We start from the raw sequence: 143,029 nt of genomic DNA, 5'->3' as shown, positions 1-143,029 counted from the left end.
TTCTACCCTGACCACCAGCACTACATTAGGCCCTTCAAAAGCACATCAGAACCTGCTGCAGAAACAAGAAACTCTGAAGAAAACACACAGCCTGTCTGTCCACAATATATTGTGCAGGGACAGAGAGGTGGCCTTTGCACTTGCATAGTTGCACCACTCCATGAGAAGCTCATAGGAGGCTGGTGGTGGTGGCAGTGCAAAATTTAAAAGAAATTGAAAGTGGCATAGGATTATGAGCAGGCCAGCTTGGTCGTCTGCGAGGGAGGCATTGGCAGCCTCAGCGGTGGCCATCCTCCTTGGAGGCCTTGTTCTGATGTCTTTGGTGGTGGAGAGGGGCGCGAAGACGCCATCGCCAGATGCAGTGGGTGGCAGAAGGATGGTGATCGGAGCCAATGGAAGGTTGGCTGATCAGAGGAGGACAGTGGAGGACCTGAGAGATGGTGATGATCCTTTGAGCAGCAGCAAGAGGCGGGTGCCCAATGGACCGGATCCAATCCACAACAGGTACTTCTCTTTCTTGTGTGCAAACATGGAATGTGCTCCTCGTTCTCTCCCGCTCTCTCTCGCTCTTCTTCTTCTTCTTCTTGCGGGTGGGGGGGGGGGGGGGGGGGGGGGGGGGCATTCTGTTCTTTTTTTTTGTTTGACCAAATTCAAGCTTTCAAGCTGAATACATCTAAAAAATAAGGCTCAATAGTAGCTTGAGATATCCTCACGTTACAAATCAAGTTCCTACTTTGGTCATGTTCCTCCAAGGACCCCTAAACTCCTAAGGATTGTTTGAATACATGTGTTGGAGTGGACTGAGATGGAAATTGAACCAGGTTCCACCCTAATCCACTTCAATACACAAATGGATTGAAGTGGCTACAAGTATATCTGAACAAATCCTAATTGTGGATACGAATGCATCCAACGAAAAGGTCTAATTGTCTTTCTCATGTCATCAGTGTAGAACTGTAGACTAAATCAAAGGTGGTAAACTAGATTACTAAAAATTTTATAGACTGAAGTAAAAAGAGCTGCTTAAATTCTTTTTTTTCGGGACCATGTCTAAACACTAAGCATGTTTTTTCATTAATAGGGTAGCAAAGCAAGTAGATGAGGCAAGCTTAGGCTTACCTAAGACCGCAGGAACTAGAGGAAGGAAGGGAGAGTAGGAGAAAAAGAGCTGCTTAAATTCTGGTTTCAGGCCGTATTGTTTCAATTTTTTTCTATAGATTCGACAGTGCTTATAATCACTGTTCTTTTTTGCTACTATTCTTTCACTGTTCTTTTTTTTTTTTTGCTATAGATAAGACAGTGCCTATTATACAATTGATTTATTACACCGGGAACCCATTTTGTGGCATCCGTGTTACAATTACTTCGTTGAGTAAATCATGCTATACTTTTAATTTCAGAATTAGATGTCCCCGAGTTCATGTGTTTATCTTATGTCATTTTGAAATCGAACCCCTGTAAGACTTGGCTTCCTCTCCTAATATGATATAACAGTGTTCCTGCTGTTCTTAAAAAAAACAGATGTCATCAGTTCATGATAAAATAAAATTTACCAAGATGCTGTCATTGAAAAAGATTATACACCCTTTGTCCTCATTGCACCAACATCTCCCCTATTCCCATGATGACAATGGTAGGCTAACGTACACTTTGCAAAGGCAAATCTAGCCTGGCTTCCCTAATGAGTACCCTGCATGCACTTATCATACCCTAAATGATCAGTCAACAATATCAGGAGCGCTCAAACAAAGCGCACCTACATGCCATTGCTAATTAGCCACTAGTTAATCAAAAGCTCAAAATGATGCAGTAGTGCAATTCACCTTAAACAACACTTGCAGGGTGTTGCATTGCAACTCTTTCCCTTCCCCTACTTTCCAAAGGCTCACAGTTGTGCATTCTTCCAGGGGAGCTGGAGAATCAGGAAGCCCACCAGGCCGAGCGTAGGCAGCAAGTGCACGCAGCCCAATGGATGGAAGTTTCCGAAGTATTGTCTTGCAGAGCTGTATATTTTGTGGTGGGTCTGGTGCCGGAATGTCATGTTCTAAGCACTGCTATTTATGATGATTTCGGCATAAAAACTTTTGCTTTTTCCGAAAACAAAAGCCACTCCACTGATGATGGTTTGGAAAGACTCAAAAGACAGCACTGTCAAGCTTCCCTTGTTAGAAAATTAGACATTTTCATGGTCAATTTAATCTAGAAATATAACATCAGCAGGTTTGTGACGGCATACATGTGCATGTGTATATCTCTAACGAACGCTACAGCATGCAGACATAACATACAGATGAATGTAGTAAGAACACAAAGTACGGTAATCATAGGGATAAGGTTGTACCCAGCGGAGGGTCCCATGCCAAAGGCATCGGAGGCTTCATTCGCACTAGTCGACATAGTGCGCCGCTCGAAGTCGTGGACCACAGTCGATGCAGGACGATGTTCGTAGTGCAGTCCCACGAACGAATCACCAGGAAGAAGACGGGTTCCACGAGGAAGAAGATGTCGAACGAGCAAGTCGTGGAATCACTCCCCAAAAACCTAATCGCCGCACACCCCGTGCAAGATTCGCATTCCGGAGGCACCTGCCCTTCCGCTTCTCCGTGCGTGCAGAGATACGGGACGGGAAAGAGAGAGGGCTGCTGAGATGTGGTCTCTCTTGGAAGTCAAGTGGAAGATCTGGACTGACGGAGGACTACGGATTTATGGCTGCGACAGGAAGGGAGAGAGGCAGAGGAGAATCCCAGGAGACGGAGAGCGGAAGAGACGGTAACTGGTGCAATCAGTTTGCATCCACCATCAAAGAGAGAAACTCCCATGATTATGTGGATTAACTGGCAAAACCTGGCCATGCCTACCCGCTCGCTCATCGCCTGCCTCGGCCTCGGCCTCAGCCCGCGCCCGCGGCCACGGCCCGGCCGGCGGTGGCGCGCGTGTGGCACCCCTATGTCCTTTTCTCAGCTTCTCAATTAAGATGGATAATTTCCAACCATATAAGCTGAGTAAACGTTCAGTCAAAATCTCAAACGGTGTTAAACCATACAACACTTCATGTTATGTACCATAGATGTTTCTTTGATTTATTAAATATTATACGGGCCAAGCCCATAATATATCCAACAATCTCCACCAAACTCTAGGGTTTGTATCAGAACCATATTTCTTTTATATACCAGTGTTTCGATGGAGACTATTAAGTTGAACATCCATCTAGAGCAATAGTTTCACTTAGTCATAACTGAACAATGGAACTAAGCCTTGAATTGACTAGTTTTGTGTGAGGTGAATGTCACTAAAGTCCTTAGCTGATACTAGGCTGCAAAAGGCATCCCCTCTATTTGAAGCATACAAGTCATACTCCAATGCCTTTTATGAGTATTTAGAGATCACTCAAATCTCATAGACTATGACCAGCAGTCTGACTCATATAGGTGTGTTCCTCAAAAGATGTTCTATAGGACAACATCTTTGCTTTAGCAAGCCACTTGGAACACATTAAGGTAAAACCCAACTTGTCGTACAGAAAGGAAAGATATGCATCAGAAATGAGTCTTACTAAGGATCTTTCCTCATAATTTACTACTAGCTTGTTTCACCATCCTACTTCATGGGATCTTCGATCACATAGAACAGGTTACCACTATAGTAAATTTTATGTGGGTCTCAAGCCCATCTCTCTCGAGGCACTTTCTATCACATTGCATGACAGACCCTTAGTAAATTGATCTGCCAGATTGTTAGACGTGTGAACATAGTCTAACGATATTACTCCAGAGTTTCTCAATTTTCTGATAGATTTTAGTCGTCTCTTAACTTGCCTTGTAGACTTCATGTTATCCTTAGAACTATTAACCTTCATAATCACAGTCTGGTTATCGTAGTTCATAGAAATAGCCGGTATGGGTTTCTCAACAACCAGTAAATCCATAAGGAGATCACAAAGCCACTCGGCCTCAGAGCCAGCGGTGTCTAATGTTGTGAGTTCTGTTTCTATTGTAGACTTCGTTAAAATAGTCTGCTTGCAAGACTTCTAGGAAATAGCACCATCTCCAAGCGAAAAACACATATCCACTTGTGGCATAAAGCTCATCAACATCTAAGATCTAGTTGGCATCACAATAGCCTTCCAACACCTTCGGGTGTCCGGTATAACGAATACCATAGCTCATAGTGCCCTTTAGATAGCGCATCACTCTCTCAAGAGCACGCCAGTGATCATCTCCTGGGTTTGACATAAACCGGCTCAGCTTGCACATAGTAAATGAGAGTCAGGCCTTGTTGCACTAGCAAGATACATGAGCGAACCAATGATCTGGAAATATCTCAACTGATCCCTTGCTATTCTCTAATTTTTTCTCAATAGCACACTCGGGTCATAAGATGTAGGAGCAGGTGCACAGTCACTAAAACCAAAGCGACTCAACACATTTTCCACATAGTGAGATTGTAACAGAGTTACCCCACCATCACCTTCTCTCAGAAGCTTGATATTAAAAATAACATCAGCCTCTCCTAAATCTTTCATCTCAAAATTATTAGATAAAAATTCCTTCACCTCCTCAATCACTTTGAGGTTGGATCCAAAGATCATTATGTCATCAACATATAAGCACAAAATAACTCCTTCACCCCCACCATACCGATAGTACACACATTTGTCAGCTTCATTCACTAACAAAGCCAGCAGATGTTAAAGTTCTGTCGAACTTCTCATGCCACTGCTTAGGAGCTTGTTTTAGGCCATATAGTGACTTTAATAATTTACACACCTTGCCTTCTTAACCATTTGCTACAAACATATCTGGCTGATCCATATAGATCTCCTCCTCTAACTCTCCGTTTAGGAAAGCTATCTTAACGTCCATTTGAAAAACGATAATACCATAGGAGGCTGCCAGGGAAAGCAAAACTCGAATTGTAGTCAATCGGGCAACCGGTGAATAAGTATCAAAGAAATCATCACCTTCATTTTGAGTATAACCCTTAGCCACAAGCCTTGCCTTATACCTTTCGATAGTACCATCAGGCCTAAGCTTTTTCATGAACACCCATTTGCACCCTATAGGCTTGCACCCATAGGGACGATCAACAATTTCCCAAGTTCCATTAGACATAACAGAATCCATCTCACTCCGTACTACTTCCTTTCATAAGTCAGCATCAGGAGAGGAATATGCCTCTTCAATGGTCATTGGTGTGTCATCCATAAGGTACACAATATAGTCATCACCAAAATACTCTATAGTCCTCTGTCTCTTACTTTTTCTAGTGACTATAGTGTCATCCTCCTCAGGATTTTGCATATAGGGTGTAAGTAAAAATGGACCCTAGGCCCATTTACTTTGGATTTTGATGTTTGATGACCAACACAACCAAATTGGACTAATGAATTTGCAAGTGATTGTTTTGTAGTTCAATAGGATACAAGATGTGACTTGGACAAAGGTGATGTGATGATCCTGATGATCAACACCTCAAGCAAGACCTTAGGGGGACAAGAGAAGACCCAAGATATCAAGCAAAGTCCAAGCATGAAGATAGGAACCAAGCCATATGCAAGATCATGAAGAAACGAGCTCACAGATGTGATCGGACGCTAGAAGAAAGTGACCGGACGCTCTGATCAGTGGCTCAGCAACAGCAGGCGTCAACAGCAGCGACCGGACGCTGAACAAGTGAATCGACCAGATGCACTAATGGCACTATTCATCGGTCCGGCAACACACTCAGCAAGTGACCGGACGCTGGCGGTAAACTGACTAGACGCAGGACAGCAACGTCCGATCGAGTACAGAGAGGTTCCAGAGCGGTGAACTTGCGACCGGAAGCGTTCGGTGGCAAGTGACCGGACACTGGCAATGTCCGATCAGTTGTTCGCGGCTCCAATGGTCGAGACGACCGGACGCGTCCGATCAGGACGGCTCTAGCATTCAGTCAGTAGCAGAAAAGCGAGATTTCGTCCCCAATGGCTACTTTCTCAGTGGGGCTTATAAATACAACCCCCAACCGACCAAATGAGAGTGTGGAGCTAAGGAATCACATCAAGGGTGTTGGTACACCATTTTAGTGATCTCCACTTGCATAGTGCTTAGTGTTTTATTAGGTGATTAGCGTAGGTGCATTTGCGAAGTGCTTAGATTGATTAGACCACTGCTTATGCGCTTGCTCTAGGTTTAGGCTTAGTGTTTAGTGAGGTTTGCATACCTCTTACCACTCGGTGCTTCTGTGCACCATTGTTGTACATCAGAGGGGCTTGTAGTCCTGTGAGATCACACCAACCGTGTTTGTGGTGTGGCCGCCACCGTGTACCGAAGGGAACAAGGCCCACGGCGTTTTGGCCAGAAGCTTGATAGTGAAGACGATGGGGAGCATCCAGGAGAGGCTTACCGGAAGGAACGTTGGAGACCCACTTGCGCATGGGGAAGGCTCGAGGCTATCCATGGAGTTACCCGACCGGGAGCTTGGCCCTTGTGAGGGGCTCCAATAAGGACTAGGGGGAAGCTTGCGCGCTTCTCGATACCTCAGTAAAAATATCGGAGTCGTCGATGGGAGTTTGTATATCTCTACTTTGCTCTTTAGCTTCCGCATTTACATTGATTGTATTACTCCTTTTTGTGGTAGAGATAGCAATACCTAGCAAAACCATAGTTGCATATTTAGATAGTTTATCTATTGCATAGGTTTTACTAGAGTTAGAAAAAGAGGCCATAGTTTAGAAGTTGAATTTTAAGTTGCCTAATTCACCCCCCCCCCCTCTTTGGTGTCACGGTCCCCTTCAATTGGTATCAGAGCCGGTTGGCTCAATTTGGACCTTTGGCTTAACAATCGTTGAGCCAACACTATCGAGAGTGGTTAGGATGGATACCTCTAGGCCTCCGCACTTTGACGGCACTAACTTCCCCTATTATAGAGCTAGAATGGCTTGCTACCTTGAGGCGGTTGATTTGGAAGTTTGGAGAGTCACTCGTGATAGGATGAAACCATTAAGAATCATGATAAACCCACAAAGAGTGATGAAATGGAAATTCATTTCAATGCTAGAGCTAAGAATTGCTTGTTTGAATCTTTTAGCATGGATGTATTTAACCAAGTCTTCACTTTAAATATGGCACATGAAATATGGTTAAAACTCCAAGAGCTCCATGATGGCACATCTAATGTCCATGAGCAAAAGCATTGTCTAGCTAAACAAAATTATGATTCCCTTACAATGAATGATGATGAGCTTGTTCGTCATATGTATTCTCGTTTGAATCTAATTATCAATGAGCTCCATTCAATAGGACTAACAAAGCTAGATGATGCGGACATCATGAGGAAGATCATCTTCATGCTACCACAAAAGAAATATGCAAGAATCATCACCATCCTTCGTAACATGGAGGACTTGAGCACCATGACCCTGGCCATAGTCATTGGTAAGATAGTGGCATTTGAAATGTCATGCAAGATAGGTCAAGAAGAAGCCTCTTCATCAAGCAAAGGCAAAGCTCTCGCATGTAGCGAGAAAAAAAAGATGAAGAGTAAGCAAGTTGAGACAAGCTCAAGTTCCTCAAGTGAAGATGAACAAGAAGATGAGGATGATGATGATGATGATGATGATGATGATGATTCAAGTGAAGATGATGAATCTTCCTCCTCCACCTCTGACCTTGATGAAGAATCAATCAAACTAATCAACAAGGTGGAGAAGATGATCCAAAGGCTCAATGTCAAGGGTGTGCCCATCCAATTCCAAGATCTCATTTTCACCAATCAAAGAAATGAGCAAAGAAAGAGAGGATGCTATGGATGCAGTGAGTTGGGGCACTTTGTGGAAGTTTGTCCAAATAAGCCCACACCCAAGACAAAGAAGAAGGCGTGCAAGAACCAAGCCCTCACATCAATAAGGTCATGGGATGATTCTTCAAGTGAAGAAGAACATCATCACAAGAGGCGAGGCCATAAGCACTCATCATCAAGCTCTTCTCGTGTGTGCCTTATGGCATGAGGTAATGAAAGCTCATCCTCTAGTGAGAGTGATAGTGATGATGAAATGCCTTCTTATGAAGAAATTGTGCAATAAAACCTTAATTATGCTAAGTTTGCACTAGTCAACAAAAGAAGCTCGAGAAAATAAAAGAAAAGCTAGATAGTTCACAAGAAGCATACAAAACTTTGCTTGAACAATATGAGAATTTTGCTAAGCTTAATGTTCAACTATCTACTAAAATTGAGCAACTTGAGGCTAGTGCAACAACAAATGCATGCACAATCAATGATGAGCAACTTGTAAAGAAAAATGAAAAATTAAAAGAAAAGTTAGCTAGCTCACAAGATGCTTGTAAAAGTTTGCTTGCTAAAATGGAAACTATGTGCAAACATTGTGATGAGCTAACTAATAAAGTTGCTAATCTTGAAGCCATTAGTACAACTTCCACTAAGTCATCTAAAAGGAAAAGTTCTAACATGTCTAAAAAGGATGCCTCTACTTCTTGTAATGATTTATGTTTAAACTCACCTTTGTGCAACCAAGTTTATGTTGAGAAAGTTATTGTAGATACATGCACACAAGAGGTTGTAAAGGAGAATGAGCAACTCAAGCAAGAAGTAGCTCGCCTCACCAAGGATTTGACTCAAGTGAAAAGCAAGGAGACACAAGCCCAACTTCATCAAGATAACACCGTCAAAGGAGTGAAGAAGCTTGATGAAGGACAAACTGTGGTTTGCTACGTGTGCCACAAAGAAGGTCACAAATCCTATGAGTGCAAGGTGAAGAATGGGGGAGGAGCAAAGAAGAAAGAGAAGAAGCAAACAAGCAAGCTCTCCAACACCTACACCAACAAGGTGGACAAGAAGGCCTCCACACCATACTTGCTAAAGAAGAAAAATGACAAGGTGGTGCCCATCAAGGTAAACAAGCAAGCCAACAATGGGGTCAAACACTTTTAGGAGCCAAATGAAATCATCTCCAATATGAAGAGCACCAAAAAAGTTTTGATCCTGAAAGGGAAGTGAGAAGTCCTATGGACTTCGGGGAATTTGGAGACTTGGTGAAACGACTTGATTTCCACGAAGGAAAATCCACAGAGTCAAAGTGTAATGAGACCATTGTAGATCATATTACCCAAATTCCAGTCGAATATCACATCCATACAACATAATATCAGAGTACAAATAGTGTAGAATTACATAAATTATTACATCGCCGCATTGGTGGAATCAAAAGTAGCATTCATTCAGAACAGCTTGAAGATAAGATTGCCAAACTCGAGCGTAGGAATGAACCCCTCAACCGTCAAACTCCTCTGAGCTATACTCCTTAGCAGAACCTATGTGCCAAAATTTTATCAGTACGATTTGTACTGGCCACTCCCACCCTATGAGCTATGCTTTGTGGAAATTGGATGCAAGTTAGATATAATCAAAAGGAACCTATAAGGCTAGGGTTTCCTATGTATTAGTATATCAAGTTTATAATAGTGTAGTCAAGTTTTAACACCATCCCCACACACATTCCACCCCATTCCCGTCTAGAGCTAGGTTTCGATCCTAGGATCAATATACCACCATCTCCATATCATCACCTCAGTCGACAGGCCAACTCCCTCTCGGTACTGTCTCAAGGCCCGTAGCCCCTGGCTACGACCGACACTCTCTCATAGGGGGAAGAAGAGAAGGACTCATCTCACTATCTAGTTTAAGCAAAACCTAGGAAAGGTCCATAGCCGACAAGTCAGCATATGTATCGATCGATCAACCATACACTCTGCAGAGGTTTTACATAACCACAAGATCTGCCTTCTTCGCTGACCATCGTCAACTGGGCTGATTTCGACCGCTTGCTAGCCTAGGATAATGCCACTCTACCATTCAGCCTAGGTACACCCCAAGTCTAGTCTAGGGTAGCTGAAACTGTGAGTCATGAGCCGGGTCCACAAGGTCTCCATGAAGTCTCGGAAGCATGTGGGGGAAATCCTCCACGCCCTGTATCTCCTTACACTGTCCGCTATCAACCTAGCAGTAGTGGTAATATCCTACCAAGTAGTCTGGCCGTCCCACACCATATAGGGCGAGTGGTACGTAAGGCTTCCTGGTGAGTCTGAGTACTAGTAAGTCCTTAGAGATGACCAAGCTAGAATGTCCTCATCAGGGTTTCCATTTACCGTGCCACCATAGCACCTCCACCCTAGGCTCCTCCCATCATAGGTTCACACCTAGGGCCACCTCATATACCATTTACCCACCATAGGTATCCAGTTTCTAGGGGTGCCCAGGTAGTACCCCATGGCAAGACTTGCCTTAGGCTCATCGTATATTCCAACTTGGTCGACACAACCCTTACCCTCCATGCACCCAAGTCACACACGTAGCACTCTCCCCATAGTCTAGATAACACCAGTTTCCACCACGCATCAATGTAGTACAAGCATAGTAGAAGCAATGAAATATAGCAGCAAGCGTGTGTCTAGCCTAATAACAGGGTAAGTAGGGGTAAGACTGCGTCAAGGTAAAGGCCATCAAGTAAGCATACTACCATGCAAGTCCTATCATAGTGTGAATATAACAATAAAGTAAAGCAATAGCGGTTCTATTTTAGCCATGCGTAATAGGTGCTACGAGGTTGGGTGGGATGTGGCACCTTCAGTGAAGTCGTCTCCGTACTCCTCACGGTACTCTCAATCCTCGTCCGTCTGGTTCTCCTCCGAGTCTGCAAACGATCACATTATAGTCATGTTAGCGACGTCTATAGAATAGCACAAAAAGTAATGAAAATTCAAAAGAGCCAAATGCACTCAAAAATGGGTTCATTGCGTAGAGCTCGATTTTAGATGAATTTTGGTCCTAGTCTTGTATTTTTCTGAGTTCGTATGAATTAGTTATGAATTTCCGAAGTTTCAATCATTTCTGAAAATGGGAAAAGGCTGAATTAATATCGTGTTGACACATGTCATGTTCCTGTTGGTCCACGTGGCATGCTAACGTTATCATGATGTCAGCATGACATCATCTCGGCTGTTTCATCCTCTGACAAGTGGGTCCCGCATGGTGGTGTCACTGACATGTGGCCCCGGTCAACGGTCAACGTTGATCGGTCAATGGCTAATACAGGCCGAGCCTCGACTGGGCTGGTTGGGCCTGGATTTGGGCCAAGCTTGGCCCGCCATGTGGCGTGCGCTGGTGCGGCCACATCGTCTTACTGGGCCACTAACGGGCCGTGATCCACAGGCGCAGGTGAGGCGCGGTTCATGGCGAACCCGCCTGCGTTGGTCCATAGACCGTAGAGCCGGTCTACGAAGGATTGGGTCCACTTACTCCTTCCCAGGGTTTGGTTCACATGCATGGTGTGGTCGTGGTCGGAGCTCAGCGGAGCTGCTCGGGACGTGGTCAATGTGGTCGTGGTCGGAGCTCGGCGGAGCTGCTCGGGACGTGGTCGACGTGGTCGTGGTCAGAGCTCGGCGGAGCTGCTCGGGACATGGTCGACGTGGTCGTGGTTGGAGCTTGGCAGAGCTACTCGGGACGTGGTCGATGTGGTCGTGGTCGGAGCTCAGTAGAGCTGCACGGAACATGTTCGACATGGTCGTGGTTGGAGCTCGGCGGAGCTGCTCAAGACGTATGGCCGGCAAGGGGAAAATCCCCTTCTCTTCCCCGACGGGGCTCCTACTAGCGGTGAGGTCACCGATGAGCCCCCGTGGTGGTGCTAACGTTCGATTAGGGTAGGCAATAGCTTCCCCATGCCATGGCTACTACAATGGTGGGGTCAGGGCGACGGCTAGGGCTTCCTAGGGCTCTGGCCGTGGTGGACAGCGGCGTGGGTTCATCGGCGTGCATGGACAGGCTGCAGTGGTAGCGAGAGCCTAGTTGGAGGAGTGTGTGAGCTCTATGGTGCTTCTACGGCCATGGTGGGCGTGTTGAAGGAGCTCCCGATGCTCCCAGTGGCTCCAGCCATGGTGGTGGGGGCAAAGCGGAGGCGGTGGCGCTCCGACGAGGTGCGGTGCGGCAACATAGGGTTCTAGTGGGCTTCTTCCTTGGCTAAGGTGAGCGCGGTGTGTCTCTCATCATGGCGAAGCCAGTCGGGGTGTCAACGTCACCTTTACCGTGACGTAGAAGAAGCGGTGGTCTCGCCATGGTTGTGCTCTCGGCCATGGTGAGCGTGCCTGTGCATGTGCGCTCCTGCTCCGATGTACAACATCATGGCTAGGGTCCTCCTTTTGGCTGATGGTAGCGCGCATGGCATGTCCTGGGTCTCAGCAAGTGTGGCCATGGCAGTCTCCCTAGCTAACTAGTTGGGCTAGGCCAGAGCTTGAAGCTTCAGCAAGGTTTCGATCATGGCGGTGCACGTTCCATTTGGCTAGGGAGGTGGTCTCAGCAAGATGGCTCACCGCGGGGAGCTCGAAGGCGATGGTGATGGTGTGGTGTCGACAGTGTAGCAGAGCCAACCCGGGACAGAGGTACTCACCGTCTTCCACACCGGCGGCTCCTCCCTTCTTGCTACAGCAGCGGCGTCCTTCTCTGCGCCTCTCCTTCTCCTCTTGTCCCTTGGCTTAATGTGTTTGTGTGAACCGCATGGCGGCGGCGAGGTGTGGTGAGGTGCTAGGGTTCCGGGCTCCTTGTTTTATAGGCGAAGCTCTAGGCTTCTCCAATGGCGGTTGATCGGGCAGTGGTGATGCATGCGATGCATCCGACGGCCCGCGTGCGGTAGCGTAAGCGCGGCGCAAGGGGAAATAGGGTCATGCTTCTTGCATGACCCCCTAGCCCACGCCTACCACGCTGGTCAACCCCCGGTCATGCGGGGAGAATGCGTGGGCGAGGGGAAGAAGACGCTACTATGCTGACAAGCAGGGTTGGGTCATTAGGCGCCTGACGCGATGTGGCTGCGTGCGGCGTGTGATGGCTGACGGGCGGGTCTGGCTTATCAGCGGCTATGCGCGTGTGGGTGGCGATGCTAGGCCAGCTTCATGGGCTACGCGCGTGAAAGGGCAGGCGAGGCTGGGCTAGGCTAGCTGGGCCAGTCGAGGCAGGCTGGGCTGGGCTGCTACCTCCCTCTTTTCTTTTCCATTCTTCTTTTTCTTTTGTTTTTCTTTTCTTTATTTGCTTCAAATTGATTTGGAGTTGAATATTAATTATTTGAAAGTTTATTAATTATTAAAGGAGTTAGTCAAGTATCTCATAAAGCAATGAAAATCCAAATCACATGTTACAATAATAATTATGCATGCAAGGTTTTACGTGTTGGGGATTTAAACACTCATATATGACATGTGTCATGATATGGTTATGAAAATGACTACTTAGGTTATACTTACATGCAATACTTAGGGTTGGCTCCTACACATGGCACTCAACATTGCATGGGGTTTAAACAAAAATTTTGTAGTTGGGATTTTTGGTGTGTGGATTTTTGGGTTGTTACAGTCCTACCCCCTTAATAGAATCTCGTCCCCAAGATTAAAGCATAACGTACCCTCTGAAGAGATAAGGATATTGTAGTCGAAGGTTAGACTCTTTCTCCCATGTTGCTTCTCTCTCAGTGTGATTGCTCCATTGGATCTTGCGCATAGGAATAGTTTTGCTTCAGGTTTCTTTGGTATCTCTACCTAGAATTCGGATAGGATGCTCTTTATACTCGAGAGTATTCTGAATGTCAAGTGTATCAATTGAGATTACTTCATCGGGCACTCTCAAACACTTGCGTAGCTAGGATACATGAAACACGGGATGTACACCCGCCAATTACTCAGGTAGCTCAAGTTTGTAAGCGAGTTTTCCAATCCTCTTGCGTATCTTGTATGGGCCAACAAATCTAAGGGCAAGCTTTCCTTTCACATAGAATCTGATAGTTCCATGTAGCGGGGATACCTTGAGATAGACGAAGTCTCCCACATTAAACTCAAGTTCTCTTCTTCTTTTGTCAACATAGCTCTTGTATCGACTTTGAGCAATTCTCAAATTCTCCTTTACTTGAGCAACTCCTTCTTCGGCATCTTGAATCTTAGCAGAGTCAAAGAACGATCTTTCCCTCGGTTGAGACCACACCAAAGGTGTCTTGCAAGGTCTGCCATACAGTGCTTCAAACAGCGACATCTTGATACTGGCTTGGTAGCTGTTGTTGTAAGAGAACTCTGCATAGGGTAGGCATTTCTCCCAATTAGAGCCATAATTCAGTACACTAGCGTGAAGTATGTCTTCTAAGATCTGATTTACTCATTCAGTCTGTCCATCTATCTATGGGTGATAAGCGGTACTAAAATCAAGTTTGGTTCCAATGGACTTGTGTAGGGCTTCCCAAAATCAGGACATAAACTAAGGACCACGATCAGATACAATGCTAGAGGGAGCTCCATGCAGTCTGAGAATGTGCTCAACATATAGATCTGCAAACTTTTCGGCATCGGTCTTGGTCTTAACTGGTACAAAGTGAGCAACCTTGGTCAAACGATCAACAATCACCCAAATAGAATCATTGCCTTTCTGTGAACGGGGCAATCCAACTATGAAATCCATGGATATGCTCTCCCATTTCCACTCGGGAACGTCAAGAGGCTTTAACAATCCTGCAGGCCTTTGATGTTCGGCCTTGACTCTATTACAGGTATCACATCATGCCACATGTCCCGCAATGTCTGTCTTCATGCCTTTCCACCAAAAGTGTTTCTTCAAGTCTTGATGCATCTTTGAACCTCTAGGGTGAATACAATACTTAGAATCATAGGCTTCTAACAAAATTTCCTTTCATAGTGCTGGATCGGAAGGTACACAGATTCTATCCTTGAACCAGATGGTTCCTCGTTCATCTTCATGGTGGTTGGTCTTGTAGCCTAGTTTCATCAGACCATGGAGATATTCCATCTCTTCACAACTTTTCTGAGCTTGACGGATGCGATATGTGAGATCATACTATATGTGGAGCTCATTCAACAAGCCATGCGGTAGCATCTTAAGCTGGAAATCATCAATCTCTTCCTTGAGTTCAGGTGGTATAGATTCTGTGATCAAAGTGTGGCAGTAACTCTTGTGACTGAGAGCATCTACGACTACATTAGCTTTTCCCAGATGATAGTGAATTTCTAGGTCATAGTCTTTAATCAACTCTAGCCAATGGTGTTGCTTCATATTCAAATCTTCTTGAGTGAAAAAGTACTTCAAACTCTTGTGATCGGTGTAGATATCACACTTGTTGCCTATCAAGTAGTGCCTCCAGATCTTCAAAGCATGCACAACTGCTGCTAACTCAAGATCATCAGTAGGGTAATGGTTCTTGTGTTCTTTCAACTGTCGAGAAGCATAAGCTATCACTCTTCCACCTTGGATCAATACACAGCCAAGTCCTTGATGGGATGCATCACAATAGACCATGAAATCTTTACTGATATCAGGCAATGCTAGCACAGGAGTTGTGGTAAGCTTCTGTTTCAATTCCTAGAAGCCTTGCTCGCACTCGGGCGTCCATTCGAACTCCTTGGTCTTCTTCAGAAGGTTGGTCATTGGACGGGCTATCTTGGAGAAGTTTTCAATGAATTGGCGATAATATCCAGCCAATTCCAAGAAACTTCTGACTTTTGTCGCATTACGGGGTTGATCCCACTCTTTCATAGCTTCAATCTTGGCTGGGTCAACTGCAACACCTTTAGTTGATAGTACATGGCCTAGGAAGGCAACTTTCTGTAGTCAAAACTCGCATTTGTTGAACTTTGCGTAGAGCTGATGTTGGGCTAATTTCTCAAGCACAGTTCTCAGATGATGTTCGTGTTCTTCGATGGTGGATGAATAGACAAGGATGTCATCAATGAATACTACCATGAAATTATCCAGTTCATCCATGAAAACCTTATTCATCATGTTCATAAAGTAGGTGGGGGCATTCATGAGTCCAAAGGACACCACAGTGAACTCAAACTACCCATACCTAGTCATGAAAGCTGTCTTCGGGATGTCACTCTCTTGAATCTTCATCTGATGATAGCTAGATCTGAGATCAATCTTGGAGAAATACTTGGCACCTCGAAGTTGATCAAGCAAATCATCGATCCTTGGTAGGGGGTACTTGTTCTTGATGGTGACTGCGTTCAAGTTCTGGTAATCAATGCACATTCTCATTGAGCCATCCTTCTTCTTAACAAACAGAACAGGGGATCCCCAGGGTGAAGCACTGGGTCTGATATATCCCTTTGAGATGAGCTCATCAATCTATTTCTTGAGCTCGGCTAGTTCGTCAACTGACATGCGATAGGGTCTCTTGGCAATGGGTCCTGTTCTCGACAAAAGATCAATGATGAACTCTACATCATGGTCTGGTGGCATATCCGGTAATTCTTCAGGGAATACATTGGGATAGTCTCTAACCACAGGCACATCATGAACTATCTTCTCCTCTTCCTGTGATTTTGAACTCGCTTTAAGGGCACATAGGATAGAGGTGGACTTTCCAGACTAAGGTTCACATCTAATAACTTGGCCTGATGGGTGGGTCACTTGGACGTACCTAGGTGAACATGATATGATACCTCGGTGAATGGTTAGCCAATCCATACCTAAGATGACATCTAGGCTCGTGGAAGGTAACAGAGTTAGGTCGGCTTCAAAGATAAGACCCTCAATGGTAAGACTCACTCCTTTACAGATGTGGGTGCACTTTAGGTCTCCTAAAGGTGAGCTGGTGATGGTAGGCTTTCCACAAGGGGTTACAGGTAGGTCATGCTCTCATGCAAACTTGGATGATATGTAAGAACAAGTTGCTCTAGAGTCAAATAGAACTGATGCAGTATTGCCATTAACCAAAAACATACCGTACACAACGTCAGGGGTAGCCTGTGCTTCCTCGGCATCCAAATGGTTGAGACATCCATGAGTAGTAGATCCCTTGAACTGAGACTTCTGAGCGGCTGAGTTCTGAGGGCACTCAGCGGCTTTGTGACCCGGTTGGCCACAAGTGAAGCAGGTGAAAGGCGCACCGCCTATAGGGGTTGGCATGGGTGCCTTCTAGTTTCTGGTGCTTGGTGCAGAGCGGTTCTATACTAGGCGTTCATTCACTGAGCGGGGACAGTTGGAACTGTCCTAAGTGTTGCGGTCCTAAGCATAACAGTCCCGGTTGTAACGATCCTGAGCAGGGCGGGAGTATTTGGTGGTGTAGCCTCCACCACCCCTACTCGATCTAGGGTTGTCATCCCTATTGTGGCGAGAGCGTTCCCTAGATGGTGCATCTCTGTGGAACCTCTTGCGATCATGGCCATGGAAGGGCTCCTCAGGCTTATGCTTCCTTTCCCTATACTCCTCTCTAGCTTCAGCTTGGTCCTTCTCAATCTGGATGCAGCGATCCACCAGAGCATGCAGCGTGCTACTCTCAATACCACCAAACTTCAACTTGATGTGTGGGTTAAGTCCCTTACGGTAATAATACAGCTTCTCCTTCTCAGAGTTCACAACATAGGAAGGTGCATAGCGAAGAAGGTTGGTGAAACGAGTAGTGTACTCAGTCACCCTGTCCTTTTCCATCTTAATGTTGCGGAACTCCTTGGCTTTGGCCTCCATGATACCCTTGGGAATGTGATACTCAGTGAATGCTTCGGCGAACTCATCCCATGAGATGTTGGCAGGGTCCTCATGGGAATCACTAAAACTGTCCCACCAGGCACGTGCTGCACCGGTGAGCTGGTGTGTGGCAGCTCCAACACACTCATCATTGGTGAAAGTAGTGAGGTCAAGCTTCTTCTCCATCTTCTTGAGCTAGTCATCGGCTACAAGCAGGTCAGGGTCGATGCCATCATAGGTAGGTGGCCTTAGCTTCAGAAATCCCTCCAGCTTCCTTTGGAAGTCATTCTGCTGACCTCCCTGGCGACAGTTTGCTCCATCTACAAGAGCTATAAGAAGCTGGGTCTCTTGCGCCATCACCTTTGCCAGGGTCGGTGGTGGTGGTGGCGGAATGTTCTCCTCAACAAGTGGCGAGGTTTTCTCCAGGTTGAAGGGTATCCCTCTATGTCCATGGCCATGGCCATGGTTGTTGCCATCATGCCCCCCATTTGGTTCAACTGGTTCGGGGGTGGGTGCACGTCCACGGTTCATTAGGTGAGCAGATCGGCGGTTCGGCATCTGCAACATGGATCATAAGAATTTTTGTGTTCGTGCCATAAGTGCTTATAATTTAGTATGATTACATGATTTTAACGATTTAAAGAAAAACATTTATACTATCCAACACTCATTACAAAGAAGCAATAAGATCCATAAGATGCAATAAGATCCAAAACATTCATTACATGGGTTTTATTACATAGCATCATCTCGAGTAGCTACACTTGGAGACTCATGAGAATCGTACTATGCATAGTGTCTCATATTACATCTCATAAGGGGTACATCATGGGGTACAACTTATGGAAGCCACTGACATGACTCATGACCACGCAGGGTCATCTACTCTAACTCGTACACCGCAGCCGAGATACGACTGTTCTCGATCTCGATCTCCTCATCAGACTTGTGAAGTCGGGACACGTACTTCAAGGCCTCGGTGAGCTCCTCAGTAGGCTTGGCTCCAGGTAGGGTAGGGTAGGTGTCTAGGTTGAGGCGAGTCAGGGCTAACTCAAACTCCTTTATCCTAGGCTTTGTCTTGCTACGAATCTCCTTAGACAGCTGATCCCACATACCCTTCATCTCCCTAAGGCGCTTCTTGTCAGACTTCTACCAAGCCTACCAAGTCCTCTCACACTTATCCTATAGGTACTCATTCTACCTGAGTGCCTCGATCAGGTGACCCAAGTTGTGAATAGCCTTCTTCCTGAACTCCTCTAGCTCCTAAGTCATGGTCTTGTTCTTAGATTGGATTTTTAGCATATCGATCCCCTTGGACCTCTCTCTGTCTCCTCTATGGTTGAACTTGGTCTTTTTGTCATCCAACTCTATCTGCAACTCCAAGACCTTGCTATCAAGGTAGCAGTTCCTGTTGCCTAGGTTGGTGGCTTTGTCCTGTAAGTCAGTGACCTCGGCTCTATGGATTTCTTCACGATGGTTGAGCTCATCCTGTAGCTTGGCAGCTGTCTCAAGCAGACTAGCTCGCTCCTATGCTCCCTGCGAGTCTTGCTCCTGGTACTCCCATAGAAGGGCCTAGTCCTAACGTCTCCTCTGCTCAAGCTGGGTCACATACCTGTCCTGTTCTAGTAGGTGGATAGCCGAGACACGAAGGCATCTGTCCTCCTTAGCAAAGATAACTCTGTCGGCTGTGAAACTCTGCTCACTAGGGGTAAGGCTGAGGTCGAGGGCATGGGGAAGTAGATGGAACTCTGTTGTCTTCAGGTGTTCGTAGTGGTCCCTCATCACTCTGCGAAGTGCCTTATGTGAGACAGCTCATAGTCCCTCCTCAACTGTGTCCTCTATAGTCAACTCGGCGAAAACTGGGACAGAAGGTAAGGTAGTGCTAGCTGGGAACTCGACTGAGGTGACAACCGGTCCTTCAATTCCTCCTTCCTAAGCTGACTTCCCGATGCAGGTGATCTTGATGCGCTCGTTAGGGACTCCTAACATGGTGAGAATTTGGCAGAGGGTCTGTGCAAAACCCCCTGAGCTCACGTAGGTCAAAGGTAAGCTTGGCATGGTCCAGAGGTAGCGGTCCTAGTGGCGGCCTTTCAACATTCATTGCCATCTGCATGTTTTAACGAAACAGGTGTTAGCAGGTCAATAATAGATGAGCCTTGCATAAAAGTAAATGCAGGGTCGGTATATAACCGAAAGAAGGGCTGTTCACGTCCATTTCTGAGGGTTTTGTCCTAGGGTCAAGTATGGCTCCGATACCAACTGAAACGACCTGATTTCCATGAAGGAAAATCCACAAAGTCAAAGTATAATAAGACTGTTGTAGATCATATTACCCAAATTCCAGTTGAATATCACATCCATACAACGTAATATCAAAGTACAAATAGTGCGGAATTACATAAATTATTATATCGCCGCATTGGTGTAATCAAAAGTAACATTCATTCAGAACAGCTTAAAGATAAGATCGCCAAACTTGAGCATAGGAACGAACCCCTCAATTGTCAAACTCCTCTGAGCTATACTCCTCAGCAGAACCTGTGTGCCAAAATTTTATCAGTACGATTTGTACTGGCCACTCCCACCCTATGAGCTATGCTTTGTGGAAATTGGATGTAAGTTGGATATAATCAAAAGGAACCTATAAGGCTGGGGTTTCCTATGTATTAGTATATCAAGTTTATAATAGTGTAGTCAAGTTTTAACACCATCCCCACACACATTCCATCCCATTCCCGTCTAGAGCCAGGTTTCGATCCTGGGATTGATATACCACCATCTCCATATCATCACCATACCATCGCTCAGTTGACAGGCCAACTCCCTCTCGGCACTATCTCAAGGCCCGTAGCCCCTGGCTACGACCAACACTCTCTCATAAGGGGAAGAAGAGAATGACTCATCTCACTATCTAGTTTAAGCGAAACCCAGGAAAGGTCCATAGCCGACAAGTCGGCATATATATCGATCGATCAACCATACACTCTGCAGAGGTTTTACATAACCACAAGATCAACCTTCTTCACTAACCGTCGTCAACTGGACTGATTCCAGCCGCTTGCTAGCCTAGGATAATGCCACTCTACTATTCAGCCCTAGTACACCCCATGTCTAGTCTGGGGCAGCTGAAACTATGAGTCATGAGCCGGGTCCACAAGGTCTCCATGAAGTCTTGGAAGGGTGTGGGGGAAATCCTCCGCGCCTCGTACCTCCTTACACTGTCTGTTATCAACCTAGCAGTAGTGGTAATATCCTACCAAGTAGTCCGGCCGTCCCGCACCATATAGGGCGAGTGGTACGTAAGGCTTCCCAGTGAGTCTGAGTACTAGTAAGTCCTTAGAGATGACCAAGCCAGAATGTCCTCATCAGGGTTTCCATTTACCGTGCCACCACAGTACCTCCACCCTGGGCTCCTCCCATCACAGGTTCACACCCAGGGCCACCTCATATACCATTTACCCACCATAGGTATCCAGTTTCCAGGGGTGCCCAGGTAGCACCCCATGGCCAGACTTGCCTTAGGCTCATTGTATATTCCAACTTGGTCGACACAACCCTTACCCTCCACGCACCCAAGTCACACACACAGCACTCTCCCCATAGTCCAGATAACACCAGTTTCCACCACGCATCAATGTAGTACAAGCGTAGTAGAAGCAATGAAATATAGCAGCAAGCGTGTGTCTAGCCTAATAGCAGGGTAAGTAGGGGTAATGTTGCGTCAAGGTAAAGGCCATCAAGTAAGCATACTACCATGCAAGTCCTATCATAGTGTGAATATAACAATAAAGTAAAGCAATAGCGGTTCTATTTTAGCCATGCATAATAGGTGCTACGAGGTTGGGTGGGATGTGGCACCTTCAGTGAAGTCGTCTCCGTACTCCTCATGGTACTCTCAGTCCTCGTCCGTCTGGTTCTTCTCCGAGTTTGCAAACGATCGCATTATAGTCGCGTTAACGATGTCTATAGAATAGCACAAAAAGCAATAAAAATTCAAAAGAGCCAAATGCACTCAAACATGGGTTCATTGCATAGAGCTTGATTTTAGATGAATTTTGGTCCTGGTCTTGTATTTTTTTGAGTTTGTATAAATTAGTTATGAATTTTCGAAGTTTCAATCATTTCTGAAAGTGGGAAAAGGCTGAATTAATATCGTGCTGACACGTGTCATGTTCCTGTTGGTCCACGTGGCATGCTGACGTCAGCATGATGTCATCTTGGCTGTTTCATCCTCTGACAAGTGGGTCCCGCATGGCAGTGTCACTAACATGTGGCCCCGGTCAACGGTCAACGTTGACCGATCAATGGCTAATACAGGCCAGGCCTCGACTAGGCTGGTTGGGCCTGGATTTGGGCCAGGCTTGGCCCGCCATGTGGCATGTGCTGGTGTGGCCATGTCGTCTTACTGGGCCACTAATGGGCCGTGATCCACGGGCGTAGGTGAGGCGTGGTTCATGGTGAATCCGCCTACGTTGGTCCATAGACCGCAGAGCCAGTCTATGAAGGACTTGGTCCACTTACTCCTTCCTAGGGTTTGGTTCATGTGCACGGTGTGGTCGTGGTCGGAGCTCAGCGGAGCTGCTCAGGACGTGGTCGATGTGGTCGTGGTCGGAGCTCAGCGGAGCTGCTTGGGACGTGGTCGTGGTCAGAGCTCGACGGAGCTGCTCGGGACATGGTCGGAGCTCGGCGAAGCTACTCAGGACATGGTCGACGTGGTCGTGGTCGGAGCTCGGCGGAGCTGCTCGGAACATGGTCGATGTGGTCATGGTCGGAGCTTGGCGGAGCTGCTCGGGACATGTGGTCGGCGAGGGGAAAATCCCCTTCTCTTCCCCGACGGGGCTCCCACCGACGGTGAGGTCATCGGCGAGCCCCTGCGGCAGTGCTAGCGTCTGATTAGGGTAGGCAATAGCTTTCCCATGCCATGGCGACTGCGACAGTTGGGTCGAGCGATGGCTAGGGCTTCCTAGGGCTCTGGCCATGGTGGACGACAGCGTGGGTTCGTCGGCGTGCATGGACAGGCTGCAGTGGTAGTGAGAGCCTAGTTGGAGGAGCGTGTGAGCTCCACGGTGCTTCTATGGCCATGGTGGGCGTGTTGAAGGAGCTCCTAGTGCTCCTAGTGGCTTCAGCCATGGTGGTGGGGGCAAAGCGGAGGCGGTGGCGCTCCGATGAGGTGCGGTGCGGCAACGCAGGGTTTCAGTGGGCTTCTTCCTCGGCTAAGGTGAGCGTGGTGTGTCTCTCGTCATGGCGGAGCCAGTCGGGGTGTCAACGTCGCCTTTACTGTGATGTAGAAGACGCGGTGGTCTCACCATGGTTGTGCTCTCGGCCATGGTGAGCGTGCCCGTGCATGTGCGCTCCTGCTTCGATGTACAACGTCATGGCTGGGGTCCTCCTTTTGGCTAATGGCAACGCGCACGGTGCATCCTGGGTCTCAGCAAGCGTGGCCATGGTGGTCTCCCTAGCTAACCAGTTGGGCTAGGCCAGAGCTCGAAGCTTCAGCAAGGTTTCGATCATGGCGGTGCACGTTCCATTTGGCTAGGGAGGTGGTCTCAGCAAGATGGCTCACCGCGGGGAGCTTGAAGGCGATGGTGGTGGTGCGGTGTCAACGGTGTAGCAGAGCCAAGCCGGGACAGAGGTACTCACCGTCTTCTGCGTCGGCGGCTCCTCCCTTCTTGCTTCCGCAGTGGCGTCCTTCTCCGTGCCTCTCCTTCTCCTCTTGTCCCTCGGCTTAATGTGTTGGTGCGAACCGCATAGGGGCGGCGAGGTGTGGTAAGGTGCTAGGGTTCTGGGCTCCTCCTTTTATAGGCGAAGCTCTAGGCTTCTCCAATGGCAGTTGATCAGACAGCGGTGATGCATGAGGCATACCCGACGGCCCGCGTGTGGTAGCGTAAGCGCGGCGCAAGGGGGAAACAGGGTCATGCTTCTTGCATGACCCCCTGGCCCACGCCTGCCACACTGGTCGGCACCCGGTCGCGTGGGGAGAATGCGTGGGTGAGGGGAAGAAGACGCTACTGTGCTGACAAGCGGGGTCGGGTCGTCAAGCGCCTGGCGTGATGTGGCTGCGTGCGGCGCGTGATGGCTGACGGGCGGGTCTGGCTTGTCAGCGGCTGTGCGCGTGCGGGCAGCGATGCTAGGCCAGCTTCATGGGCTACGCACGTGAAAGGGCAGGCGAGGCTCGGCTGGGCTTGCTGGGCCGGTCGAGGCAGGCTGGGCTAGGCTGCTGCCTCCCTCTTTTCTTTTCCATTCTTCTTTTTCTTTTGTTTTTCTTTTCTTTATTTGCTTCAAATTGATTTGGTGTTGAATATTAATTGTTTGAAAGTTTGTTAATTATTAAAGGAGTTAGTCAAGTATCTCATAAAGCAATGAAAATCCAAATCACATGTTACAATAATAATTATGCATGCAAGGTTTTATGTGTTGGGGATTTAAACACTCATATATGACATGTGTCATGATATGGTTATGAAAATGACTACTTAGGTTATACTTACATGCAATACTTAGGGTTGGCTCCTACACATGGCACTCAACATTGCATGGGGTTTAAACAAAAAATTTCCAGTTGAGATTTTTGGTGTGTGGATTTTTGGGTTGTTACACTTGGCAAAGTGTGGATGCATTTCATGGGGTGCATCATGATGGACAAAGACATTGTCAAGTGGGTTAGTGAATACTATGGACCCAAATTTCCATTCCCATGTTAGGTCACTAGATTATATTTGCTTCAATTGTTATTATATTTAACTTTCTTACAAATTGGTATCTTTAAGCATCTAGTTACTCTTCATGCCTAGGTTTGCATTTGCATGCTTACATCTTTTGCCATGCATACACTAGGTATATCTTATGGTAGGCTTGCTCGGTTTCATTCTTAACCCTAGGAGCAAACCTACATGGTTTAAAATTGTTTAGGAGCACGGCACATAGTTTGTCTTTCGATTGTTCATCTAATATGTGCCAAAGTCCAAATTGTACATAATCTCTCCCGAATATCGCCTTCGAAAATGACTCTCGTGTTTATGTGATGTCATCCTTCATGTGGTGTTTTTTATTCTAAAATTAATGTGTATGTTTTCTACAAGTATTTTATACTTGTGTGCATAAATTTAGGGAGAGGTTACTCTACAAGTTGGATGCTTTGAGACTAACACCTCATGTAGCTTATCATGTGTAGTAGTCTCATTGTAAGGAAAATGAGTCCCCGGAGTTAAGCATCATACTTTAAATATCCACCACCTATTGCAAGTGGTAGAAATCAAATTGGTTTCCACATGTGGTATTTCTTAACCGATATCATCATGTTGATTTCATTTTGATATTTATATGCTTTCTCCATGCATTATATAGATTAAATTCCCTTGAGCAAAAACTTACCAATTATGCATATACTTTGTCTTTTATCATACGTATGAATATATTTAGGGGGAGTTTAGTCTATATAATGTGAGAGTCAAATTTGTGATCTACTTCACTCTATACACAAAGGATCACAAAGTTTGACCCTCCCTTGTGCTACTAATGTCTTCCTTTTCGGTGTTTGATTCCAAAGGGGAAGAATTTAGAGGACCAAAAGCAAGCTTTAATAAGTAGGACCAAAAGCTAGATCATTTACAAGTGGTAATGGTCTACAAATGGTGTCTACAAGTGGTAATGGTCTGAGAAAGGGAGGATAGTGGATTATGGATTAGCCTATGTAATGGGGAGAATCTATAGGAAGCAAGGCTTAAATTCATAATACCACATGGGGACATTTGCAAGGGCAAGATAAGTTTTTTATAGTCTCACTAGTAGTATTTTTTTAGCATCATATAACCTTGCCCCTTGCATTGCATCCTAGCAAGTAGATAGTTTTTCAAAAAAAATCCAAATTTCTATTATTTGCTTGCTTTGGTCGTGTTGTCATCAATCACTAAAAAGGGGAAGATTGTAAGGAAAATAGACCCTAGGTCCATTTACTTTAGATTTTGGTGTTTGATGACCAACACAACCAAATTGGACTAATAAATTTGCAAGTGATTGTTTTGTAGTTCAATAGGATGCAAGACGTGACTTGGATAAAGGCGATGTGATGATCCGATGATCAACACCTAGAGCAAGACCTTAGGAGCACAAGAGAAGACCCAAGATATCAAGCAAAGTCTAAGCATGAAGATAGGAACCAAGCCGTATGCAAGATCGCGAAGAAACGAGCTCACTGATGTGACCGGACGCTGGAAGAAAGTGATCAGATGCTCCGATCAGTGGCTCAGCAATAGCAGGCGTCAGCAGTAGCAACCAGACGCTGAACAAGTGAATCGACCAGATGCACTGATGGCATTGTTCATCAGTCCGGCAACACACTCAGCAAGTGATCGGACACTGGTAGTAAATCGACTAGACGTAGGACAGCAGCGTCCAATCGAGTATAGAGAGGTTCTAGAGCAGTGAACTTATGACCGGACATGTCCGGTGGCAAGTGACCGAACACTGGCAGCGTCCGATCAGTTGTTCGCGGCTCCAACGGTCGGGACAACCGAACATGTCCGATCAGGACGACTCCAGCGTCCGGTCAGTAGCAGAAAAGCGGGATTTCGTCCCCAATGGCTACTTTCTCAGTGGGGCTTATAAATACAACCCCCAACTGACCAAATGAGAGTGTGGACCTGAGAAATCATATCAAGGGTGTTGGTACACCATTTTAGTGATCTCTACTTGTATAGTGCTTAGTGTTTTATTAGGTGATTAGTGTAGGTGCTTTTGCGAAGTGCTTAGGTTGATTAGACCACCGCTTATGCGCTTACTCTAGGTTTAGGCCTAGTGTTTAGTGAGGTTTGCATATCTCTTACCACTCGGTGCTTTCACGCACTATTATTGTACATCGGAGGGGCTTGTAGTCTTGTGAGATCACACCAACCGTGTTTGTGGTGTGGCCACCACCGTGTACAGGATGGAACAAGGCCCGTGGCGTTTCGACCGGAAGCTTGATAGTGAAGATGGCGGGGAGCATCCGGGAGAGGCTTGCCGGAAGGCACGTCGGAGACCCACTTGCGCGTGGGGAAGGCCCGAGGCAATCCACGGAGTTACCCGACCGGGAGCTTGGCCCTTGCGAGGGGCTCCAACGAGGACTAGGGGAAGCTTGTGCACTTCTCGATACCTCAGTAAAAATACCAGAGTCATCGACGGAAGTTTGCATATCTCTACTTTGCTCTTTAGCTTCCGCATTTACATTAATTGTATTACTCCTTTTTGCGGTAGAGATAGCAATACATTAGCAAAACCATAGTTGCATATTTAGATAGTTTATCTATTGCATAGGTTTTGCTAGAGTTAGAAAAAGAGGCCATAGTTTAGAAGTTGAATTTTAAGTTGCCTAATTCACCCCCCCCTCTTAGGCGTCACGGTCCCCTTCATAGGGTTCCTCAATTTGTTCTGTCGGAGTAAAATTTTCATGCTTATGGGGAATTATAAATTCATGACCAGTCATGCTAGGTGCATTTTTCATGGGAAACTCATTCTCAAAAAATATAGCGTCAATAGATTCCATGATTGTATCACAACCATCTTAGGAACACTAGAATTTATAATTAAAAATCTATAACCCACGCTATGAATAGCATAACCAAGAAAAACACAATCAACAGTCTTTGGTCCAAGCTTTTGCTTTTTGTTTATTGGCGCATTCACATTTGCCAAATAACCCCAAGTTCATAGGTAAGAGAGATTTAATCTCTTCTTCTCTCATTCCTCGAATGGTGTAATTTCTTTGTTCTTTATGGGCACTCTATTTAGGACATGACACGCTGTCAATATAGCCTTACCCCACCATTCCTTAGATGGTCCCGCACAGTCTCTAACATGGCATTAACCAAATCAGTTAGAGTGCGGTTCTTTCTCTCTGTAATCCCATTGGACTGTGGTGAGTATGGTGGCGTCCTCTCATGAATAATTCCATGCACCGCGCAAAACTCAGAAAATTCATTTGAGAAATATTCTCCCCGCGATCGGACCGCAAACGCTTGATTTTCTTCTCAAGTTGATTTTCTTCCTTAGCTTTATAGACTTTAAAATAATGCAATGCTTCATCTTTAGTTTTCAATAAATACACCTAGCAAAATCTAGTACAATCACCTATAAATGTCATGAAGTATCGTCTACCGCCTTTAGTCAATTCGCCATTCATTTCGTATAAATCAGAACGAACGAGTTCTAATGGTGCCAAGTTCCTCGCCTCAGCAGTCTTGTGAGGCTTGCGCGGTTGCTTCGATTGCACATACACCTGGCACTTAGAATCTTTGACTAAGTTAAATTTTAGGATTAAATTTAGATTTACAAGCCACGTGAGATAGCCAAAATTAATGTGACAAAGCCGTGAATGCCATATATTGGACTCATCTGAAATATTAACATTGTTCACTACTTTATTACACACATCATCAAGCAAACATAAGCGAAACAAGCCTCCGCAATCATAATATTTTCCAACAAATATTCCATGTCTCGACACAACACACTTATTGGACTCAAGCACAATTTTAAAGCCATCGCGACACATTTGAGAACCGCTAACAAGATTCTTCTTGATAGAGGGGACATGCTGCACGTTCTTTAATAGCACCGTCTTTCCCGAAGTAAACTTCAGAACAACCATACCAGCACCAAGAACACACGCATGCGAACCGTTTTCCATCAGCAAGGCTCTAGTCCTACTGACCTGATAGAAAGTAAACAAAGAAACATCAGCACACACATGAATATTAGCACCGCTGTCCATCCATCACTCAGATGAAAGACAAACTGAAAGAACAAAAGGTAAAGAATTACCATACCCAGATGTTCCTCCTCCGGTCTTGCTAATCATCACGTTTGCTTATTTCTTTTCTTGCTTATATTTACGGTCTAGGCATGCACTTGCCCAATGCTCATCACTCCCGCAAACAAATCAACCTCCACATTTCTTGTTATTTTTCTTCTTAAACTGAGCAGTCTGCTTAGGCTTTGCATTGTTGTTCTCTTGCATGTTCTTCTTCTATTTATTACAAGATGCAAATGAGTTTTTCTTCTGCACCATATTGACAGCGGAAGACTCAACTCCTTTTCCACGATTGTCTTTTGCTCTCGCCCTCTCCTCAACATCAAGAGATCCAATAAGTTCAGCCATGCTAAACTCTTATTTCTTGTGTTTTAGAGAAGTAGCAAAATCCCTCCAAGAAGGTGACAGCTTAGCGATTATACCACCGGCCACAAACTTATCGGGCAACAAACATGGGAAATGTTCTAGTTTCTTTGCTAGCGCATGTATCTCATGAGCTTGTTCTATTATAGAACGGTTTTCAATCATTTTGTAGTCATACAGCTGCTATATAAGGTACAGCTCACTGCCAGCATAAAAAACTCCAAACTTTGCCTCAAGAGCATCTCATAACTCTTTGCCTGATGTGTAAGATATGTAGTTTTTCTCATACTTAGGATGAAGTGCACTAATCATGGCTCCTCGAAACAAGTTATCGGCAGCCAAAAACTTTTGCTCCTCCTCAGGAGTAAACTGTTCAGGCTTTCCCTGTGCGCCGTAATAGCAGTTCATCACAGTCAACCACAATACCATCTTGGCACGCCATATCATGAAATTCTTGCCATTAAAATTATTTAGCTTCAAAGCAGCAGCAAAACCACTAGCAGAAAATTGCCTAAGATTAGGTTTTTGGATTGTTAGAAAATTAGACATTTTCATGGTTAATTTAATCCAGAAATATAACATCAGCAGGTTTGTGACGACATATATGTGCATGTGTATATCTCTAACGAATGCTACAGTATGCAGACATGACATACAGATGAATGTAGTAAGAACACAAAGTACGGTAATCATAGAGATAAGGTTGTACCCAACGGAGGGTCCCATGCTGAGGGCATCGGAGGCTCCATTCGCACTAGTCGACATAGTGCGTTGCTCAAAGTCGTGGACCATAGTCGATGTAGGACGGTGTTCGCAGTGCAGTCCCACGAACGAATCACCAGGAAGAAGATGGGTTCCGCGAGGAAGAAGATGTCGAACGAGCAGTCATGGAATCGCTCCCCAAAAACCTAATCACCGCACACCCCGTGCAAGGTTCGCATGCGGACGAGGGTTCCAGAGGCACCTGCTCTCCCGCTTCTCCGTGCGCGCAGAGATACAGGATGGGGAAGCCAGAGGGCTGATGAGATGTGGTCTCTCTTGGAAGTCAAGCAGAAGATCTGGACTGACGGGGGACTGTGGATTTATGGCTGCGATAGGAAGGAAGAAAGGCAGCGGAGAATCCTAGGAGACGGAGAGCGAAAGAGACGGTAACTGGCGCAATCAGTTCGCCTCCACCATCGAAGAGAGAAACTCCCATGATTATGTGGATTAAATAGCAAAACCTAGCTACGCCCGCCCGCTCGTTCGCCGCCCGTGTGCCTGCCTCACCACGGCCGGCCACGGCTCGGCCCGACGCGGTCGGCAGCGGCGGCGGCGGCGGCGCGCGCGTGGCACCCCTTTGTCCTTTTATCAGCTTCTCAATTAAGATGGATAATTTCCAACCATATAAGTTGAGTAACCGTTCAGTCAAAATCCCATACGTTGTTAAACCATACAACACTTAATGTTACGTACCATAGAGTTTTATTTGATTTATTAAATATTATATGGGTCAAGCCCATAATATATCCAACATCCCTCTCACGAAAGACATGCATCAGACTCCCTGTTCGCTTATCTTATAATCCGTACTTTTCAGCTTGTTTTTCAGCTAGAACAGTATTTTCTCTCCCAACAAATCAGCCGGAACAGTATTTATTCTCCTTTTTCTGTTTGTTTGTTGCCTTGTTGTATTGATTGGAAGAGCACATTGCAAAGTTTGCTATAGAGGAACAGGTAAAGAGATAAGACTGGCCAATAATTTCAAAGGCTTTGTTTGTGATCTGTCTTGTGATGAGATGTGAAACCCATTTGCGACCTATATATGGCCCTAGCACCCAGCCAAAGTCACTTGCTAAAGGTGCTTTTGATTTGCCTATCTATGCGTCCTGTATAACTGTATTAGCATGTTCCTGAAAATAACCACATCGTTTCAACATGTGTTTAAGGCAAACGTGAAACCTTATATATAGAGTTTGACATAGTCAGCCTTTGAACTCTTACCTTCCAGATAAAATGGTGTCACATTTCTGTAATCCTCAGTGTAATTTTCTTCAAACTTAGTTTCATTTTCTTTCTATTTAGTTTCATTTTCTTTATATTTCTCCCTCCATTCTATGCTAGTCCCCCATCCTAGAAAAATGGAATAAATTTACTGCACCAAATTAATAACTAGCAGGAAGCATGTATGCTGTACGGGGACAAGATAAAGGGTGGATGGATAGTTAAAGAGAGATAAAGGAAAAGAAAAGGAGCTCCAACCCTTCCAAAGCACATAGGGTACGGTTCTATCCCTATCTTTTTTTCTATCTGATACAACATGTAGCGGCGGATTCAATGGTGCCCTACCGATACCGGAGGCCGTGGAGCCCCCTAAATTTTTAGGCAAAGTTCTATCGTGTAGGTGGGGTTGAGACTTAAAATCGAGCAGCAGTCGGAGGTATGTTGCTTTCGCACTTTTGTTCAGTCCCCCTTAAAATTTTTTCTGGATCCACCATTGCACACAACTCACATACTACATACTCACATCATACGCACACATACGCGTGCGCGTCTGTACACAAACAAAGAAGAGATTGGGAGACTCTCTAGCCTTCCGGAAAACGCACAGTACCACCGAACGCGTACATGTGCGTGTACCATGCAAATTCTAGAAAAAATTCAAAAAATAGGTGTGACACCCGTGTTTAAACCATGGTGGTTAGCGTCCCCCTAGACTGCCTTACCAGTACCACTGGACCACAGACCCATCCGCTCTCCCTCCTTTTCTTGCAAGGCTACGAAAAGGCCCAAAGCAAATTAAAGCGGTCTGAATACATGTTTAGGTGAACTTATCCTCCTACTTAAAATAAATCAATTTTTAAAGTTAGTCTAGTTCAAATTAATTTAGAGTTTAACTAAATTTATGGTAAAGAGTACTAATATTTCATAAACTCAAAGGAAACTATGTGCGTCCATGTTTAGGTGAACTTATCCTCCTCCTTAAAATAAATCAATTTTTAAAGTTATTCTAATTCAAATTAATTTAAAGTTTAACTAAATTTATGGTAAAGAGTACTAATATTTTTTACATGAAATTAGTATGTGTACAAACTTAGGGTGGATATAGAGCAAACCATATTTTTTAGCTTTTTTTAATTGACATTAATCACATTTATTATAGTTTTTTGAATTGTTTAAGACCGAACTTGAATCTAGGTTCAACGAGTCGAGCCAGAGTCAAAAGTCAATCAAAATCAACTCATTTTATTTTAGAAGAAAACTTTAAAACGAGCCACCAAGCCAGCTCAACGATTTTGTTGTCCAGCCCTAGTAGATATACCGAAATACATTTTCAGAATCTACTTATTTGGTGTCATAAATGTTGTTATTCTTTACCAAATAAAAAGTTGATCAAACTCAAAATAGTTTAACTTAAGGTGATTCTAAGAGTTTATTTATTTTGGAATGGAGAGAGTACATATACTATTGCGTTGTCTGTTTGATTGGGCTCCTTCGGGCTCCGGCTTCACGCTATATTACCGAAGGAGTCACAAATCGTGACTTCTCCTGTTCCCAAATCATTTTAGCATGAGAGAGAAAATGGCTCATTTGAACAGTGCTTCTACAGTATGAGTTGTAGGAGGAGCTGGAGCAAAAAGTGAAAAAAAAAGCCCTGCCAAACATGCCTTGAAGTCCTTTTTGGTAGAGATTCACATGGCTTCAGCTTCATCTATTGTTGCATTGTTCATATTACTATAGTGTTGCTGTTCACAAAGTTCTTTTCCCATCTCCTCTCAACATTAGGAGTCGGTGAAGCTACTTTTTTTTGTTTCACGACTACTATAACAAGAAGGCAAAGCTGGTGAAGCTCTAAACAGGACCTAAAGCTTGGTACTGTTAAAAGTACATCCAGCATGTGTGTAGATTTAGTGTTTTGTACTCCTTTATCACAACGATAGTATTGGCGCATCTCCTATGCATTGTGTGGGAATAATTGGAACGGGTAAGTGCTTAGGTTGGAACCTTTGTTCATCATGTATAGTTAGCATTGTTGATCCATGTTCTAAGTAGTGCTTCGGTACACTACCGAGTAAGACTCTAAGAACCTATTTGTTTCGGCTTTTATTTGCCTTCTTTCATGACCGTGTCGAAGTATGTTTTTCATTAAGCAGAAGTAGAGTTTAACAATTTAAAGTAGAAGTAAAGTTTTTCATTAGCTTATGCTAATGTTTATGTTGATTTATTGTGAGAGAAAAATAATATTCATTCACTGGCCTGTTTGGAGCTATTAGCACTAAAGTTAGCAGCCAGACCTACTACTGAGAGGCTGCTAAATACTAGTTCTATTAGCATGTCTGGTGTTGCTAATAGGTACTAAGAGTTTGTATGTATCTTTAATCCACTATCAACCACCTATTAGGAGATGGATCCAAACGGTGTTTACTAAAAAAATAGTTAGCTAAGAATAACAGCTATTAGCTAGATAATTCTTAGTGCTAATAGATCAAACATGTCCTTAGGTTATTGAAAAAAGACTGTGAAATACTCTCTGTTCCTTAAAAAAATTGCAATTCTAAAACAGTGCTACGTTTCAGTATATCAAATTGACCCCAATTGCCTATGCAATATATGATGCAATATTCCCTCCTCTAGCAATAACTAGCCCCCTCGTGGATCTATCTACCCCTTCAATTCGTCCCCGATTTATTACGCCATGGCAGCTGCTGAACTGCACCCAGCTGCTTACGCGCCATTTATTGTTGCCACGGTGCCACTGCTCTTCACCTGTCCCTGTCCTCTCCTCCCCTTTAAAAAACCATCGATCGTTCTCCATCAAGTTCCGTCGAACACCCACCAGGCCAGACACGCACTGACCACTGTGCTCACCTCAGCCACCTCGAAGAGAAGATCTAGCTAGCGAGCGGCCAATGGCAGCAAAGTGGTGCTTCATCGCCTCCTTGCTGCTCTGTCTCGCCGTCGCATCGGCGGCGGCAAGAGCAATGCCCCGCGACTGCGACACCAGCACCGCTACCTTCGCAGCGGTCGCCGGCGCCGTGGACGAGGCCAAGACCGCCGACGTTTTTGGCGGCCGGACCAGCGGCGGCGGGCTCTTCGGCGGCGTCCACGGCCCGCTGGGCGGGGGCGTCGCTGGGTTCGGCCCGTTCGGCGGGGCCGTCGCCGGCGCAGGGCCGTTCGGCGGGTTCGGAGGCGGCGCCGGCCTCGGTGGCAGTGGCGGTGGCGGAGGAGGAGGCGGCGTCCCGTAAGGCGTGCGTGGAGTGGATGGGATGCGTGCGTGTGCGCGTGTAATAAGTTGTCTATACGTACGTGTACCTACGCCGCGTACGTGTATACATGTGTGGGTCGTCAGAGTGTACTCGGTGTATTATGTTTTGTACAATGTAGAACATGCATGTCAATGTTTTGGTCGTGTCGATCGTCGGTCGAGAGTCGTCGTGCCCTGATGTACGTAGATGTATGTTGGACCTGTACTGTACCCTTCGCTCTGTGACTTGTATGTTCACCAAATCATCAGCATCACATTGAACTAACGTCGCCACTGTCATTTTGTATGTTTAGCCGGTTGCTCGTTCTTTCGAGACTTAGGGTTAATTAAATTGTGTTCTCCTTCTCTCTCCGTAAACTTTCTTTTGAATCACAAAATAAAGAACTAGTGAAGACAAAAATAATGACTTCATCGTCCTAGTTCATTTTGTGAAGACAAAAAAAAAAACAGCTCTTCGCCACGGTGCACGGAGACGCCGAAGACGTTCGGACCTCTACCAAGTGAGGTCTTACTTTGTTTATTCTCTTCCTCTCCGAATAAATCAATTCTCAGAGTTGTATTAAATCATTTTTTTATATTTAACAGAATGTATATAAAAGAGCATAAGCGTATATGATACAAAATGAGTGCGTTATGAAAATATATTTTAGGATTGGTTGGCTCTTCGTTATGTGCTTGGACTTTATTCTCTCTCGTTCCAAATTAGAACGTCGATACGGTAGGATAGGGGTTTAGAGGTCTTCTCAATCTGCTTGAGAAGATCTTCTTAAACCGGAATACCTGGGGCTGTCTAGCCACCGCAGATCGAGTTTTTTTTTAGTATATATATACTATTTAAAATGGAAACAAATACATGTTGTGAAAGCACTTTCACGGCAAATGTGTCGAACAATAATTCAACATTATTGTTGACATTCAAATTGGGCCCAAGCTGATTTTAGAATCGGTCCATGCTAGTGTTGGCCCAATCCAAAGAAAACCCTATGAAAAAACATAAAAATAGTACCACATTTGTTTTACAACGGGACAAGACCACCCTTTCTCCATATAAAATATGGAGTACACGGACGATTGATATATCCAACTAAACGATCCATCTATTATCAATTTATCCATATCCATTTTTTACCTCTCGTCTCTTCCAACCCCCTTGTTGTCCTACATGTAGAACACCCTCATCGTACGTCTCCCCAACGGTTGTTCTTGGAAGGCGTTCATGGATATATCGGGCGAAGAACTAGTGTCTAATCGGTCTTGCCGACCCGCTGGTCGGCTTCGCCGTTGAGACCTCCCTTCGCTTTGTGCTAGGCTGTTTGTGGCCTCTAGACCATCTAGCCCATAATAATGTGTGACCCGAATCGGTGTCTTATCAACCTGCATGCAGTGATTCCTTTTTTGTATTTTGGTCTCGTTCGCTTCACTGAAAAAACAAGCCAAAACACGTTTTCGGCTGATTTGTTGTAGGAGAAAAACACTGTTCTGACTTAAAAAAAACAAGCTAAAAAGACGGATTATAAAAGAAGGACTTTGTGTCATATTGGAAACCGAAAATAATGTCTCGCGTGGTATACAGCGGTGGTGCTGCATGCATGCGCGCTTCAGATTGCAATTGCACCTTTTTTTTAGATCGACTGCAGTTGCACCTGAAAGGGTCACCAAAGAAAGACGAGCCCGTGACGCGTACCGGCATGTCCCCTCACCTCCACAACGCTTTTGCAGCGGAGCTCACGCCGCGCGCGTGTTCTCGTCTCGCGGCCCGCGGGGAAGAAGAAAAAGGGTCTCACACACATCTCGCTCGGCCCACGCATGGCTCCCACAGGCTGCCGTGTGGGGCCCTGCCCTTCGTCAAAGGCAGCGTGGCCACCGAGGTGCAGTCTGTGGCCAGCTCACTGGTTCAGGTCCTCGCCGAAGTTGCATAGCCAGTTGGACCTTGCCAGATCGGAGTAGTATAGCGAACGCAGCCACACCTGCCAAATCCTTCTCCGGCTCTCCGATCTGGCGATCTAGGTATGGCCGTATGGCTCTCATCTCTCACTAATACAAGGTAGTTCTTGGCATGGGTAACGTTCAGCCACAACCATATGGCTGTTCGAAACCACAGATGACCAAAGGCCAAAAATTTCCTGATGTCCCTGCTGAGGTCGTTACATCGAAAGCCCACCGACCTAGCATGTTCGCTTGCTCGTAAGCGATCGTAAATTTTCAGCCGAGAATAGTGTTTTTCTCTCACACCAAACCAGCCAGCAGTAAATAATCCACGATCGTTTACGGACTCCCGAACGTGCTGATGTCCCTGCTGATCCTGATTCCAGTGGCAGGTGGCCGCCTAGCTGACCCACCCGAAACCATCCGTCACACAACAGCCACTCCAACCCTGAGGGCATGACCAACGCAGGCGAATAGTACCGTCAGCCTCAACCAGAAGTTGTATTCCATGTAGACGAGGAAGAGACAAGGCAAACAGTCTCACAGCGCAAGCAAGAAGATACTGAGTATTTTATTTTGGGTCCCACCAAGCATGCAGCAGTTTCTGCAAGCTATCATGACAGACGGCGAGCCCACAATTGGTTGACTAATGCTGATTTTATGTGAAAGAAAAATACGGTTGGCTGGTTGCAGAGGCTATCGTTCGCAACGCTCGCGCTTCTGCAAGCTATCATGACAGACGGCGAGGCTACCATCCGGTATGATGTGGAGGATAAATGCAGACGTGTTACTTGAGGCTGCATGACACTGTGTAGGCTGTGTAGCGTTGGGGCCGGCCTCACGTCCGCAGCCAGCAAGCAACTGTGCTGCCGCCGCCGTCACAAAATAGCATTCAGACTGACACCACTGGGAACTGTCCATGTGCTCAAAACGGTCTCGGTTCGTTTTTACATATCGCAGGTGGAAAATGGGCATTGTCAAACATTGCCTGCAATCTGGGGAGCAAACGTAGTAACATCTACTGATATAGGAGTAGCAGCAGCATGGATCAGGGTAGCACACAAGCTATACATGCACAATAGTAGCATCCAAAATTACACGACACAACCCCCCCTTTCACCCGGTTCACCCAGTCAATTCCCAACCAACCAACAGCAATCAACACCGACATCAGGAATAATAACTCTCTCTGATGATCACCAAGAATAATCAGCGCAGGACTCAACACGACGACTAAAAGAGCAAAACTCCACATGGTCTGTGCCAGGCACGGCCCATCTGTAAGTCCCACCCCCCACTCCTCACTTGCTGCCGCACTTGAAACCGTGGCACACCGACAGGATGATGATGAGGATGAGCGCGATGATGATGCCCAGGACGATCAGCTTGATCTTCATGTTTTGGAGCCACATCTTTCGCCGCACCTTGGTGCCCTGCTGTCTAAAATCTTGTGCCTGCAAACAATGTTTTTCAATTCTCATCACAGGTTACATGTATGCAGATTGGCTTGTTTGAATAGATCCTAGTTAGCAATTAAAGAAGCTGCTTTCTTTCTTATCGTTATTTATTTCCCTATTTCTCGGCCTTACCTGCCAAATGCTCATTGTACGAGATAAATGGGTAAACCCACACACATCAGTAGTATAAGAGTTTGGGCTAAAACATTAAACATCTATGTGCAACTCCAGATTACTATAGAGTACATATTTACGAGGTCATTAGAAGATAGACCAGATCAGAACCACCATTAGTTAGTAAACAAAATTAGCAACTTATCCTCAAGCAAGCAGATAGTGCAACTAATGCTACCGATGAACCAGTGACATAGCAGCTAGTCAGCTACCAAATCTGTGGAAATAATTATACCAGTCAGTTTAACCAGAGATCAAGTGATCAACTATAGATGCATAATAATATAGTGTCTCTGCTATGTAACAGCATGCTAGTCATCTAACATAAGATCGCTTCACCTTAGAAGCTATTGCTTATGGCTTGCTAGTTGTCCGACAGAAAAATGTTAGCTCAGACTAAAGGATCTGTTGACCTTCAAGACAGCGTTTTCGCAGCATGATGTTTTGACCAGTTAATTTAACCAATCATCATGTTTCAACTTTCAACTGATAATAAAACACATGATACCTGTTCTAGTGAGAATTATTTAACAAATTACGCGATCCCTACAATGCAGTAATGACATTTCAACGAACAAGGTCACTAGCACTTTAGATGCATTTGAGTAGTGCAGATATCAGACTTCTACAGCATATCAAGTTAAATTTATTATATACTTAACGTTAAGGGTCAAGAAGCTATACACATTTTTTTTCTCAGGGTGAAAGACCTACGCTAACTTCTATAGCCAATTTGTCCTAAACGCTACCATAAAGTCATATGTTCTATAGATAAAAAGAGTTGCTTTCTTGGATCTACACACTTGCAAAATTAAATGTGCTAATGTAGGCATCATAAAGGAATCCGTTACCTGAGAACGCAGATTTTCAGTTTTGTCAACAAGCAGCTCAATCTTCTCACCACGGTCAAGAACCTGAGCATCAAAATAGTAATATGGAATCAGGAATAATGTTTGAGGTGTGCCATGTTTTCCATTATAATGCAGATATGTGTATCTTTTCAGATGATTAAATATAGTACCTTCTCAATATTTTCCATCATACTCCTTTGACTTCTGAGACTTGGGCCTTCACCTTGGCAAGCTTGCTGACCTCCTCAGGGTGGTCCACACAGTACTGCATGTGCTCTTTAAGCTTCGATCTTTAATGGTAAAAACAATTAGATGTTAGTCAAGAAAGTCAAGGGATCTAAATGATTGATTAAATATTATATAAAAAGAACAAAGGGTACACACCCAAACTCCCTGTTCAAGCTGTTTGCTGCGGCAGTAGCTGCTTTCCCGCCTCCATATTTTTTGGTGAAGTCTTCCTTAACTCTGTCCAGGAAAGCTATGGGGATTTGTCGCCCAACTGATTCAACAGCAACTACACAATACGCTGAAGAAAAGCAAACAATATTTATCATCGAGATGTTCTAGAGCATTGGCTCATTGATAAAGTAAGCATTAAAGCTCAAATATATTAACCTGCGTTTCACGTTAACCTAATAACTTTCACAAGGGATAGATAAGTAAAAAAGAAATAGCTATATTTGCTTCAGGTCAACCAAAGATGACTTCAAGAAAAGGAAATAATGGATCTTCTATATTAGCACAGTCATATTGAGGCTGTCCAATACATGCGGAAACACTGTTAATCAAAGTATTCTAAAGATTAGCACCCACTCACAGGTCACAATGCCAATGCAAACTCCCCATTATGTACTCACACAGTGTTACTTGCAGCATACTTCTCTTGCATAATAACTTGGTATACTTGCTCTAGAACAACACAATCTATTGAAATGGATGCCTAACTCATATCAGGCACTAAGAACTTGACATTACAACATCCATTATCGCATAATACTACAATATGCTGCAACCTCTTATGTGATACAAATGAAAGCGAAATTTAGCTACACAACCATGGAACCAACTAGCACCAATTGAATCGGCAAAGTGGCCACCCCTTCCAATGACTAGAAACAGAAGCAATATACCCCGCGTAGTTCCATCCGAGAGATATATGCCAGTGCTTTCATCCCCCACGGAAAGCACAAGAACGCAATCCAATCGCACAAAATCGAGAAGCCCCCTGAATCTGTGATAAGGTTCCCTAAAGTCAAGGACGATCGAGACAAGCTATATCCATAACGCATCTCAGCAGATGCAACGGGCCTAAATTTTCTGCTGCCCACCATGCAAACCATAGATAGAAATATCCGAGCAGGTGATCCCCCTAAAAATAGCCATTTACAGCAACTCCCCAAAACACATCTCATCTCATCTCAACTCAAAGTGGAGTCCAAACAGCAGCTCCGATTGATGAGCGTCAAGCAACAGCCCGCTCCACTCAGATTAGCCTCGAAGCAACCGTCGAATCTAACCCCACCTAACACCACCTCGAATCGACCGAGCCTGAGACCCCACCCCCACCAGGCGACGGATCGAGGCGAGCCCCGCGAGATCTAAGCGAGGCGAGCCCCGAATCGAGCCCGCGGCGGCGCAGATCCGCGCGGGACAGGGCGGATCGGGGCGAGCGACGGACGGGGAGGGGGAGGGAAGCAGGCTACTCACTGAATCCGTCCTCGACGAGGTAGTTGAAGGTGTGGCCGTCGCAGTTGTAGGTGAACTTGTTGTTGCTGGCGGGGAGCTTCTGCAGGCACTGGGCGGCGATGGTGGTGAAGTTGCCGGTGAACTCGGTGTACTCGGCCAGCACCACGGTGCCCCGCGCCACGAACGCGTAGATCAGCGACTGCTGCCCCATCGCCTCGGCTCACCTCCTCCTTCTCCGCCGCCTACGGACTCAGCCTCCCGCTCTTCGCCGCCGCAAGTGATCCGGTGGAGCTCGCCGGAAGGCGCTGGGGGGCGTCGGAGTGGTCGAGAAGGGGGAGGAGGGAGGAGGGGTCTGGGAATGGGGTGCCGTGGGAGGGCGTGTGGAAAGGAAAAGAAGGGGAGGAAGGAATCGAATTAGGGGTGGGTGGGGACACGGCGGCCCACGGGGTGGGTGTTTTTTGGGGACTTGGTCCTCGGCGGGTCGTAGTATTATGGGCAAGCCCCTGGTTACTTTGACCCGTTTTCATTTCGTGAGATGAGATGATTTTTTCTCACCTCACGCTTATCCGTCTCCATGTTTTTTTTTTTTGTTGCCACGTCTAACGCGTATTCAGTGTGTGTGGTGTGTATACGAGCATGGGTTATTTATTAGCCGTTACGCCCGTTAGCCTCCAGCTGTTTGTTAATACTCATGTCAATGTGAATACTGTATATCCGTATCTCTAGAACTTGTAAAAAAAAGTCACCAGACGAAATAGATGGTAGAAAATTGTTAGGTTACCAAAGCGAAGCTAAACTTACAATTGTCAGAAAGAGAAAGAAAGAACGTGTGGTACCACGTTTAAAACTTTTTAAAGGGAAAATTAGAAGAAATCAGCATGGCTGAATTTCCATCAACAATCAATTGATCCTTAGGGCCTGTTTGGTTACTTGAGATTAAAGACTAGAGACTATTTTTAGCTCCTTTTAGTCCTTTTTAACTAAATATGAGTGACTACTAGAAGGATTTTTAGTCTCTAGTCTACTAGCCCCTTAGGAGAGGCTTTTTATGACTAATAGACCAACTTTACAGCCCTTATCCCTCCCTCTCTCCTCCCTCACCTCTGTCAAAAGGAAAAAGAAGGATATTTTAGTCTTTGTTCAGCCATTTAGTCCATTTTAGTCCCTAAAACCAAATATGTTATTTAGTCCCTCTTTTAGTTTCTAGACTCTAGTCCCTGGAACCAAACAGAGCCTTAATTGAGTGGGGCAAAGATATCGTGAGTGTAGCATCAGGACTGCAATCTTATTTCTAGAACATTGACTCAAAAAGTCTTTTCTTTTTTTCCTTTTTTATTTTGCTTCCGGATGCTCTGTAATTCACTACTATAGGATTCCTTTGAGGTGACTGTGTCCTTTTTTGACCGGAGGCGGGCACCTTTTTTGCCCGCCTCCGTTATCCCTAGCTAGGCCAGCCTCCCGAGCGTCCGCCTCGGTTAATGTTTAACGGACGTGACCACCTCGGTTAACCATTCAATAACTGAACAACCGCCTCCGTTAATACATTAACGAAGGCGGTCACCGTTGCGCAACCGCCTCCAAAAAAATTCTATTTTCGGAGGCGGTTGGCTAAAGATGCATGCCTCCATAAAACAATTTCTGGAGGTGGGCACACTATAATGCCCACCTCCAAAAAGGCCGAGGCTCAACAGGCCTAGACGAGCCCAATAACCGTCTTCGAGTTTAAATACAAGGAGACTTAGGGTTTCTCCTCACTTCTCTCTTTCTCGGACTAAGCCCCTCCCTCTCCCTTCCTCCTCGCGAGCCGTCGTCTCCTCCGAGCGCCCCTCCCTCTCCCTCCTCGCGAGACCGAGCCCCAGTGCCGCCCCTCCTCCCTCACTCGCCCCTTCTCTCTCTCCCTCTCTCGGTGGCGCGAAGGCAGCCCCCACCGGCGTCGGCGACGTGCTGGGCGCAGGGTGGCGGCGGTGGCTCATGGGACCGAATCTAGGCGGCGTCGTGGCCCCGGCTCCCTCTTCCCTCTCCTTCGGCACAGCAACGGTCCCCTCCTTCCTCTCTAGCGTGACGCACGGCCCCCGGCCCCCTCATCCTACCGCGCGGTGCGCGGCGGAGGTAGATCAGTTCTCCCCGTCTCCCTCTCTTCGTCTCCCTCACTCGTCCCTCTCTCCTCGGTGCAAATCTGTAGCCGCCCGGTCCTTCTCCGACGACGGCGGGTCCAGATTCTGCCATCGCAGGGCCCGATCCGGTGACAGCGGGTCCACATCCGGCCACGGTAGGGAGCCTCGAGCTAGATGCGGCAGCGTGGACGCGACGGCGGTGGGCTCGATTGTGGGCTCGCCCGGGCTTTTAAAAAAACGATTAACGAAGGCGGGCACCCTAATACGCCTGCCTCTGTTAATAGATTAGCCGAGGCGGGCAGGGCAACCGCCTCCATTAAATCACGATTAATCGTGACCTTTGATTGGAGGCGGTTGCAATGCCCGCTTCCATTAACCATTTTTGCCCGCCTCGATTAAAATTTCTATAGTAGTGATTTATTAGTGCAACTGTGCAAGCACGTTGTGTGAGGAAAACAAATAAGAATCGGCACCTACAGTTCCTTGCAGAAAAAAATATAATAACCCAAAATAATATGTGCACACGGGATGGGTAGATCAGTAGATGTAGTGGTTACAACTTAAGAGATTGCAATCATTTGCATTTCTAGATAAAAAAAAAATCACAAGAACATGTAAAAAGAAAAGACGGTCAAACCAAAACAAAAAAGTTTTTAGCATTTACCAAAACAAATAAGTATCATAGTTTTGTTCGTCCCCCCCCCCCCCCCCCCCCCCCCCCCCCCCCAAAAAAAAAAAAACTAGTTTTATTAGCATTATACTCCCTCCGTCGCATGTCGCATTTGAAGGAGTTTTCTTGAATAATGGAATTCGCAGAGCCACGTCGTCGAAACACTCTTATGTGTTCGTTCATGACAAAAGAAGGGACTTTTCTGTGGATGCAGCTCGGTCCATATATGACTATATATATACGAGTGCATGTGATATTCGATATTAGGAAGAAACTCAAAGCAATGGAGGTATGGGTGTACAGTATATGGAGTATATACCACTACGGTCTAAGGTAATGGCCCTGCAGATGCATTGGCCCTTTGCGTCTTGTTGCACCAACAAACAAATAAAGCCAGGTGCGTGGCCGGCTGTGGTTCAAAGGACAGACAGAGGTACGGGGCGTTGGGTCGCACTCAAAGCCAGCGAACACGCCGGGAAAAAATAAAGCTAATTCTGACGCTCGAGGGAACGTAGGCGTAGACCGTGCTGGATCGGTGCTCACCAGTCACCAGCAAGGCAGCAAAAACAGAGAGGACGGCCAGTTTTTTCCGATCCGGTCCTTGCGTTGCCGCGATATCCCGGGTGGCTCCAGCGCTGCGGCCTGGTCGGGTCTGGTGGGTGTTGATGAGCATACAGGCAGCACGAGCGAGTTCAGGGTTACCTACCCACCTAAGTACTTCGTCGATCACCATGACATGTGACTCATTCCCGGCACACCTTATTTTACCTTTGCCGCTAATTACACTACATCTTCCCACCAATAATATAAGAAGACCCCTTGAAATAATACTCGCGGCCCGTGTTGCCGTCTGCGCTAGGAATCGTCGACTGCGACCGTCCATTTATCCGTCTCCGGACGTGACCGAGGGGGCACTCGACTGTGACTGTCTAGTCATACGGAGGACGCGCTTCCTTGTAGGCGACAGCAAGATCCACATCCATCATATCCCCCCGCTGCTGCTGGCCTCCCGCGCGGCCAAGATCGAGCGACAGCAACGTACTGGGGTGTGGGGCAAAAGGGCAAACGCTTCCCGTGGACGCCCGCCTAACGCGACCGACACCGCGCGCCGGATCGCGACGGCACGGGGCGTACGCCTCGTCTCCCTCCCTCGTGCTCCGGCTCCTGCGCTCCGCCCCAGCCAGCCGTCCTCCCGTTGGTTTCGCTGATAAGTCAGGATTGAATGTACCGTTAACTGATTTGTTATAAAAAAAAATTGTTTATTAACTTGAAAAGTATAGCTTATTAGCTAAACGAACCGGACGCACGCCCGCCGACGCTCATCGCACCAGGCCACCCTACTGAACCTCTCTTTGTTCTGGTTCTGGGTCACGGTCATCGCTTGTTTCTTTTCTGATGATGTCTGTGAATAACTGAATATGCGATGCAACACGTCGGTCATCGTGGGTTCTGAGTTCAGACTGATGAGTGGCGTCAATTGCCTCTCTCTTTGCCAACCAATGTGGCGTGGATAGCGGCAGTGGCCATTTCTCCGCGCTTATTTGAGCAGTGCCCCGGATCGGAAAGCACAGAATACGCCTTGAGAAAAATATTTGGTGGGAAGAGATCGATCAATGCAACCCATCCTTTCCTTTGGACCTTTCCTACTGGATTTTTTTTTATTTTTAACATTTTTTGTAAATTAATTTTAAATTTAACACTGTTTTTTTCTTCAAAACTAGTACTTTTGGCCGCGCCTATTGCCATGGCGCGGCGAAACGTCTGTGCCACGCCATGCCTGGTGGCGCGGCAGTAGGCTGACGTGGCGAGTTCACCAGTAGCAGCGGTTGACTCCTCCACAGACCACCGAGCACCCAGGGACTCCGGAATGGGGTCTACCGCCACCTCCTCCTCTCCAGGTCCAGCCTTCGGTTGCTCGATAGTCTGGACGAGCGGGGTCGGATCCTTCGCACGTCTTGCACTGCATCAGATCAGCTTGTCAGTCGCCAAAAAAACTAAGGAATGACGGCAAAATAACTCTTAAGGTAAGGATACTTATGGTTTGGCCTATCGGTACAATTTCTTGAACCGGCGCTGCCTACCCGAGCCCCTAGCCACGGCCTTGGGGTCGACGCCTGCGTCTTGAGGTGGAGGTCCCGTGGTCTCTGTCGTCGGCCGTTCCCCCACCCACCGCCCCAGGGCTCCCCTCGCCTGCTGCTAGGGATGAAAACGGATCAGATACGGACGGATATCACCGATATTATATTTGTTTTCATATTTCTGTCCGGATTCAAATTTGAATACAGATAGTGTCAACTATGTCGGATAGAATACGATTGGATATCGACATCATAAATATGCGATCTGAGTATTCGAATACGGATACGGTATCGGATGTTGGATATCCGGACTCGAATACGGACAGATCTCAACCCCTCTAAACGGATTCGGATTCGAATACGGTCGGAAAATATCCGTACCGTTTTCATCCCTACCTGCTGCTCAGGGACTTCCTCCGCCCGCCACTTTGGGGCTCCCCTCGCCTGCTGCTCGGGGACTTCCTCCGCCTGTCGCTCCGGGGCTCCCCTTGCCTGCTACTCAGGGACTCCCATCGCCTGTTGTTGGGGAACTTCCTCCCCTCCCATTGACTGTTCCTCTACACGCGTGCTGCGCGGAGGCCCCTTCGTGCTTGGTGGAGGAGCCACTGGAACGTCGTCGTCATCCGACCACTCGAACACCGCGGTTCTTCGTGTCTGAGTGGTCTAGTCACCACTAAGCGAGATGCCGCTCGGCTTGAGGGGAGCGGCACCCGCCATCTTTCTCTTCTTCTCGACCGGCTCATCTGCCGTAGCCCTCTTCCCCTGGATTTTCTCTGACACCGGGGATGGACTCTCCAACGAGATGCTGACGATTTCCTCCTCAGGCTGCGGCGGTGGCTGGGCGTCTACTCCCTTCGGCCAATCGCGCCTCGGCACGCGCGAGAAGTACACCGCTCTTTCCTACGAATGGATCTTCGCATGAGTAAATCAGTCAACTGCTCGGCAATGACAACAGATAAAAAAGCGTTAGGAACACACAACTGAGATATTTACATGAGGAGGCAGATTTTTGCAGTGAAAGGGTTTCGTCTGCCCTAGCAAGTTGAATGAGGCAAGTGGAGCGAATAGCTCTGTGGCCCACTCCTGCACAACATCCCTCGACAGCATCTCCGACCTCTCCCAGGTACCGTTGGTCTCCCCCTTGAACTCAAAGGCAGGGTGGGCCCTCTCCTTGCAGGGCTAGATATGGCGCACTATAAAGCTTACCGCCACTAATCCACCGTTGGTCTTCACGCCCTTTATTAAGCCAAGGAGCTCCCTCACTTGCTCCATATCAGCGCTGCTTGACGTCTCCGACCAGCTCTTCTGGCTCTCCGATATGTGGTCGGCGTTGCAGCAGACTGCAAGGTGGCTCTGCTTCATGTAGAACCACCTGGTGTTCCACCCCTTCAGCGATGTGCTTAGCGAAACAGTAAGGTATTCCCCCGCCATTCCATCACGCAGCTGATGATACACTTCGCCGACCACCTTGGAACCACCGTCGTCTCTCTTCTTCAGCCAGAAAAGGTGACGGAAGAGATTGAAGTGTGGAAGGATTCCGAGATATGCCTCACAGAAATAGATGAAGATAGATATGTGCAATATGGTATTTAGGTGAAGGTTGCACAGACTAACCACCCAGAGCTCCAACAGATCCCTCAGTAATAGATGAACAGGAAATCCCTACCCGTACCAGAAATAATCCTCAAATACCACCATTTCGTCGGTATGAGGAATGGGGAAGGGCTCATCGAGGGCCAGCCACCATTCGGCGGTGACATGGTCAGGCAGAACGCCCGCCTCCACCAATCTGTTGAGCTCCGCCTCTCCCATTCACGACAACACCCACTCTTCGCCACGTCGGATTTTGGCACTCGCCTTCTGGGGGCTCGTCTTCTTCGATTTCGTAGCTCACTTCTTCAGCGCCATCTCTCAGATCTGGTTAGGGTTTGGCGGCGGAAGCAGGAGTAGATGTGAATCTGGAAATACGATGGCTGAGGAGGAAGATGAAATGATAAAGGGGCAAAGGTATGAGCGCGGGGTGCGGCGGCGCAGTTATAAAGCACTCCCCCACCTTTTTGTATTCGAGGGTTTTTGGGAAATCGTTCCCGCGATTTACGCTTTTCTGAATTCTCCGCAACTAAAGGTGGGCCGTTACCTGGGTCTTCGCACAGCCCCGACTCGTATCGCTGATTTATCTCCGTAATTTGTTACGGCTCGTCGAATATTCGCCGACATCTCTGTCAACCGTTACGGCTCAGTAATTACTACTGTACAACCATTACTCCGGTGTTTTCTCCGTGATTCTATTTTTCTCTAAGTTGACTGCTATTTTTGACCCTGACACCACGTGACCATGTCACTTACTGTCAGGCTCGGGGACTAAGTGAGCGCACTTCATCTTACGGTGAATGTGCTTTTTAGGGCTACGCCCGAGGACTGGCTGTCTGCTCGTCTGGTCTTCTATTTTTCTTCTACTTTGGACCCTGGCACCACATGACTACGTCATCTACTATCAAGCTCAGGGACTAAGTGGGCGCACTTCACCTCACGGTGAATGTGTTTGCTTTATTCTGGAAGACTTCGCGTCTCTTGAAGCTGAAGAAGACTATCTTCTTTTCTCGTGGTCGGACTCTAAGTGGGCACACTTGGTCCGCTACGAAGAAATTTTTAATTCTGAACTTGAGCTCTTTACACCCTTATGGCAAGCCGTGCTTGGGTTATACTGCTCGGCTACGGTTCACGTTGCTCGGCGACGGTTCACGCTGCTCGACAACTGCTCACAGCTGCTCGACAACTCATCACGGTGGTCGGACCATGAGTTTGACTGCTCGGCTTTGTTCGCACATGCTTGGATAAGCTCAAGACAGTATTGCACAACAGGTACAAGACGCTCGGGGACTAGCTGTGGGGGTACGACCCCGGATACCCACGGCAGGCCTTATGGGTTGCGCCCCCAGAGGCGGCCCAGGCCGCGCAGCCCACAAGACGAAGTCTTGCGGGACACGACTCTGCTCGGCACCTCCCGCAAGACATCGGGAAGATATCCTGAAAATACTACGAGATCTGTTAGGATACGTATGATCCCAAGATTCATGTAATCTGTTATTACTTTTCGGTTATCTCTCAAATCTAACCGACTTATAACCCTGTCCCTCCGGACTATATAAGGCGGGCAGGGACCCCCTCCAAACTCACGTAATATTATACGATAGCTAATACAAACCAACAGACCACAGGAGTAGGGTATTACGTCATATTGACGGCATGAACCTGTCTAACTCGTGTATCTCTGTTGCCTTCTTGCTCTTGATCACACGCTTCTCTACCGATCAATCTACCTTCGTGGAATATCTTTCGAAGGACTGCCGACGATGAGATTCAATATGTCCCCCTAGTCACACTTAGGCTTTTGTCTCCGTGCCAAATCACGTGCTCACATGGGCATGCTATTTTGCATGTGTGCTAATTGCTGAACCGCTCCATATATTCTATGATGACAAAACAGATTCAGCGGTCGGGCACAATCACACACCCAGTCACCTCATGTTTTCAAAAAAAAAAAAAAAACACTCGGTCAGTCGTAGAGCACCTGCTCAGCTGCTACTTGGTTTTATCTGAAAAGTTCTGAATGCATGGCCTTGTTAATCACCGGTGCTGCTGCTTGGCCTGTATAGGGGCTACTCTTTCGTGGACCCATCAGCCCAGTACTTGCGTGGCTTGTAGTAATGGGCCTAACAAGGGTCCCCTAAGCCCGAATAATTTCTCACCACAGCGACAAGCCAGCCCACAAAAAAAAAAATCAACTGATGAGGAATACTGTAAACCCACATATGAATGGAAATTTATTTTTGTTTTTTTTTTTGTACTCAAGACGTGGGGAGAGGTGAAACCCTTTTTGCTGTGTGCCGTGCTCTATAATGAAGCTTACTAGATGATACTCCATACGTCACCGCCCGAGAATATACAGAGAGAAAAGAACAATATCAATACATGGTAATGAAATTTTGCTTAATTACCAATATATAAGAACTTGACCTCAAAGATACTCCGATTCAAATTTGCAGTACAAAGAGTACCAAGGACAATGTATCCAAGTCATAGTTTTTTTTACAAGATGGATATGGCATAGTTGTTAAGTTACTTTGAAATATAAGAGCACCTCCGATGCTATATCGAACCGAATGGTTCGGAAAGGACGAGTACGTTCGACGGCCCCAGTGTAGACATCAATTTTGTGGAGTCCATCGGCTACTACAAAAATATATTCCTATCCGAACGTGGAAGACTTTGAATGTGTCGTTTCCCCATCTCTGGCTCACGCATGTACGAGATAGAGACCCCGTTCGTTTGGAGAAATTTAGAGGAATTTATGAGAGGAAATCAATTGTAAATAGTAACTTTCAGCCATAAACAGTAACTTTTGCACCATCCGAACGGGGCCATATTCTTTTATGGCCTCTGTTCAACGCGTCTATGGAGTTCGTTTTTGTGCTCCGACAACAACGGTTTGACAGTGTCAATGGTTTGGTTTGAGAAGCCCATGGTTCGCTTTCGAACAACGCTGGAGCTGCTCTAAGGACGTGCCACGACACTTGTCATTGAGAGGAGACAATAATGAAACCTCAAGAACCAAATCAAATTTAGAGGTTAATTAGCCATAAGATATATTTTTTAGAATTAATCGCAAAGAGGCTAGACATCTATTTGCTGTGACCATGCCGGTAAATCCCATAGGGTTCTTTGACCATTTTAGAATTTTGGATATCCGGTTTTCTCATCGTAGCAAAGCTCACATGTACAACCAAGCTATGTTGTATATCACAACACACCAAGATTCGAAATATTAGAGTCCCGAAGGACATTATCTGAATTTTTTGTTCTTAGTGGTGAAAATAAAATCATTTGGAAAAAGAAAACAACCAACACGAACCGTACATAATCACTAAGTGAACATGGAGTCTCACGATATAGAGTCATCAGCTAGGCTCAATCTACCATCAGTATGAATGCCATACGAGTTTGAAGCGATGACTGGCTAAGAAAATTTATCCATCAAATCTTTACCAAAGAAAGTTAGGTCTTCTTAGCTGAATGATCCAACAAGTAGATGACAATGCCTAGCTCATTGGACGAAGGGATGGTGTCGGTGCAGAAAATGACCAACACGTAAATATTTGTAGTTTTGCCGTACGTTGTGATCGGATGTGGCCTAACACTCAATGACACAGGGTTTATGCTGGTTCAGACAATGTGCCATACGTCCAGTTTGAGTCGATCGGTGACTTTATTCCTGAGCCTAGGTGCTCGAAGTTTGCAGTGAGGTTACAAACGAGAAGGAGAAAGATGGGGGTACAAGAGGTCCTGTCGGACTCTGGTCTGAAGGGACGAGAGTGACGGGAACTCCGCTATGTGCTAAGTGTTCGAACGGGTGCTCGAGGTCTGAACCTGGTGGTTCTGCTGTTATGTGTGAGTGAACTGATCGATCTATCTGTTGGGAGATAGCGTATCCCCTTTTATAGACGAAGGGGGCGGCCTTATAAGAGAGAGATTGTACGTATGCTAAGTCTTGTTGCTCACGTCGTCGGGTACAAGATGATTGTAGGCACCCATAACACTGTTAATGTCAGATGCAGGTGGAAGGTTGCATCGTCTTCTTCTGGTATGAGTGTATGACAGATGTCGGTGCCTGTTACACTGTTGATGCCCAGAGGCATGCAAGGGGTTTTACCGTGTTCGCCTGGTAGGGTAAATGCCGGCGCCCACAACACTATACATGCCCAGAGGCATGTGGGGGGGGGGGGGCTTACCGTGTTTGTCTAGTATGTGAGTTGATGGCGCCTACAATACTGTAGGGTAAATATCGGCGCCCACAACACTGTTTGGGTTTCTGACATGCCAGGAAGGTTGTAGGGTACCCTTCCGAGATGCCTTGTTGGTATTGTCCTGCAGGTGTACAGGGCTACGATCCTTGGTATTGCGGTTGACTTGAGTGTCCTGCCTTACTTTCTCCATTCGTTTCCTAGTCCATACCGAGCGGGCGTTCCCGGTCGGTTGGTCCCAGTCAGCTCTGATTGCGCCAGTCGGAGAAGAGCTGTAAGCAGGGGTTCGACGCATCCCTGGTTGGAGACGCGGGTCGGAGTCGGAAGTGGGGTTTGGCCAGGCCTTCCAGTCGGAGAGGTCGTCCGAAGGTGGGCTAGAGTCGGAAGCGAGCGCTGTTCCTCTTTAGTGAGGCCTTCCGGTCGGAGAGGCGAGCCGGGGTCAGAAGTGGGCGCTGTTCCTCCACGGCCAGGTCTTCCGGCCAGAGATTGGATCGCCCTTCTGGCCTGTCGTTTTAGGTATTTGGGTCAGCCTAGGAGTTTGCGCGTTGTTTGCAACGTTGTCTGCTGGGCCGAGCCTTTGCTGGGAAGTCGATCCATGAGGGACCCTGGGTTTATGAACCCGGTGGCGTTCTCGCCAGACATACAACATACTCCCTCTGTCCTGTAATATAGTGCATTCTAGGAATTTTAAGATAAGTTAAGAGAGAACATAAAAGACCCATGAACCCTTATTTTATTTTCTAATCAGACGTTATTATCAACATGATTAATGGTGATTGGTTGATAAATGGAAAGTATTTAATGTAAAATTAGATTTTGTCTTCTAGAATGTATTATATTTGAGGACAAATTTTGAATGCTAGAATGCACTGTATTACATGATGAAGGGAGTCTTTTTTTTCTACATTTGCGTATTTTGTGTTCGGATGATCTAGGGACATGAGTAGGTAACTAATTTTTGGTAGAAGTTCGAACACGTTGTTGGTTCTATCTTTTGAACCGTTTAATAGGATTACACCCTTTCATTTGGTAGAGGTTCAACAATCTTTTGACAAATAGTTTTATTTTGTCTCTACCGAGCACACCTTGATCACCAATTTTCATGAATAAACTGTTGGCGTTAGGATGTCCGATGGGATAGGATTTCATTGGACGGTACCGTGGACCGAACCGATTCGTTTCCTCAGCGCGCACTAGCACTCCGTGCCCCCCTCCCCGCCCGTGCCTACTTTTCACGCGCCCACTTGGGGCCTACGCCCATGGGACTGCTAACACCCCTTTCTGCTTTCCACACGCATCCCATATTGATGAGGACATCCCTTCCATTGATACAACCACACCTACTGCACAACAAGGTCCGATGACAAGAGCTCGAGCACGACAACTTAATTATCAGGTAAAGTCGTTCCTCGCTGTTCATACAAACTCGTCTCAGAATTGGATGCTACTAAATCATGGTGATGATTGTCTTATTCTTAGGAATGTTGGTCAAGACTCCATTGCCTCATGTTTAGACCCCATGATGAGGATGGAGCAGCCGAACAAGTGGGAATCATCATTAATGGGGCGCACAGCTCATCTCGAGACAGCAGGGGACACTCCATCAAAAGTACCATAACTCCTTGATACGAGATCCAATGAAGCTGGTTTTTGACTTGTTGGAAAGAGCGCGTCGTCCTCTTTCACATGGGTCCAACCCCACTATCAGAATCTACCGAAGCTGTGTGCAGCAAGCCAAAGGATGTAGAGACCTACAGTTTGGGCCTGGGCCTTGTACTAACTACAACCCTTTGAGGGACGCCCAGATTAGGGTTTCCCACTCCCCCTTGTGCTCTCCTCCTTATAAATAGAGCCAGCAGCCATCAGAATGAGGGTGGGTTTTGTTTAGATGCAAGATAGCTGCTGCTTCTTCCTTGTAAACACGTGTGTCGGCTAGACCACCCGATTTGCTTGTTTCAAGACCCCAACTTGTGATTCAGATTCAGCCTTTGGCTTAAATCCGTGAGTTATTTGCTTGTTCATCTTGTTCTTGCTTGTTCTCGGTTGCTTGCAGGTTCTTGGTGTTCTTGGCACGGCAAGAACATCACAATCGGAGCCGGTGTACCTGTTGCTAAGGCGCAGCAACCTTGTGGTCGTTGTAGTCGGACAGCCAACGTCAAATCCACCCCAAATCGAGTTTATCCACACTCACCAAAAGATCAGGAACAACCCCTAGTCCCATCATGTGGTAATCAGAGCAAGGTTCTTTGGTGAGTGATTTACCGTTCATTACTTTACCTATAGTCCAGAAATATAAAAATAGGATAGAACTGAAATTCCAAACACAAGTTTGAGCCTTGCTGATCTGCTTAGTTCTTTGCTTGTTGAGTTTGTGCTTTACATCGTGGTGTCAAGTGCTGGTTCTTAGGTTCTAATCCTTTAGAGTTTCGAGTTCTTGTCACGTTTTAGTCACCACACAATCCGCTGTTGCCTTCCCCCCCCACTTTAGCCGCTGCAATCTCCACCAATACCACCACCACCACCACCAAAAGCACCGCTGCTCTCTCCACCTTTTCACTGAAACCCTCACCACCATCACCTTTAGCCACGCCTACACAAACACTACCTTATGCACCTGTCCTTTTGGTGCAAATCTGAGTACACTCAATTTTGAAAATAAGAGAGTTCAAATTGCATATTTGTACTACTTGTTGCAATCCTTATCCCTAGTAAAAGAAAGTCTATGCTACTTGTTGCATTCTTGTTATAATCATATTGCAAAAGTTCAGTTTGTGCGCTACTTGTCGAAAAGAAAAGAAAAGAAAATAAAAGAAAATAGAAAAGAAAAAGAAAGGAAAAGGAGGAAAGAAAGAAAGAAAGAAAAAAAGAAGGGTTAAGTTGATGCTATTTACTCTCATCATTTCCATTGTTTGCTACTGTCCGGTGACAACATTTGTGTCTAGGCTCGCGTCTCTAGCACGGGTTAGCCTAGGACTAGCATGATACTATCTTTGAACACTTATTCAACTTGCATTGACTAACGTGGTTCCAGTTGTACCTTGATTTTTTTAAGCCACCTACAGCTCCATAAATTATCTACAACATCACAGGGTTCTACTTGCTACTACTTGTGTTGTTCTTGTCGTCGCCAACACCATCTGCATAGCAAGGTAAGGACATGTAAGAACTCGGTTGCACATGCTGAGAGAATGAAAATTGTTGCCACCTAATTCAGTTAGTTGGTAGGACATATTTTCTTGTGATTCCCTTGCTACATACTAACCATGGCAGGAGAAGGTGAAAGGACCCCTCCACAATCACCTCGATCAAAAGCCTTGCTGCAACACTTTGAACGCAAAGTGAGGCTCCATGCTGAACACCTTGATGAGGATGTTCGTGTCACCAATGAGCGCCTTGGTCAATTGGAGACGGCTCAGATTGAGACCAACACCAAGTTGGCTTCCTTGGAAGGCACTCTTGGTTCTGTTAATACATCTCTTGTAGGTGTCTTGGAGCGATTGGAGAGGATGGAACAGAATCGCTATGATGGTTTCGAACGACGCAATCACAACAACAACAACACCATGGGCAGTGCTGCTGGTCATGATGAAGAAGAATATGTAGCAGACACTGAGCTTGATGAGGAGCTGAATGGTCATCGACGCATCGAACAACATCGCCACCGCCATGAGACAGGTCCTCGCCGACCACGGCAAGAGGTACGTGCCGATGACTCATTTGGCAAGATTAAATTCACCATACCTACTTTTGATGGGAGGTATAATCCTGATATATACCTTAGTTGGGAATTAGCTGTTGATCAGAAATTTACTTGCCATGATTTCCCTGAGGACAAACGTGTTAGGGCTGTAACTAGTGAGTTTACTGACTTTGCCTCTGTTTGGTGGTCTGAATACCATCATAAGAACCCAAATAACACACCAACTTGGGATGCTTTGAAATGGGTCATGCGGGCCAGATTTATTCCTTCTTATTATGCCCGTGATCTTTTACATAAGTTGCAACAATTGAGGCAAGGATCCAAATCTGTAGAAGAGTACTATCAAGAGCTATAAATGGGTATGCTTCATTGCGGGCTAGAGGAAAATGAGGATGGTGCCATAGCTAGATTTATGGGTGGGCTGAACCGGGAGATTCAGGACATTCTAGCTTATAAGGAATATAATTCTGTCAATCGTTTATTTCACCTTGCTTGTAAAGCTGAACGAGAAGTGCAGGGATGACGAGCTAGCATGAGGGCTAACATTCCTGCAGGTCGTGCTAGCCCATGGACACCCTCCAATGCTGCTGCACCGTCAACGCGTGCACCCCCACAATCTTCCTCGACCATCAAGCCACGCTCCTCTACAACAAATTCTGTACCATGCCCAAGTGAACCAACTAGAGGAGCAACGGCTACATCTACCAAGAGTTCATCCTCGGTGGTATCCACGGGGAGAACAAGGGATATTCAGTGCCTACGCTGCAAAGGATATGGCCACATACGCAAGGACTGCCCAAGCACACGTGTGATGATTGTGTGAGCTGATGGTGGGTATTCCTCTGCTAGTGATTTTGATGAAGAAACATATGCTTTGCTTGCTGCTAACAATGTAGCGGAAGGAGATGATTTCCAACAAGACGAAGAGCACATTAGGGCTGAAGCTACTGAGCACTATGAGAGCCTCATGGTGCAGCGGGTGCTAAGTGCCCAAATGGAGAGGGCTGAACAAAATCAGCGCCACACTTTGTTTCAAACCAAGTGTGTAATCAAGGAACGCTCTTGCCGTGTGATCATAGATGGAGGAAGCTACAATAACTTGGCAAGTGCTGAAATGGTGGAGAAGCTTTCATTGAGCACAAAACCACACCCGCAGCCTTACTACATTCAGTGGCTTAACAGCAGCGGCAAGGTGAAGGTAACCCGATTGGTAAGGGTAAAGTTTGCCATTGGTTCTTATCATGATTCCATTGACTGCGATGTTGTGCCTATGCAAGCATGCTCTATGTTGTTAGGTAGACCATGGCAGTTTGATAAAGATTCCTTGCACTCTGGTAAAACAAATCAATACTCTTTTGTGCGTAATGACAAGAAGATTGTGTTGCACCCCATGTCCCCTGAGTCTATTCTAAGAGATGAACTTGCTAGATCTAGCAAACTTAAGAATCAGGCTGTTGCTAGTGAAAATCAGATTGTCGCTAATGAACTTGAGAAACATAAGAAGAAGTCTAGCAAATCTGTTCACCATAATAAAAATGAGATCAAGCTGAAAGGCTCTTGTTACTTTGCCACCAAATCTGATTTGGATGAGATTGATGCTAGTACTATTGTTTGCTATACTTTGGTTTGCAAAGAAATTTTATTTTCACTCGAAGATACATCTATTTCTTTGCCTCCTACTATCACTAATCTTTTGTAGGAGTATGCCGATGTTTTTCCAAAGGAGGTACCACCAGGGCTGCCACCAATTCGAGGGATTGAACACCAGATTGACCTCATCCCTGGGGCTTCCTTGCCTAATCGTGCGCCGTATAGGACCAACCCGGATGAGACAAAAGAGATTCAGAGACAAGTACAAGAATTGCTCAACAAAGGTTATGTGCGTGAGTCTCTTAGCCCTTGTGCCGTTCCCGTGCTTTTAGTTCCTAAGAAGGATGGATCATGGCGCATGTGTATTGATTGTAGAGCGATAAACAACATCACAATCAGATATCGTCATCCTATTCCAAGGTTAGATGATATGCTTGATGAATTGAGTGGCTCAATTGTGTTCTCTAAAATTGATTTGCGTAGTGGTTACCACCAGATTCGTATGAAGCTAGGAGATGAATGGAAAACAGCGTTTAAAACTAAGTTTGGTTTATATGAATGGCTTGTCATGCCCTTTGGATTGACTAATGCACCCAGCACTTTCATGAGATTAATGAACGAGGTTTTACGCTCTTTTATTGGCAGATTTGTAGTGGTATACTTTGATGACACCTTGATATATAGTAGATCATTAGAGGAACATCTTGATCATTTGCGTGCCATTTTCAATGCTCTTCGGGATGCACACTTGTTTGGCAATCTTGAGAAGTACACCTTTTGCACAGATTGAGTCTCTTTTCTTGGATATGATGTGACACCGCAGGGAATCAAAGTTGATCAAGCCAAGGTTGAGGCCATACACAGCTGGCCTGTTCCCTGCACGGTCACACAAGTGCGGAGTTTTCTAGGACTTGCTGGTTTTTACCGTCGATTTGTGAAGGACTTCAGCACCATTGCAGCCCCGCTGCATGAACTCACCAAGAAGGGTGCAACCTTCACTTGGGCTGCAGCCCAATAGGATGCTTTCAACACGCTCAAAGATAAGTTAACTCATGCACCTTTACTCCAACTTCCTGATTTCAACAAAACCTTTGAGCTTGAATGTGATGCTAGTGGAATTAGGTTGGGTGGTGTGCTGTTACAAGAGGGAAAACCTGTGGCGTATTTTAGTGAAAAGTTGAGTGGCCCTAGCTTGAACTATTCTACTTATGATAAGGAATTGCTTGCTCTAGTTCAGACTTTGGAAACATGGCAGCATTATTTGTGGCCCAAAGAGTTTATCATACATTCTGATCATGAATCATTGAAACACATCCGTAGTCAAGCAAAACTAAACCGTAGACATGCCAAGTGGGTTGAATTCATCGAGTCCTTTCCTTATGTCATCAAACACAAAAAGGGGAAGGAAAATATAATTGCTGATGCTTTGTTTAGACGTTACACCATGCTTTCACAACTTGACTTTAAAATCTTTGGTTTGGAAACTATTAAGGAACAATATGCACATGACAATGATTTCAAAGATGTATTGCTGAATTGCCAAGAGGGGAAAACATGGAACAGATTCGTCCTCACCGACGGGTTTGTCTTTAGAGCCAATAAGCTATGCATTCCAGCTAGCTCCGTGCGTTTGTTATTGTTGCAGGAAGTGCATGGAGGAGGACTCATGGGACATTTTGGTGTGAAAAAGACAGAGGACATCCTTGCTGGTCATTTCTTTTGGCCCAAGATGAGGAGAGACGTGGAGAGGTTCGTTGCTCACTGCACAACATGCTAGAAAGCTAAGTCACGCCTTAATCCTCATGGTTTATACATGCCTCTTCCTGTTCCAAGTGCACCATGGGAAGATATTTTAATGGACTTTGTTTTAGGACTGCCTAGAACAAAGAAGGGGAGGGATAGTGTGTTTGTTGTTGTGGATAGATTTTCTAAAATGGCACATTTCATATCATGTCATAAGAGCGATGATGCTACACATGTTGCTGATTTGTTCTTTCGTGAGATTGTTCGATTGCACGGTGTGCCTAACACCATTGTTTCTGATCGGGATGCAAAATTTCTTAGTCATTTTTGGAGAACTTTGTGGGCTAAGCTAGGGACTAAGCTTTTATTTTCCACTATTTGTCATCCCCAAACTGATGGACAAACTGAGGTTGTCAATAGAACCTTATCTACATTGCTTAGGGCTGTTTTGAAAAAGAACATAAAAATGTGGGAAGAGTGCTTGCCTCATGTTGAGTTTGCTTATAATCGTTCACAGTATTCTACCACTAAGAAAAGCCCTTTTGAGATAGTTTATGGGTTTGTGCCACGTGCTCCTATTGATTTGTTACCTCTTCCGACCTCGGAGCGAGTGAACTTTGATGCTAAACAACGTGCTGAACTGATCTTAAAATTGCATGAAACCACTAAAAAGAAAATAGAGTGCATGAATGCAAAGTATAAACTAGCTGGTAGCAAAGGGAAGAAACATGTCATTTTTGAACCTGGTGATCTAGTTTGGCTCCATTTGAGAAAAGATAGGTTCCCTGATTTGTGAAAGTCTAAGTTGCTGCCTAGAGCCGATGGTCCTTTTAAAGTGTTAGAAAGGATTAATGATAATGCGTACAAACTTGAGCTACCTGCAGCTTTTGGGGTTAGCCCCACATTTAACATTGCAGATTTGAAGCCATATTTGGGAGAAGAGGATGAACTAGAGTCGAGGACGACTCAAATGCAAGAAGGGAAGGATGATGAGGACATCCCTTCCATTGATACAACCACACCTGCTGCACAACAAGGTCCGATGACAAGAGCTCGAGCACGACAACTTAATTATCAGGTAAAGTCGTTCCTCGCTGTTCATACAAACTCGTCTCAGAATTGGATGCTACTAAATCATGGTGATGATTGTCTTATTCTTAGGAATATTGGTCAAGACTCCATTGCCTCATGTTTAGACCCCATGATGAGGATGGAGCAGCCGAACAAGTGGGAATCATCATTAATGGGGCGCACAGCTCATCTCGAGACAGCAGGGGACACTCTATTAAAAGTACCATAACTCCTTGATACGAGATCCAATGAAGCTGGTTTTTGACTTGTTGGAAAGAGCGCGTCGTCCTCTTTCACATGGGTCCAACCCCACTATCAGAATCTACCGAAGCTGTGTGCAGCAAGCCAAAGGATGTAGAGACCTACAGTTTGGGCCTGGGCCTTGTACTAACTACAACCCTTTGAGGGACGCCCAGATTAGGGTTTCCCACTCCCCCTTGTGCTCTCCTCCTTATAAATAGAGCCAGCAGCCATCAGAATGAGGGTGGGTTTTGTTTAGATGCAAGATAGCTGCTGCTTCTTCCTTGTAAACGCGTGTGTTGGCTAGACCACTCGATTTGCTTGTTTCAAGACCCTAACTTGTGATTCAGATTCAGCCTTTGGCTTAAATCCGTGAGTTATTTGCTTGTTCATCTTGTTCTTGCTTGTTCTCGGTTGCTTGCAGGTTCTTGGTGTTCTTGGCACGGCAAGAACATCACAATCGGAGCCGGTGTACCTGTTGCTAAGGCGCAGCAACCTTGTGGTCGTTGTAGTCGGACAACCAACGTCGAATTCACCCCAAATCGAGTTTATCCACACTCACCAAAAGATCAGGAACAACCCCTAGTCCCATCACATATGCAACACCCGATCTACTTTTGAAACATCCAGATGCAACACTTGCAACATACGTTCGAAGACTGATGAAATAATTGAAACATGCATCTGAAACACTTGCAAAAAAACACTTAAAACCCATTGCTAACATATGCAACATGTAGATAAAGCGCTTGCAACATATGTGTGAAACATATGCAGCATTAAGATAAACACACTTGCAACATGAGTCTGAAAGAACAGATAAAACATTGGGGACATACGCTTGCAACGTATGTGTACAATATTGCAACATATGCAACATCCCGATCCACTTTTGCAACATCCCGATCTACTTTAACAACATCCGTATAAAACAATTGCAACATATCTCTAATACAAATGAAAGATTTGATTATACAATTGCAACATGCATCGTATCTCGGTGCTGCCTCCTCCGCCATCTGCATCAGGGCGCTAGCGCCGCAGCCGTAGCCGTAGCAGGAGACAGGCCAGAGGGCTTTCACGCCAGGGCCCGACGCTTCTCCTTACGCTGACGGTGCCTGTTGGTATCATCAGGCGGGGAAGACAGCGGCAGGAGCAGCGGGGCGACGCGTGCGGAACAGGAGCAGGAGTAGTGTCAGGAGGAGCAGGGCGGGCACACGAAGCAGGAGAAGCACCGGGAGCAGCATCGGGAGTGGCTGGCGGTGTGCGCGGAAGAGGAGCAGAAGCAACGGGGCAGCGCGGCAAAGCAGGAGCCGAGGCTGCCATGGTGCGCGGAGGTCGAAAACGCCGCGACAGATACGGTCGATGCCAACGAGAAAAGAGTTCCGATGAGGAGTGAAGAAGACGTCCGAACATTTTTTTTTATTAAACAACCAATTAGAAGAGGCATCTTGATAGTTGGACGTACCGTCGCCGGCCCACGGCAACACGGACGTCCGACCCAGTAAACCCACAAGCGCGACTGTTTTGTTTCCAGTCCGGCGGTCCCAATGGCATATGCATGCCGAGGCGGCTAGGCAGGTCCCCAGCGGGCAGCGGCCCAGCCGAGTAGTGAATAGTGATGCCAGCTAGCAGCCCCACCGGAAATTTCAAATTATTTTTCTCAGTCGCGATCGGCGAGTCGCATCGGATCTCCTCTGAGCCTCTCACTCCTCTGGCAGCCAGAGCCAGCCACCTCCCATCCCGATCTAGGAGCCGAGCTCGTCTGCCTCCCCCGAGGCGGCGCATGGATCCCGCCTCCTCGGTGGCCGCCGAGCTCTGGCGGCCGACGCCGCACCACCACCACCTCGCCTCTGCTGCCGGCCGTCCCCACCTCGAGGCCTCCTCCTCCGTCGTCACCGCCGCCGCCCGCTCCGGGTCCGGGGGCGGCTCCAGCAGTCGCAGGAGGCCGCGGCGCGACACCGCGGCGCCGGCCGAGGAGGAGCCGTCCAAGCTCGTTTCCACGTCCGGCACCGCCGCCAGCAGCAGTGCAGCAGGCGGCCGGGACTCGGTACGGCTGCCTCCTCCAATCCTCCTCTCCTCCCGCGCCGCATTGCCTCGCTGTGTGATCTGTGTCGCGTTGGTGGCCTGGGGTGCTGGGTTTAGCTAGCCTGGTGGACTGCAACTGCAACGCCGGGAAATTGTGGCTTGGGCAGCTCGCCGCCGTGATCTACTCGACCGTGCCGTCGGATTTACTCTCGTTCCTGCTCGGCGTTCGTGGGGTGTGGGTGTGGATAGTGTGCAGCAAAGGTACTCAAATCAAGGCCTTCAGTGTGTCCAAATCAAAGCTAGTCAAAGAGATTCTACTGTTCTGATGATACTGAATTGCTGCCCTGCTGGCTCGTTGAGCTAGCTGGTGAGCTCAACCTCATGTGAAAGGGGGATGTTCGGGTTTGCTGGAAAACAACACGTTTGGGCTCATATGTAGTTTTATTACAAGCTGTAGGCCGTATGTAGTTTCTAGTCAAACTAATGGGTCCAATGTTGCTGTCATGGGTGTGGAAATTCTAGTGGGTGCTTTCAAATAAACTGAAACCACGGCCAAATAGGTAGTTGCAGCATCGTTGTTTTCTCTCATCACGTGAGCAGCAGTGTGCATTGTGCTGGTATAAGAGCAGCAGCAGGGTTTTTGGAACGCTGCTCCTTATATGACGCTGGTGCAGCAGCTTTTGATCTTTCCCACAACCTGCTCTAGCTGATATGCAAATTGTGACGCTTAATTGGTCTCATCCTCTGTTTCTTACAGGCATTTACATTGCCTTTCTATCCTTGTAATGGGACAGGGATGAATTTCCTTCGCGTTTTTAAATACAGAAGTAAAATGATGGTTGTTTCAATTCGATGGATTCATGCGTATTTGTATATTCTTTTTCTTAGGCTGACCCAGAAGCAAAACGGTTGAAGCAGATGGCACCTAGTCAAAATAATGACAGAAGAACGACAGAAGCTGGAACAAATTCAGGGAACGCTAGCAAGTCCGTGGTTAAGAAGCCTGCACCTAAAGAGCCACCAAAAGACTACATTCATGTGAGGGCTAGAAGAGGTCAAGCAACGGACAGCCATAGCCTCACAGAAAGAGTAAGCTTGTACCGTTCTCATGGACTTTTCACCCATTACTTTTGTTGGATGCTTTCTTAATAGTTTAATATAATCTCACAAGAACTATGATAGTAGCCACTAAGTATTACAGAGATCAGAATGCACAACTGTTGTTATATCCTATAATAGAATTGCAGTTGTTCAAATTAATGATACAATCGACTCAATATGTCTACTGATAGGCACGACGAGAGAAGATAAGTGAACGGATGAAAGTTCTTCAAGATATTGTCCCTGGATGCAATAAGGTACATGTTGAACCCCATGGATTCAAAGTTCTGTGTTGTCATGCTTTTAGTTCTCAATTACCATGTGAGCATGTGGCTGAATTCTCCGGGTCCTTATTTTCAGTGAAAGCTTCTGTTGTAAACATTATGTTTTCCTTTTGAAAGGTTATCGGGAAAGCATCAGTCCTTGATGAGATAATAAATTACATCCAGTCTTTACATCGTCAAGTGGAGGTATGTGGTCTTGGGTCTCATGTGAAATTGTCTTCTTGTATATATTCAAATTAATTACTGACCTGTTCTATGCAGTTTTTGTCCATGAAACTTGAAGCCATTAATGCTCATATGAACAATGCGACTGTAGCTTTTCCAACAAAAGATGTAAGTTTATTCATCAACTGTTAAATCTGAGTTTCCAGGATTCTTAATAAAAATGTTCAGCTTAGAGTGAATCATTGCACATCTTGTTTTCTGCACACATACACAGGGTACCGGCTTTGGTGTTGTAACTATTCTGTAGAACTTTTTATTGTCGTCCTTTGGAAAAAAAAATAGGGTACCCGCTTAAGTATTTTAATTTTTCTAAATGACCTAATCTCGTTACCCCCATTAGCATTTTTATGTGTCACAACTGACAACCATGCTAGCCCTCTGTACTCTATTTTAATTTTTCTAAATGACCTAATCACGTTACCCCGTTAGCATTTTTATGTGTCACAACTGACAACCATGCTAACCCTCTCTCTCCATGTCCTTAAAGGAAGTCGTTTTAGACATTGACACGGTCTCCAAAAGCAACTTTGACCGCTATTTTTTGCTATAAAATATTTACAAAATATAGTCAATATATACTTTTATAAAACTACATTTCGAGATGAATCTACTTACATCACTTTCATATTTTCAAACTCGACCCAAAAAAAAATTATTTGTAGTCAAAGTTTAAAATGTTTGACTTAAGACAACCTTAAAATGACTTCCTTTAATAACATGGAGGAAGTACTAGTCTACTCCCTCCGTCCCTTGTCCAGATTCATAGCTAAAGGGTCATCTATTGGCAAACTTTGTTGTACTAAAAAAATTATTTCTGAACTCTGAAGCTTTGAACTCTATATTGTTTGAAGTCATTTGATGCTCCATCTGAACCATTAAAAGTGTGCCAGTCAAGACTCGTGGCACATTCCTAAACGCATATGCAAAATTCTTACTCAAAACAAAAGTAACAATATTGTACTTTTGCAAACCAGATCATAGAGCTTAGCTGCCATCCCATGAGTTATTTTCCAGCTTTGTTCATGCTACATAGTAATATGGTCATACTAGTACTAAATTATGTGACAAACTGCTGTTCAAGTTCCAGTTTAGGTCACTGTTGTTGTTGCTCAAAATTGTAGATTATAGGACCAGTACATTGTTGAATGCCATGCTTGTGTCTTTTTTTTTTTTTTGAGTCTTATGACGATGCGTATTCTGTTAAATGTGCCTACAAACTTTGACAAAAGTTCAAAAGGGTTCACCAGTGCCTGCTTTCTTGCAGTTTGGTGCTCCCCCATATAATACTGCTCCTAGTCTGACGTTGGATCCACAAACACCAAGGGAATACGCCCAGGGCTCGATGTCAGATTGGCTTCACATGCAGATTGGCAATGCATATGAAAGAGTGACATGAATAAAACCAGGAAGCCTGTAACAAACTGAATTCCTTGTGGTAGACAATAAGGAGTACCAGGATCAATCAAGTCCACAGTACCAGGTCCATTTTTCTTTTCTCGTGGTTATCGTGTCGCCAAAGTTCTTTTATTCCTAATTTGGGGGCATAGTGCCGTAGATGCATCATTCCACACATTCGTCTAGGAGGAAGCACTATCTTTCATTGTACTCCCTCCGTTCTAAATTATAAGATGTTTTGGCTTTTCTAGATACATTGCTTTTAGTATGTATCTAGACATAGTGTATATCTATGTGCATAGCAAAAGCTACGTATCTAGAAAAGTCAAAACGTCTTATAATTTCGGACGGATTGAGTATATGGATTTCGTGATGCGCTAGTGTGATGTATCCTGGGAAATTTTTGTAGCTCAGTTCATACAAGAAAAGATGGCAATACGCCAATACTGTATCTCTCTGATGTTGTGCAGTCTAAGAACTTGACAGGTGTACGGGATTGCCCCGGGGCTGCTGGTTATGCTGCTGCTTGGTTTGGGGCTTTGGGCAAACCAATCTCTCGCTTGTGAGGACACTAGGTAGGTTTGCACATGAGAGTACTCTCTTGCCTGTGGTTGCTTGCAGTGGCGGCACCTACTATGTCAAAAGGAAGATTGGAAGCCTAGTGTTTTTTTGGTCAAGTTTCTACTGAACTAGTGGGATGAAGGAATTCAGGACATTTTTGTTCGATGTTCAACGATGCGATGGCATCTGATTCCCATCCATGAACTGAAAGCCACAATCGCAAGACCATTTTCTTCACGCTGCGTCATCTGATCTCATTTCCTGACTGGCCAGAAATGCACATCTGCGCCAAGACGTTTTCGCGGTGGCTGCAGCTGCCTAGAAATGCAGCCTACCCCTCGTTGAGTCATTGCTCACATTCAAGATTCATAACCAAAGGTCAAGTTGGCGGTTACTTAGTCAAATTAAAGGACATATCAAGTTTGTCTCTTCTTTAGTAAGTTTTATCATTAGCATGAGTTCCTGCTCACATTCAACTTCTATTGATTCTAAGCCAACTAAGCATGATTACCAAGTCCCATGAAATTGTTGACTAGGGCTATTGACTTGAGATGAAAGTTGGTCTAGCATTAGTGAAACAAATTAAGTTGGTTAACATCCCTAGCATAATATGCAATTACATAATATATATGAAAACATATGAGTATCCAAAGTAGGTGTTCTTTAAGTAATGGTGCCTGCCTATCATGAGGCAGGCCGGGTGGCTTGGGTCCATCATGACTAGATGTACGTGTGCCTCGCAATACATATGAACCTGTGAGAGGGAGAGAACGGAGATCGCTTGAGGTGGACATGAGTGAGTTGATAATACTAGATGAACGAGGTGATAAGGCTTGAAAGGGGTTCAGGAGATCATAAAAAGGATGTATGAAATGGTTTTGGGTTACAACTTGGTTGTTGGTTAGGTTAGGGTGCTTTTCTAAACCTTTTAGGTTAAGTGAATACTAAGTGTAACTGGACTGTGTTTTCACGAATAACCCATCATGGTGTGGCGGATGGTCCGTCAAGGCAGGTGCCGAAGGAAAAGCTTATGCAAATTCTTTGTATAGATCGATGAACAGTCCGTCAGATATTGGTGGACAGTCAACCAAACCAGGTTGGCTATGCCTAAGTGTAGACAGTCCATCATAGCCCTAACAGTGCAGTCAGGATGTTCTGTTATTTTGACAAGTAGTCCATAGAGTGTTCACTTACAGTCCATGAAGTGTTGACAGAGCCTACGTTGAATTGTGTTCTTTAGTGCTAAGGTGCTAGGATCTATGGTAGATGCTCTAGGGTTGTATTGGTACTTCGTGGGGTGTTTGTGCAGGGTAAACTAGCGTTTGGCCAACATCCATACATCTAAGGGTGGTTGTCCTCGCTCTAGGTTGGATCTAGGGACAAAATTTGAGGGAAAAGAGATGTTGAACTTACCCATTAGGGCCTTGATTTAAATATCACCAAGATCAAGCTCATCTTCTTGGCTTCCTTGCACTATGAGGGTGGTTCCTTCGAGATTGGGGATAGAGGGAAGGATTAGAGATTTGGGATGAACACAAGGGGTTGATTTGAGAGAAACCGTGAGATTACACTTGAAATTGGCCCAAGGATCTTGAACTTCTTCATCATCTTCTTCTTCTCCCAAGCATGGGATCTTCTCCACTTTCCCTTCGTCCATTCCTTGTTCTTGCTCTCATGATTGTTCTTCCTCCTTGTTCATGGCTAGAGAGAGAGAGAGGAGAACGGTGAGAGGGGTGGGAAACTGGTTGGTGCATATTGCAGAGTCACCGGTTTCCTGACAGACAGTCCACCTAGACGTGATGGATAGTCCATGGGGTCCTCGTGGACTTCGACAGGCTGACTAGTCAACATTGTTGACTACTGATTGATAAACAACCTGCCAAAACACTTAAGGTATTGATTTGTTGCCCAGATCCTTAGAGGAAGTGTAACATGTTTCACTGTCCATGACGGCCACTAAGTCCTTAGGTGGGTTTCTCACTTGATTCCTCAGTCTTGTGTTTATCATAGGTCTCGCCTTGCTTTGATTTGGGTAACAACTATTGGAGTAGCTCTTGTCTTTGATATCTTTGGAGCAGAGGGTGGTCGGTTACATAGAAACAGTTAGGGGTTTTGCAGTTGGAGATTAATAATCATGCCAAAGAGATTGAGCATGACACTAGTGTAACTTGTTTAGGCAAAGAGGTGGGTCGATAAGGATTTGTTCTTGGAGACGGCTAGCGAGCATAAATGTCCATGTCTTTTGGTGAAGAAAGTTCTAGGATGCATTTGGGCTCAAGGCTTAAGGTAATAGGGTGATGGCTCAACTTGGATAAGAGGAATTTTTTGCAAAGTTTTATTTGGGGTGGTTTTTTGGGCCGTGACACCGTTCCTTTACATTGAGCATTTGTGCGGTAGACATAGAAAACACTTGTTAGGCACATGGATGAAGTTCAAATTCGATGAGAATTTTAGATTAGCCTAATTCATCACTCCTCTTGGGCATCTTTGATCCTTTCGTCTAGATTTCATCTTTAGCTTTCTAGCATGTATTGTGAGGATTACCATAGACTCTGTTAAGGGTCGGGCCTCTAATTATTAATAGTGGTCTTGTTACTCTTGTATCTTGGAGAAGCTTATAGTACAGTTCTGAAATATTAGTGCAATAATTCTTTTCTGAAATATTAGTACATTCACACCGCATTGACTAACGAAACATAACATGCATGCATATACAATTCACGTAATCAACTTAACAATGATAACGATGGATAGTGGTACAACTAAGCAAGCAAGCAATGATAGCTAGTTGAGCTTGACCGTGCAGGTTTCATAACTGGCATGAGAACATGAGCATCTGCAGGCTATTGACTTCACTTGCTTAAGCACCTCCACTACTTCTACCATTGTTGGTCTCTCCTCCACATCTTCCTTGAGGCATCTTACCGCAAGCTCACCAACCCTATCAAGGCACTCCATGTTGACATAGGATTGACCGTCGTCGCCGTCTTCGCATAGGATGTCTCTATCATACATGGCTCTTCTTTTGCCTTGGTCCTTGCAGGACATGATGAAGTCTATGGGGAGGCTCCTGCACCCGTCATACTTGGCCGTCTTCCGAGTGATGAGCTCTAACAGCACCACCCCAAAGCTATAAACATCACTCTTCTCTGTGAACCGGCCCGTCTTGATGTACACTGGGTCTATGTAGTTCATGTCCCCAGCCACTGACCAGTTGGCATGTATGGCGATTGAGACGAGCTTGGATGACCCAAAGTCAGAGACCTTGGGTGTGAGGTTCTCGTCCAGGAGAATGTTGCCAGACTTGACATCCCCATGGACATGGTTGTGGCTGCCATGCGAGTGCATGTAGGCGAGAGCCTGCGCAGAGCCTAGGGCAATGTCTAGGCGTACTGGTAGCAGTAGCATGTGAGTCTTGCCGGCGCCATGGAGGACATTGTAGAGGCTTCCGTTGGGAACAAACTCGAAGACGAGCATGGGGATATTCGTCTCTAGGCAGCACCCGACAAGGCGCACCAAGTTGGCATGGCTGATCCGGAACTGGATGGTGATCTCATTCACAAAGTCCTCTTGACGGAGTGCCTCGCCTTTCACATGGGAGCGCTTAACTGCGACCCGTTGGGTGGCGTCAATTATCCCCATGAAGACCTTGCCGAAGGCACCTTCTCCAATCGGTGTGCTGTAGCGGTTTGTGATCTTCTTTAGTTGTCCCTCCGTGAAGATGTTAATGCCCATGCTCTTTAGTATTTCACCACCATTTTTATCAAAAAACTTCTTTTGCTTTCGCCTCTTAATCTCCATAACCACAAGGCATGCTAGAACGGAGGCAACAAATGTTCCTGCAAACATAAAAGTAGAAGATCCATGCTCGATGAGTTTTCTTCCATACAACTATGATGTCATCTATGCCTGTATGGAGAAAATGTGCAAAGTGTAACAACCTTAGATTCCCAAAACAATGTATGACAACTGTAAGATATAGACAACCATAGGAGAGGTGACATGTTTAAAGCCTTGCTAGTTGTGAAAATAAACAAGTGAGGTGACATATGACCTTCATTTTCAAAGGAATTTCAACTCTATATACTAATGGAGAATGGACGTGTAAGTGGTGATTAATATTGTGAGTATGTAGTTTCTCCAATGAATGAAAATATCATATTTGAAAGCTGGGGCAGAAAGGTGATTTTCAACTTATTTGCTTCATTTGCATGTTGTCTTACCAAATATATACATATGGGAAATTTGTCCAGTGAACACATAGTTTTTGGGAATTTGGCTGTTGGTCATTGCTATATTTTTTTGAAAATATTATATGACTGTCGATATAAAAATAGTGTCCCACACCCAAGAAAAATTATGACAGTGTACTACAAACAAGAGGCTTTTATTAGTGTGTTGTCCTCCACATTTTCTGGTTTCTCTGCTCTCCTTTCAATGTATCATCTAGCCCCTTTAAGATGGTTGAATGAAATTCTGTTTAGAGTAAATACACTGTGAGTCCTTAAAATTTTCCTGCATTCTTATGTGGCTTCATGGACTATTGAAGTAATCAAATGGGTTATTCAACTTTTCAGTCGATTTATTTTAAATTCACCCTAGGTCCAATTATGGACTTCAATTCATACTTCGAATGAACCACTTGAAAAGTCAAAGGACCCATATGACTTTAAGAGTTATGGAAAAATATGAGAATACAAGTGTTAAAATATAAAGTGAATTGCTTGTCTTCCCCCATCAACTTAAGCTTTTTGGTTGAGCTAGTTGGTGCATGCAACTTGGTATCAGAGCCAGAGGTCTTGAGTTCAAATCTTAGCTAGCGCAATTGAAAATAATTTTTGCTCTATGCTATTCTGCATTTGAGGCTAAGGGAGCCTCCACATCAGGGAGAGTGTTGAAATACAAAGTGAATTGCCCGCCTTAAGAAGTGAACTACAGAAAATCCTGTCCGTATTCATTGTTGAATTTGTTTCATGTGTGGTGTTTAACATCATATTCTGGAATGCATGTTCCTTGTTTGATCATTTGAGAACTGTATATCTGTTAGTTTGAACAAAGTGAATATCTTGGTTGATAATTTAATCGAAGTGAATAATGTTAATTGGCAAATTGTATATAGTGAATGTGATTCTTACCGGTGAATATGCACCAAATGATCTGTCAAATAGTTGAATCAGACGCTTAACCCATTGGACTTCATAAAACTTTGTAGAAGTTTGAGGGCCAATTAGATGGTTTTAAATCAAGGGTGTTAAAGAGACCAGTCTCTACACTATTTGTTTATATCATCAAGGGCATCTTATAATAGAATGTCTTCTAATGGCTCACCTTTTAATTTGATCTTATTAAAGAATGGCATTCATCATTGTATTATTTCTCAAATATGATATTCCTAAACCTTTGTACTCATCCAAGAAAGGCCACACACAACCTCATATAATAAAATGAAAAATATCTTGATGCTTCTTCTATTATGCATTGGAAAAAGGTGAGGATTTTATGTATGGTTTCTGTAAATTATCATGTATAAAAAATTGTGTAACCATAAGATAAAGTAATGCAAAATAAAGAAACAAACATTAAATTAACATCCATTTCTGATATTCCTTCAACAAAACTATTTCCAATTACTTTAGGAATTAAACTCAAATACCAATTGAGAACATGAGAGGTGATATATAGTTTGTTGAATTAATTACTCACCTACTATCGCAACTGCATATTCTGGGATTATGAGCTGACATCCTTTGTTAGTTTTACCATCACCTTTGAGACCGAATTTGCATTTGCACATGTAATCACCCTGTGTGTCATAGCACGTACTACCACTGTGACAAGGATATAATTTTTCATATCTTGCAGGATTTGATTTTCGAAGCTCACACTCATTAACTATCTGCATGACAGGTGCAGATATTGAAACTGTTAGTTTGAGAAAAGATCCATGAAAATAATGTCTAGAGCCATTCCTTTGCAAGTTAATTATGCCAATTATCAAGGACCATGTGACATATGAAATGAATTCCATTGAGAAAATAAGGCATATCTTTTTTTCCTCCTCTACGTTATATTTAGGATTTGAGTTCTAGGATGATGCTTCTACGGGTATTTGATTTAGAGATATATGGGTTGATGTATTGGAGTATGGCCTATCATTGTGCAAGACGAAATAATGGATCCTCACAGCAAATTCAATCAAACATGCATGCCCTCTTATGGCTACTAGTTCTAATGACCACATATATATTCACACTAATCTTTCCTATCCTTCCAACTAAACACAGCTGTGATATAGAAAGACACTAGCATATATGCAAAAGGAGTAGATTCAACAGAAAGATTAAATAACTAACTTGTGCATCCACCAACGAAGTAGGGGTTGCCCTTGTATCCCTTGGAGCACCTGCATAGATACCCAGAACCCTGTGTGGCGTTTACACAGTGGCTGTTGGCGCTCACGCAGGCTAGAGCTACTGGTTTTGCTGACTCTCCGCCATTATCATCCTCCAGTTGGATATGGCAGGATCCATTACTCCTGATGGCCCAGTCAAGCACCAAAGGTATGCTTCTGTCTCCAATACGGTCAGTAAAGTTCTTGTTCCCAACACGAGTGAGGTCTCTACGTCTGAAGTGGTACCTAAAACACGTACCATCCATACAAGTCATAAGAAAAACATTTGTTTTTTGCTTGTGCTTTGTATGGTAAAATCTTTGAAAAAAACGTATGGCAAAAGATTCTTCAGGTCCCTCAGTTTTAATTATTATGACCTCAAATTTTTTTTGACGTACTAGCAGTTAATACTTTAATAGTACTACTAGAATGGTCATTGTTTATAAGAGAAGTATAATAACATCTAAGCTGGCTAAATGCTGAGGTGGAGAGATGAGAGGAGAGAGATGATAAGCGGCTTAGCCATAAGAACTAAGAAACTTTGTGAAAGAGATAAGTGGATCATGTATTAATAGTCAAGAGCTAACTATTATATGGGTGGACTGAAAGAGGACTGCAAAGAACTTTACTGCCAACAACCTGTATTATTAGCCTTGCTCTAAGGCATATGCCACACACCTGAGGCGCTTTCTTTGATTGCACGTCAATCCACATGTGTATTAGCATGAAAAACAGTTAATTTATTTTATTTATCATAATCTATCCCAATACACATGGATTAGTGTGGATTAAAATGCATCCAGACAGGCCTCGAAAGAAATGTTATATATACCAGCTTTTCTCGGCGACGAAGGCGTAGCTGCAGGGGCTGTATCTCCACGCAGGATTTGTCTCTTTGCGGCTGTGCCTCAAGGAGACATCTACCCTACTGATGTTGGCGGGGATGGACGTCTGGCAGCAGCCAAGCCCCGTGCACTCGTCGCCGTCCTGCGCCGCAGCATGCAAGCTCTGGCACGAGGTGATGCAGCCGGTGTGGTAGCCGTAGCTCCCTTCATCCCCGCCACTCACATATGCCATCGTGTGGCAGCCGATGGCCGTGAAGGCGTTGCGCTTCTGCGAGACTAGAAACGGCGCTCCGAAGGTGAATGTCCAGCCGATGATCCCGTTGGCTATGGCGGTGGTGGACGAGTTGTAGCAGATGTACGACACGGAGCCGACGACGCGCATCTCGCCGGCGTCCAGAGCGATGCTCATGACCTCGAAGTCACCGAGGTATGGTCTCGGAGGGCTAAAGCTACGGTTGCAGATGAGGGTGAACTCATCTAAGCCCGACCAGGCGCAGTTGCCGCCGATGCCGAAAGGGTAGGGGATGTGCACGTCGCCGCACATGCTAGGGCAGTCCGCAGGTCGTGGAGCTGGCATCGGTTGTGCGGCGGCATCATCAGCGGCCACCACCGGGAGGTGAAATGGCACTGGTTCGGAAAATGCTAGGGCAAGGGTAGTGACGAACCAGAAGGGCACTTGTGCTATGACTACCAGGTGTTTCATGCTCGTTTTGTTTGGAGATCGAGAATAAGCAGACCTGGATTATTATTTGATGCCTAATTCTACGCGGCCGCATGGGTTTATATATAGGTGCTCCATGCTCCACTGTGACCCGCTCTGGTCCACAAATAGATATTTTTTCGCGATGACTGATCTGTTGCTATTGAACTAGCAGTACTTTCAACTGGTCCACAAATACTGTCTTTTACAAATGTAAAAAAATTCAGGTTCTATTTATCCAAGCTACGTACGTATAGAATTAATGCTATCGTTGTTTTTGTCGCCAGCCATAAATTATGGGACGGCGGCGCATTACGGCGGTATGACGAAGAATTAATTAGATGGTAGCACAAACACTACTACACAAATCATTGATTTGTATAGGATCGCCTACGTTGGGGCGGCCGGAGAAACCGCCCCTACAAATGGTTTGTAGCCGCCCCTACAGAGCTTTTGTGCAGTAGTGAAATACGGTGCTTATATATGTTCGAGCAGATAATACCCTACGTTTTATGTTCGTGGATTGTATTGCTTGTGAAAAATATGCAACAAGTTGATGATATATTGCGAACATATGGTTGATATGTGCCCATGTGCGTTGAGTTGTGATGAGCGATTGCCAGGAGATGATAAGGCTTCGATTGAGTTTGAGACTAACCTTAGCGTGAGTGTGTGTGCAACATGTCTCTTGGTTATGTTGGTGTGCAGGTGTGGAGCACAGAGATGGTCGACGACCATAGAGAAGATCAAGTAGAGACGTGTCGTTTCGACGGACTAAGAGCGGAAGGACGTACGTGAGGCTTGGACTGTAGGACCAAGGTGTCCGAAAGACTGACTGTTGGTGGCTGACACTTGGGGACATGGACAAGCAAGTGCACATGTGTAGGAGTAGACCGTGTTGACCAAGTCAAGATGTCGGTAGATCAAGTCAAGCAGGGAGTGCAAGAGGACTTGGTGATCGGGCGGTCGAGGATGATAGTGACACTTGCCAAGATCGTGTAGGAGGTGTAGCGGATACGCTTCTCCAGTGAGTTTGGTGGTTTGGACCTCAAAACCACTAGCAGACGGTTTTCTAGTTTGGGCCTCAAAACCCGGTTGGAGTTCCGACGGGAACAGAAGGCGGCATGTGACATTATCGTGAAGCTTGCGTCGAGACGAAGCAAAGTTGTGAAGAGTTCGTGGCCGTCAGATGCACCAATCTCAAGATGGACCATTTTGCCCCTGGATTAAGTGGTTTAGCCTAAATGTCCAAGGGCATGTTGGAAATGCGTAATAGGCCTATATAAATAAGATAGGAGGATGCCCCAACCAACCATCTCTTCAGTTGTTAGATTTCCTAGTCTCTGGTTTTCCCATCTAAGTTTTCCAAGTCTACTGTTGAGATACGCAGTGTAGAGAGTGATTACTTTGCTTTATAATTTGTCTTGTGTAAGAACCAGATCTTATTTGTGCTTGAAATAAAGCAAGTTATCCTTTGAAATTTGTGGCTCAAGATCAGAGTTCTTGTTGAGTTCTCGTTGAGTTTCGGTTTTTCCTCTCCTGAACCCCCCTTCTCTTGCATTTTAGGTGATTTTTTTTAGATTTGAGATTGATTGGGGTGGCTAAACATGCAATGACCTTAGAGGAACATGTCTACAAACTCGTTTAGTCAGTTTGGGAGAATCTCGATCTATGGGGTTCCCTTATCTTTTGGAGTTGATATTTGGGGATAGTTTCTAAACATCCTTGGGAACATCTCTACAAATAAAGTGAGCCCAATCAGACTTCATTTGAATAGATTTCACCTTTTTGGAGTTTAGTTCTGGGCTGCTGGCCAGACAAAGGTACGCTAGGCCAACTTTCAACCCGGGTAGGCCAACCCTAACTCGGCCAGGCCAACCCCAAAGTTGATTAGGCCGACCCCAAATTAGGCTAGGCTGACTTTGCCATTTGGGGGTAGCCAACCCGGCCAGGCTGACCCTGGCACCTAGCTAGATGGACTTTCCTTTGAAGTTTGCTTCTCTAAGGTGTTTTTGAGCTATGGGTGTTCATTTTCCGATCCACTTCTTCTGTGAGTTCTCTGAGGTGCTCAGGAAGTTTGTCAAGTAATCGAACCACTAGTTAGTTTAGGTGATTTTGCATTGGGATCTTGCTTCATTTTGATTGAAGTGGAGAACTCGATTTTTGGGTTTCAGAGAGGTTTGGTCGTGCTCTTGCACTGGTGAGTACGTGTCACGCTGTGTTCTTTGGACATCCCGGAGGATATGCAGAGGGCATCTCACTTGTGAGATTTGGTGTTTTGGAGGGTTGTTTAGGACAACAGTCACTTTGGAAAAAATTTGATTAACTCGCATTCACCTCTCTGGTTGCCTCTCTCGGTCCTTCATATATGTTAAGAATTTCAACCTGTGGCTCCCTATCTGTCTTATATAGCCGGGGAGTATAAGATTACAAGGTTGGTGCTGCCCTGATCGCATTATGGATTGCTTTCCTAATTAGAGACATCTGAATCTCGTGTGTCTGTAGGATATGGTTTCTAACTATATATCTTATGTACCTACGGTTAGGTTGGCGTTGGCGAGGATGAGGACAAAATGAGAAGAGATGCTTGATGTTACCGAGGTGAGCAGTGAGAGCCATGCATCCATGGAGAGGCTCTCCGATCCTGGCAGCTCCATGTAATGTCATTGGCGTGCTGGCTGCACCTGCACAATCCTCTATGGTTGAAATACGTAGCAGTGGTTCAGGATGACAATAGAGGCTTAGTGAGACCCTTGAAAAGCCAATTTAACAGCTAAATCAGTATCGTTAGTTACCATTATTGCCCTAGCAAGAAGAGTGGACAAAGCTGTCAACAACATGACTGGCTGGTATGTGCATGAATAACGCCGATGAGCAATAGCAAGAATAGACCATCACTACTTTATGAGGACGAATTGAGGGCTTAGCTCTTCACTATGGATTAGCAAAAGAAAAGAGTGTCTCCCACTTATATCCAATGCTTTGGTGGCCAGGAAGCCCCTTTAACATTCCAACACGCAGCTCGTGATCGATTTCAAGACCAACAAAAGTTCCTAGTGCCTTTTAAGACCTAGTGATAATAATTCTACAGCCGTTAATAAAGGATTTGCTAAAATTCAGGTGCCTGAATTTTAGTTTCCTTTCGGGCGACGGTTATTACATATATTTTATATTAAAATTGCATATTTCTTTTATTGCAATTTGTGTAAACGCAATATGCAATTTTCGAAACTGAGAATAAAAAACCCGTTACACAAAACCACAAACCCAACAAAATCTGATTTGCATTGGCGCAAAGACAATTTAACAATTTACAATTATTTTCTATAAGAAGACAATGACAAAATTTAATAAGTTATGACACAAAGACAAATAACAAATCACAAAAGTAATAATTTACTTGTACTAGTTAGAGGTACACGAGTGTTGTCTGAAATCATTTTAAAATTTAGGCACATGAAATATAGGAGAAGTGCGTTAATAAACAAGAAATAAATTAGATGCTTAGTAATGAAACAGTAATAGAGGTAACATCAGTTTAGGTATGAATGACTAAATCTCAGGAAATCAAAAATTGTAAAAAGAATCAATTCAACATACATATTTGAGATAAATTTTCTTTGGAATTGTGGTCATCAGGATTTGGACCATATATAGTGGGCGTGTACAGCACTATACTCCACCACCACACCAAATTAAAGACTACGACAGTCACAACATGGAGTGGAAAAATAAATTATATTATCTTAGGATCATTGTGCACAGCACATCAAAATTAGGAAGTGCGTGATCGCTTTTGAAACCAATAAGCAGCGAAAGATGCGACTTTTTAAATGTGAGAATCCTGACTTTTTTTCCTACATATCGCATAAAAATTACTACAATTGCAGCACGCACGGGTTCCTGCACAAGCACATTGTAAAGTGCAAGCTGTGAAGTAACTGTCAGCCAGGAGGCGATCATAATTGGTTGGAAGCAAGAGATTGGCGACCCCTATATACCACAGCTGGAGTACTTCACTAAGTGGATAGATAGCAGCAAATAGTACCGTGTGGCAAGCACGCAGAGCATCTCTCAAACACAATTCAAAGATAGCAGCAAATAATATACCCAAATCTATTTTTCTTCTAAATTACACAATATACTATAAAGGAACAAAATAAAAGGCAGCAACAAATAACCTAAACAGGCACTAAGAATTTAAAGAGAGTGTCAATCACGGTTAACAGGAAGAGAGAAAGGCAGTAGTAGAAGCCACCAGAAGAAATATAATATAAATGGCACTGCTTCAAACTGTAGCAAAAAGTTCACACCACCTCCTACAGCCTAAAAATGAACTAGAGAATGGAGGAGAGAGTGGAGCTAGATGCAGATAGCTTCACCGGTAACACTACAGTATGCTATAGTAAAGGAGCTGGAACCCGGTCACACCGGCTCCAAACGAGCCTTTAATCTACTACCTAACATAAGTGAAAGACGTCCATGTCCACAAACAGAAATGGACAACCACATGGAAACCATTAAAAATGCAAACACGGCTAAAAAATCATCTTTATAGGCACCCACTTTTTCCACTAGCGGTCGACAATGGATCACTTTTGTGTGGAAAGTTATATGGGTCTAGAACCAAGAATTGCTAATGAAAATCGAGTCATCTCTACCGGCAGCTTAAGTAGGCCGCATGTGAAAATGCACATATTTCCACTATGTCTAAGCTGATCGCCACTGGAATTAGATCTCCACGTATGGTTGGCTAGATCAACCATCTATGGAAATGGACCAGACTATATCTTCTTCTTCCTGAATTTTCCATTGTAATGCCATGATCTTTTTAATAAATATAATATTGACCGGGCCTACTAAAGAGAGGAAAAATGATCTTTTGATTGTATATGCCATATGGACCGTCAAAGATCACCGTTGTGTAGAGCTCGTAAAAGCGGTTCCGTTTAATTATGGATACGTCTCATTCCTTAATTGGGCTGAGTCCATAGCGAATTGAATAATTTTGGACCGTTACATTTTGCTTAGAGTTGCCTTTTCCAATCTAACTCGGAATAATAAAAAAGTGCCGACACCATATCTCGTGCCGTCATCCTTGCTTGACATCGACTCATGCTCTGCCGCTGCCTGTTTAGATCCCCGTGCAGTGGCTGCCCTCCTTGTAATCTGGACATTTCCAGCGATACGCAGCCAGCCACGCAGCCACCTGAGTTCCCTCTACTGCGTGCTGCAGTTTTCTGTTGATGGTGCTTCTGTGTGCTTATGCTGAGCATTAGCTGCTGCCAAATGCAGTAGGGGGATTAACGGTCTGCTCCACGCGTGATTGCTGGGCTGGGCAGCAGGGGAGCAGAGGAAAGCTAGCAAAGAAAGACGGGAGTAAAAGAAGAAAGAAGGGGAAAAACTACAGTCTGGAAATTTCACCAAATTGTTTTAAAATTGGAGGTCTTCACTGCAAGGGTAATTTCTAATTAGTCCCTCGATGCTTGTAGTGGATTTTGATGGTTCAATTCTGGGTCGAAATTCGAGTTCGGTAGACCAATTTGTTGGCAGCAAGTTTATTTTAATTTCTAGGTATAAACTGTACAGAATTTCAATCTTTTCCTAAAGCAAAAGTTGTGGCACTTGTTTTTATCTTTCCAAGGACACTCGTTTCACTCAAATCCGATAAGTGGTTCATGAGTAATCGTCGAAACAGTGCTGCTGTCCCTTAAGGTTTTCTTTGTGCGGGAATTTAGTTATCTGTTTTCAACCAACCTAGAGCAAGAATTCGTCATATTCACCTCAAGGAAATGTGTTGGAATTTTTCTGTGGATGCTCGGCATGTATCTATTTGCTACAATTAGTTAAGCAGTTTAAAAGATATGGTTAGTGTTATGTTTAGTCTCACATCAGAAATTGACAGTGAAGGAGGACAACATATAAAGTGACGGTGGGTTGATGAGTTAGGCTTGAGAACTTGGTATGTTGTGGGCTCCGATGAACCTAGACCTAAGAAGACACCAGCTCGTGAGTATAGTGAGCTAAGTCGGATCTACTACACACTCTAACAAGTGGTATCAAAGCCTATAGTTAAAAAATCTAGAAAGTCTCAAGGGGCATAGGGTGACGAGTGAGCTCGTTGACGTCTCGAAGGTTCACATGAGTTGTGTGTGACATAGAGTGTTGGATTCTAGGCCTATAGAACGTTTGTGTGATACGAAGAGTTGGGCTCAATGCGTGATGGGGATTATTAGATTTAGGCCAACATCAGAAATTGATGGTGGAAAAGTACAATGTATAAGATGGCGGCAACCCTCATTTATCAGGCTAGTCTTTTAGGTCAAGTTAGATCAGATCTGCTACACACACTCAAACAGTTGGAACAATATGCAACTTAGAAATCTATTCAAGTTTTCTAAAAAAAGTGACAATTAGCTATGTAGAATTTGAGTGATTATTGGTTTAAGTTTTCGTGTTATGGACTTGTTGTTATCATAAACTAGTTCTAAGTGTAGGTTCCACTGTGCAGGTTTGGGAAGTGATGGTGCCGAAGGCCAGGTGGCGGATTCTTGTCAAGGTTAAGGCAAGTGCATGATAAACCTGTGTGTTGGCTTTGCTAGTCTACTGTTTGAGTTTTTAGTTGATTTAGTTGTTTCTTACGCTATGTTCTTCATCACGATTCATAATCTAGTTCCCATTTCTATGATTAAAGTTTCGATTTGCTTTACATACAATTCCTGTTGTAGAGGATCTGAATGTCCAATTTAGCTCTTGCTCCACTTTACCAGTAAATACTAAAGACGTATTTAAGTATTGTCCATTTCAGACGAAAACTACTAATTCACTGATGTTCCACTTGTTCATCATTCATGTGTTGAATTTGTTCTTTCGGTTCCAAGTTGTACTTGGTGAGTGTTTTATTCCCCATATGTTTATTTGATTTTTTAGGTATCAATAGTCCACAATATTCATGGGAAGTGGGAATATAACCTTCATCTTAACCACACATTCACTAAAACTTGGTTGCTTTAACTTGGGTTTAGTGGAGACGGTCTTATAAAGGGTTTGGTTGAAATATTTTGGTTCTTGTTATGAATTGTGATGCTTAAGTTCCAATCTAATTATATTATCCTATGAATTCACTACTACATTTAGACCTATCACAAGTGGTTCGTAAAGCCCATCACAAACGCTTTTCGGTCTCGGCAGTGAGTGGTCGTTGGTGATGACATTCTCATTACAGTCAGCTTTGCAACCGATGACGATAATAGCTTATCATAGTCGGTTCGTCCTAGCCAGCGGTGAGTTGAATTTTCAAAAATCCTCGGCAGTGAGTGGTCGTTGGAGATGACATTCTCATTACAGTCAGCTTTGCAACCGACGATGATAATAGTTTATCACAGTCGGTTCGTACCAGCCAGCGATGAGTTGAATTTTCAAAAATCCCAAAATCAGACAAAAAAATAGCAAAAAACTTAGTTTCAATCCCAAAAGCCCCCCCACACTAGCTCTAACTTCATGGTTCCGAGAAGCTACTCTAGCTCCACAGTCGCGTGTCGCCAGTGCTGTGATTCGAACCTGAGACATTTATATCATCGCGCGTAGCTCCTCTAACCACCTCACCCCTAAGTCACTTGTGTCTATACACCATATCCATTCCCCTAGTATTCCCTTTTTAGGATTTAAAATGAATATTTAGGACCTTAAATGGCTTCAGATGAAAAAGTCATAAACTACAAATTTATTGTTCTAATCGAGATCTACAACTTTGATTTGGTTGTTTCGCCATCTGAGGTCGTTTGACAAATTTGAATTTCAAAACATCAAAACTTCAGCAAGACTTTTGGGACCTTAAATAATTTCAAATGAAAAACTCATCAACTACAAAGTTGTTATTCACATCGATATATACAACTTTGGTTTTGGTCGATTTTTCATCCAAAGTTGTTTAAAATTTTGGTTTTTTTAATTTTTAAAACTTCAGATACAAATTTGAGACTATAAATGATTTGTAATGAAATAGTTGTCAACTATAAAGTTGTAGATCTTGGTGTTGGTCATTTTTTTCATCTAAGGTCGTTTGTACATTTCAAAAAATTGAATTTCAAAATTTGAGCACTTCAAACATAATTTTGGGACTGTAAATGATTTCAAATGAAAAAGTCATCAACTACAAAGTTATTATTGATCCCGTCAAGATCTATAACTTTGATATAAAGTTTATTTTTCATCTGACTTTATTTAAAAAAGGTATGAATTTTATTATGCTACAGCATGGTTATCACCGACGTATCATACAACAAGCTGGCGGTGAAAACGTCTTCACCGCCGGTTCATATGCGAGGCGGCAACGATGAGGAGCACATCATCACCATTGGTTGGTGGTGCAAACCGGCTGTGATGATGGACTATCACCGCCGGTTGGTAAGACGAAGTGGCGGTGATAGTTATCCACCCGGATGTTCTTACGAACCGTTAGTGATAACTATCGCTAACAGTTTTAATGATATCGGCGGTGATAGAGGCGTTGGTGATAGGCCAATCTGTAGTAGTAATCGCTTGTTTTGAACATTCGGTTTATAGGGAAAATTTCTATTTAAATTTCAGTAGTTCTGTTTGTTAGTACCATATTATTATGATATGTTTGGTATCCTATAGTTAATTGAATAACTAGGGTATTACATAGTTATTGCTAGGGTTTCATGGTTTGTGACGTAGAGAGGGCATGGTGTTTTGGAAACTTATGACATCAATTTAGCTAAAGTTTGTGGCTAAAATCTCAATTGAGTAGCTTCACATGTTTCTCCCATTATAGAGACGATCATGAATGGGGATTTTTAGTTTTTTTTTCTCGGCTAGATCTCCTTGCTGTGAAGGCCGGGATAAGAAATCCTGTGAAATACATTCACCTCACTTCTCCAAACAAGTGGTAAAATCGTATCTACGATCCTTGGGCTAAATTTGTAGATCTTGTTAATTCTCTTATTAAGGGTACGTGAAAATTAGTCCTTGCTGATAGGAAATTCAGGTTTAGTCTATTCAACCTTGCTCTCTAGTTATTGTTGATCCGTTCAACTTGTGCTTCTATTATGGTATCCGTGGATTTTCTTCAGCCAAGTGAAACATTCCGTACGGCACACTAATGGAGCTCTGCACGCCAGCTACATGCCCAACCATGCCAACTGGACCAAAGTACCGTATGCTGCTGCTGCTTCGTATCTTGCTGGCCTCGTTCATTTGTGTCGGATTCGAAGCCTGGAGTCCCCGCGAGGCGACGGCTAGGGGCGAGGCGACGGCGCAGTTGGCGCCGCAAAGAGGCGACGGCGCGGCACAGCACCGACGGCGACCATCTCCCATCCAACGTTCACCCTCTCCGCCGCCTTCTCACCAGTAAGGCGCCGCCCCCCTCTTCCTTCCCCTCTCGGGTCCTCGTGTTTCTTATTCTTGACTTGAGGTGCACGTTGGTGGAACAACGATGGCACAGCTAGTCGGGCGAGCTCCTGCTGCCGGTGAGGATGCTCGGAGATGGGGCTTTAATTTGTGTGGGCTGCTCCTGGGAGGGATGGAATCATGGGTCGGTCGACCGGATCTGAACTCGTAGTGTTGTAGCTGCTAGCTTCTGAACTGCTGTAGCTTGGATGCTTCATCTAATTTTGGGGAAAAATAGAGAGCAGAGGGACAAGTGTGAGCTGCTACTAAATTTGATTTCCTCAATTATGGGGGTGCATTGATTGTGCACTACTCCTATTGGAGTGATCCATCTAGCTAGCTTTACCGGTTGATAGCCATGTTCTAAGGTGGTTTTGTTGGTGCAGTGCATCATCAAGATTATATTCAGGCCAGGGGCGGACACAGCGGTGGGGCGGGGGGGGGGGGGGGGGGCTCAAGCCCCCCTACCCATATCGCAGCAGTGGAATCCTCTATGGAGCCCCCATGAATTTTTAGGCAAAGTTCTATAGTGTAAGGGGGCTGAGACTTAAGATCGAACAATAGTGTTGTTCAGCCCCCCCTAAAATATTTTCTGGGTCCGCCACTGATTCAGGCATATACACATGCAGGAGTGTCTTCTGGAAACAACACTTTGCATCATCTCTTGGTTTGACCATATGCTCGCCTAGATGATGTCTCCTTGTCGAAACAAAATACTCCCTCCATGCTAAAAAATGAAGTCGTTTTAGACAAGACTTGGGTTAAATATTGGGAATATAAATCATGAATAACTTTTAAGTTGTTGAGTTTGGAAATGTAAAAACCATATGTATAGATTTGTCTTAAAAATACTTTCACAAAAAATTACATATATCACTTTTTGATAAATATATTTATAAAAATAAGTAGTCAAGGTTATGCTTTGAAAACCGTGTCGCTGTCCAAAACGATTTCATTTCTTAGTATGGAGGGAGTACTAATGCATTATCTTGTTTTTTAGTATAAAAAATGCAACTACTTCGGTTGTCCTTCTGTTACTACTGGTAACGTTCCGTACCCTAGTTCCTGGTACCTCAAATATGAAACAATGGAATGTTCTTTGTCCTTCTGTTGAATGTTTTATTAGCACAGAGTGTGGGTTAATCCATGCTTCATGTTCATTGTTAATCCATGCCAGGCCTTATTAGCACACAGTGTGGGTTCAAATTTCTTGGCAATAGATGGCCATGTGCATTCTAGCAACTGAGACTAAGAACTTGGTTTTTGGTTTCATGCGCTGCTCATTATTCTGCATCTAGCAATGCATAACTGATGGTAAAGAACTAAAGATATATTAACCTGGGCATTCTTATTGTTTCCTTACTGTCTAGTAGTATCATTGCATAGTATCATTTTCCAGATTTGTCACTGTTCCTAGAACTGATGTTTAACTTTTTGTCTGTCGCAGAACCGACCAATTTATAAGAGTACAAGTACAATGGCAGCCTGCAAGCGGTCGCACTGTCATACTTAAACCCATATAAACCCAGTAGTCCGTCAAGTACCACGGCGGGTCTCGATAGACGATTTACAACAACCAAGATCGTACATGATTCAACATACATGTCACATATTACGTAAAGTTCACAGATACATTTCCATCATCAGAGTATGAAATAAAGTTATTACAAACCAAGTTTGATAGATAAAAGCGAAAGCAAAATAAGTTTGAAAATAGCATTTGCCAACATAGTTTGATACAGTGCCAACATACGATCACAATCCACAAAAGCATATAGAAGGATTAAATAAGAAGCCTGCCCAAGGCTTACTCCTCATCCATGGCGGGATAGAAGCAACTCTTATAACCTAATGCATCAATCATAAGGACTTGAGTAATATTTTGTAAAATACTAGGAGACTTAGAATGCTCCGGAGCTTGCCTTTCAGAAAGGAAGTAGGGCGGTGGTCAGGGCACTCCGGAAGCTCTTCTGAGGTCTGCTCCTCGCCTTCAGGAGCTGCGGCTTGAGGAATCTCTTGCTGGTCCCCTTCCTCTCCTTCGTTGAACTCCAGCAACGTTATCTCCTCTGTCGATCCTAGATGCATGAGTATGACATAAGATATTGCGAATGCATTCATGTTGACAAGTATAGTATGGTGATACATGATGAATGGATTCCTATAAGCATTCTTAACAACATGGTGTTAAAGTAATAACAAGTGTATCACGTTTGACTAAGTATGTGCATATCTCTTCTTAATTACTAAATCAAACACTTCAGCAATTCAGTTACTACACCACAAAACAACGGCTACTTGTTTTACTCATAACAAGAGTTCTATTTATCCAAATGTGGTGATCTTGGACTTTCTGGAAAGCTTATAAAATTATCTACAACTTTCCTTTAATACTCTTATTGTGATTCAAGAGTTATATAGGGAAAACAATTCATTCAATTAAATCTGTCCAGGAAGTAAACCTTTCGGACAGCAAACTTGTAACAGCTAGAACTCGAAAACCCTAAGTCCTATGACTTTGAAAATTTAACACAAGATATATTAGTAAGTTATCTACAACTTTGTTATTAACAAGTTTTACAGCCGAGACCATTATCCATACGAAATCATCCACACAATCACAACTATACATGCAGTCTTGTATTTAAATGATAAAACGATAATTAGTTATTTGTACACCATCAATGGCTTCTAAGCCTTACCATTGACATCAACAGTTACTATGCATCATAAGAACCATAGAAAACATTATGCTTAATCATAATCTAATTATTTAAATGCCTTTATTATTTTAATTAAATAATTAGGGTAAATAATAAACATATACTAAAGGTGCATCATAAATTCTCAAAAATTTACAGTGGCTTACTAGTGCTACCAATAGACTACTGTAAAAGTTTCATGCCATTTTACCAAGTAAAACATCCTATGCAAAAATGACAAGGTATAAAGGCTTAAAATAGCATAAATAGGAAACCCTAGTGAAAAGTGTCAATCAACAGATTTTATATTTTTCTTAGCATCCATATGGTACTAGGACAACCTCCAACAAATTTCATGAGTACTGGATTCAAAAGATGGCTTATACATGAACTAGGACTTAGTGACCAAATTACCCTTAGTCATAAATACCAAAGTTGTTCATAATGATACTCTAAACATGTTTAAGCTAGTTGTAAGGTCACACAATTATTTCATACATTAGTTGCACATAAAGCTTCCCAGTTCAACACACATAGCATCACTTAAGTACTTGATTAGACAAAATGATCTTCACGAACATTGTTCCACTAGTCATCATAAGTGTAGCTAATATGTTTTAGTGACTCACATCCATCATTTACATGTATTCACTCATGATCATATGCATATATACAAGGAAACGTGAAATAACAAGCAATGTTGCATATGTTTCAATCACATGTTTCAATTATAAAAGCTTATATATGAATGCTCAATGCACATGCTCATGCAATGCAAGTCAATTTATGCAAGGCTAACACCTAGGGTGTTACATTGTCTACCAGGCTTGAGTATGCAGGAGGTCTAAGGTCTATGGTCTTCACATAGAGTGCTTGTAACTTCTATAAGAGATTTTTGCTTCTGCCAGTTCAAACTCTATTTGTCTTGATCTAGACTGAAAAACTGAAAGCTGGATCAAGACTCTATTTTTGTTTGCTACTTGTGCTACTTCTCCATCATTTTAGTCCCTTGCTTTTTCATGTATGTAGATAAATGTTTATCTATCAAGTTGTTGTCAAACAAGCTACTAATGTATACTATCAAGTTGCTGCCAAACAAGTGACCTTGATTTGCTGTCAAACAAGTGTTTACGTCAAGTTGTAATTATTGTGTCTATTGAGTTGCTCTTTATAACCACAATGCTGCTTTTAATCTATAGGGAATGCTTAGAGAAAACCAGCCACAACCTATAGTAGCAGTGGCTGTAAAGGGCAGCTAAACATGAACGGAACCATGTAATCATTCCTGGCTGAAACGAACGGCAGTTGCACCAGCTCTGTGACAATTAATTCCTGGTTGTGTATCTAGGCCTGGAACGAGTGACACACCTAGATCCACTGTATCCGGGCCTGGAAAGTTTCAGGGACAGGAACGGAACCCAAGCAAACGAACGAGGCCTAAGGGCACGTTTGGTTCAACTGAATCCGGCCAGGAACCATTCCTGTTGACTGAAGCTTATTCAAATTACATAATGAATCTAGCCTGGATTATTTCCTGGCAATCATTCCCCTTCAAACGAACGTGGCCTAAAAGATTTTCTGAACCTCACCTTGCCGGCAAAGCACTGGAACACCAACACTAGACGAACTAATTAACTGCCTGAACAACGCATAATAAGCCAGGACTATTTTGCCCTTATTAATTGTTTAGTAGGGTGGTGAGTAAATACTGTTGTAATGCAATTATGCAATCCTACAAATGTTGTTACTGTAAACTAATGTTTTTCTGTGGTGCAGGGAATAGTTCCGGCTGGTCGTCAGGCAGAGCTGGCTCTTCTCAACGAGTTGATCGAGCCCATATAATACTTGGGGTACTAAGTCAGAGAGAGACTTTGATGAGGCCAACTGCCGAGAGATTTGTTTTTGTGAAAATGGTTGGAACATGATGCCCTTTCAGGCTCACGGCTTCATGTTAATATAGCTAGGAAGAGCCCCTGGCGTGGCAGTACAACTTGTACAATAAGAAGAAGCTAACTACTTTGGTAACTTTAGATTACATCACAAGATTACATCAATCAGGAGATACCTATCATATCTAACCGAAGCCGTGATACTTGCCTTCACCCGCAATCCAAGCCTGAGCGCACAACCAATCTTTAGGAGATATCAATCAACCAGATATTGCGGTCATGTGATCCTATTGGATATTCTTAACATCCCCCCTCAATCACAACTTATCATTGAGGTTGAGATTGTCTCTGAACATGACCATTTGCTTCTCTGGAAGAGGCTTAGTGAAGCCATCGGCGATCTGATTCGTAGTGCTGATGAATCTGATGTCTAGGCGCTTTGCTGCAACTTGTTTGCGTACAAAATGAAAATCGATCTCTATATGCTTGGTGCGTGCATGAAATACAGGGTTAGCCGATAGGTACTTTGCACCAAAATTACCACACCATAAACATGCTGCCAAAGGATGTGGAATACCTAACTCATCAAGTAATTTTTATACCCACATTACCTCTGCAGTAGCGTTGGCCAAAGACTTGTATTCAGCTTCTGTACTTGATCTTGAAACCGTAGGTTGTTTTCTTGTGCACCGTGACACTAGGTTTCAACCTAGGAATACAGCAAAGCCGCTTGTAGATCGTCTGTCATCAGGGAAACCGGCCCAATCAGCATCTGAAAAAGCACTTACAAGCATAGAGTTAGATTTTCTAATTTTTAACCCTAGGCCGATTGTTCCTTGTACATATCTCAATATTCTCTTCACATCTTCCCAATGAACGGTCGTCGGCGAGTGAAGGAATTGACAAACTTTGTTGACCAAAAAAGATAGATCTAGTTGTGTGAGGGTGAGATACTGGAGAGCTCCAACAATGCTCCTGTATCTGGTTGAGTCCTCCACTCCTAACCGAGTGCCACTAGTGACTGAAAGCTTTTCGGTAGTATTAAGGGGTGTTTTGACGGGTTTACACAGCTGCATATTAACTCTCTTGAGGATATCAGAAGCATACCGTTCCTGTGTCAAAAGCAATTTACCTTTCTTTCTTTAAACCTATATGCCAAGAAAATAGTGAAGGTTCCCGAGATCTTTGATTGCAAAGTCCTTCTCTAAATCTCAGAGAAGAACATCCACTGCTTCCTGTGATGAACTGGCCACAATTATATCATCAACATATACAAGCATAAAGATGACATGATTTCCTTTCCGATAAAAGAATAATGATGTGTCAGCTTTGGAGGGAACAAAGCCTAGATTCTGAAGTTTACCACACAACCTAGAATACCAGGCCCGTGGTGCTTGTTTTAAACCATACATGGATCTGTCAAGTTTGCATAAGTGATGTGGTTTGGTCTTATCTTCATAACCTGGCGGTTGTTTCATGTATACCTCTTCTTCAAGGAAACCATGCAAGAAAGCATTCTGAATATCGAGTTGCCTCAAACACCAATCCTTAGACATAGCTAGAGAGAGCACAAGACGAATTGTGGCTGCTTTCACAACAGACTAAAAGTATCCTCATAATCAATGCCATATCGTTGTTTGAACCCCTTTGCTACTAGGCGTGCCTTATATCTGTCAATTTTCCCATCTAATCTTCTTTTGATTTTATAGACCCACTTGCAATCTATCATATTTTTACCTTTTTGAGGTGGAACTAGATGCCAAGTTTTATTCCTGATCAATGCATCAAATTCAACATCCATAGCACGCTTCCAATTATTATCGACTAAGGCATGTTGTAAATCAATAGGACCTTCAATGGTGGCTGCTAACTGACCATATCGAATAGTTCCATCAGTGTAAATTTTTTGTTTGCGTATACCTTGTTGTAGATGTGTGGTGGGTCGCTGGAGAGCCGGTGCTGCAGGCGATGTAGAAGATCCGGTGGGTTGATCTGTGGCTGGCGTAGAATATCCAGCGAGCGAAGATCCGGTGGGTTGATCTGTGGCTAGCGCAGAAGATCCGACGAGTAGTGGACCCAAGGGAGATTCTCCACCACCGGTCGAAATATCATGTCCCCCCGTCCGCGGAGCCAGGCGAGGCGAGTTTGAGACAGGTGGCGCATGCGGAGAGGATGCCGGTGGAGCTGACGCGTTCATCACGAGCGCAGGAGCTGATGCCGTCGGATCCAAGACCGATCCTGTCGGCTCCGCAGTGGAAGGTGCAGGTGAATCAGCCTGGGGATCGCCGCCTGTTCCTGCCAAAACGGGAAATTGTTCGGGGAGCATGAAATGACGCCTATTTCTAGCCAGATTTAGTTCATTTGACGCCGAATTTTTTTCATGTGCTGCACACTTAGATATAGGGTTAGTATGTAGGGAATCATTATTAAAATGATCTGAAGAATTGTCATCCCCAAAATCATGTGAAGGATTTGTCAAAGTTGGAGGAAGGAGGAGAATTTTATATCGTAATCGAACACCGGTGTTTGGGTGGAGTTCGGCGAAGGGGAAGACGAGTTCATCGAAGACCACGTCTCGGGAAATATAGACACGCCCTTCATTGACATCTAGACACTTGAACCCCTTGTGTATGTTACTGTATCCTAGGAAGACACAGCGTTTGGAGCGGAATTGCAACTTACGAGCGTTATAAGGCCGTAGATTCGGCCAGCATGAGCAGCCAAAAGTACGAAGAGAGGAGTAGTCTGGTGTTTGATGAAACAAGCGTTCAAGAGGAGTTTGGTTATTGATAATTTTACTAGGGAGATGATTAATAAGATAGGTGGCAGTGATGAAAGCTTCATCCCAAAATTTTAAGGGCATAGAAGCATGGGCTAAAAGCGAGAGACCTACTTCAACAATATGGCGATGTTTGCATTCAGTGGAGCCATTTTGTTGATGTGCATAAGGGCATGAGACATGATGCGAGATGCCAATGCGCTGAAAGAAGGCATTCAACTTTTGATATTTCCCTCCCCAATCAGTTTGCATAGCAAGAATTTTTCTATCAAATTGGCGTTCAACCATAGCTTGGAATTCATGAAATTTTTGAAAAACTTCAGATTTATGACGAAGCAAATAAATCCATGTAAACTTGCTGAAATCATCAATGAAGCTAACGTAATAACTGTTTTTGTCAACAGAAGTGGGCGCAGGACCCCATACATCAGAAAACACAAGTTCTAAGGGATTCAATGAGATACTCGTGGATCTAGGATAGGGTAGTTGATAACTTTTGCCCTTTTGGCAACCATCGTAAACAGTTTCTTTATTCAAATCGGCAACAAAGGGAATACTATTTTTGCTAAGGACTTGCTGAACGACTGCAAAAGAAGGGTGGCCGAGACGACTATGCCACCTGGACAAAGGGGACTTGACAACACCAAACACCCCTTTATTCGATGACGGCCTAGACTTTAACGGGTAGAGACCGCCTTCACATTCCCCTCTAAGGATGGTTTTCTTCGTTGCTTGGTCCTTAATCAAAAAATAGTTGGGATGATATTCCATAAAAGCATGGTTATCGGATGTAAGACGATGAACAGATGCAAGGCTTTTGTTAGCTTTAGGAACATAAAGAACATTATTTAGGATGAGATTTTGATTTGGGGTACGAACAAAACTTTGACCAATTTGATTGATTCTCCAACCTACGCCATTAGCAGCATGAACCTTGTTGTTTCCATGGTACTTGTCCCTCATGGTGAGCTTCTCCAGCTCTCCCATGATGTGGTCAGTAGCACCAGTGATGGTGTACCAGTTGGTGTCAATCCCATATGACGTAGAGGAGGTAGATCGGGATTGCTCTGGTGGGCCGGTGAAGGAAGTGTCAAAACGCTTGAAGCAGCGGAGTCTGGTGTGGTCCTCCTTGCCACAGAGCTGGCAGATGGGTTTATCGCCGTTGTAGTTCTGTCGGGGGCGCCCGATGTTGTTGTTGTTGCCATGGTTGCGCCTGCGCCCGCGTCCTCGGCCACCACCGCCGTGGTTGAAACCGCCATGGCCTCCACGTGTAGCCGTGTTAGCGGATGAACCGGATCCACCGTGCAGGAGATCCATCCGCTGTTCCTAGCTCACTAGCTGGGTGTAGAGCTCGCCCAAAGATAGCGGCTCCATGCGCGCTGTGAAAACCGAGACAATTGGATTAAAATCCATGTCAAGTCCGGCTAGTACATAGGTGATGATCTCTTCATCTTCAAGATGTTTGTCGGCGGCCGCCATGTCGTCAGCAAAAGATTTCATCTTGTTGAAGTAGTCGGCGATTGTAGATGAGCCCTTCTGCGCTGTGGCCAACGCCATGCGCGTGTTGATGATACGGCCTCGAGACTGGGAAGCCATCATCTCTGAGATCACTTTCCAGATCTCGGCCGATGTGGCGCAATTGGAGACTTGCACCTGGATCTCCTTGGAGATATTGGAGAGCAGATAGTTAACGATCTGCCGGTCCTTCGCAACCCAAGTTTCATACTCAGGGTTGGGGATGAGCTAGTCAGCTTGTCGGACGCCTTGGGGATCTGCTTCGCCGGCACCACAATGTCGAGCTCGAGATAGTGCGCTATCTGCGCACCACGAAGAGCAGATAGTACCTGGGCGCTCCATAGGGGAAAATTCCCTTTGCCCAGCTTCTCGGTGACGGGACAACCGATTAGAGAGAACGATTGTTGAAACGCGGAAGAGGAAGCCATCGAGAATATTGTGGACTAACCTAGCTCTGATTACCATGTGAAAATGGTTGGAACGTGATGCCCTCTCAGGCTCACGGCTTCGTGTTAATATAGCCAGAAAGAGCCCCTAGCGTGATGGTACAACTTGTACAATAAGAAGAAGCTAACTATTTTGGTAACTTTAGATTACATCACAAGATTACATCAATCAGGAGATACCTATCCTATCTAACCGAAGCCGTGATACTTGCCTTTACCCGCAATCCAAGCCTGAGCGCACAACCAATCTTCAGGAGATATCAATCAACCAGATATTACGGTTATGTGATCCTATTGGATATTCTTAACAGTTTTTACTCTCGTCCTTTTTGTTGCAAGAATCAGTTTTGAATCGTGCTGGATTTAGGAGAATCTGAACCCAACATTTGTTTTCAGAACGCTTCTCTGTTTTAAACCAGCAAGGAAAAAAAACCTAAACAAGTGTTTTATAGTGATTCTAGTCATTTCAAGGAGAACACGGATCCATGGCCAAATAGTTTCACTGAATTCTTACCAAGTGTTTCTGTTTCATTAGAGAAGTATTTTGAAAGAAAATTTTGAAATGTTTTTAGGAGAATCTAGATTCCTACCAAACATGTCCTATTTGATAATCTCGAGTGGAACTATCGCCATTTACTGGAAGTTCGCTAGTATCTTAATTCGTTGCATAGCAGCCTTGGATCGCAATCCAACTTTTTCAGTGAAAAATCGAGTGTTGCTTGATCTATGTCATCTGGAAGGCGGTCGTGTGTTATTGCCAGGAGCTAGCGAACTGCTGCCGGTCTGCCAAGTGCAGCAGTGTATCTCCGTGGATTCTAACGGTTTCACTAACAAATGGGCTGCCCTGAATTTGGCCCAAATTTCTTTGTCCTTCGCCCGTTCTGTTTCTACTGCCGTTGTGTACAGTTTTCCGTTTTTTTTTCTTTCTCCCGTCTCCGGTCTCCCCCCTCTTGTTCTCGTTCCGTCTTTTTTCTCCTGCGTCCACCTCCGTTCGGGTTCAACTTTTTTTTCTCCCACCTCGTCCGTTCGAACTTCTTTTGATTTTTCCCATAAATCTAAAAAAACGGATAGTAAATATAATGTTCTGTTTTTCCTTCCACGTCGCTCCATTCTACTCCTCCCGTTCCAAATTATACGTCGTTTTGACTTTTTTAGTTTATCCATTTTGCTATGTATCTAGACATAATATTTGTCTAGATGCATAGCAAAAGGATGTACCAAAAAAAAGTCAAAGTGACTTATAATTTGGAACGGATGGAGTAACTTCTTTTGATATTTTTCCCCATAAATATAAAAAATAAATAGTTTCATTTTCCCTCCCATCTGTTGATTTTTCTCGCATATAAATATAAAAGACAAGTAATGATAAATATAATATTATGGACCTTTGAACAAAAATTTTGACCACCAAATCGTTAATACACTTTTGATATAAACAAAATTTATAATCTAACTAATCAAAACATGAACTAAAATCTTGATCAGTTTGTTGTCCAGTCCAATCCAAATAAATATGACTACAAGTCATATGCATGTACCAACGCAGTTACCGATGAGAGCTACCATATGAAAAATGGAGAGAGGTCTTCTGAGATAATTATCAGCGGACAAACAAGTCCATGACGTGTCGGCAACTATTGCCGACTTCAATTAGAGATTAGAATCTATAATTTTTTTATGGGTCCTCCAAAAAAGACACATAGAACTTGATATTTAAATGTATCAACGCATGAATAATATGACAATCAAACTTATGATATAGGTAGAAAAAAAATCTATTAAGGTTATATTTTTAATTTGATACATGGTTAATAGGGCACTGTCATATTATTACCAACATTAGTTTATATTATAATCATAAGATAGATTATAGTTTTAAAATTTTATAGAAAAGGGTAAAACATAAACACATATGGTTTCGATTGTTTTTTTTTTCTCCGTTGCAACACACGGACATGTCTGCTAGTAATATCTAAAAAGTCGTTCTTCATCTATATCTAAAAAGAAGCTCTATACCTATCAATTAGGAATGATATAAACAGACTCTTGGAGTTGCTCTTTGAAATTGGCCTAAACCATCTCTAACTTCATAGTACTTTTGCGAAATTAATGTTGACAGTTACCGTTGTATAACTATCTTGCGAGCTATATATTTGCGGTTACAGTTTATCTTGTCATTATTGGCCTCATGCCCATCGCAGAACTCACGTCAGCAGTCAACACTGTCAAACCAGAATTTCAACCACTACTCATCTTATCAGCATTTCTATTCTATGATGAAAAGCAAAAATAAACTTATTTGTACATCTTAAATGTGCTCTCTCTATTACAAACGCCATTGTAATCTTTTTACCGACTATCTTCACCTTTACTACTATTTTTTCGTAATTAAGCTGTTTGAATAATTCATATTTTTTTAGATTTGAATAATTCATATTGGTGGCATCAAGAAACCAAAAGTTTAATCCTTACTCCCTAATCGTCTTGATTGGCTGAATTTTATTCTCCATCAGCCAATTGAATTACTTTTTCACTCGTGTCCTACATAAATACAACAAAAAAACATATATGTCATTTATTCTTTTAAATGCACCCCCTCTGTATATTTAGTTATAAACACGATTATAACCATCAACTATCTCCACATTTCTTTTTTTTCAGAATTACACAATACAACTCAAACACTCACAACGCATACACACTCACCCCACTCACCCCTATGAAAACACGCATGCAACCCCATGGTTGCCATTAAGTGGCCAAAAATTTAGCACTCATCGCATCGTATTTCTATTATCAATGGATAAGCTGTTTCTTTCATGTCCTCATGGGTGAATGGAAACAAAAGTACACTCCCTTCAGCCACAAATGTATGACACCTTTGATCATCCATATAGCTCCCAAATTATCTAGTTTTCAAATAAAAATACTATGGGCAGATTTATCTTAAAAAAACACTTTTAAAGCCATGCATATTAAAGTTTACACCTCGAAGACTTTCAAAAATAAAAATGTCATACATTTTTTTTGTCCTGAGGGAGTACGTGGTTTATGCGTAAGTGTCTTCCTATTTTCGGTTATGAACACCTATGCAAGCTGCTATCGATCGACCAAAATTTTCAAACATCAGTAAATTCAATTGCTCTTTCATATGTTTCCCAAGTGGAGAAGAAATAAATTCGTCTACCTCTTAAATATGTTTGCACCATACTAGGTTACACATGCCACTGAGTAAATATATAGAGTAATTGATAAATTTATTACAAGAAGAACTACAATATATATATGTGTATTATATTAGAAAAGAGAGTACAATGATAAGTAATGTTTTTAGTAATAACGAACTTGTAATTCTTATGTCTCTTAAATATCTAAACCATGCACGCACGGGCGGAACCAGGGGGCTAGCAGGGCCATGCCCCCTCGAATAGTAAAATTTTAAATACCCATATAAATATTGCAATGCAAATCACATTTTGTCCATTTTTATTCATCTTTTACCATAATATTGTGATTTTTTATGAATACTAACTACACGTGTAAAATCATTGGAAAATTTGTTCAGACATACAATTATGTATATATTTTTCACACTTATAAGGTGTAATTATGTTTGTCCAACCTCCTTAATCAAAGTTGTTGGTTCCACCACTGCATGCATGGACATGGTTTGATGTACTATATTCCACTAATGCGGCTATTTCTTTCATTAGCGGTATATAGTAAGCGACGTGTCTAATAAAAATGAGACGTGTATGATTTGAGTGTCAGTCGATCCTAAACATTCATAGGGATATGCATGTGTACAAGCATCGTATGAGGTGTGTTTGTCTATGATCTCACTTAAAATGGTCTCTCTGTGGAATCACTAGAAAATCCGCTTTGCATCCTTACTAAACAATGCATGGACGTTTCAAAGTTTCAAACTCGACTATCGCAAGCACTCACACGTTTAAAATGTTATATCTACAAATTTGTTAACAAAGCCGCTTTGCATCCGTGCTAAACAACACGCAGCAGTCCTTCCAAATTCTAAATTTGAAAAAATCAACTGCTGCATGCAAAGCTAGTTCATCCATCGGTCGATCAAAAAAACGCTCGTGAAACGCAAGTACCCAACCACGCCGGCCACGAGTCCCAGCCGGCCTCCAATGCTTCACGTTGACGGCTTGACGCCACCACGCCCCCCGGCCCCGGGTCGGCTTTCCCATCCTGCCCCTCTCCTCTCACCTCTACCACACGGAATCCCATTTTTACCCTTCTCACCTCCTCCGCTCCCTCCCTCCCTCCCATGGCCTCCACCTCCGCCTCCCCGCAGCCCCCCGCTTCCCCGTCCCACCCAAACCCTAACCCTAGCCCCGACGCAGATCTCCGATCAGATCGACCCATGCCCGACGCCGACGGCGGAAGCGGAGGCGCTTCTCCCGCTTCCCCGGAGAAGCGGGCTGAGGAGGAGCAGGAGGAGGAAGAGGAGGCGAAGCGGGCGGCGCCGGCGGCGGCGGAGGAGCAGCCGACCCTGCGGAAGACGCGCCTCCCGCGCGCGTGCAACAACAAGCCCAAACCCGCGCCCCCGCCGCCGCCGCCCGAGCGCACGCGCCGCCGCGCCGCGGCGGCGGCGGCGGGCGGCGCGGACGAGACGCCGCAATGCCGCGTGGTCACGCCGCTCGTGTCGGAGCCCGAGGCGCCCGCGGAGCTGCCCCGCTGGCAGCTCCGCTGCATGTGGGAGCTCGGCGCCGTCCTCAACTTCCTCCACGTGCGCGCTCTCTGCCCCCCTTCACACTCTCGTGCCCCGGTGCTCGACGGTCGCCGCCCCCTGGAGCTCCGGGGGGTTTAGGCTTGTGTGCCGCGGTGAGGACATGGCAGCTAGGGTTTGGGTTTGATGGTACTGTTTTTGGTGGGCGCAGGTGTTCCGGCCTCTGCTGAACATCACTGCGGAGTTCACGGCGGAGGAACTCGAGGCGGCGCTTATCACTCCCAACGAGATTCTAGACGATGTGCATATGCCGCTGCTAAAGGTGGGCTCGTTCAGCTTTAGCTTGTTTTCCCCTTCCTCTTATCTCCCTGTGTGTCAGTGTGTGGGTGAGGTGTATGTGTGCATGCTCTTCCTGTAGTCTACTTTTTTTATGCATGCTGATAATTGCTTCATAACCAGATACTAAAATGTGTTAAGTTTTTTTTTCTGCAATGACCAAAATTGTCCATTTTCTAGGCTTGCTTCATAACCAGATACTAAAATGTGTTAAGTTTTTTTTTTCTGCAATGACCAAATTTGTCCATTTTCTAGGCTTGCGTGTATTGTGCTACCGAGTTTGGAATGGGATGCTGCTTTCAGTCATAGAAGCTTGCCATTGATTTTTATGCTTACTTTAATTTAATGCGCACATGCAATAATGGCATCGCTCACCACCATTATTCTGATTTGGTGATTTTTGCACTTGCTCGATAGGTTCATGACCCAAAGTTACATTTTTGTAACTGATCACACATACTAGCTGCCTGCTTATAGCCCCTTAGACAGTTTTATCCAGTACATTTTTGCCATGCAATCATTGTCCTTGATTCTCATGCTTATTGATCATATCTGCAGTCAATTCCTCCTGTAACTCGCATGGCTATGGGACGTGGAACCTGGGTGACCGTCCTATGCAGAAAGCTGAAGGATTGGTGGCATTGGGTATGTGATATATCCCATGTTGCAAACAGTTTTAGATAGATGCGAGTAACGGTATTCCATTCAGTTGGACCTAATAAGGAACTAAACTGCAGGTTGCAGAAGGTGATCTGCCAATAATTGCATCTCATGGGTTAGTCCCACACACAGACATTCTTGAGTAAACCTGCAACTTCACATTGGCAAATTTTCCAATCATTTCATCTTGCAGAATTGAAATTGAAACGTACAAGACACTAGAACCAGCTATCCGTTTAGTGATCTTGAAAGCGATATGTGATATCCGCGTTGAGGTAAGTGCTAATTTTATTTTCATTAACTGTGAACCAAAAGAAGTTTGACAAAATGGATACTTCAGCCTTTCCATCTTTATACACTTGCCTCATTTCTTGTAGTGTAGTACAATCATAATTTTTTATATCAATTTCAATTGAATCTCAGCCTCCCAGTGTCGCTGATTCAGTTTTTCGGAAACCTTATTTCCATATAATGGTTAAATATCAACATGATCAATATCCACATGCTTGCATGTTTTCGAATTATTTAACGGTTTAGCCTACAGATTTGAAAAATTCACTATCCAAGATAAATTCCTCCATGCTTCCTTTATTGAAATTTCAACAATACTTGCTGGCTATTGCTGTCTATGCCTGTGTTATGAACTTGTGTTTGAAGCAAAGATATTGCTAGAGAAAACGTTTCTATAAAGCATAAATTTTGCAGCATGTGTATTAAGTGTGTTTGACATTAGCTGATTGGTATGTGTATGGACATTGGTTGCAAATTTGTATTTGACATTAGCTGCAAGTTGATTTTAGCAACATAACTTATCATGAATGGATTTTGCAGCAAGAGGATATTCGGAACTTCATTGACAGTTCCCTTAAGCATGGACATGACCTTTCTACTTTTCGTAAAGAACGGATCGGAGGGGATTCCCTTGGAATCTCATACTGGTACTACTTTATTTATCTTGAATGTAAAGAGTTTCCATTATTTTGGTTTCATGCAAGGCCATGCAAACAGGTATGAAGATGATGAGATTCTCGGGCATAGATTATATCGTGAAATTAGACGAGTAGAACAGGTCAAGAAGGAGCCAGGAAAGAGGTCCAGGGGAAAAGGAGGATCTTCAGCTATTTCAGTTGTGTCCTACCAGTGGGAAACTGTTGCGTCCACCTTTGATGAGTTTGATGATGTTGCAGTAAGTTTTGACTTTTGAGTTTCTCATATCTGCTCCCATAGAGTGAATTATTTTTAGTGCTACTTGTTTTTCCCTAACATTGTATTTCTTACCCACAGAAGAGCTTGTAATAAAAGGTTGCAGTTAGTGTTGATTTTTTGTGTGCTAGTGAAGTATTGATTTATGCTGGATATGATGATATTATGAATTTTTTTTTCTGTCATTACCAAAATAACTATCATTGAAAGTTTACACATAGGTATCCTGATATATAGTTTTTCCTGTCGTTTCTTTGTACTCCCTCCATTCCAAACTGTAAGACATTTTGACTTTTCTACATAAATAGCTTTTGCTATGCACTTAGATATACAATATGTCTAGATACATAGTAAAAGCAATGTATATGAAAAAGCCAAAACGTCTTACAATTTGCAACGGAGGGAGAACCACTTTACTGTGTTTTTCTGCTCAAAACAATATTGCTGTGGAAATCTTGGAGATGACCAAAATAGGGGAACAATAGTGGAGGTAGGCCTTTGTTGTGTTAGCCAAAATTCATATTTCAGAGTTAGTCTGTACAAACACTACTAAAGCGATTCAGAGGAAAATACAATAATTGACTAAAATATGCTAGTATTTATTTTGCTGGAGTTTTCTTTGTTCTACTTCTTGTATTGAACCAGAGAAATTTTTTCCAGCGTGCTTAGATCTTATCAATGGCTACTTTAGCATTTTGGTTAATATCACCAGTACACTTTTTTTAAAAAATATATATATTTTTTAAAAAAATATCTATATCTATATATATATTACTAACATGCAGCATTTTCTTTAACACAAGATGAATTACATATGTTCCAACCATGGTTTATATCCAAGATAAAAAAGGGAAAACTTTCTAGTTGTGACACATGGACAGGGTAAATGCTTGACTGTCTTGTAAAACTGCTACCTTAAGAACTTATTTGGACCATTTCCTATGGTGCCATTAAGTGTTTCACAGTCTACACGGCACACTTGTTTTGAAGACTATGTTCATGCCAGCCAAGTTATAATCATGTCCTGCAACCCATCCATCCAAATCTAAATAATGTGTCAATTATGCATCAACTTCTAGTTATAAGTTTCAATCAACTAACCATAGGTTGGCTACTGAATATAGTGTTCTTGGTAGAAAATGCTGGTATGAAATATTAGTCAGATGCTACCTTTGCTTTGATGTCAGTTGTTTTCATTCATCAATTAATTTTTTTTTATATTAGCTACTTTCATTTCCTTTGCTGTGTAGGAAAAGCTCTTTTCAAGTCGGAACAGGACAGAGGTCTCACTTGGAAAAAAGTTGAAGATTGAATATCTTCCAGAGATAGAAAAGATCCATAAAGTGTGTTGCTCTAACACGCAGCCTGATAGATTTGTTTTGGCAGAGGATAACGTTTTGAGCTTGCTAATCAACTGTTTCTGATTCATGCAGAAGAAAGAGAGGTTGCTCAAAAAGCAACAGAGAGAAGCTCTCCTTCTTGATAGCTACTTGACGTCAGATGGACTTACGACCGGCCGCTCTCTCCGTGATAGAAAGCCCGTGACTTATACATTTGGTAAGCTTAAATACTGAACTAAGCATTTTAGGGGGCCAAATTGCTCAGTATTGTCATGGCCCATCACGTGGAAAATATCATAAATGCTTCGCTGGCATGTGACTAGAGGCCTTATTTGCAGCCTCACAATGGATGGCATTTTTTAAATTTAGCATCTTGGTGATGGCACTGATATTTTTCTTCCTTGATTTGAACACAATGGCACCTAAGTTCTTATCATCGTTCAACCTCTATTTCTTAATTAGTAATCCATTGTTATATCAATGCCCTTATCAGCAACCTAATCATAGTTACTTGTTAGTAGTATGAGTTCTTGGTCCTTACAGCAGATTCATGTCTGAATTGTAATGTAACCTTTGCAGTTCTTAGTAGTATAACGAAGGTTGCGCTTCTCTAATCAGAAGGCTGCAATTTAAAGTTAGGTCTTCTGCGTAGTTCAAATTTAGAAGTCAATCTATGTTGGCCCAACATCCAACTGAATTCTAGCTATGGTCAAATGCAAAATTATCTTTATAATAAAGGAGAATGCTTTTCATACGACTCAAGTACTAACATGTATCTAAACCACATCCAACAAAGTGATTTCAACCATTAGATCATGATCCTGAATTTCAACCATTAGATCATTGCGTTAAGAAGAAAAAGAGTATAAATACAAACCTTTATAGCTACGTGTAGCAGTACTCTGTAACTAATTGGAAAGTTAATACAAACCTTGTATAGGTATGGTGGAATGATCCTAAATCTTCCTGGTTCTGAACCCTTTTCCAGTGGTATCTGAAATCTATTGTGTCAGCATACACTTCAGTTTGTGATGATTGGAATATGCCTTCAGTTTTACATTTTGATTGTTTGGTTAATTTCGTCATCTATTATAATTACAAGGTTTGAATTTGTTTACAATGCAGATGACTATGATCGCTCAATAAATGAAGCCATCAAAATTACAAAGTATGCAAGTGATTCCTTTCTTGATAATTCTTATTCATAAGGAATATACTATAGTGTAATCATCCCTTTACCATTCTTGTATAGGAAAAGAGAGGAGAACTCGGCTGAGCCTGTTGCTCCTACTGCCAATAGAAGGGTGCTTCCTCCAAGATCGGAGGCACCAAGCAATGGGAAGTTAAATGGTTCCTCACCAACAACCAACGACTCATATGATGGGAATTCTTCAAAGTCAGATGACTACCAAGACAGCGATGGTGAACAAGAAAATGAGGCACTTGATCGCAGGTACTCTTAAGCGTGTGGTTTTTATCATTACCATACTCATGTTAGCGGGCGGCTCATGAGCATTTGTGTTTTGTGTCACAGCAACCGGCGGAGGAAAAGATCTCAGAGATACACACAAGACTTTGTTGAGGCTGTCTCGGATATTGATCCTAACTTCGACAGTGATGATGATATCATGGGAGAGGCAGTGTATGATGAGGAATACCTGAGAAGTCGCAAACAGCATAAGGCATCAAGTGCTTCTGAAGAGGATGAAGAGTTCCGGTTGGAAGAAGATGCTGAAGATGATGATGAAGAAGAGGAATATTCATTGAGTAGCAGTGAAGATTTAGAGGAGCCGCAACCGCAACGGCATAAAAAATTGGAAACTCGTGGCCGGCGAGGTACCAAGCTGAGATCTGTTGATGAAATCCAAACAGGTCTCAGACGTAGCAATCGTTCTTCTCGTCCTCGTATTAACTATCGCCAATATGATTTTTCGGACTCGGATACGGAGCCTGGAAAGGCAAGGAAATCTGATGCATCAGATCCTGATGCTGGCTCCGATGCCGAGAATGATATGGAGCTCTCGACATCGAGTCAAGAGCAAGAGGAAGAAGAGGATGATAGTCCTGATGAAGAAAATGGTAATAATGTGAATGATAAAATGGAGGACCACACCGTGGCAGAAAATAAAGTAGAACCAGAGGAGGAGCAGAAGGAGCAGCCACAACAGCAGCCTGTAGAGAAGATGGATGCTCCCAGCAGAGAAAGTATAAGTGTAGGAAGAACATTCCTAGATCTAAACGAGCTTGCACCTGGAGGTGGCTTTGATGATGGCCCAAGCTTGACAGTGAAAGATGACATGGACAACATTTAGGGAATAAAGTTTTTTTGATACATTTGAATGCTGTTAGTCAGTATTCTGACTCCCAAGCAAGGGCAGATTGATGGGCCTGAATAGCCTGTGATGAATGATGCAACTGTATTTTGGTGGTTTGAGCTGATGGCTGCTTCATTGATTTGCAGTAAAAGGAGATGTGAGGTTCCACTCGAAGCGACTTTGAGCTTCTTCGGTGCTATTTTATACTTGGAGGACATGAGGAGGTAGTTTTGCTTTTGATTATGTATACTACATGAAGGTCGCAATCGATCACAGCTGTATTGTGGCCAGACTGGTGCTGCATTGCGGCGGGTCTCTAGGATATAAGTTTATTGCCTCCATTTATTTAGTTTTAGGCATGGTGATGTCAATGAGAACATGGAGGGAAGCCTGTACAATGAGTGCAGTCCGTCGGCATTCGTGGCCTTTTCCACTTGTAGATTGTAGCTTTTAAGTCCGAGCAGGATTAGTTCTGTATCTATATATCTGACAGTCTGATTTTTTTCTGTCACACCTGTGTAGCTGACATTGAGCTGTCCTTAAATGCACCGGCATTGCTTCTCATTCACCCTAGATGGAGAAGATACTGCATGTATTCAGCTGATGTTGTAGCATATGGACATGTCCATTACACTGAGAGTGGCTGGCCTGGAGATTGCTAATTTGCTGTATGGTTTATAAATTTCAGAGTTGTCCTCTGTGCATATTGGTTAGTCACAAAATTATGCAATACATATAATTTAGGTGTTCTATTAAGCATGGCAAATTTATGTGAAATGTTTGGTGAATTGGGCTTCATTTGTTGGAAGAATTTCTGTACATTACACAAAACTATTTGCTCCTTGTTTCACTAATTTTCATGTTTGTGTACATGTTGGAAGAGATCAATATAGAGATGTGTGGCTAGGAAAGGTCTCATTTTATTGCCCAAATTGATGGGATTAACAAGTACGGGGAATAGAGTACTGAAGTTGAGGGTTGCCGAGAGCTTTTACGAATTTGTTCCCTGATATGGTTCGTATTGCTACTCATTACTGACAAAGAAGCCTCATGGTAGATGCTTGATGAGAAGTGTAGTGTTCCTGTAAAATAAAAAGAAGAGAAAGTAGTAACATTTTTACAATAATGGGTATCAAAATGGTTGTAGCCTTGTAGGTTTGTGTCGTATTTCTACTCAAATAGTTGTAGTTTTGTGGAATTTACTCAAACTGTTAACCAACGTTTCCCGCTCGAATTGAAACAAAGATTGGCAAAGAATTACCAGAACAAAATCAAATGCTAATTGATGCACATTTTCACGATAGATACATACGCATATCAGCACGACCATCTGAAAATTGACAAATCGCTCTCAACCCTCAAAACCAGAACACACTCCCTCGGTCCCTCCTCAAAAGCTGAAGCTGAGGAAGCCGAGCAGCAGTCCCGTAACCGTCAGCAGCGTCGTCGCCAACGCCGGCGCGCGCGCCCTGAACGCGGAGCTCGGGGCAGCGCCGGGCGGCGGCGAGCCCGCGCCCGGGGCAGAGCTCTTGACGGGGCACGCGTAGTTGCACTCGGCGGGGTCGACCACTCGGTACACGCCCTTGCTGGTGAGCAGGTAGACGTCCTTGGCGTTGTCCTCGCCGAAGGAGAAGATGTAGCCCAGCGACGGCAGCGAGCTGCCCGCGGCGAAGTCGCACGGGATGGGCGAGCTCTTGGAGCAGCCAAACGTCAGCGCCGACACATTGTACACGCCGCTGCCCTCCGGCGACTCGACCCCGGCCCACATCGACTTGGCGTACAGGTCGGCGTACAGGTACCTGCCGTTGAGGCAGGGGTCCGTCATGGAGCGGTAGACGTAGCCGCCGGTGATGGAGGCGGAGCCGACGTTCTTGTTGACGGAGCTGTGGGCGTAGCCCATCACGGGGGCGATGGCGTTGATGGAATCGGCGGAGGTGTTGCCGCCCGGAGTGGACGGCGGATTGAATGGCAGAGGGCCCTCGAACACGCGCCACCCGTAGTTGCCGCCCTTCATCACCAGGTCCACCTCCTCGTACGCCGCCTGAAAATCCACACAGATGGCCGTGATCAGATGGTGAATTGTGTTCAGTCAATGCAAATGAGCGGAAATCTTCCTTGTTACCTGGCCGACATCGGCGCAGTACATGTAGGACGGCTTGCCGGAGTCGAAGCTGCACCGCCAGGGGTTCTTGAAGCCGAGAGCGAAGACCTCCGGCGCGAAGCTAGGATCAGTGGAGGCGGGGTTATCCTGGGGGATGCCGTAGTTTCCCCACCCAGCAGTGGTGTTGCCACCTGCAGATACAGATAGTACGCCTCTCTTGTCAGGATCAAGTCAGATTCAGAGCTTGCCACCACATCACGGCCATTGGACAATGCTCTGATCATGATGGATAGTTTATTTCGTATAGATTCTTCGGGACTTATGCATGATCTACTTAGGATTGGTCAGTCCTTGGCCTAAACCTTTATTTGCTACTGCCAAACTTTGATTTTTTACTTTCAAAGTACTGCATCACTCTTTTGGACCATGTTTATTTTTATCGTAAATCTGATGTCTTTACTACTTGTTCGGTCTACTTTGATTTGTTACTGCGAATCGAATTCTTGATGCGGTAGTAATAAACTAGTAGTAAATCGAGTGGGTTTACTTGGCATGGTGTTGACGTCGATCCGGAGGATCTTGCCGAGCACCGTCTTCTTGTTCTGCGCGAAGTTCCAGGGGTCCCCGACGCTGCCGCCGTCGCCCATGGCGAAGTACATGTAGCCGTCGGCCGGGCTGAAGAGGATCTGCCCGCCGTGGTGCGACGTGAACGGCAGCCCCAGCGTCAAGATCCTCCTCACCTCCGCCGGGTTCGCCGAGGTCGCCTGAGCGAGTCACGTCGCCGAGAGCAGATTAAACGGCGGCGATGGTTTAAATTTTAATTAGTCAGTGGACAAGAGACGGTCAGCCGAGGACAGATACATACCGTCGCCGGCGTGCCGGAGGTGGAGTTGGCGCTGTACTCGGCGACGACGCTCTGGTACTGGCACGGCTGCTTGCCGTTGTCGGCGCCGAGCTTGGACGGGTCGCAGCCGACGTCGGAGTTGCAGGCGCAGCGGCCGGCGCAGGTGGCCGACTGCGTCTTGTCGCAGTTGTAGGAGACGAAGAAGCGGCCGTTGGCGGCGAAGTCCGGGTGGAAGGCGAGGCCCATGAGCCCGAACTCGTTGTCGAGGTGCACCTCGTCGGTGATGTCGAGGAACGGGTTCGCCGCGTCCAGCTGCAGCGTCTTCCCGGAGCCCTGCGGCGGCACGGTGGCGAGGAACACCTTCCCGGCCTGGTTGCTCAGGAACACGCGGCCGGACCCGTCCGGGTGCGCCGCCATGTTGAGGTACGACCCGTTGCCCACGCGCTCCAGGCACATGCCATTGAGCGGCAGCGCCGGGCGGGAGGAGTTGAACGCCGCGCCACCGCCGTCGAGGCACGGCGACGGAGACTTGCCGCCGCCGCCCAGCGAGCCGCAGAACTCGCTCGAGGACTGCCACAGGTCGGTCAGCCGCGGCGCCGGCGCCGGCGCCGTGCCCTTGGGCGCCTGGAACGGCGACCCCGGGATGCGCACGTCCTTGCAGGTGTCCCACACCTCCGTGCAGTAGTCCGTCGTCGTCGCCGCCGCGGGCTTGGTGCTGCTCAGGCGGCTCGACACTCTGGTGGTGGTGCACAGCAGCGGCACCGTCCGCGGGGTCGTCGTCACGGTGTACAGCTCGCCGGCGTACGGGTTGCATCTCTGCGTGCGCAGCGCAGGGACGGCGAGGACCGATCAGCGGCAGTCGGCAGAGCACCCCAAAAGAAACCATGGAAACACAGACAGCGAATCGACCGTACCCCGCAGAGGATGTTCTTGACGATGTCGCCGCACGCCGTGCCGGAGATGTTCATGGCGGCGAACTGCTTCTGGACGGCGTCGTCGTCCGTGGCGTTGCAGCAGGAGGTGCCGTTGTAGCCGCAGAAGGAGAGGGACGCGCTGATCGTCCTCGGGAACGCTGCTCATCACCATGATCACACACACACATACACATCAGTTGCAACTTACAGCAGAAGATGAAGACAGCAATTAGGAGAGACTGACTACAAATGTAAATTCCAAGAAGTGTGCTCTACTTGAGTCCGTGCACAGTTGCGCGCAATGTCCATCCCGGACGGCGACAAGGAGCAGCACGGCGGCAGCGAAGAGCACTGCCCCGGTCATCGTCGACGCCCTCATGGCGCCTCCGAGAGGAGTAGGACGAGAAGGAGGAGGTGTGAAATTGTTCAGAGGCAGAAAATGTTGTGCTTCAACTTGGCCTTTATGGAAAGGAGACAAGCAGGTAAGGCGTTGACCAAGGATTGGGATCAACAAGACAACCAACCAAGTGGCTGTTTGAGTAAGATGAAAATTTTTGAAGTACACATGCCGGATGGAGACAACTACGTGTATATATAATACCATCTGGGAACTGGGATGGCATTGGTATATGCTCAAAGCTCAATCATGTGATTAAACAAACGCCCTGTTTGCTGGTTGGTTTCTGAACTGATAAGCCCGGCTGGTGCTGGTTTGTTGTTTGAGGAAAACACTCCTAGCTAAAACCAACAAGCCAACATGCTGAAAACCCAAAGAGTCTCTTCTCGTGCATGGGAGGGGACAAATGTACCTGTATAGATTGTGAAAGTGACAAGGTGAAACTGATGGAAGGATTGTCAACGGACAACGGGGGATCGATCGGCTCTTTGAAGATTGCCCAATCTGTTCAATATTTTCCATATCTGATGAAAAAGTGAACCTGAAGGATTTGAACTCGCCAATGCGCCGTAAATATTACGTGTGTCTTTTGCGGAAGTTCCATGCTGTATATATGTAAGTACCTATAACGTGCTAACGTACCTATCAGTTTCTTCAGTTCACCGCACTCCCTGATTTGGACCATTGAATTACTGGGCGTCCAGAACTCACACAAGTGGTTGTTGATCCAGCTCAGCTGCAATAGTTGACCTTGGAGAAAAAGATAGCTTAAGCCGTTGTGGATTGCTGGATTAATTAGAGGAACAAAAGGTGGTTACTTTGGACACTGCATGCTCTGCTTCTTTTATTTAGGGCCCCAAGGGAGTTTTTTTAGTACATGGGAAATGCTGAAGTCAACGAGGGATGGGCAGCAAGAGCTAGCTCACTCCAGTTGGAGCGAGTGCACGGACCAATTGGGGGTTGACGATATATACATACTGAAGCCTGAACAAGCTTATGAATTGCAGGAAATGTGTCATTCAGCCAGTTTGTTGGGAGAACTGATTGGTGTATGGTGACGATGAGCTGAACTGAAGCATGTGTGAGGTTTCACATTTCAGAATTTCCGAGTCAACGCTGTGTCTGTGTGTATAATTGAGGAAACAGTTTGTGAACCCAGTTGTGATCATTCAGTAGTGGTTGGCTGGTTGCAGTCTGCAGACGAGTTTTCACTTGTTGACGACGGCATATGGTATAGCTGGAGCTCAAGAGTCAAGTCCCACTGGTTATTCTCATGTCTGCATATGGTATATTTCTAAGCCTATCTGCAGCGTTTTTTTTAGGAACGCCTATCTGCAGCGTTGGTTCTATAGTTAAGACTAGTTTTTGCCAAACTAAAAATGTTCCTTTTGGAACTAATTGGATGTGCAGTTCATTTCTTAGATCCATGTGCACTTCAAATTTGATACCTAAATCTGAATATCAGAATAACTGGGGACCTGTCCACCTCAGCCAACACATCACATACAAACATTTGTACTAGTAGCCCTTAAACCCGGCTTGATCCGCTTCTTTTTTTATCCAGAACAGTGTTTTTCTCTCACAAATTCCTTCAGCATTCCTCCAAACCATCCAAATTCCTCAAGAATTCCTCCAAGCGAACAGGCCCATTCTCGACAAAAGAAGAAAACAAATTTGAGTTCATAAGAGGTAAGTACTAGTAGCCAGCCGGTGGCTTAGTTTGGTCCCTCAGTTTCCATTAATCGAAGCAACCATCTAGCCGCACCCTTATCCAGGTGAAGTTAAAAAAAAAAATCCTCCACGCATGAAAAATCCGCTACATTGTTTTGAAACCTTCCTAAAAAGAAGCAACTTCTGGATCTAGCAAATTGGGAATGCAGTTGTCAGCTCTCTTGTTGTCCCATCCCATGTGCTTTTTGCCGGGTGGCTGTAAAATACTAGCAAATTTGCAACTCAGCATGTTATGTTTTTTTTACAACATATGTTATATATGTATTGACTTGTCTAGGTTCATTCAATTCGTATGAAGGTACCTCAAAAATTTAATCATGCAGTGCTGGAGCTGTCTCCATGCTCCCTTGTACAAAGTTAGGGAACCAAGGAATATTTTCGGTTGCTCGTGGACCAGATAAAGTCAAACTGTTTGTATAAAACGTGAGTAAAAGAACAGTCAGGATATGCTCAGTTCAAATCGTCCTTCTTGCACGATATAAGTCAACCAATCGGATGCTCTTTTTTTTTTATAACAATGTCAACCCAACTGTGACTGAACATTTGTACTTCTCACAACGTAAACCATGTCACCAGAGCCCCCCTTTTTTGGCACTGCAGCATTTCAATGTCAGGAAATTGCGACGTTGTGCCCTTAGTCATGGAAATAAGTTATTACCCCCGAACAAAAAATAATGCAATTCTAACTCAAGGTTGACTAAAATTATACTACTCCCTCCATTCCAAATTATAAGTCACTTTGACTCTTTTTTTTTGTACATCCATTGTACTCCGTACTATGCATCTAGATCTAACGTATGTCTATATACATAGCAAAATTGATGTATAAAAAAGTCAAAAACGACTTATAATTTGGAACGGATGGAGTATCAATATTTACATCACAAAATATGTATATTATGAAAAATATATTTCATGATTAATCTAATGACACTTATCTAGTTGGCGTTTTTTTGTATAAACTTGATCAAACTTAGTGATTTGACTCTGGTACTATGCTCGATTGCATTCTTTATCAGATAGAGGGAGTATTTATGTGCTTCACAAGCCAAGCTGTTTGATTGGTAATAAAGAGTTAAAATATAATAATCTTCTACTCCCTTCATTCTAAACTATATGACATTTTGATTTTTCTAGGTTATAGCTTTTGCTATGCATCTAGATTTACATTATATTTTTTTCTCGAATACGTAGAGTGTGTATATCATTGCATTAAGAAGGAAGGAGTTAATGTTACAAGCATTGGCGACCGGTGGACGCGCAGGGGTTTACACTATGTTTAGATTTATAACTTTTACAATGTATCTAGAAAGCCAAAACAACTTATAATTAGGAACACAGGAGTATATATTAAGTTAGCAACGATCGGCAGGATAGAAGGTTGATGGGGTTGTAAGGCTCAACAAATTACTCAACATTCGCCTGTTCCATACTCCGATTCAGCTTCGATCTCCGGAGTGAACCCAAGCTTGTCCAGCTAGTCTGCCTAAATTGCTCGAGCTCTGCCCAGATTCATGCCTGTCCGAGTTTTTCGTTGTTAATGATATTCCTATACACACTCACACGTTAGGGCGATAATGTTCCTTATTGTGAAAGATAAACTTTACGTGCACTTGCTACAGCTAGACGAGGAACCTTGATACGCACAACTGACACAAATTCTTCGACGGTTCCTCCAAAAGACGTGGAGGCCTGAAACATGAATCTGGCCAGGTTTCATAGTGCGACTCACGTACAAAGATGGGGTCACTTTCAGGCATATCGCAGCATATGTTACACAGTTTGTAAACAGATATTCCCATCTGGTCGAATAAAATTTGTTAATTCAGATTTCAGTACAAACAGCACGAAATTCATAAAAGCCGTGACTCCTATCCAGTAATGTCGCAGCATTATAGAGCCGATGCCGACATTTGTGAATATCGTTAGTTCGCATGGGGCATCAGGTCAGCAGTTCTGTCATGGTTTTCAATGCAAATGCCCTAGACACAAATAAAGCACACCAGTAGTCTTCCCCACGACTGGTATTATCTGCAAATCAGCTAGGGCAATCGTGGAAAATGCAGCTGGGAGATATCCTTTGCTTAGAGCCAGCTATTCAAGTTATCCAGCTTGTACAGTTGGGCCACAACGAGCCTAGTATGAAATGGTAGATTACAATTGTTTTCCCAGTTTTCGATTAAATCAATGCAAGATTTTCTTTTGGGATATGTGAAATGATCTCCAAATATTCATTTACCACAAACCAAAATTTAGGTACCATGTCCAGGTTTTCGTGAATTAAGCTGCTAAGTGCAATCAGGCATTCACACTACTTGAGTTACCCATCAAGTGCCCCTAGTTCCTTCATATCTTCCAAGAATGCCATATAAGAGTCGTCCATACTTGGCGGCTTTGGTGCTGCTGAAGAAGGCTGAGCATCACTTCTTATGAGGGTCACCGAAGGCTTTGAAATGGATGCTGTTGATGACTGCTGCTGCTGCTGCACCTTTGGTTTCGGTTTGGGGAGAGCAGATTCTCTCTTGACCCGGACTGATGCAGGAACCTGTAATGATTCAAAGGCGGAATGAGCAATCATACTACAGATCTCTGAAAGAGAAAGAATTCAGGCAAAAATACAAAGACAGATGGCATACCATAGCCGTCAGCTCAGGAGTGTGCTGTGCTAATGGTCTCTTTACAACTGTTGGGGCAGCTGACTTCACATATGATGGCTGCTGAGGTAACTGAGGCCGTGGTGCGAAGGCAGCAAACTCATCTAGTTGCATAGGGGGTCCTGGCAAAAATGGAGGCCGAAGCATCGGTGGCGGACCAGGGAGCACACCATACGGTGGCATTGGCATTTGAGACGGGGGAAATCCTGGAGGAGGTGGAGGGGGCCTGTTAACTCCAGGAGCCATAAGCGGTGGCCTTGAATCTGGTGGTGGCGGAGGTGGTGGAAATCTCATGACTCCAGGAGCTAGCATATCAGATTGCATTGGAGGCCTTGGAGGTAAAGGTGGCAAACTGGGTGGAGGCGGTGGTGGCAAGACCCTCGCTGCAGTATCTTCTTTAAGTCCAGGAGTGTCCTTTGAAGTGCTAGCGGCCTCCATGTCAGTTGATTTTGGTGGCAAACCGGGCGGCAGGGGTGGTGGAGGCAGGACAACTGAGGGCTGCAAACAAGGTTACATCAGACCAAGTCACAAAGGGCAGCATCCAAACATTTAAACACGAGGAAAGGGGGTTTGTTGCATTAACAAATGGATTAGAAGCACTAGTAAAAATACAAAAGAGATCCAAAGTAGGTACCTGAGCAGAATTTGTTTTGCTCTCATTTGCACTAGACGCTGGTGGTGGATTTGATGGGGGTGGAGGTGGTGGAAGTACTGTATGACCTGATACAGGTTCTCTCGGAGGTGGGCCAGGGGGAGGCGGAGGTGGCGGAGGTAATCCTGGTAGTGCTGCGTCACTGTTAGGTTTAGGTGGTGGTGGGGGCGGTGGTGGGAGTGGAGGCAAAGGGAAAGGAGGAGCAGATGGATCAACGGACTCTGAGGTGGCTGGCAATGGTGGTGGCGGTGGAGGGGGTGGTAGGGTCGATGGACCTGCTTCAGACTCTGACATGGAAGATGAGGCCCTGGTGCTGGATGAGGAAGGCAGTGGGATCCTTGGTCCTGCATGTCAACCGAGAAATGAAACTGAGAAAAAGCTAGTGATGATTGCTAACTGTAAGGAGATAAATTTTTTTTAAAGAGCAATATTATATTCACAAGCAAAAGAGAGATGAATATAGTAACCTATAGATGATTTGTACATCGGAGGTTTTCCAGGTGGCGGCGCTCCAGATGGATTTAAGGTTGGATGATAGTAAACAGAGTCCTGTAGCATAAACATGCTAAGTATCTATTCAAATATGCAATAACCTTTAAAAAACAATTCTACATCTTATAAATAACATAACATACCTCGGCCTTAGGATTAGCTCTATCATCTTCATCTGCTGTAGGCCGACTCTTTGGTGGTGCAAGATGGCTACGAGGAAAAAGAAAGCATATTGGCTGAGATGGTCAGTGACATATCAATCTAATAGAATCAAAGCATAATATATCAGTAAGCCTCACCTGAACATAATCGGTTGCTCACCCTTCTCTTTCATTTTCTGTTCATATTCCTGGAAAAGATCATGAGAAAGTAATGAACTTCTACGTATGAATAAGAATTAGTAAGTGCCCACGTAGAAGTTGCCTACAAATTATAAAACTCCAAAATAGACTTTAGAGCAGAACTTGTGTCAAACCCAAAGCCAACAATTAGTAAAAAAAATCACTTTTATACTATGCAAAAGTGTGTAATTAGTTAACAATAGCTTCACCATGAGTGCAAAACAGATTAGGAGCAAATAACTTCACATGTATAATCAAAATCCTTCTAGTTCCAAACATCCAATGCTGTCAAACCAAAACATTCAGTCAAGATAATTGCCATAATCACTGAAAGCATAAGTTGAACAAAAACCTTATCATAGTTCACTAGCAAGAGAGTGTATTTTACTAATAACATTCAAGATACCAATTTCCTATATCATGGTAAACTTGCATAGAAAATGGTATGGCACAAAATGTCATGTCATAATTTATTTAAAAAACAGAACACCAACATTACATTGCACAGCTAATTGCCATGGCACTGCCCGAAAACATGTCCAAGAGGATGAAATATTTATGAAAAGGGAACAGTTTACAAATTACTACAATGTTATGAGTAGGATAGGTTGAAAAACATATAATATTAAAAAATGTAGTATGGACTTCTGAAATCAAAATACCTTTCGTTTCTTAACAATAAGATTGTACGTATCCTCAAGCTGTCTTTTCTTATGTTTCCTAGCCTTGTCGAGAGCACCATCAGCCTCTGCACCAATAAAAGAAAAAAGAATTTCAAGATTGACAAGCCTTAGAACAGACAAAAGTAATCATCAGTGCTACACTTCCACAGTCCCCACATGCAAGTAGATCTTTGAAAATATGAAAGAAAATAAACAACGCTGCAAATTTACTAGTGCAACTACAAGAGGCATGGAATCAAAAAAGTACTCATGATGAATTCTAAACAGAAAATCTGGCCTAATAATCAACATAAATATAAATTATTGTAGCTGAGCCTTATAGTCATACTGATTGAAATGCTCAAGAATGAACCATTAGATTTCCTATGCTAAAATGAGTATTGGTCACAGGACCGATGACGATCAAGACTATCAAGGCCTCTAGAAACAAAGCTCATGGAAACTAGAAAGTGAAATGAAATACCATGTTGAAAACAGGGCCAAAGTAGCTAGCAATTCAAAGAGGCAAATGCTGCAAAATATAATGCTTCATGAGGTCAGTACATACATATTTGGTAATTCCATGCTAATACTCTATGATGCTTTAAGATGCCTGAGACATACAGTTGTTTCAACAATAGGGTCATACTAGAAATACCAGATGAGAGAGAGATAATTAGCCAACTGCAAGAGTCAAATCAATGGAAAATTGGCATTCAAACTAAGTTAGGAAAAACCAATAGTGCATGAATGCAAATGTTGACGAACAATGTGCAAACAATGCTACGGCTACAGATTAAATTTGTCATAACTAACACAGAACAAGTAACATGATCTCTTGATATATGCAAGCAGAACTAAATGTTCATCAAAGTGAATATATACTTTCTAGAAAGATCACATTCTGAATCGTTGTTCCAAATGGAGCTAATTTACTTACTCATCTTCTCCAATTTCTCAATCTGCTCCCGTATAGCCCCTGGATCCTTTTTCAAAATACCAACTTCCCGCACCTTCTTCCTTTCTTTTTTGTTCTGGAAGATACAAGGTAGGTGACAAAAGTTGAGAAAACTGAATCTAAAAAAGCGCATAACAATTGCAGGCAATTAGCTTGTTCGCTGTGCCAAACTAGTTTGATCCTCTAGTGCCAACTGCCAACCAACATGGCTTTGCTACTTGTACATGTAGATACATGTTCTACCACCAGAAAATATGCCTCAAAACTTTTTATTTTTCATAAGACAAAACTTACAAAACTCGAACCACCATTCTGTATTCTAGGCACAATATCCTTGGAGCAAATACTGATGCCTTTTGGAGAGCATACTATAACAGAAGTTTCTACACAGGCATGTGGTTTTGCATTTTCACGACAAATCTTCTTGAGTAGGACAAACCAAATCTAGCAGGCACTAATATAACCTATAAAAAAAATCAAGTTACTTCTCATATTTCACTAAAGAGCGCCCAAAATCTTCCTAAAATAAACCGACAACAAAGCTAAACAAAATTACATATCAGAACAACGCACAATTCACAGTCAAGCTGCCAAAATATTAGCACTGGTCACTAGGTATGGTTATTTATCTGGTTCTTGTACGGCATTTAAGATCTTCAAGTCAATATGTAGCAACACAAAGAAGCATCTTGGATGGGATATGAGCTTTCCCATATCGAATTACTGGGTGATAATGCTTGAATCCACGGCAACGGACACTAACGCAGACAAATTTCGCGTCCAAGAACCCAGACTGAGATGTGCCATAATCAGACGAACCGATCTACGCAGCTACCGTCACCATTCCCACGGTCCCACCCCACCCCGGATAACCCTAATCAACCAGAAACAAGCCTAGCGAGTGAAGCCACCAGCGTCATCATCGCGACTAAGAAGCGAATATAACCGCCGGCACGGAACCGACAGGCGTGGCCGGGTAAGGGGAAACACTAGGGTTGGGGGCGGGCACTCACCCGCTTGAGCTCCTTCTTCCGCTGCTCCTTGCGGAAGGCGTCGGTGGGGTTCATCACCTTGCCCCCCTTGGTCGTCTTCATCTTGCCCTCCACTTCCTCGTCCCTCTCGCCCTCTGGCGACGGAACTGCGGCTGCGACGGCGGCGAGGGGTTCACGTGCCCGACCCGAGCGTGTGGAGAAGGGAGGGGAGGATGCGTCCGGCGTGGGATCCGCCGCGATGGGACTCGGGTCCGTGGACCGTGGTTACCTGTGGCCACGCAACCAGACCCGGTTAATTAAGGCCCAGACAAACCGCCTCTCCCACCCGGTAAATCCAGCCCAGCCCACCAACAAAGGTTAGCCCAAGCAACCTGAGCGTGACTGTTTTTTGTTTTGGGCTCTTTTGGAACCCTAAAATAGAAAAAGCGTAAAAGGCACTTTGCACGTGAGTTATTAGAGCTTCCGCGGTGTATCACCTAGCATATTGTCCGGCTATTTATGTCCACACCGAGTAGCCATGTCACAAGCAGTGATAGCCTTACAAATTGTTAGAGATACCTGCAGAGGTAGCCTATGGCACCATCTAACAAAAGGCATACTCATAGACTAGAGAGTGCATTGTGGATATATGGACTCCATCGTTGCAGACCACTTGTGTCCAAGTGACATTTCCACCAATGCACGAAGGTCCAAAGCCATCATGTCAAATTCCCCTAGCAGAAACTCATGGCGCACTTGCCTCCTTGATTTGTCTGTGTCCATGCCCCTCTGATCAAACAAGAAATACCTTTCAATCTTCCATAGATATAGGTCGATGCACAAGTAGCAACATAGATAGACTTGATCTTAGTAAAATTATTCGGATCCTAGATCGATTTGAAGGTGGTGCTTGGCTTCAAGTTCCACATAGTGGGGGCGGTGGTGGCCTCAACGTCTCATGTAGAAGAAAGAAGAGATGGACGAGAAATAGAGTGCAAAGTATAGGCCTAGCCCAGGAGAACAACCTACGTACTTTGGGAATTATGGCAACCCTGGACGTTCCTACACATGTGGATTTGTCGCTTTTGGCTCAAGCCAACATAGTTGTTAGCCTTTGTTGTTCAAGCCCTTAGAGTGCATGTAACATGTATAGCTTTTTTTACGTGACAACAATATGGACACTTCATGCAACGTGTTGTTTGTTAGATTGTTTTGCAAAATAGCTCTATATTAGTTAGTGGTTGCATATATATGACATACATGATGGTTAGAGTCATGTCTATCATATATTGTGCAAAAAACTATTTCTTCATAATGAGGCGACTTTACTCTATCTCTTAGTTTACTCTCTATAGTTAAAATTGTTCACATAAGATCTTATAGATAACACATTTATTTTCTGAATACATGTGCTTAGGCATATACAACTATTAACAATCCTCTACAAGTTTTTGCAATTTCACATATAAAGATAACACGTACAATGGTTATAGTGACGTCTACTATAATATATTATAAGTTGCACTCGTCATTAAGTTGTCTCTTGACAAAGAGAAGATTTAACTCTCTCTCTCTCTCTCTCTCTCTCTCTCTCTCTCTCTCTCTCTCTCTTTCCTCATATATACTCTCTGTCATGTGGACTAAAAATGCTTACATGGAATCTTATAGATGTCATTATTTTTGCCTTTGTACATATGTCGTTTACTGCCTATTAAGATTCTTAGTCACACGTGGACTAGACTAATACACCGCAGTAGCTCTACAACCTACCTCAGAGGACCTCCCTTCATGACATACTTACATACCTTCTCTTCACTACCTTCTTTACACGCTACATACGGTACAAACCATCTCATTCAATCATACTCTTATTCAATTAACCAGTCTTACTATTTTCCCACCATATGTTACATAGCTCCAACCTTCGCTTTGTGAATCCAAAATTGCTTTAAAATAATACCAACGCCTACTAGGCTAAGACAAAGAAAGCTAAGGTTAAGAAAAAAGGTAATTGTTAAGAGAGGGAAAAGAAATAAAAAAAATAATATATATATATATATATATATATATATATATATATATATATATATATATATATATCCAAGACAGTGTCAACTCTAATCCTATGTATATCTCCCATCCCTAACTACTTCCACGGAGCGACAATTTTAACCATTTAATGTGCCTTGCCTAATATTACCCATAGGTTTTATGGAATTATTGCTATGTCATTATTGATCTTTCATTACTTTCTCTGGGCTCTCCCATCTATAGGGAAAAAGTACGTAGTTACGTAATGGACACATAATCGAAGTATGCAAAAAATGGGAGATAAATACAATTTACTATGCAACCTTGCTATTTTAGATCATAGTTTGTTCATGTCATCGATTGACCACATGCATCTATTACTAGGCCTACAAAAAGTTAGGCTCAATGAGCCTTGAACTCAATTCACGAAATGATCGCTTGTTCGAGCAAGATTTTGAGCCGAGCATGAGCCTAACCCTAGTCTCATGCATGATTCTCAAGCCTCCACAAACCAACCTCGGATAGCTCGTTAAGGCCCCATAGGGAGATAAATGTACTGTTATGTTGTGATCTGTCATATGTGTAATATATTGAGTCATACTTCTAGACTCTTGTAGGGTTGCATGCTATTATATATGTATATGAACCTGCTCGTGGCTATTCTATCATTATGTTGAAGTAGTCCTCCTATAATCCAAGCTTGATATAGATTTTGGGCTAAGCCCAAGCTTGACCATATATATCCTAGGCTCACGAGATGAGCTCGAATAGCTTATTATTAAAGTATTACTATAAACATATACAAAATGTTATTTCCCAATCTTTGTCCTACCGTGTTATTACTACTCACAATTATTAGAGGTATATATTTTCATCATGTTGTCTCTACGATCCTATAAAACCATTTCCATTATGTAAATAGCTTACTTAGGCTATTCCTTCTCTTTTTCTTTGACATCGTATTGCTACACTAGAAATGTTTGTGTGCTACAATTGATATCCTTGTAAACAAGCTTGATTTGAGGCAAGTACAAGCCTACTTGCAAGCCCATCTTTAATCATAGGCTCAATTCTATTAACTTTATAAACTTAAGGTACTATAGTCACCCTCAAACTTGGATGATTTTGTAGACATATTTTGTGTGTGTGTTGGGGGTTGGGGGGTGAGGGAGGGAGAGGAGATGTATAATCTCTCATTTTTTATTTGTAAGTTATTTTGATTTTTCTATATAATATATATCTGAATATGTAACAAAGGTTATGTACCTAAAAAAACAAACGACTTATCATTTGGAATTAAAAGGGGTAAATACCTTAATTTTGTTATTATAATTATACTCATGATCTTTGTCGGGTACCTTAGAACGGGGTACCCCGAGCGAACAATCAAAGGAGTCACTTAAGTCCCATCAAAAAACAAAGCTGGAAGGTAAGCCGTGGGCCCCTCGCCCGCCACGTCCGAGCCTACCAGGCCCTCCGCCTCGCCTCGAGCCTCGCGCAGGAGGTCTCAGCGTCTTGACGCAATCTCCGCCTCGCGCGTGGCCCTCCACGGAAGGCCTCGGTAGGGAACACGATCTCCGCTTCGCGCGAGGCTCTCCACGGAAGGCCTCGGCAGGGGGTGCCTTCTTTGTATCGCGCGAGGCTTCTCACGAAAGGTCTCAGCAAGGAGTCCGATCTCCGTCCCGCACGAGGCTCCGCTCTCCGTCTCGCGCGAGGCCTCATTCCCCGTATCTCGCGAGACCAGCTTATCCATAGTCCGTCGCTCCCACCTCGGCCAGTCTTCCCGACAGCACGCCACGTCTCATTAATACTTCAACCACTCCCGCAATCTCAGCCGGACGATGGCTCGACGCCACAGAATGGCCGACGGGACCTGAGGTCGCATCAACGCCATACCGGCTGGGACAGGGCACGGCGGGGATTACCGGCCACTGTGTTCTGACGCTGTGCCCACGATCAGCGCCCACACTGCACTGTGCCCCGCGATCCTCGCCTCGAAAACAACGCGACATGGACAACTTGGCCCGGGTTATCATCGCGTCCAAGCCGGCGCACCAGGTCAGCCGCCCACTCGGGGCCTCGGCACTGTGCACCAAGGTCTCGGCTATCTCGGGGTTTGTGCCCGCCGAGACCCCCACTGCGGTGCAGCCTCGGCACCGACCAAGCCTCGGCCTCGCGCACAGTCCGTCCACACCGGCTTGCACGTCCACCGCCGCACCCACTCTGAGGTAGTCCTAGGGCTCTCACGACGCATAGGATCGGATGGGACTGGCACGCTGCCCCAGTGCTCCAAGGATGGACCACTCCGACGACCACGCCGCCACAGGAACAGGCCACAGGGCTCGGACATGCTACCCCTATTGGCACGATGTCGCATAGTTAACATATGTATTGTCCTTGTCTTCCCTTCAACTATAAAAGGAGAGGACTTGGGCCACTTAGAGAGAAGGAAGGGGGAACACATTATAACACACACACATCCCAGCCGCCTGAGAGCAACGTCTCAGACGACCCACACGACACCTTGCCGAGACCTGGGACTAGCTCCCTCTCTCCCCTAGCTTGTAACCCCCTACTACGAGCACTTCGGTGCAAGGAATATAAGATCGATCTCTCAGACTGGACGTAGGGCATCGATTGCCTGAACCAGTATAAACCTTATGCCTCTTTGCATCACCATCCGGAATCAGGAGCACGCAGTTCAAATTCACTGGTTGGTTGAGGACCCCCCGGTACGAAACACCGACAGTTGGCGCGCCAGGTAGGGGCCTCTGCATGTCAGTTTCGTCATCCCAACAGGTTCCGGATGGCAGACCCCGTACGACCGTTGCGTCTTGGCATGGTGGTTTAGTTTGGGAGCCTAGAGTTCATGTCCCTAGGGCATGAGTACAACATGGTACTCCTCACTCCTTGAGCCCCACCAACCGATGATGAAGTCACGCACCGGCAGCCCAGGCACAGGCGGCGTCCGGGCGGCCGCTCTCGCCGCGCCCGCCAGGCACGATGCGAGCAAGACCACCCCGACACTACGCGAATTCAGGACGGCACGCCGCTCCCCGCTGATATCCTATGACCAGCTGTTGGCATGGGGTCCCTGGCTGGGGACCTGTCTAGCCTGAGCTTGGACGAAGGAAAATCGTCGATGGCACACGGCGATGCCCCATCATTAAGCCCCGCTCCACCGCTCCCTGAGGAGCCGATCCCGGTGGAGCAGAGTCTGGTGATGGCACCATCCCCATACCCCTTTGGGTTGAGAAATGCCGCTGCCTCCTATGCCTACGCTTACACTACCGCTCACGAGGATCCCTCAGAACTCCGCCAACGCTTCATTCTCGACCTAAGCACCCATGCTGACTCCTCGGAGGAGGACGAGGCATGACCCAGAGTGGATTTCTCCGAACTCCACGACCCTGGGGCTATGCGCCAGTTCTTGGCCGCAAGCGACTACTGCTTAGGCTACTCCGACTCCGACGACGAAGGCACCTACGACCCCACTCGCAAGTGTTTTCACGTCGGGCTCAGGATGCTGAGAGCGGGCGAGGAGGACAAGGGGGCAGGTAGCCGTTCCCCGCTTCGCCCAGGTATAGGCGCTGCCACACCTCCACGCATTGTCCTACCGGCCGCACAAAACGAGACCCCCACCCTTACGCGACCTCAACGCCCAGATCTAGAACAACTCCGTGAGCTCTAGGCCAAGGTCAAACAAGACCAACTCCTCCTACAGCAGCTTTGAGATACTCTCGAACAGGAACAGCGAGGTCGCGGCGAAGGTGGGGGAGCCCGACGGAGGGCCCGCGATGTGCACCACCGCATCCATGACGACAAAGGGAGTGAGCAGCCCCTAGTCTTCAATCGCGCTAGCCAGAACGTCATGGCTACGGCAATGCTGGTCCACGCAATGCCCAAGCCTTCTACCATGGAGGGACGGCGGGTCCACGGTGAGCTCCGGGATCTCCTAGAGACCGCCGCGGTTTAGCAGGCCGAGAGTTCCGCCTCCCGACGGCACGGGGGCGTCTCGAACCTGCCCGTAGCACCGCCTCGGCAGGACAGGGAAGCCTCGGCTCGTCCCGAACCTACTCGAGCGCCGATAGCCCACAGGGTCCCCGTGCTTTTGGACTGCCTGAGCAATCGACGTGAGGTGCAGGGAGACCATGAGGTGGTCAGCAGGCGGCGACGGCACGACAACGAGGGGCCCGCTCGGGGCTACCACCCACACCGAGGCAGTCGCTACGACAGCGAGGAGGACCGCAGTCCTTCTCTTGAACCGCTAGGCCCTTGGGTCTTCAGCAGGGCCATCCGCACTGCCTTTTTCCTAGCCCGGTTTCGGCAACCAGCCAATCTCGCAAAATATAGTGGCAAGACCAACCCCGAACTCTGGCTTGCCGATTACCGCCTGGCCTGCCAGCTAGGTGGCGCGGATGATGACCTGCTCATCATCCACAACCTCCCCCTGCTCTTGTCAGACTTAGCACGAGCCTGGCTCGAGCACCTTCCTCCCTCATAAATCCACGACTGGCGCGACTTGGTTAGGATCTTCGTCGGGAACTTCCAAGGCACATACGTGTGCCCTGGGAATTCTTGGGACCTTAAAAGCTATCGTCAGAAGCCGGACGAGTCTCTCCGAGACTTCATCCGGTGCTTCTCCAAACAGTGCACCGAGTTGCCCAGCGTCGGCGACTCGGAGATCGTCTAGGCTTTCCTCTCTGGCACCACCTGTCGAGACCTGGTTCGAGAGTTAGGTTAGAACGTGCCACGCACCGCTGCTATGCTCCTCGACATCGCCACCAACTTTGCCTCGAGTGAGGAGGCTGTCGGAGCCATCTTCCCCGACAGCGACACCAAGGGAAAACGGAGGGACGAGGCCCCCAAGGCCTCGGCCTCCCACCTCCCCAAGAGAAAGAAAAAGGGGCGCCTAGGGATGCAGGAGGTACTGGAGGCTGATCTGGTCAGGGCCGTAGAATGCAAGAATCCCCAAGGCCCCAAAGGCCCTAGGCCTTTCGACGACATGCTCAAGAAACAATGCCCTTATCACCAAGGCTCGGTCAAGCATGCCCTCAAGGATTGCTCCATGCTGCGATGTTACTACGCTAGGCTCGAGCTCCCCGATGACAACGCCAAGCAGAAGGGCGCCAGCAACTGGGATGAAGACAAGGACGACGGGTTCCTCAAGGTATGCAATGCCTTCATGATCTTCGGTGGACCCTCGGCGTGCCTTATGGCATGGTAGCGTAAGAGGGAACACCGAGAAGTCTTCTCGATCAAGGTGGCCACCCCCCAGTACCTTGACTGGTCTCAGGAGGCGATCACCTTCGATCGAGATGACCACCCTGACCATGTTCTGAATCCCGAGCAGTACCCGCTGGTCGTCGACCCGATCATCGACAACACCCGACTCTCCAAGGTGTTGATGGACGGAGGCAGCGGCCTCAACATCCTCTACGTCAATACCCTGGAGCTCTTGGAGATCGACCGGTCGAGGCTCCAAGGCAACGTCGCCCCCTTCCATGGCATCATACCAGGGAAGCGCACGCGACCCATCGGGCGCATCGACCTTCCCGTCTGCTTCGGCACCCCCTCCAACTACCGCAAGGAAGTCCTTACCTTTAAGGTAGTCGGGTTCAGGGGAGCCTACCACGCCATCCTGGGGCGGCCGTGCTACACCAAGTTCATGGCAGTACCCAACTATACCTACCTCAAGCTCAAGATGCCAGGCCCTAGCGGTGTCATCACGATTGAGTCCACGTACGAACATGCATACGACTGTGACGTTGAGTGCATCGAGTATGCCGAGGCTCTGGCAGAGGCCGAGACCCTCATCGCCCACCTCGACCAACTCAGTGGCGAGGTGCCCGACTCCAAGCGTTGTGCAGGGGCGTTCGAGCCCACGGAAGCCATCAAACTCATCCCGGTCGACCCCGCCTGCCCCGACGACCGAGCGCTGAGGATCAGCACCACCCTCGATATCAAATAGGAAGCCGTGCTTGTCGACTTTCTCTGTGCAAACGCCGACATATTTGCATGGAGTCCCTCGGACATGCCGGGCATACCAAGGGAGGTCGCTGAGCATGCCCTGGACATCTGGGCCGGATCTAGGCTGGTGAGGCAACGCCTGCACCGCTTCGACGAGGAAAAGCGTAGGGCCATCGGTGAGGAGATACAGAAACTCTTAGCGGCCGGATTCATCAAAGAAGTGTCCCACCCAGAATGGTTGGCTAACCCTGTGTTAGTCAAGAAGAAAAATGGGAAATGGAGGATGTGCGTGGACTACACCGGTTTGAACAAAGCCTGTCCAAAAGTCCCCTTTCCATTACCCCAAATCGATCAAATCGTTGATTCCACAGCAGGGTGCGAGACCTTGTCTTTCCTTGATGCATATTCTGGTTACCATCAAATCAAGATGAAAGAGTCTGACCAGCTCATGACTTCTTTCATCACACCATTCGGCATGTACTGCTATGTGACGATGCCCTTCGGCCTCAGAAACGCAGGTGCCACGTACCAGCGGTGCATGACCCAGGTCTTTGGCGACAACATTGGGCAGACCGTTGAGGCCTACGTAGACAACATCGTGGTCAAGACCAGAAAGGCCGAGGGTCTCATCGACGACTTGAGGATAACCTTCAAATGCCTTAGAGAGAAGGGCATCAAGCTCAATCCTGAGAAGTGTGTGTTTGGGGTCCCCCGAGGCATGCTCTTGGGATTCATAGTCTCGGAACGCGGCATTGAAGCCAACCCAGAGAAGGTCTCGGCCATAACCAGCATGGGACCAATCAGAGACCTCAAGGGAGTACAGAGGGTCATGGGATGCCTTGCGGCCCTGAGCCGCTTCATCTCACGCCTCGGCGAAAAAGGTTTGCCTCTGTACCGACTCTTGAGAAAATCCGAGCGTTTTTCGTGGACCCCCGAGGCCGAAGAAGCCCTCGACAGACTCAAGACGCTGCTCATAAATCCTCCTATCCTGGTACCCCTAGCCAGGGATGAGGCCCTCTTACTCTACGTTGCCGCAACGACCCAAGTGGTCAGCGCTGCCATAGTGGTAGAGAGGCAGGAAGAGGGGCATGCTCTGCCCACCCAACGTCCTGTTTATTTCATCAGCGAGGTGCTCTCCGAGACCAAAGCACGCTACCCCCACATCCAGAAGCTGGTCTACGCCGTGGTCCTGACCCAGCACAAACTGCGTCACTACTTCGAGTCGCACCTAGTGACTGTGGTATCATCTTTCTCCCTGGGCGAGATAGTTCATAACCGGGAGGCCTCGGGCAGGATAGCCAAGTGGGCTGTCGAGCTTATGGGGGAAACCTTGACCTTTGCGCCTCGAAAAGCGATCAAGTCTCAGGTCTTGGCCGATTTCGTGGCTGAATGGATAGATACCCAACTGCCACCTGCTCAAATTTAGACGGAGTGCTGGACCATGTACTTCGATGGATCCCTGATGAAGACCGGGGTAGGCGTGGGTCTGCTCTTCATCTCGCCCCTCGGAGTACACATGCGCTACATGGTGCGGCTCCACTTTGCCGCCTCCAACAACGTGGTAGAGTATGAGGCCCTCATCAACGGCTTACAAGTCACCATCGAACTTGGGGCACGACGCCTTGACGTCCGAGGTGACTCGTGGCTCATCATAGATCAAGTAATGAAGGAGTCAAATTGCCTCGACCCCAAAATGGAGGCTTACTGCAAGTTGGTACGACGCCTGGAAGACAAGTTCGATGGTCTCAAACTGAATCACGTCGCGCGGAAGTACAACGAGGCCGCCGACGAGCTAGCAAAGATGGCCTCGGCACGGGCCTCGGCCCCCCCGAATGTTTTCGCCAGAGACCTCTACAAACCTTCCATTGGCTACACCTCGACGACAGAGGAGGGCCCACCCGTGGAACCCATGACAAAACTCGAGGCCCCCTCTGCTGCCGAGACCCCCTCGACCAAGCCCGGTGCAATCCACTCTGGCCTGGTGGGGTCTGTCACTAGGCGAAGGAGTCCACCGTCGATAAGCAACTGAAGCATCTCCTCGGTGACGTCCGACGGGTCCTAGGGGTCCGCCTCGACAACGATGATGTCACCGGCCATGGGTGCGATGGAGGAATTGGGTGCGGCGGTGAGTTTTTTCTCTCTCTCCCACGCTCTCGCTTTTTTCTCGCTTTCTCCCTAGGCTCGCTCTTCCCTCCTCTTCTTCTCGGCCCCGCTACTCTAGCGACGGCTCGACAGAGGTGGTGCTGATACAGGCAAGGTAAGACGAGGAGGGGCGAGACTCTTCGGGTATTTATGCAGGAAGGAGGCAAAACGAACGGGCAACGAAATCGGGGAGATTTTCCCCCCGATCCGGCGCAGTTAACCACGAGCCAATTTCGCCGGCCCACGCGCCCACGTCTCCCGCATTAAATGCAAGGACAGTTACATCCCATCCACCACGTCATGCTCGGCCACTACGACAACAGGCATCGTTTCGCCTCCCCATGAAACCGCCTCAAAAGGCACGCCACCCGTTGCTGAGCCAATAGGGAAGATACTCCCTGCGGCCTATTCCTTTCGTATGAAGGAACCGGGCTCTGAACCTATTATGGTCTAGGGGTTCGAAGGCTAGGCCCCAAAAGGGTTTCGATAGCCGCCCTAGGATAACAGAGTCAGGGACGACCGCAGGTGAGCCTATACGAGGCCGAGGCCCAAGCAAGCGAAATGCTTGGGACACCCAAAGTCGTGTCTGAGACCGGCAGGAAAGTCTTCGAATGGGATCCCACCGTAGGGAGGCACCGAGCCACCAAGGCCCAGCAAATGGCCTCGGCACCCACTAGAGACATCCTTTGGTACTCTTGGAGTGTGTCTCTGGACCGCTAGCCGTCCCCTAGTGAACGGGGTTTGGGCCTCCACTCGGACTACCCGATAACAGCTCACCGGAAGTGCCATCGCTCGTGCCCACCGAGGGTAGCGAGGCACATTCCACCCCTCCTTTCGAGTGAAAAGGAAGCGTGAGGGTCGCACAAAAAGTCAGGGGAACCCCCGACGGCCTTCTCGCTCTATGCAGAGGCTAAGGGGCTCTTCCTGTAACCTTGCCGAGACCCAGCGACCCCGGCTCGCACTCAAAGGGGCTCGGCAAAACAAACCCTCCTTCCGAGCGAAAAGGAAGCATGAGGGTCGTACAAAAAGACATGGGAGCTCCTGACGGCCCTCTCACCCTGTGCAGAGGCTAGGGGGCTCTTCCTACAAATACGCCGAGACCCCACAACCCGGGCTTGCGCCCAAAAGGGGCCTCAGCAAACAAACCCTCACGCGCGAGGGGCGTATAAAAAGCTAGGGGGAACTCCTAACGGCCCTCTCGCTCCGCGTAGAGGCTAGGGGCTCTTCCTGCAATCTTGCCGAGACCAGAATGGGCTCGGCAAACAAACCCTCTGTCCGAATGAAAAGGATGTGTGAGGGTCGGACGAAAAAGTCAGGGGACCCCCGACCGCTCTCTTGCTCTAGGCGGAGGCTTGGGGGCTCCTCTTGCACCCAAGACCAAGACAAATAGTCCAAGCCCACGCTAGAGGTTTCATTACCAAACACGATAAAGGGCATCGAGCCCGTTACGGTCTAGGGGTTCGAAGGCTGGGCCTCCAAGAGGTTTCGACAGCCGCCCCAGGGCAACAGAGTCAGGGACAACTTCGGGGCGAGCCTACGAATGGCCCAGGCCCGAGCGAACAGTCGCTCAGGGCGTCCTAAGTCGTGTCTGAGACCGGCAGGGAAGTCTCCGAATGGGATCCCACCGTAGGGAGGCACCGAGCCACCGAGGCCCAGCGAACGGCCTCGGCACCCACTAGAGAAACCCTCTGGTACTCTTGGAGTGCGTCTCTGGACCACTAGCCGTCCCCTAGCGAACGGGGTGCAGGCCTCCACTCGGACTCATCCGATAACAGCTCACCGGAAGTGTCCACGCTCGTGCCCACCGAGGGTAGCCTGGCACATTCCACCCCTCCTTCCGAGCGAAAGGAAGCGTGAGGGTCATACCCAAAGTCAGGGGGACCCCTGACGAACCTCTCGCTCTGTGCGAAGGCTAGAGGGCTCTTCCTGTAGCCTCGCCGGGACCCCCGCAACCCAAACTTGCGCTTATGGGCTCGGCAAATGCGATAAAAAACTACTCGCTTAAACGTGAAAATGAAAAAGCCCCTGGAGGAGTAACTCCACTCCTCCAGGGCCTCGGGGGCTACACCCGGCGGGTGCGCTCGCACGCACCCACCAGAACCTTAGGAAACAAAACCCAACTCCTACGGGGGCGGGTATAAACCAAGCCTCGACAAACCCTTAGGGAGAGTGCACGCACTCCCCCGGAGGCTCGGGGGCTACTGTTGGGTACCTTAGAACGGGGTACCCTGAGCGAACAATCAAAGGAGTCACTTAAGTCCCATCAAAAAACAAAGCTGGAAGGTAAGCCGTGGGCCCCTCGCCCACCACGTCCGGGCCTACTAGGCCCTCCGCCTCGCCTCGAGCCTCGCGCAGGAGGTCTCGGCGTCCTGACGCAATCTCCGCCTCGCGCGAGGCCCTCCACGGAAGGCCTCGGCAGGGAACACGATCTCCGCTTCGTGCGAGGCTCTCCACGGAAGGCCTCGGCAGGGGGTGCCTTCTTCGTATCGCGCGAGGCTTCTCACGAAAGGTCTCAGCAAGGAGTCCGATCTCCGTCCCGCGCGAGGCTCCGCTCTCCGTCTCGCGCGAGGCCTCATTCCCCGTATCGTGCGAGACCAGCTTATCCATAGTCCGTCGCCCCCGCCTCGGCCGGTCTTCCCGACAGCACGTCACGTTTCATTAATACTTCAACCACTCCCGCAATCTCAGCCGGACGATGGCTCGACGCCACAGAATGGCCGACGGGACCTGAGGCCGCATCAACGCCATACCGGCTGGGACAGGGCACGGCGGGGATTACCGGCCACTGTGTTCTGACGCTGTGCCCACGATCAGCGCCCACATTGCACTGTGCCCCGCGATCCCCGCCTCAAAAACAACGCGACATGGACAACTTGGCCCGAGTTATCATCGCGTCCAAGCCGGCGCACCAGGTCAGCCGCCCACTCGGGGCCTCGGCACTGTGCACCAAGGTCTCGGCTATCTCGGGGTTTGTGCCCGCCGAGACCCCCCACTGCGGTGCAGCCTCGGCACTGACCAAGCCTCGGCCTCGCGCACAGTTCGTCCACACCGGCTTGCACGTCCACCGCCGCACCCACTCCGAGGCAGTCCCAGGGCTCTCACGACGCACAGGATCGGATGGGACTGGCACGCCGCCCCAGTGATCCAAGGACGGACCACTCCGATGACCACGCCGCCACAGGAACAGGCCACAGGGCTCGGACATGCCGCCCCTATTGGCACGATGTCGCATAGTTAACATATGTACTGTCCTTGTCTTTCCTTCAACTATAAAAGGAGAGGACTTGGGCCACTTAGAGAGGAGGAAGGGGGAACACATTGTAACACACACACATCCCAGCCGCCTGAGAGCAACGTCTCACACGGCCCACACGACACCTTGCCGAGACCTGGGACTAGCTCCCTCTCTCCCCTAGCTTGTAACCCCCTGCTACGAGCACTTCGGTGGGCATCGATTGCCTGAACCAGTATAAACCTTGTGTCTCTTTGCATCATCATCCGGAATCAGGAGCACGCAGTTCAAATTCACTGGTTGGTTGAGGACCTCTGGTCCGAAACACCGACAACCTTATACCCACAGGTGGTGCTCGTGCAAAATATAAACTGTAATGCCACATTTTGGAAGTTTTGAAATTTATAAGGGAGGAATTTCCTTTGAATCTAAGGAGGAGTTGAACTGTCTTTTTAACTAAAACTCTGTGAACAAAAAGTAAAACTCTGTGAAATTCCAAGCGTTTAAACCGGGACCTTAAAAGTCATTTGCTCCATTTAAATTACGGGAAGCTATAACACCTGCACCTGCAGTGTTCCCTCCTCCCACTCAGATTTCATCCTCGGCCTCGTCTCCTCTCCTCTCCACGCCAAGCAACCTCCCCCACCCCGCGCCCACCCTCCCATGCTCGCCTCGAGATCTTAGCGGGCAGCTCCGGAGAGCGCCGACGAGCCCCCCGATCCCTCCTCGCCGCCGCCGCCAACCGATCGGTAAGCGTCCCGATCCCCCCACATGCTCTTTTGTTCGGTGGCTCCGCACCGATCGGCGCCGGTCTGCCGGATCGCGCCGGGGCCGGTCGGATCTGGTACGGATCTCGCCGCCCCGCGCGTAATTCCGCGATCGCCGCGTTGTGCTCAGCTCGGATCCAGCGGATGTGCGCGCGAGTGTGCCCCGTGCGCGGATGGGGGCTGTGGATAAGCTGGCGTTTTGTTCGCATTTGGCGTTCCTGGCTGACGTGCGTTTGTTGGCCGCAGGGGGAGGAGAGGAGGGGAGGGGAGCGATGGAGGCCGCCGACTATTCCGGGAAGCTCTTCGTCGGCGGCATCTCGTGGGAGACGGACGAGGCCCGCCTCCGCGAGTACTTCGTCCGCTTCGGGGAGGTTACTGAGGCCGTCATCATGCGGGACCGCAGCACGGGCCGCGCCCGTGGGTTCGGGTTCGTGGTCTTCGCCGACGCCACGGTCGCCGAGCGCGTCATCTTGGACAAACACATGATCGACGGCCGTATGGTAATTTTGCCATTTCCGCTCGTTTTTTGTCTGTCTGTCTGTCTGCGTACATAGCAAATGTGCATTTATATTCGAATTCTGTTGTAAAGCTTCTGCTTTGTGTTTATTGTATGAGCTGAATTGTGCATTTGGATTAGGTGGAGGCCAAGAAGGCTGTTCCCAGGGATGACCACAGTATCGTGAGCAAGAGCAACACAAGCAGCATAGGGTCACCTGGACCGGGCCGTACCAGAAAGATCTTTGTTGGAGGTCTGCCCTCAAATGTAACAGAGGCTGACTTCAGAAGGTATTTTGAGCAGTTCGGTGTCATAACTGATGTGGTTGTGATGTACGACCACAACACGCAGAGACCGAGGGGCTTTGGATTCATCACCTACGATTCAGAAGACGCCGTCGACAAAGCCCTGCACAAGAGCTTCCACGAGCTGAATGGTAAAATGGTAGAGGTCAAGAGGGCTGTTCCAAAGGAGCAGTCTCCTGGACCTGTTGCGCGCTCGCCTGCGGGAGTGGGGCAGAACTATGCTATGAACAGGGTTCATAGCTTCCTGAATGGCTTCAACCAGGGTTACAGCCCGAATCCTATAGGAGGTTACGGCATGAGGGTGGATGGAAGGTTTGGCCTGCTTTCAGGTGCACGGAATGGGTTCTCTTCTTTTGGCCCAGGTTATGGGATGGGTATGAATGTTGAAGGTGGGATGAGCGGAACTTTTGGTGCAAACTCTGGTTTCATCAGTAACTCCAATGGGAGGCAAATGGGTTCCTACTTCAATGGAAGTTCGAACAGATTGAGTAGTCCTATTGGTTACCTTGGTCTTAATTATGACTCAGGATCAATGTTGAGTTCCATGTCTAGGAATGTTTGGGGCAATGGAAGTCTAAACTACACGAGCAATCCTACAAACATGAGTGCTTTTGCTCCCCCTGGAAATGGGGGTCAAGTCAGTATTACCGGCGACAATTGGGGAGGTCTCCCTTCTGCTCATGGGTTGGGCAACATTTCAAGCCTTGGGTCAGGGAACCTTGGCCGTGGAGCTGGAGATAATAACTTTGGTTTGCCTTCTGGCTCCTATGGGCGGAGCAACTCAACTGGGACAATTGGTGAGCCTTTTTCTGCATCAGGCAATGCGTATGAAGTGAACAACCCAGATACATATGGGAGCAGCTCTATTTATGGTGGCACATCCTGGAGGTTCGCTTCATCTGAAGTTGACATGCCTTCTTTCAGTCACGATCTTGGAAATGTTGATCCAAATATCAAATCAGACATGTCAGCAAGTTACATGGGCAATTATCCTGTTAACAACAATCAGCCAAGCAGAGGTCAGTTGCTGTTTCAACATTTTTCTCTGAACTACACATAGATTTTCGTTTCTGTAAAAAGGAATTATGCTGCATAAATGTGTTAGTTACCTCAATGGTTGGGGGCAAAAAAGGGAAGCACGATTTCTTCTCTTCTTGGTTTAGGAAAGCATTGCATCTATTCACTCTGAACAGATTTTTCATGGCTCTGTCTTTGTTGTGGTCTCCTAAATTCCATATAAATTTCAGGTTACTTGAATACTTGAAGTCTTGAACCATGACATATTGGTTAGTTTGTGGTAATTAAAGATTAAGTTTTGTTACGTGTCTGGCCAACTGATGTCATCCCATAACAGAATACTCCCTCCCGCCCCTTTTACAAGTCAGAGTAGAAAAAGCTAGAATTCCAAGGCGTATATTTAATTCTCGCCAACTTCTTGCATGCATCCATGCATGCACACGTTATGGACTACACCGCACTCAATGCACCCTGCGTCAAAAACAGAAGGCCGCCTTCAACGCCTTAACTCCTTTCCACATGCACCAGAGTTAGAACTCTGGAAGGCTTCCTTGTTCACGGGAATGATTGAGTTAATGCGGGTGATAATTGAAGCAATGCCTTGTATAATGGATTTGCCAAATTTTGCTGGTTTGCCTTGTAAAAGGAACATGTAAAAATGGAAAATCATATAGTTCGGACGTCCTGACTCCTATGGCCTTCTAGAACTTGACAATGGATTATCAGTACATTTATAAAACACTTTGTGGGTTTGTACTTGTATGAACATGACATGTGCATCTTACAGTAAGAATTACTTATTTATCCTGTAGCACAGTGCGAAAGGTCCTCTAGCTAGTTAGTTAGGTGGCTTGAGTAGCACTCCTTAGGTGTCCTGGGTTTGACTTTTGACTCCCCGTGGGAGCGAATTTCAGACTAGGGTTAAAAAAAATCCCCCCGTCTGTCCCACACCAAAGCACAAGGTCTAAGTCCCGGCCCTGGTCGTGGTCGTTCTCACATGGGCTACGGTGCCGCTGGGCATGGGTTCAGGGTTTTCTCGACCTACGTGAGAAGGTCTTCTTAGTAAAATGCTCGGGGGCTGTCTTACCCCCCTGTAGGTCGAGTTTTCTTTTATCCTGCAGCATCGTGAATTGTCATACTATTGTTTCCAGATATTAAAATAGAATAATTGATTTATTTGTATTTTTCAAGCATTTTCCTGCTTTCTAAAGTTGAGTTACAACTTACAAATAGAAGATTGACAGTAGTAGATTGTATAACTGAATTGTAATCAAACTATTTGAAGTCACTGGTCTATTGGCCCTTGCATTTAGTGTTGCATTGCGCAGTTTAACTGTACAAGAAGCACCGTGTAAGCTTCTTGCCCTTTATTGGTGAGATTGGAATAGGATATTCGACTGGAAATGGACTTTTAGCCACATGATTATCAGAGTGCTAGGAATTGAACACGGGAACATATTACTTGCCAGTTTCGTCAAACTAAGAGTTAGACTTAACATATCTCTAATAGAGCCCCTACAGCTTTGAATGATGATGAATAAGTCCAGTATTTAACACTGGCATTGTCTCTTCCATAGGCCTCAATATCTGCCTTGATATAGTCATTGTGCTTTGCAAACTCATTGAACATTGTGCTGAATAAATCAAGGAGATTAGGAAGTGATTTATGTATGATGTTTGCAACATTCTGGTCAAACTCCGGATATATTCAATGATATTTGACATGCTGCCTGTGAATTCTTGTGACCAACTGGTTCCTACTGAAAGCTGAAATTTTCTACAATTAGTTTTGCAGCTTTGTCCTGCAGTTGAGTATTTAGTAAACTGTTAAAAATGTGTAGTGTTTGCGTGAACAATCATGTAGTGTATAAACGAAAAAACATATTAAAAGATTGGAAGCCTAAAAGATTATGGGAAAAGAGGGAGTTTGCGCTGTGGTTCAAAAAAAAAAATCCACTTTTGTTTTTTCTTAAAGGATCATTCAGGGTGCTCTTGTTTCCTATGCTATTGCTTTGCTGTTTGAACAAGTAAACTAAGCCATTAGGAAACTCGACAAATTTGAGATTTGAGTTAGGGGAATGCCTCTGCTTTTGTAGGTTATCTATTCATGGCATAATATATGATTTACTTAGCTTTGAAACTTTCATATTGTAACTAGTTTATGTGCTCATGCAAATTTCACTTATTTCTAATGTAGTTTAGCATACTGCGTACCATATATTTTTATTACAAATACACTTAGGGACCGTTTGGATCCTTGGAATTGAATTCATTCTAATAATTACAATTTAAGCATAGATTAATTAAGCTAATATAGTTGTATATGGAATATATTTGTATATTTATTGTTAGGCATTCAAGGGACATACTTATATGTTGCATTTCTATTGTAGGGAAGTGAGTTGAAGAGTGTGCTATAAGTTGGAGAATAGAATTATAGCATAATGATCTATAGAATCCATTTCCATCTTCTACCCTATGAATTTGAGATAGGCTTATTTGTGAGCTTAGGAAAGTTAGAGAATGTCAAATTCTAAGCCAAATAGCCGAATTCATTATGTATATTTCAATTCCTCCAAAATGAAGGGATCCAAACAGCCCCTTAAGTCTTAATCTTACAACTATGGTACACATGTAATCTAGAATTTTGTAGGATGTGTTCTTGATTATTGTTTCCCTTTTACCCCGTAGAAGTGAACATCAGGCAAAACCACCACTTTTGTCATGCACTCATGCTAATAATTTTCATACACTTATAAATAATTATGATTAGTTAGTATAAAAAATTATAAACTAGTAGGAACCAAGTGGAAACCAACCAGTCAACCTTTGCATCAATCCATAGATGATTTAGGATAGTTTTTACTAGTTTGGCTGGTTACCCAAGCTGAAAGGTAGCAACAATGTGACAAGGCTGATTAAAAGAATTTAGATTAGGGAGGATGTGCTATTCACCATTGGACTAAAACATCACAAAACCAACCACTAAGCTGCTTTCTGGACATCTGTTCCATTTCTTTCTTTTCGTTATTTTGTACACAATGAAATGAAAAATGTCTTAGTTACTGAATATATCATATAATGGTTGTTTTGTTTTTTTTGTTCAAGTTTAAATAGGTACCTTAATGACATAAAGTCGGCGTTGGTTAGCCATGACTAGGATTCCTGGAATGAGAACCATTTCATCTTTTTTCCTCTCTTCTTTTTGTATCATTTTTATTGTACCAGTTAAGCATAAGTAGTTTCACCAAATTGTGGGTTCAGCAAATCTGTTATTCTAGGTTTTGATTTTGGAAGCATATTTCTCTTTTTGCTTGACAACTGTAGAATTCCTGGCATGGTTCTTTTATTGTACAACAGAGGCAGTTGTTGTCTATTCTGTGTACTTGTTCATCAAGAATGCAGAAATGAAACGCAGTGTCCATTTGCATTTCCTGCATCTATTGATTAAAAGTCTGGAGATTCTGTTTTGTGGTTGATTATGTTTGACATTCTGGCAATATGTCAATCCTTTATATATAAGAATAACGTTTGTAAATATCCTTTAAACATAAAAATATCAATCAGTTGCGATTTAAATGGGAATTTTGCTGTGGCTAGCTTTTATTATACCTGGCAAGAACTGAACTAATTTTGAATGATACACAAGGAAGCTTGGTGCTGGATCTTTGTTTCTCTTGAAAAGATGATCTTAATAGTTGGTTTACTGAGACTTGTGGCATCTTGCTCAACTTGTGTTCTAGAAATTAGACAAGATATAGATTTAAATTAGACAAGCAGTATCTTCATGCATAGAGCATCTGGTCAGTACAAATTTCATTATGCTGCAAGCAAGACCTGCTTTTTAACATGAGCTGTAGCCCATTCTGAACATGACTTTTCCTATGCAGCACCTTTTTTTTCTGGTATCAGAGCAAACTATATGTATGATTTTTTTGTTTCTTTATTTAAAAAATGAATTTAAATTTGTGTTTAACATAGTTTGAGGACAGAAATCAAACTTTTAATCTCTAACAATGATATGATGGCTCCTTTTGCAGGTATCACTTCCTAGGGAGAGTATTACTATATATTCATTTATGACTTGGGATAGATGAAACACCCATTCAGTCAGGCACCCAGGTGCATGACACTGTGAATCGGTGATTGTCAGGTTAGTTTTGTCTAGCTAACCAGTGGTGTGGTTTACAACACCAACATGCTAGAGGAGGAGCGGATACATTTTCTGAAGGGCTTTTTTTTGTCATGTTTTAGTTTTGATTCCTGTGCGTGGCTAGGCCTTTTGGTTTTTGAATGAGATGTGCAGTGGTGATTATTGCGGCGCATATTTAGAATCGTGTTCCAACATAAGCTGGAAAAGTGTCTGTATACGGATAAACATGTATACCAACCAAAGGGATGCTGTATTATCTTGCCCATTTGTTACTACATTAGTCTGTTTTCTATCGCTTTGAACCACTCTGGAGAATTTGTTGATTCGGTCATGAATTATGCATGCAGTGTGGTGTTTTTCTCCCCTTTCTGTGGCTTGTTACACTTGCGCCTTTCTTGTTTTTGCTGTAGATAATTGGATCCGGTTATTTGGCATTTGTACAATGTTGTTCCAAAACATTGCTGTAAAATTCGACATTCTGACACTGAAGTTAAATTCAGCTTCTCATCAAGCACCATAGTTCACAAAGTAGATAAATCATCATAGATCAGTTAGCATATGGGCGTGTGCTCGTTTTGCTTCCCCCCCCCCCCCCCCCCCCCCCCCCCCCCCCCCCCCCCCCCCTTTTTTTTTTTTTTTTTTTTTTGCAAATCAGTTTTTTGCGCCATGTGGATGTGTAAGGCGGCATCCGTGTGACTTAGAGCAGCCAAACGATGACAAGATGCGGTCTTGATCTTGTGTACCTTGATGAACATGGTTTGCTTCACATCATTTGAGTCTGCTATCTTTTATACATGAGCATGCAATGCGTTTGGTAAGTTTCAACTCTCGAGTGTGTAGGCTGAAGTGCTGAACTCAGGACGAATATACCTTAGTATAATGTGTTTCTGAAATTGCTGGGCTTTGTGATTGGTTTGAGGAGCGAAGTAGTCTATTATCTTTTTATTGTATTTTTTGTTTGGTTTATAAAATAGAATATGATCTATCATCACCTCATTCTTCGCAAACTAATAACTAGTACGAGAAATATAGGGCGTGATTGGTAGGCTGAATCGGGCCGTTCCTGCACCGTTTTGATGTCTAACCTCATTGATGCGGCGTGTTTGGTTGCCCGCCTCGCACTTTTTGTCTGTATCCTTTCATTCATCTGTCATCCTCCACCCCGCACGACTTTGTCTTCTCAATTTTCACTTCCCTCTCCATACAGGATGGCTTGATTCAGGCATGGCGCAGGGACCCATGTGTCATACACTTAAAACTCCCATCCATGCATGCAACCAAATAAGATCTTATCTCATACTGGACCAACAACCAAGCACGATTGAGTGCACGATTTAAACATGCATCTCACCATTCTGGACCGGTTCTTCATCCCGGCTCCCCCTCGTCAAAGCAACCAATCACACCCATAGTTATTTTACCAGGTTGTGTAGTATATGGACGGATGGCATGGCCCTCTAAAGGGAATGAGAATGTGCTGGTACGCTGCTGGGAGGGGAGAGCCCCCCTATGGACACGGGAGTGTGCTCTGCCCTCGCAGCTCTGCTCGAGACCTCGAGCACAGTTGGTCATCAGGGCAGCACAAGTGCAGGCAGCACCAGTGTTAGCCTCATCATAAAGTTGTGTTCCACGTACTTGCCAATACCCTCTCAACGCAAACAGTACCTTGCCTCTGCTACGGTGTAGCACTGGCTCAACTTTTACTTAGAGTTTCTCATCTTTTTATTTGCTCTTCCATGCCACAACGCAAGACATGTTGCTGCTTCAACTTTTTGTTGCGCAAGCCATCGCTTCCTCTGCAGGAGAATCTGACACCATGCGAGGCTAACGCTCGTGATGATTGGACATGAGTTGCATAGCTGGAAGCTGGGGCAGCACTCCAGTGGAGTGTTGGACATGGCCTCGGGGCGACTGCACGAGCTTGTCGTGATCCGATAGCCTTTTCAAAAAGATATTATAGTTTTGACTAAAGTGGCACCCTCTGTCGTTCGCCATTGCATGGACGAGGATAGGTTAAAGCAATGCCTTCTCTGCGTAGCGCTTTTTATGTTGTGTCTGTAGTCACAAAATTCCTAGAACGATTGGGTCGATCGTTGAACAGGGATCAAGGAACGTGGTACGCTCCTTGAGAAATGGTTTTCCACCGTTGGGACGAAACTGATCCCACGTTCTTGGAACAGGAACACACGTTCCTGGGACGTGGAACGTGGTGACTGTGGTTGTGCCAATACCGCCATATCGTTTTTTCCTCACATTTTCAGACTTTATTAAAATAATAATATAAATATAGCCACATAAAAAATGTATACAATATATTATACATGTAACTTTACTAACCATTCTAGAAATGCGTAACGTTATGTTCAAGATAGCATATAGTTTGATAACTTCATACAATTACATATCAAATGAGATGTTCCTTGTGTTTCAACCGGCTCAAAAACCCAACTTTATTAAAACTTTCAGCCAGATCTCACAAAACCGCCTCATTGATCAATGCTTAGCTGACCTTGTGAACCTTCTAAAGGAACCTAAGCCACAAGTAAACTCCTTAAGTCTGATCTCGACCGGCTAGACAAGTAATGGCCCCAATACTATGTGTATCCTTAGCTGCTTTTATCAGTCTGAGTTATATCCTTGTTAGATGTAAACCATGGGCTCGGCCCAACCCATGCTCCAGAACGGAAGGTAAAGATTGCCTAGACTCAACCATGGAGTATGACGTCTCTTTAGTCTGTTTATTATTATATATTGTGCCCTGTCAAACCGGGGGCTACAAGACCTTAAGATGATGTTGAATTATTGACCCTTTCCTTGTCGGGAACGTATCTGGTGCAAACCAACCACCCCGTGCAACCTTGGAAACTACGAATCAGGGCCACAAGATGCTAATCCAATGGACATGGTTAGAAGTGGGATTATTTTGCGCTTAAGCCCCCCACCAGCCGGCCACTTTTCCAATACCTCCCTGCCCCCTCGCGTTCCTTTCTGGTTCCGTGTCCAGCCGCCGCCGTCCATCACGCTTGGTCCCCCGCCGCCCCTGTCCATCGCCGCCTGTGCGCGCCGCCGGCCTGGTGAGCTCGCCGCTGCCCCTTCGCCCACGTGCTCGCCGCCGCCGTCCGTGGCCCTCCGCCCCGCCACCGTAGAAACAGGCAGGCTGCCCCCATCGATTCGGTCTCCATCTTTGCTCTTCTTCACGGTGGGCAAGGTCTGTTACCTTGAGTAAATGCAATGATATTTATGCAAATGCACTGATGAAATAAATTGCACTGAACTCCATGTCCATGTTGTATAATGCACTGAAGCACTGAAAATTGGCAGCAATAAGCTCAATGATTCACGAAAAGGAACTCACCGTTGGCACCAGGCCAGGGGCGCACGGGCGGAATCGCCTGGCGGCGGAACATCACGAAAAGGAATCGCCTGGCAACGGGACTCGCAATGGCGGCAATCGGGCGGAAACGCATGGCGGCGGGACTCGCGATGGACAGGGGCGATGCACTCGCTGGGACCAGGCGCGATGGACGGCGGACTCGGTGGGACTCATGATGGCGCCGGGCGGCGGCCGGACACGGAACCAGAAACAGATGAGAGGGGGCAGGGGTATTGGAAAAGTGGCCGGCTGGTGGGGGGGCTTAAGCGCAAAATAATTCCACCTCTAACCCTGTCCATTAAATTAGCATCTTGTGGCCCTGATTCATAGTTTCCAAGGTTGCACGGGGTGGTTGGTTTGCACTAGATACGTTCCCTTCCTTGTCACCGTCACTTCCTCTTTCTACCTCCTAGGAGTAGCCATCAGAAGAGGTGAAGAGGGACGTTCCCATTTGCCCTGGATCCAGATCTTGAAGTCCAGTCTTCTAGTGAGCGCTCATGAGCATTTGCTTTTAGCCATCTTCGTGTGCCAATCCAACCACACGTCCATACATCATAACTCCTCCTATTTGCCGAGCCTTGTCGAGAGCAAAGTTGGAAGACAAATCTGCTCAAACACTAGGCGAAAGCCTCATGAGATAAGCCCTAGGTACAAGTGTATAAGTAGCCAATCCGATGTAACAACCGAATGGCCCAAAAGAGGGGGTTGAATTGGGCTCAAAGAATTTAAAGCAACAACCTTATTAGCTATGAAAATTTCTAAACCCCCACTAGCACGGTGGCACCTAAGACTACCAAAAGCATACTAGTGAGTCCTTTAGGGCTATCGAACATGTCTACAATATTCACAGTAATTAAGAATGATGTCCTTAAGTTTAAGAAGTAAACCTATGCTAAGCACACTCTACTTCCTTAAGTTTAAGAAGTAAACCTATGCTAAGCACATTCTACATGCAATCCAGAACTTGCACACAATAAGCTGATCCGGTAGCTAAATAAGAAGTCATGCAAGGATAAGAGAAAGGCAAAGAGACAACTATATTTTGCCATGGTATCGTGTTGTTACCACAACCCCCTGATCCACGTTGGACCACCAAGAGTCACAAATACTTAGTTAAGCTCCCATCCACTAGTGAATGCCTATTCTCCACTCTGGAATGGTAGGCCTCAAGACTATGTAAATCTTTTGGAGCCTCCTCAACAATAACTCCATCAAGGAAGGTCACCAAGTCTTCAGTAGCAATCTTCAAGAAATCCACGCAAGAACACCGATAACACTCAAGGCTAGCTCACACATTTTGAAATCTTGGCTTGGATGGCTCCTATGTTTCACAATCCCTCTCTATAAGTGTTGCCGTCAATGGTTGGAAGAGAAGCTCCAAATGAGCTTGGGGAAGCACTTATATAATAAGGGGTTTTCACCCTTTTCTAGCTGTTGGCAAAAAAAAAGTTGATAGACACATAGTCCACCGGATGATCTGTTGCTTTGTTGGGCTGGTGGCGGGCTTTGGCATGGAAAGAGAAAGGGAACGGGTCGAAAAGAAATTGGAGAAAAAGAAAAAGGAAGTGGAGAGTTGGCCTGGATTTGAGAAGGAAATTTGACCAAAAACAAAGTTGACCGTTTTTAGTTTTATAAATCTATTCAAATACTAGTTTCAATAACCATCTAAAATACATGTGTTTCAAATACTTTTGGAACATATTTGTCAAATTACAATTAAACTTGTTTTGAAAACCATAATTTTCAAATAATTTTAACTATACCTTGAAACACTTTTGAAGCTAAATTTAAACTAAATTTAGCCTACTTTTGAAAGCATATTTTTAAAACTTTATTTTTGAAGAGAAAACCTATTCAAGGTTTAATAGGATTTTAGTTAAAAAAAGGCTTAATAGGATTTTGAATTTCATTTTACTGACAAGAAGATTAATGCACAAGCGTGAAATGCAACAAACAATCAAGTTAGTTCTATTTTTTTTTTAGAAAATCACATTTTTCATTATCAAATGGAGAACAAAGTAAACAAAGATGGGAGAATTTTAGAGAAATAATAAAATTATTTAGTTTTATTTACTGTTTTTATTGGCATTGAAATTTTGGGTGTGACATTTTTTTAACTTTCTGCACACCACCGGCTCCACGGATACTGCACCATATCATCCACCGGGGTATACTTCCTTTTCGATCGTTGAAACTTCACTCATTGACACTAGGTCAGTACGCCCTCATCATCAGATGATCTGCTGGCTTGTCTTAGTGCTAACTGCTACCAGTGTATCATCCGGTGGAACTATTCTGTGGTGGAGGGGAGGAACCATGCCGCACTTACTGATGAGCATTGTTCCACTCGTGGCTCGAACACAAACTTTTCTTCCTCGCCGTTAATGTTAAGATTGTTTGCATTCATGGTGCTCAAAAACAGCCTCCTAAGGATGAGAGGTGTGCGGTTTTGGTGTCTACTTTGATGTGGAAGTCCATGGGGATGCAGTCTGTGACTGTGAGGCTTGGCTCGTCTCCGTGCTGCGCGCTCGGTAGAAGGCAACGCTGGAGTGTGAGGTCCATGAGTGGGCGCGAGGCGAGGCTGACAAGCAGACGGAATCAGATCGCCTCCTTCTCCTTGTTATCTCCGAGACTCCGACACTTATACCCGGTGAAGAAGAAACGTCTCCGATTGCAAAGCTGCGACCCCAAATGTCCTTGTTTATCGGGTATGCAGTACCCGTCGGGTATCTGTTACCTGACCGATACCCGACGGGTACGGGGATGGGCAAGAATCTATACACGAGACAGTTAATGGGGATGGGGACGGAATGAATTATCCGTAGCGGGGAAGAGAATGTTCCGGCGATACCCGACGGGTACATCCCCGTTGCCATCCTTACGCCTGACTTCGCTACCACCGACGTATGGCTGCAGACACGAAAATCAAACCGTCCACTCCCATCCAACGGCCACACGTGGGAGACTAGCCACGCTTGGGCGTCGGCCCATGAAGAGACGGCCTGTTTTGCCAAACAACGAGTTGTGAGGCTCGTTTTTTTTTGTTTTTTGGCACAGCGTTCGTTGTTTTTGGCGCGGCCCTGGCTTTTTTGGCGCGAGGTTATGACAACTATTCATGTTTTTTGGCGCGAGCCACAAGGGTAAGGCGATCGTCTCGTTGTCCTTCGTGCTCAGGTGGCGGCGATCGTCTCGTTGTCCTGCGTGCTCAGCTGCCGGCGATCGTCTCGTGTCATCCTGCGTGCTCGATCAGGTGCGTGTGCGTGCTCAGGTGCTCAGGTTCCAGCGTACTCTGATCTGGTTCCCAGCGTCCTCTGATCTGTCTGCTTTTGTCTTCCCTAATAACTCATCCGATTGTTTTGGGTTTGATTCAAGGGAAAATCTGCATGTTTGAGATGGAAGATTGAGGGAACTGTTGCATGCATCAAAACTAAATCTGAATATTCAAGATGGAAGAGAAAAGGTGTGATACACCATGGCTATTCCTTTTTGCCCATGAGATCTGATGGAGTTCTTTGTTGTTCAGATAATATTCGAAGCTTTTCAAGGTGAATACGAAAGGTCCATGGCAGCATGCACCACGGCATTAGAAGGCAACAATGGATATCTTGCGTCAATTGGGAGTCTTGATGGAACTTTTACATTGGAGAAGGAGTATAAAGTTATTGGTGATCCTTTAGAAAAAAAACAGTACATGCAGTTGTGGGCAGTTTAGCAGAATTGGAATATTGTGTGCACATGCTCTAAAGGTCCTTAATTTGATGAATATCAAATCTCTACCCACACAATATGTATTGAAGCGATGGACACGTGAGGCACGTAGCGGAACAATATAGGACAGCCATGGCCGAGACATAATAGAGAATTCAAGATTAGACGGAATGCTTAGTTACAAAAATATAACCCGCAAATTTCTGAATTTAGCACATAGAGCTGCCAGCCATCCAGGGTGCACCTTGTTAGTACACAATACACTTGACATTCTTAGCAAGCAAGTTGAAGAAGAAATTACTGGTTGCACTAATAATGTGGAGGCGGTCACAGTTCCCATGAATATTACTCCCTCAAGTGATTTGGTTGAAAGGCACAAGAAACTACAGAATTGGCACAAGAAACTACAGAAATACAGGATATTCCTCCTAGCACTTCATGGCCCGATGAAGGGATGTCTGAACCATACTTGACTATCAATTCTTTCTCTCAACTATTGATGGTAATATTTCTAAGTGATGATTTTTCATGTCCAGATATGCACAAAGAGTTTAATATTTTGTTCTTTTATTATGCAGAGAACAAGCACTGGTGATCTTAATGCTGATTTCTAATAAGAGGGTGTCTTTTGGAGCTTGTGGTCTGGTTATGCTTTCCAGATATGTGCAGAATGACCATCTGATGATTCATATCTTTACAAGAAAGACCATGTAGTCTGGTGTCTTTTGGAGCTTTGATCTGGTTATTCTTTTGGCAAGTCTGTATGAAAGCATCTCTTTATTTACCATTCAGAGTTTACAAATCGACATTATAATTACAGGAACTTGTGCATCTCTTTATTCATACAATTTGGCTCTGGTTTTGCTGCTTCCTATACAATCACAATTTGCTAGCACTTGTGCTTCCTATCTAAATTCCAGCACAATTGCCAGAACCTGCACAGTTTACATAATAGAATGCAAGCACAATTTACAACACAATATTTCCAGTATTCCTTGTCCAAGTACAAACGCTGAAAATGGCTCTGCTAGTAGCTTGCTGAAGGTCATCTGGTGACCGCGGCTGCAAGTAAGCTGGAGCTAGCGCATCTGGGGATCCACCTCCACAGTGCGCATGGGCAAGGGATGCAGGCCGAGCAGGCACACCGCCGGCGGCCATGCGAGCGGCTGGCAAGCCGGGGAACATCCCCATGGCGCACGGCTGCGGGACAAGCGACGGGCAAGACTTCGAGGAAGAAGGGGAGACGCCCCCAAGGCGCCTGGATTCCCTCTCTCGGGCCTCAAAGTCGCGCGACGACGA

At 45.3% G+C, this 143,029-nt stretch overlaps 7 protein-coding genes, 1 non-coding gene and 1 pseudogene across 10 annotated transcripts; 4 read left to right on the top strand and 5 right to left on the bottom strand.

Moving 5' to 3' along the window:
• Positions 1–33,420: 33,420 nt before the first annotated feature.
• LOC136551086 (uncharacterized) lies at positions 33,421–34,180 on the top strand. Its single transcript, XM_066542670.1, has one exon. The coding sequence runs from the start codon at positions 33,547–33,549 to the stop codon at positions 33,880–33,882; it is 336 nt and encodes a 111-aa protein (XP_066398767.1). The 5' UTR covers positions 33,421–33,546; the 3' UTR covers positions 33,883–34,180.
• A 2,644-nt stretch (positions 34,181–36,824) lies between these two features.
• Positions 36,825–40,380, bottom strand: LOC136549506 (vesicle-associated membrane protein 721-like; annotated as a pseudogene).
• A 20,147-nt stretch (positions 40,381–60,527) lies between these two features.
• Positions 60,528–65,065, top strand: LOC136551085 (transcription factor BHLH094-like). Its single transcript, XM_066542669.1, has 6 exons — positions 60,528–61,053; positions 61,920–62,120; positions 62,324–62,389; positions 62,534–62,602; positions 62,678–62,749; positions 63,906–65,065. Exons 1-6 carry the CDS (start codon positions 60,625–60,627, stop codon positions 64,035–64,037), a joined length of 969 nt encoding a protein of 322 aa, XP_066398766.1. The 5' UTR covers positions 60,528–60,624; the 3' UTR covers positions 64,038–65,065.
• A 1,901-nt stretch (positions 65,066–66,966) lies between these two features.
• Positions 66,967–72,603, bottom strand: LOC136549505 (wall-associated receptor kinase 2-like). The gene is made up of 4 exons (XM_066540812.1): positions 71,821–72,603; positions 70,951–71,234; positions 70,301–70,489; positions 66,967–68,436 (listed from the first exon to the last, which is right to left on the bottom strand). Exons 1-4 carry the CDS (start codon positions 72,534–72,536, stop codon positions 67,382–67,384), a joined length of 2,244 nt encoding a protein of 747 aa, XP_066396909.1. The 5' UTR covers positions 72,537–72,603; the 3' UTR covers positions 66,967–67,381.
• Positions 72,604–90,635: 18,032 nt separating this feature from the next.
• On the bottom strand, positions 90,636–90,772 carry LOC136553110 (small nucleolar RNA Z247). The gene has a single exon (XR_010783018.1). It is a non-coding gene; the product is annotated as a small nucleolar RNA Z247 (small nucleolar RNA).
• Positions 90,773–95,524: 4,752 nt separating this feature from the next.
• On the top strand, positions 95,525–102,578 carry LOC136549504 (DDT domain-containing protein DDR4-like). The gene is made up of 12 exons (XM_066540811.1): positions 95,525–96,025; positions 96,177–96,287; positions 96,860–96,946; positions 97,039–97,076; positions 97,155–97,236; positions 97,793–97,899; positions 97,970–98,147; positions 99,415–99,507; positions 99,598–99,721; positions 100,630–100,672; positions 100,757–100,957; positions 101,039–102,578. The coding sequence occupies exons 1-12, from the start codon at positions 95,564–95,566 to the stop codon at positions 101,814–101,816; spliced, it is 2,304 nt and encodes a 767-aa protein (XP_066396908.1). The 5' UTR covers positions 95,525–95,563; the 3' UTR covers positions 101,817–102,578.
• Positions 102,579–103,189: 611 nt separating this feature from the next.
• LOC136551084 (HIPL1 protein-like) lies at positions 103,190–106,057 on the bottom strand. Its single transcript, XM_066542668.1, has 6 exons — positions 105,955–106,057; positions 105,679–105,836; positions 104,786–105,580; positions 104,468–104,684; positions 103,942–104,111; positions 103,190–103,860 (listed from the first exon to the last, which is right to left on the bottom strand). The coding sequence occupies exons 1-6, from the start codon at positions 106,055–106,057 to the stop codon at positions 103,210–103,212; spliced, it is 2,094 nt and encodes a 697-aa protein (XP_066398765.1). The 3' UTR covers positions 103,190–103,209.
• Positions 106,058–109,587: 3,530 nt separating this feature from the next.
• LOC136551083 (protein EARLY FLOWERING 5-like) lies at positions 109,588–114,815 on the bottom strand. Its single transcript, XM_066542667.1, has 9 exons — positions 114,579–114,815; positions 113,548–113,641; positions 112,608–112,693; positions 111,904–111,953; positions 111,748–111,814; positions 111,580–111,661; positions 111,095–111,456; positions 110,443–110,958; positions 109,588–110,351 (listed from the first exon to the last, which is right to left on the bottom strand). The coding sequence occupies exons 1-9, from the start codon at positions 114,657–114,659 to the stop codon at positions 110,127–110,129; spliced, it is 1,563 nt and encodes a 520-aa protein (XP_066398764.1). The 5' UTR covers positions 114,660–114,815; the 3' UTR covers positions 109,588–110,126.
• A 13,716-nt stretch (positions 114,816–128,531) lies between these two features.
• On the top strand, positions 128,532–135,013 carry LOC136549503 (heterogeneous nuclear ribonucleoprotein 1-like). 3 transcript variants are annotated; one of them, XM_066540808.1, is made up of 4 exons: positions 128,532–128,660; positions 128,925–129,178; positions 129,316–130,498; positions 134,537–135,013. In XM_066540808.1, exons 2-4 carry the CDS (start codon positions 128,951–128,953, stop codon positions 134,548–134,550), a joined length of 1,425 nt encoding a protein of 474 aa, XP_066396905.1. In that variant the 5' UTR covers positions 128,532–128,660; positions 128,925–128,950; the 3' UTR covers positions 134,551–135,013. The 3 variants fall into 3 exon arrangements, with proteins under 3 accessions (XP_066396905.1, XP_066396907.1, XP_066396904.1); XM_066540810.1 differs by lacking the exon at positions 134,537–135,013 and adding an exon at positions 133,605–134,482; XM_066540807.1 differs by lacking the exon at positions 134,537–135,013 and having other exon boundaries at positions 129,316–130,554.
• Positions 135,014–143,029: the final 8,016 nt, after the last annotated feature.

Source organism: Miscanthus floridulus, chromosome 4, assembly GCF_019320115.1.
Source record: "Miscanthus floridulus cultivar M001 chromosome 4, ASM1932011v1, whole genome shotgun sequence".
Taxonomy (NCBI): Eukaryota; Viridiplantae; Streptophyta; class Magnoliopsida; order Poales; family Poaceae; genus Miscanthus; species Miscanthus floridulus.
Note: the sequence above shows the minus strand (reverse complement) of the source record. Positions and strands in the feature narration are given on the sequence as shown.

Excerpts from the sequence above, each read along its gene's own strand:
- LOC136549505 (XM_066540812.1), bottom strand. The coding sequence starts at position 72,536 with ATGAAACACCTGGTAGTCATAGCACAAGTGCCCTTCTGGTTCGTCACT. Across the intron at positions 71,235-71,820 it reads TTCGTCGCCGAGAAAAGCTG|GTACCACTTCAGACGTAGAG; the intron begins GTATATATAACA and ends TACGTGTTTTAG. Across the intron at positions 68,437-70,300 it reads ATATGCAGTTGCGATAGTAG|GAACATTTGTTGCCTCCGTT; the intron begins GTGAGTAATTAA and ends TTATGTTTGCAG.
- LOC136549503 (XM_066540807.1), top strand. The coding sequence starts at position 128,951 with ATGGAGGCCGCCGACTATTCCGGGAAGCTCTTCGTCGGCGGCATCTCG. Across the intron at positions 129,179-129,315 it reads ACATGATCGACGGCCGTATG|GTGGAGGCCAAGAAGGCTGT; the intron begins GTAATTTTGCCA and ends CATTTGGATTAG.
- LOC136551083 (XM_066542667.1), bottom strand. The coding sequence starts at position 114,659 with ATGAAGACGACCAAGGGGGGCAAGGTGATGAACCCCACCGACGCCTTC. Across the intron at positions 111,954-112,607 it reads TTATTGTTAAGAAACGAAAG|GAATATGAACAGAAAATGAA; the intron begins GTATTTTGATTT and ends GATCTTTTCCAG. Across the intron at positions 110,352-110,442 it reads CTCCTGAGCTGACGGCTATG|GTTCCTGCATCAGTCCGGGT; the intron begins GTATGCCATCTG and ends GAATCATTACAG.
- LOC136551084 (XM_066542668.1), bottom strand. The coding sequence starts at position 106,057 with ATGAGGGCGTCGACGATGACCGGGGCAGTGCTCTTCGCTGCCGCCGTG. Across the intron at positions 105,837-105,954 it reads GCAACTGTGCACGGACTCAA|CGTTCCCGAGGACGATCAGC; the intron begins GTAGAGCACACT and ends GGTGATGAGCAG. Across the intron at positions 104,685-104,785 it reads CCTCCGGCACGCCGGCGACG|GCGACCTCGGCGAACCCGGC; the intron begins GTATGTATCTGT and ends TGACTCGCTCAG.
- LOC136551086 (XM_066542670.1), top strand. The coding sequence starts at position 33,547 with ATGGCAGCAAAGTGGTGCTTCATCGCCTCCTTGCTGCTCTGTCTCGCC.
- LOC136551085 (XM_066542669.1), top strand. The coding sequence starts at position 60,625 with ATGCCAGCTAGCAGCCCCACCGGAAATTTCAAATTATTTTTCTCAGTC. Across the intron at positions 62,603-62,677 it reads CTTTACATCGTCAAGTGGAG|TTTTTGTCCATGAAACTTGA; the intron begins GTATGTGGTCTT and ends TGTTCTATGCAG. Across the intron at positions 62,750-63,905 it reads TAGCTTTTCCAACAAAAGAT|TTTGGTGCTCCCCCATATAA; the intron begins GTAAGTTTATTC and ends GCTTTCTTGCAG.
- LOC136549504 (XM_066540811.1), top strand. The coding sequence starts at position 95,564 with ATGGCCTCCACCTCCGCCTCCCCGCAGCCCCCCGCTTCCCCGTCCCAC. Across the intron at positions 96,947-97,038 it reads TGAAGGATTGGTGGCATTGG|GTTGCAGAAGGTGATCTGCC; the intron begins GTATGTGATATA and ends ACTAAACTGCAG. Across the intron at positions 99,508-99,597 it reads AGATAGAAAAGATCCATAAA|AAGAAAGAGAGGTTGCTCAA; the intron begins GTGTGTTGCTCT and ends TGATTCATGCAG.